Source organism: Trachemys scripta, chromosome 23, assembly GCF_013100865.1.
Source record: "Trachemys scripta elegans isolate TJP31775 chromosome 23, CAS_Tse_1.0, whole genome shotgun sequence".
Taxonomy (NCBI): Eukaryota; Metazoa; Chordata; order Testudines; family Emydidae; genus Trachemys; species Trachemys scripta.
In genome coordinates this window covers 10,465,214-10,607,572 of record NC_048320.1, presented here as the reverse complement: position 1 = coordinate 10,607,572, position 142,359 = coordinate 10,465,214, and the positions used below count along the sequence as shown (strand labels likewise).

Here is a 142,359-nt window from a genome sequence, read left to right as displayed (position 1 = left end):
ACATGGGTGATGAATGCCTGCTGAGGACTAGGTTGAGACCCCCAGACTCGTCTCGTGGGTGTCCTAAGAACAAGGTGAGTCTTCATTTTCAAGTTAGAAAGATGGCTATGTTAAAGCACTCACACCACTTGTGCGTCTACTTATGTGCCTATTTTTGAAAACCTAAGCAGACAATCTGGACTTCCTTCCCGCTTCTCATCCATATTTTTTTCTCTCTATGAAATGTTGCCAGGCCAACATAAGGAATACATCAGACACTTGCCATTTTCAAAACTGATTTCACAACAGCTAAGGGCACTGTTGGGAAAAGGGAAGTCAACAAGACAAAACAGGCAAGTATATTTGAGATACTGGTTGAGTCATATAAATGCCCTTGGGCCGAATTCTCCATCACATTGTGCCTCTTAAGGTGAAAGATGTTACCACACCAGCGTGAGTGAAGCTTTCTGATTTGGAAGCAGGTTGCATCTGCTTGATGTCGGCTTTAAAGAAGTGTACAGGATGACAAGCGAAGGGGAGTGGAAAATCAAGCCCTGTAGGTTTATATGACCGTGCTTGTTTTTCTTAGACATAAAGGGTCGCCCACTGTTTAAGCCTATGTTACACCCCAGAAGGAAATCCTACATACAGCACAAACTGGGGGATGTTAACTCATTTTCCCAACGGTCACTCATCCGCAGGGGTTCTTACAACAAAGCGAAGACAGGAGCAAAGATTTGCTGGAAATGATGCAAGAGTTTCAGGATGTCGTGGGAACGGGAATTGCCAGCCTGGATCAGACCAATGGCCCATCTAGTCCTGTATCCTGTCTCTGACAATGCCCTGTACCAGCTGCTTCAGAGAAAGGTGCACAAAACCCCCCAGTGGCATTTATGGAATAATCTCCCTATAGGGAAACTTTCTTCCTGACACCCATTAGTCAGGGGTCAGCTTACAACCTGAAGCATGAGAATTTATCATTCTTAGGTTGTGTGTGTGTTTCCCCTTTCTCTTCTCGGTCTTCAGACTGATCAAAATGTGGATTGAACACTACACTGGGACTCAGGAGACCTGAGTTCTAGTCATAGCTCTGCCGCTGGCCTGGTGGGTGATCTTAGGCAAGTCATCTTGCCGCTCTGTGCCTCAGTTTCCCCCTCTGTAAACTGAGGCGAATGATAATGACCTCCTTTGTAAAGCTGTTTGGGGTCTACTGGTGATAAGAGCTAGGGTTTATTATTATTTATTATGCCTCTGCCCTCATGAACAACCACTCCAGATTTCCATGTTAAAAAAAATCCAGTGATCCAAGGCCCCCTCCCCATCTCTCTCTGAGATCCTGAAGAGTTGAAAAACCAAAGGATCAAATCCATCCCTCCACTGGAGTTACCCCGGGATTAATTTGGTCCCAAGAAAGCGGCAATTTCCAATCTCTCACTGGCCTGCTTTCTTTGCTAGAAAGAAGAAAGAAACCCAAACCACCCACCCTCCATATTCAGTATCTATTGGCCCCTTGAACACAAGAACCACTTGACCCTTTTGCATAAACTCTCATTAGCCCCTGTGACATACAGTGCATGGTGGGGGGTGGGGAGGGGGTAAGGGGGTGGTACCTCTCAGGCCAGAGCTCACCTGTTGATTGGCTGAAGGTCGCTCTGCCAGTGAGTGAAGCATGCTTATCGGGAGGCTGTACATCCAGATGCCAACAGCACCTGACAGCAAGGCCAGCCTGTGAACTGAAGTCAAGATAAATGAAGTATCACTCATCCCCACCAATGTGGCCCAGACAGAAACCAGGTGCGGGCCTTCTGTAAACAATCTTCTGTCTCAGCTGAAAGAGCTTTAGGGTGAGATGCTGGATTAAGGGAACTATTGTCGCGCCGGCCGGGAAGTTAAAGGGTAGCGGTGATAATGCACTGATGGCAAAAGGTGCTTCAGGGAAGGGAGCCATTACTCAACAGTGGTTCATTTGACCTGGCAGGAGAACATGCGATATCTAAACAGTCCCGCTCATTCTGACGCACTCAGAAACCTCTGCAGCTAAATATTTGATGCCCTTGCATGATAATGTTTATTTTCCTTTCTCCCCACCTGTGCAAGGCTCGTAGGCTGTGAGTGGGGAGAACGGTGGAGGTGACACAGACCGTACATAAAGGACTGAAGCAGAACCTTTTAAAATGTATATTGTGAGACAAATAAAAACTGGCAGGGCCAAGGTGTGGAGAAGATGCTGTAAGGATGGGTCCTGCACTGGCCCCAGGGAGATAGGTCTTTCCTTCCTCTGAATTCTGTGGGCCTTGTTCTCATCTCAGTTAAACCAGCGTTAATCATGACCCATGCAAATGACATCAGTGAAGTTCCACCAGTGTGAGATCAGAATCCAACCCCTGTAGGGCTGAGTCTCAGTTACTCCATTCTTGCACTTGGTGAGTTTAAGCTAGCTTCGATCACCCCATATTTGGGGGCTGTCCAACATCCCCTGCCTGGCTCTCAGGGGAAGTTAGAGCAGTTCCATGCGCCATGTAGGTGTTATAGGTCATCATCTCAATGGACCAGATCCTCAGCTGGTGTCAATCAGTGCATCTCCAATTAAATCAAGCTATGCTTGATTTGCACCAGCTGAGAGTCTGACCCAAGGTGGCCAACATGCTGAATACACAGTTGCCGCCTGTCTATGCTTGCCACCTTCCTGTTCTTGAGAGGCATGAGATGGGATCTGCTTACACCTAGTGGGAGCAGATCTTTGGAGCCCTGCGCTCTGTAATCCTAAATTCAGAGGGTGCCATTATCTGCCATAGACAGGCATGACCAATACCAGGCTAAAATCCCACCAACGTCTACTAAATGTTCATATCAAAACCACCTGGACTTTGCAAACTTGCCTTTTTTAATTGACGTAATCAAATAATTGTTCATATCAAGCCATTTCCCACCCATGGGAGCTTAGATGGAAAGTGTCATTTAGACAGAGTTCTCGCTGGAAGATCCAGCCTTTGCTGTTTGGTACCTGATTCTAGTGTGAACTTATTTCCAGCTTTTTTGGTTTTCACTTACATTTAACAAATGGGGACGTCCTCTCTTCCCTTTAGAAACTGGTTTATCTAGACTGATCTATTCCCCTTCCCTGTGGAAACGGACAGTGTGAACTAAAAATCTAGCTAAGAAGTGACATCATCTAGTGGTTATTTCTGGGAGCCAGGACTCCTGTGTTCTCTTTCTGATTCTGCCACTGACTCGCTGTGTGGCAAAGGGCAAGTCACTTTCCCAGCTGTTTGCCTCAGTTTCCCCATCTGTAGCATGTGTAATAAAACCTCTACTTCACAGAGCTGTTGTGCTGGTTAATTAATGTTTGCAAAAGTCTTTGAAATCTTAGGATGGAAGGTGTTGTAGGGAGCCAAATCACATCTAGAGGTAGGACTCCCCAGTCCTACCACTATCACCTTCTAACAAAAGCTCTTGCTCGGAGATAAACCATTTTTATCAGTTTGACTATTATAAGCACACTGTTGCTTGTGAAAGTTCAGGTGAAATTGGTATGGAAGCTGGAAAGGATGGGGACTATAAATATGTTTAAAATGTTATCTGTTCTTTCTCAAACATGTCTTTCCAGCCTCAGGTATTTGCACTCTGATAACCTTTTGGTCCCAGTGGTGGTAGAGACTTCATGCCTTGTATTTCCAAACTGATAAGAAATTGAAAGATGGTGAGACTCCTAGGAACATTATGAAACACACCCTCCCTGCCTTTCTTTGGGCTATTGCACATCTTAAAGCATTGCATTTCTGGAACGTATTGTACAGGATGCTTCTTTACCGCCATGATCGCGAGACAGAGGACATATCTATGAGAAGGAAGTGATGGAAAAGGTGAAAAATGCACTGTTCTTGTTATCCAAGGTATTTGCCTCTGTTCTCCCCTGATCCTTTTATCTTCAGCCCCTGCTGATTCCTTACTATCTCTGGATCAAGGAGAATTTTTATCTCCCTGGGAGCCTCTGCATGTGATTATTAATTATTATTAATTAAATTCCTCTTTGCAGTAATATTAAGAGACGCTTACAGGAACCTCTATCCATTCCGCCTGTTAGGATTTACCAGACAAAGTGCATATCTGGGAGGTTTAAAAATAAACTCCTGTTGGAATGTTTTTTTCATTACATATTAGCATTGCCATAAAACAGAAGGAAAGAGGCCAAAAATCAGATACTGCGGGATACGGGATGTCTCAGAGAACTGGATAGCATGATAGGAAGAAGACTTTCATTGCTAGGTTACCTGCTTGAATCCAGCTGGTGGTGACTGAAAGTTAACTTTTTCTTATGGTTGTTTGATGGCCTATATGAAATGAGCGTGGTAGGTCTCCGGACAGTTACTAGGGTCGTGTATCTGTGTCACAAAAACTGGCAGTATGTGGCAGAGAGGCCAATGATCAAATGAACCATTGATGCTCCCACTCCTAGAAATCAGGAACTGAAGGCACATTGCAGGGCAGGGTGGGAGAAGTGTTCACTGCCACTCCCTGTTTTTATGAATAAACAGAGCAGCTCATTCTCCAGGCCTGGCACCTTTCCGAAACCCTCCAGTCACTCAATGAAAAAGAGGAAAGCTATTCAGAGATATACTGTTCTGAATCTACAGGCAAGGTCCCCGTTGACTTCAGCTCTATGCCGCTGACCTCTGAAAAAAGTATTAAGTTCACATATTTGAGTGGCTGACACAGATCCAGTCTCACGACTTGAATTTTAAACTCTTGTTTACAAGGCTGTGCAGAAAGCCAAAATCTAGGCTGTTGTGATGACGAAGTGAAACTGACACTGCTTAGGTGTTCAGATACTGTGGTAATGGGGAAGAGGGAGTATAAGCCCAGTTAAGTAGATAGGTAGATACTTTGCACCTAACAAATGAGTTTGCTTAGTGACAAATTCCTCTGTTCTCTGCTGCTTTGAATACTTCTCACAGTGGTGAGCGGATGACCATGAAAGGCAGTTAATACAGTATATTTCATTTAGAACATGAATATACTAGGGGCATAGGGACAGTTAACCAAGCTGAGGTGAGGTTAGATGAGGTTCTAACCATACCCTTCATAGCTGGGATTGTGCTATTAATTTATGTCAGTTGCTGATGACAGAAACTCACAGACCAGTAAATACAATTCACTCGATGTATTTCATATGGGACTGGACAATACTTAACACAGCAGGTGGACAGCTCTTGCCAAAGCCCAAGTATCAGAGTATTAAATTAACAAGAGCTGATGAGAAGCACCTGAGGAATATTAATCAGTCACAACCATGGTTCTTTCCATCGCTAGATCTCAAGATGCCAAAGGAGGGTAAATATTATCCTCACCATTTTACAGGTGGGAAAGCAGAGACAAATTATGGGGCCTATTCACTGGAAGAGAACATAAGAACAGCCACACCGAGTCAGACCGATGGTCCATCTAGCCCAGTATCCTGTCTTCCGATAGTAGACAGTGCCAGGTGCTTCAGTGGGAACGAAGAAAACAGGGCAATGGTTGGGTGAGCCATGCCCTGTCATCCAGTCCCAGATTCTGGCAGAAATAGAACCCAGATCTCCCGACACTGAATTCTCAGAGCTAAAGGCTTGATAATATTAGTCAGCTGCAAAGGGAAATGTTGGGAAATAGACCAGGATTGGTGGAGGAAGGAGCCAAGAGCTCATTTAAACGGTCTCTCCCAACCCTTTCAATTAGGGTCTGATCCAACTCCCCCAGAAGGCAACAAGAAGACTCTGTTGTTGTTGATATTACAGTAGCAGCTAGAGACACTAACCAAGATCAAAGCCCCATTACGCTGGGTGTTATACACGCACATGGTAAGAGACCTTCCCTGCCCCCAAAGAGCTTACAGTCTAATATATACAACGGAGACAGGGTAAACAGAGGGGAAAATGACTTAATCAAGGTCACATAACAGGTCAGTAGCTAAACTGAAGGTAGAATCAAGGTCTTCTGAGTTCCAGTCCAGTGCACTAGCCACACTGCCTCTCTCTATGGGGATTTGAACTGGGTCCTTAATCTAGTTGGAAACTCAGGTTATTAAGCCAACAAGAGAAGGCAATTTGAGACATGTTCCCTCTTCCCCCATTCCCTTCTTCTTGTTGTTGTTTTGTCTTGTTTGGGGTTTTTTTCTGGGTTATTTCCTTGTTCAAAATTTATGACCAACTCTGTAACTCCGGGAGGTGTGGGGATCTGGCTGTTTTGGAAGTAGATTTCTTTTCCACATTAGATTGTGGTCTGCCCACAGAGGGGGAGATTTCTCTAAAATCACTGGAAATAAACCAGTGCTGACTTTTTTATACAAAACTTTTTAAACAAATTAAACCAACAAGCCTGACTCCTCACTTGGTAGCCAGCCAGGTTACCAGCCAGATGGCCACTGGAGCATCATGTCTCTCTGCATAGTTCTGATCATGTCTCCCCTATGCCCATGATTCACCTGAATCTTTCTTGTCAATCTGGAAGTACAAAGAAAGCTTTGCTGCTTTTAGTTGCTTCTCAGAGAAGTAGGAACCTGCCAGACTGGATCAGACCTATGGTCCATCTTGTCCAGTATCCTGTCTATGACAGTGGCCGGAACCAGATGCTTCAGTGGAAGGTGAAAGGAGCCATACAATGGGCAGATGTGGCATACTCTGTTGTTCCATGAAAATCTTGTCATGGTTAGAGATTGGCTTAAACCCTGACATATAAGGGTTTATCTCCCTTCAAATACGTGCTTTAAAAAAAAAGTATTAACTTTTATAACTGGAAAGTCTTGTTTTCCATACCAACATATGATCACTCTGTGAATCTTGCTAAGCTCTTGGTCTCAATGACTTCCTGTGGCAGTGAGTTCCCCAGTCTACACATTGAGGGGGGGAGTATTTCCTCTTATCAGTTTAATTACCAACCTCTCCCTATTGCCTAGTGCTCCCCTCCCACCTGGAATGCTGAAACCACCTGTTGCCTCTTATCATATACTCAGACACGGAGCCTGAAAAGACTTACCCATGTGCTTAACTTTTGCTTCTTAAACCAATGGGAATACACACAGATCTAAGGTTGTCCTTTGTTTGGGGGCAATGGGTGTCCTTTTGGGCTAGTCTTTACTGCAACAGTTAGGGCTAGTGCATCAAACTAGCCTGGAGTAAGTACCCAGCCTGTAACATTAGCCTGGTTTGAGGGAGAGCAGTTACACACCCCTCCAGCTAATTGGATTTGCAGCTGATGAGTTGTGCTAACTGGGGCAGTTAGGGGCCAGCTATCTGGAGTTTGAAGTACACCTCTACCTCGATATAACACGAATTCGGATATAACGCAGTAAAGCAATGCTCGGGGGGGCTGGGCTGGGCTGGGCACTCCAGTGGATCAAAGCAAGTTCGATATAACATGGTTTCACCTATAACGCGGTAAGATTTTTTTGGCTCCCGAGGTAAAGGTGTACCACCTAACCTGGGCTAGGGATTTTTCCTGTGTGGACAGGAATGGGGTTAGGGGTAACACTGGAGTTCTACCTCAAGCTAACCCAATAGTGGGGACATGCCCCTTGCTATAGGTGCCTAGCAGGGTGAGGCCCTGTTTTTTGGAGCTTCTAGTCTATACATATGCTAAAAAGTAATGCCTGTGCAAAGGGGGTAGATAGCCTTGCCTTACCCTTTGTCTGGATTCTTCCCCTTATCTGTTGTCTTTGGAGGGAAACTGTATTTTTGCGCCAAACATTTGTTTTCTGGATGGAGAAACAGAGCGCAAGACTAGACTGCAAATGTGCCTAGGGGAGTGTCCTCATTGGAACGAGCAAAGAAGACCAGTGTGAACTCTCTGGATTTGTAATGTACCCTTCCCCTACCAGGCTCCTTTATCCTTGAAGCCAACCGAGCTCTACAATCAAGTCTTGCACCGTAGCTCGCTGCTTCATAAAATCGCGATAAATCATAGGCGAGGCATATTCAAATAATTTGTATCACTGGGGACGGATTTACAGCCCAGCTCTTCATTCATCAAAGCCGGGCTTTCATTTGCGGCCATATTCCGATCCACCGCAGGGAAGCCTCGCCCAATCCATAAATTAGAAAATATTAATAATAAAAGAAATAACAAAATAGAAAGGGGGTTTGGTGGTCCGGGGAAAGCCTTCGCTAAAGAAAATGGACAAAAGGAACTCAGAAAATTATTTTAATAAATGTCTCTTCCTTCACAAGTTCACCCCCCCTCCCAAAACTAACGCTGAAAGACAAATGGCCCAACGACTTTTGATCTTTTATTACGAAATAACTCATGGCCATTTTTAATAGATAAAAATATCATCTTCCCATTCAAATCGCATAAAATAATAAATTAAAGGGGAAAGTGACGGGGGGGAAATTTGACTGAAAAAAAACAAACAAACATCCATTTCAGTGGTGAGAAGATTTTTTTTTTTCAAAATATAGCCACGTAATTCTCTTTCCTTTTTAAAAATAAAAAGGACTGAAAATTGGGCATATAATTTAATGCCAATTCCATTCAAGAATGAGTTATTTACAGCTGGTTGGACAAACCACGTTCACCTGTCACTTAAAAAGGTCAGTTCAAGCCTGGAAACAGAAGAGGAATGTGAGCAGTTTGAAGACACAAAAATCACGTGTTGAGAACATATTGTATAGAATTAAAATTCTTCGCAACAGCGGAGTCAGAGTAAATAGCCACTCTGTGACACCGTATTATGGGATTCAAATAGCCAACTTTCTTCACCATGACTTAAAAGTTGGATTTTTAGACTAATCTGTTCAGAAGCAAAATGATTACATGTAATAAACCGACACATTTTCATATGGAAAAGGATGCAATTAGTGTGTTTGTCACTGAGTTATTATTTATGACAATTATTCATTTGTTGGTCAAATTAGCTTTTTTTTGTTTCCTAAAAAAGGGCTTTTACTTTTTTTGTTTTGTTTTTAAACAGAACAAACTTGAAAAGAGTTTCGACCCTTTTAACATCCTGTTAAAACACATCTTCGTTCACACATAAACTCGTTCGGCCTTCGGAAGCGGTCGCCAATTGCAAATGACTGCAAATGTTTTCATCAGAAGGATCCAGGAGAATTGTTTTTTGGGAAAGCCAAAAACCAAATATTTAGAAAACAATATTTTCTTTGTCTTCCATTCCGCCATCAGAATTTAAATATATCGGATCAGTCATAAGAACACAAGAATGGCCCTACTGGGTCAGATCAAAGGTCTGTCCAGCCCAGCATCCTGTCTTTCCATGGAAAACAAACGTGAATTTGATAAGACAGTTGCCTTCCACCCTTGTCTATAATAAATTAATAGGATTTTTGTTTCGGGCGATAGTAGGCTGTATACTACAGAACATAATAAATCGTTGGGGATTTGACGCATTCATTGTGTAGAAGCTAAGAAAGGAATTAACTGGAAACCAAACTTTAGAAACTGACTATTTGGGGGTAGTTTGGGATGTTTCTTGTTCTAGCACAGCAATCGAGAATCAAAGCAGTTATACCATAGCAACTTGAAATTGGTTAATATGCCCCCCTTTCTGCCACATTAATGAATAATGATGTAACCCCCCTTTCTGTTTAAAGGGGAAGATCCTGCCACGGATAAAAGTCATACAGGTTCTCAGGGAAACTCTTCTCCTTACCTCTTCGCTAACCAAAGGAACGAACTGAAACCGAATTTTCGAAATAAAAAAGGGCAAGATTTTATATTTGAGCTTCTTGTTTCTTACTGAAGAGGAAGAAGCCTTTCATTGGTATTTTGGGGGGTTAATTCGGGGCGTCTAAAAGAGAAAACATCGGCTTTGTATCTCTCTAATGGATAGTTTCGGTTCTTTCTTTTCGATGGTTCAATGTTTCTTCTTCGTGTTTTCTTGTTATTTCGAGGCAAATGAGGATTTGGAAGGGGAGAGAGACTCGCTTGGCGATTATAGGAACCCGCTAATGAATCGGGGAAAGGAAACGCAGGAGAGCCGGAGTAGGACATTGTGGATTTTTGGATACAGACTAACCGGGCTACCCCCTCGGAAACATGGGGACCCTATTTCTGCCTTCAAAATGCACCAAGCCAGGTGTTTAACCAACAGAAACGCAGCGATTTCATAGCCATATGAAAGTGCGGAGTCACTTCGGATTAGCTTTATGGCCGTTTTTGAATCTAAAGCCTTTCGCCTTCCTAGTGTGGGCGGTTCAAAGAGACGTTAAAAACTTAAAAACCCTTCGCCTATAATCTCATTGAACCGGATAGCCCTAAAGAAATGAGCCGGAGGTTTAAAATAGAGCTGCGCGTCCACACACACTCGCGTCCACGCCCCGGAGATGGTCTGCTCAGGTGTGGAAAAGATAGAAGTGCCATAGGTGTGTTGCTGCTTGAAGGAAAGGCCTTGCGACTACGTAGGAATAGGCAGTCACTTGTCTGATTATCCTTCTCTGTTCTATTCCCCCCTCTCTCCAACCTTCTAAAAGGTTGGCCCCACTCTTATCTATAGGAGCCGAGGTGAGATGGCCCTGGTTAAATCTCCCTTCCAGAAGCTGTTAACAAGAGAACAGGAGGACTTGTGGCACCTTAGAGACTAACAAATGTATTTGAGCACAAGCTTTCGTGGGCTACAGCCCACTTCTTCGGATGCATAGAATGGAACATCTATTGAGGAGATATATATACACATACAGGCTGTAGCCCACGAAAGCTTGTGCTCTAATAAATTTGTTAGTCTCTAAGGTGCCACAAGTCCTCCTGTTCTTTTTGCGGCTACAGACTAAGACGGCTGCTACTCTGAAACCTGTTAGCAAGAGAGTTTCCTCCAACCAGGACTGGCTGGTGACTTCTTTCTAACTGGGTGTTTGACCTTTTGACATGAACAAATCCAAGTCCAGGTTCACCAAACAAGCTGGTTTTATCCACCGCATCAGCTTGAAAAGGGGAGGCTGGAGGGGGCAGCAGGACAGATGTGTCTCCCTGTCCCTTAAACGCCCCCCAACACACACCTGTGAGACCTACTGAAGGAAAGGAATCATGGATCAAGGCAGATGGTGGAAATATTGCATAGCCCAAGTCTGTCCTTCTCCCTGGAAAGTGTAATCTAAACTCCACATTTACTGCTGTACCTTCAGTTTGCCCCAAGAGGTGACTGCCCCTCTGGTGTACTGTCCACTCAAGTCAAGGCAAGTCTTCATTAGATTTTGGATTAGGCTCTTTGGTGGAAAAAAAACCCATCCCTCCTCCACAGCAATGTCTGCAGCACAAAAAACAGGCATGTTCTCCCCCCAACACAACCCAGCTACCAAGAACAACTGTAAAACTTTCCAGTTGAAAAGCAGAGCCCTCAAAAAGACACACACAGCGACAATCTCAGCATCCCCCAAACCTCAGTTCCAGGGCAAATTGTTTCCAGTCTCTCTACTTTGTCCTCTTAATTGGCATCAGATTAATGGAAGGGTCCAGTAGTGGAATCCAATAGCAACTTTCCCCTCTTTTGCGGGGGAGGGGAGAGGGGCTAATGGCCTCACAGTGGTCAGTGTGTGTGTGGTTGTGTTGTTGCTTTATTTTATTTTTTTCCTCTTCTCCCCCCCACCCTCCTTAGATGGATCTCTCTTGTGGAATAAATGTTCTGAGTGAATTCCCAACTTCCAAGATGGGTATGATCCGAAGTTCATCTTAGCACCAGTGTCTAACTTTTATTATTTCTACATACACTGACCCCATTGAAGCCTCAACGTGAGTAGCCACATTTTCAAAACAGCTCAGGATGCTGGGTGCTCAGGTCTTTTGAAAATCTAGCCCCACGTGTCACCATGCAAGCGGCTTTTTTTGAAAATCTGGCCTGGTGTTAAAAATTTTCAAAAGCATCTAAGTCCCATTCTCAAAATTAGCTCAGGCATCTAGGCTCCTCACTGTCCTTCCAGGTCAATAGGACTTAGGCTCCTAAGAAGCCTAAGTGACTTTTGAAAATAGGATCCCGAGGGTATGTCTCTTCTGCATAGGGTGACCAGACAGCAAGTGTGAAAAATCGGGATGGGAGTGGGTGGTAATAAGAAAAAAATAAGAAAAAGCCTGAAAAATCAGAACTGTCCCTCTAAAAATCGAGACATCTGGTCACCCTACTTCTGCACCTAGGAGTAAGCCTCCAACCCCAGTAGAGGGACCCCAATTAGTGAGGCGTGGGCTTAGGTACTTTTGAAAATTTGACACTTGAGCTCTTTGGAAAATTTGGCCCCACAAAGCCATGAGGTTCTGAACAGTCCAGAAATGCTCCTCCTATCTCTTTTTTTATTTTTATACCCACCAAGTTTGATTTGTTGTCCAGAACGTTTCTTCATACCAAAAGATTTAAAAAAAAAATTGACCAGGGTTGAAATTTCTCATGACACAAAGTTATATTACCTTTCGCTGCTTCCGTCAGAACATATTCTGCTTGAAATCAACTCTGGTTTTAAGTTTAAAAAAAAATTCCCCTTTTCCTCCCACAGAAATAGATATGTTTTATTAAGTTTGCAAGATTACACCTCCTGTATCATACTGACTTCCAGGCATGGTTAATGTTCGTGAACTATTCTCGCCTTCCCTGAAGGCTTGACCTCTGCTCTGTGCACTGAAAGCCAACCCCGGCTATGCTTGGTGTTCTCTTCTTACCAGCCAGTGCTTTTCTTTTTTAACCCGAAATAATTTTTCAAAGCAGACCTCTTGCCTGGAGTGCTGAGTGCTGGGCATTGCAAGGCTCTAGTGGGGCACAGAGACCCAGGCTTGACCTCATCTCTGGTCCTCAGGACAGCCTGGGCCCATCCTTTGGTAAATTCATTTCAAGCTGAACTTTCTGTGAACCTGGGCCTGAGGGGAAGGGGAGCCGGCAGGGCAAGGCTGATGGAGGCAAGCTCTGGGCAAACCTATCAGCCTGAGTAAATATTGAACAAGTCCATGTGAAGGCTGGGGTTGAAATGAAGCTGTCAGACCATGTAAACTGAAAGGATAGGTGAGGCCTCTGAAGAGTAAGGGGACGTTTTGTATACTTCAGTTGTGTCCCCTCCTCCTGAGCCGACTCCCCAGGCTCCATCTCACCTGCTTCAAAGAGTGAAGCAACCTTGAAAATGATCAGCTGTCGTGCTTTTTTGTTTTGTTTTCTCTTTGGGTGGGGAAGGCTAAGGAGCTGGTAGGGGTCACTGAAGAGTGGTCATTTCACTTTAAATATGGTAAGGGAGCAGTAATAGAGCATTTGACTGCAAATCAAGAGGCCCCCCCAAACTTACACCCAGGGGTTATGACATAAGTGCCAAGGCCCCTGTCCTGCACGTTTGACCACAAGTGAGACCATAAACCCCTTGAGGGCAGGGACCGTCTTTTTCGTTATATGTGTACAGCGCCTAGCACAATAGGGCAATGATCTTTGATTGCAGTCCCTAGGCCCAATCAGAACACAACTTGTTTGTTCATTGATTTACTTATTTAACATGAATGGGACAGGTACCTGATACTGTTACACTGAATAGTATCTTACTGAAGGATATGAGACTACTGGTGGACATGGGGCTGGATTCTGCAAAAAGATCTGCTCGGGTACACCAGGAAGCCATCGGTGCTGGAACTGGGGGTGCTGTGGGAGCTGCCACACCCCAGGGCTAGAAGTGGTTTTCATTATATACAGGGTTTACAGTTTGGTTCAATGGCTCTCAGCACCCCCACTATAAAAATTGTTCCAGCCCCCCTTCAGGGAGCCCAGTTTACTCCAGCACCTAGTCCTAAGATACTGCCCAACACGAGTGAGAGTATCAGAATTTGGCTCACAATCAAAGTCTGGGGAAATGGGGATGATTGCACCATTCCTTCAAACTGGTCTCACCTAGCACCACCATATCGTGTATTATTTTCTTAGGGTGACTTGAACCGGTGCTTCTATATCCTGGGAAATTTCCCCACAACCTGGGAATTTGTGAGTAAAATGTTTCAACTTGGGGAATTTTAATTCAAAACATTTTACTCACAAATTCCCAGGTTGTGGGGAAATTTCCCAGGATATAGAAGCACTGGGGAAAAACTTTATCTGGGAATTTTTCACCAGATTTGGGAAATGTTTCGCGCTACATTGGGAAAAGTTGGCATCATGATATAGAAGCACTGACTTGAACCTGTTTGTATTAAAAGTATTAAGAAAAAATAAGTGGGCTGCTGTAGGCCTCAGTTCAGCAAAGCACTTAAGCAGATGCTTACCTTTGAGCAGGTAGGCAGTGTTGTGGTAGCTCTGTTGGTCCCAGGATATTAGAGAGTTAGTTAGTTTCCCAGACATGAAGAAGAGCTCTGTGTAAGTGCCAAAGCTTCTCTCTCTCTCTCTCTCTCTCTCACCAGCTGAAGTTGGTCCAATAAAAGATATTACCTCATCCACCTTGACTCGGTGATCATGTAAGTCCACTCTTATTTACCAAAGCACAGAGTTAACTGTAACAACCTGGGCAGTCCATTGACTTCAGTGGCCTACTTCAAGTTTAATTAAGCACATGCTTAAGTGCTTTGCTGAATAAGGATGATTACTCTCATTCTTAGGGGTGGGCTCCTTGCTGAATCAGGGTGTTGCTGAATCACTTACACAAAGTGAAATTCAACTAGAGATCAACTCTGATTTGCTTCAGGAAATAATGAAAAAGCCCTCTTTGCAAAGAAAGAATTTGTGTTCCTTCTCGCTGCAAACCACCCCCCCCCCCCCCCCCACCACCACCACCACCACCCGTTTGTTTTTGCTGTGTGAAATATGAGAGTTGGGTAAACATGAAACTGCTCACAACTTTCATCTTCTATTTTAAGGGCATCAGAGGCCTTGCATTAGGAAAGAGATTTCTCTTTCCAGTCCCACGGTACTGTTATTAAGTCGTTTCCCCAGGCAGCGGGGTGAGCTTCAGAGGGCTTTCACACCTCCAGCCCCGATCAGCTCTGGGGAGAAAGTTAATAACAGAGCAAAATGGAGTTGAAAGTAAGAAAATCTTCTGGTTTCTTTTCTTTTCTTCTTTCTTTCTTTTGTAATAGAATGTGCTCTTCTGAGATCAAAAGGCCTCATCTTGTGAGAACAAACGCTTTAGGGAGAGAAGAAAAATTTCACACCAAGGGGTAAGGAACACATGGCCCTGAAATATCTGCCAAGAAGGGCCAGGACTCCTGGCCTTCTCTCCAGCTCTGTTATCTGTGAGCATGGCTTGAAGACAGGCGTCTGTTCAACATCCTTGCCTAACATCTCCTCCTCTCGCAGAAGAGACGTATCTCAAACAAGGCTATTGTCATAAATAATTTACCAGAATTTCTAAACTGGGAAATGTCCTCTTCCTTTGGGATATTAAAAGAATAAATCTCCATTACGTGGATAGACAGACAGATAGATGCGTGTGCTTATATGTTACATATATATGTTTGCATTGACATTGGAGTGATTTTCCTGCTCACGAAAAATATCATACGAGATGCTCCAGAGATAGATGTGAGATATGTGAGTGTATATATAGATAGATATCTTTGTATATCTGTCAATCATATACATACACATATATCTAATACAACTATACACATACATGTGTGTATAAATACAGATAAGATAAATCCATACATATAGATGTATAGATATACATGCAATGTTACATGTGTGTTTATCTATAAACATGTAGTTATGAGATGTATGTAATTTAATATATATAATAGCATGTACACATATATGCGTGTCTGTATGTGTGTATATATATGTATATATATATGATACAGAGACTTTCTTTCTTTCAACCTAATTCACCAAGCTAGTATTTTTGCGATGTTTTCTAGTTCACAGCCATGAGTTTCTGTCTGTTAACTTCCAGAAAAACAAGAGGAAGTGTGAGAAATCTGGGGGGGGGCGAAAGAAAGTATGTGGTGATTTTTTTAAAAGCCACTGTGAGAATGAAGGACGAAATTGAGGGGATGGGGGAGATGAAACGAACCCTCTTATAAATGGGAATAGGTCGGAAGGGGTTTACATATGTAAGGGCACATCAACACAGGCGCTGCGGCCTCTTCCGGGGTCTGCCTTTGAGTTTTAAATGCGAGTTTTCTATGCTTTTGTAGTGCCCGACATCCTGACATATCAGTAACCTCCTGTCCTTTCTGCTCAGCTCCATCGGCCTTCCCGTCCTGGACAGGACCCCGAGCTCGCCCAACTCTGATCCAGTGGGAACGGCTAACGTCCATTCTCACCTGTCAGCCTTGTGGGCAAATGGGACTCACTCCATTACATCTTCGATTCGAAACAGATGCAAGATACACGAGACTTCTCTCTGGTGGAAATGCCCGAACGTTAGACGAGTAAGACCCGGCCTTAAATGGACACTTTCAAAGAAAAGAAGAACAGGAGTACTTGTGGCACCTTAGAGACTAACACATTTAGAGGGTGCCACAAGTACTCCTGTTCTTCTTTTTGCGGATACAGACTAACACGGCTGTTACTCTGAAACTTTCAAAGAAAGTTTCCTTCAGTCAAATGGGTTATCAAAGCATCCAGCTTTCTTTCTTTCTTTCTTTCTTTCTTTCTTTCTTTCTTTCTTTCTTNGCATCCAGCTTTCTTTCTTTCTTTCTTTCTTTCTTTCTTTCTTTCTTTCTTTCTTTCTTTCTTTCTTTTTCTTTTTTTTTCTTTCTTTCAGCGTTCTTTTCCCTGTCAAAGGAGATGATATGCAAGTTATTAATTTTAGCAAAAAGCCTTCTCTTTTAAGCTGGTGTATTCCTTTCCCAGCCCCGTCCCTAGACTAACTGCACCTCCGAAAACTTTTTTTTAAAGCCCATAAAAGCTGTATTTCCCCACGATCCCGAATAGAAAGGGGAGACGAGGGTGGTTACACTGCCTGGGGAAGTTTCCTCTTAACCCTCCGATGATTTGGGCCCAGTTCCTTAAAACAGCATTGAGCAGCGTTTAAGACATCGATATAGGCAAATCCATACATTTAATTTACAACAGGTACTTTGGTAAGTTGCTTACCTCTCCCCCCCCCTCCAAAAAAAGAGGGTTTGCAAATTTCCCAGGACAATAGATTCTCCTGGCAGTCTCTCTGTTTACTTGTTTAGAAATCCCAGAGGCGTTTCGAGGTAAAAAGGTCAGAGCTAAAGGTCCTCTTCCCCCTCCCCCACCCAACCTCTGACCCTCCAGAAATATTAAGATTATAGAATAAAGTGTCCGATCCTGCGCCCAGTGAAGTCAACGGGAGAGGTGTCATCGCCTTGTGGAATCAGGATCTAGCCCCCAAAGGTGATGGAGTAACTGTTACTGCTTTTCATTTGGAGAGCAATCATTCCTCGATCGGTGTCCCCATTTGGGGGCGTGCGGGGGAAGGGGAAAAATACCCCTCTTGACTTTACTTCTAAAGCCAGGGGATTCGATTTAAAGCATGTTTTCAATCATACAGAAACCCTCTTTATTTAAATATCCCTTCCCCCACCACACACACTGTTAATTCCAGTCGATGCTTCTATTTCAAGAACATGGGTACCGTCTAATTCTTGAAATTTGTATGCTTCAATTAGAGAGCGTGTGTGTGTGTGTGTGTGTGTGTGTGTGTGTGTGTGTGTGTGAGAGAGAGAGAGAGATTCCTATTCATTTTAGAGATCGTTCACTGATTAAATACGTGTTGTTTTTTTTAAATCGCTAGTTCTAAGTGACCAGAGGAGAAACTGATTGCTTGATGCCAAACGCCTCCACTTGAAGTTAAGCGATCCGCTTTGCAGGTCCCCAATACACTCGCTTTAACTTTTGCCCTTAGACGCGGTAAAAGGGTGTCTACGGGGCCCGACCCTGCATCTGTCGAAGCCAAGGGGAGATTTGCCATTTGATCTAAAACCGAAGCAGGATCGGGCCAGTCGTTGGAAAGATTCAGCGGCGTTAGGAAACCTTCCACCCTTCTCCTCCCCGTCCCATCACACTCAGCCCACTGATTGGGCGAAAGATATTTCCAGGTAACTAACAATCACGAGGACTCGACTCTGAAAAATTAAACTTTATTAGAATGAGGTAGTTTCATGTCAAAATACAGAAGGGGGGGAGGGGAAATCCCGATAAGCTTTTGTTCGATGTAATTTTCTCCTTAAAACGAAACGAAACAAAAAACTCCACGTTCTTAATGTTGGTCTATGCAAAAGTTTGTTTTGGGGGGGGAGGGGAATAATGACACTGTATTTTCCATTGTTAAATAGAATTTCGCTCGGGCTCAGAGAAAGGGGAGGGGGATGCTACTTTCCTTTAAGAGTTAAGGCTAACACAATAGACAATAAATATCATTTGAATCCAGCAATGTAACTGAACGATCCAATATCTTACAAGGTTCCACTCTGCAGCCTGGTTCCGCGAAGCATGGCACACTCGCTAACAAAATCACCCCCCAAAAGTACCCGGAGGTCAAACTTTTCCTACATTATTTTGTGTGTGTGGCTGGCAGCATCCAAACTACATTCAAATAATAATAATAAAAAAAAACAAACACGAAGCATTTAAACAACATGGAAAGCCGCGATAGTGCAAAACGAGGGGAAAGGGTTGTGTTCTTTTCTCAAAGGCCTCTGGTTTATTAATAGGGCAAGTCTCACTCCAAGATATACAAAGTTTAAAAGTGGGGGTGGGGAAAACACTTTTTACAATCCTGTGGGAAGAAAGGCCACGGGGGAAAACAATTACATCAAGCAACGAATTCTTACAGCCTAAAGTCATTGTGGGGTGTGGGTTTTTGTTTTTTGGAATGGAAATAATTAAATTCGTTTCAAAAGTTTCTCTGGTTGAAAGTGCAATCCCCAAACTTGGGGTGGAAACGTCCCTGAGACAAATGGGTCTTGCCAGGAATGTAGGTTAAAGACACAGCCAGCCCCTCCTTTTTTGGAGTGAACTATTCCTACGGGACGGGCTCATAAAATCAGAGCGAAGGACAGAGAAATGCAAACAGGGATGTAACCATCACAACTCCGGCAACGGGGCACCAGTCAGTGGAGTGGGGTGTGGGCCAGCCTGGAGTGTGTGTAGGAAAGTGTGGAGTCTATATGGGCTGGATATGCGTGCCTCCAGCTGCGTGCCTTGGCTTAGTTTGCAGGGAGATGGCCTTATCCTTCCTGCGCCTTGAAGGGACCGTTTCAGGAGGAAACGGAGTTGGGAGAGGCCTCAGGTGAGGTGAAATTGGACTGGTCCGAGGCTTCGCTCACTTCCTTAGCAGCCCTGGGGGCAGGAGCGGGGGCCAGGCCTTCCTTCTCCCGCTTTTTCTGCTTCATCCTCCGGTTCTGGAACCAGATCTTCACCTGGGTCTCGTTGAGTTCCAAGGTGGCGGCGATTTCCACTCGCCTGGCCCGGGTGAGGTACTTATTAAAGTGAAACTCCTTCTCCAGCTCTGTCAGCTGCTTGGTGGTGAAGTTGGTCCGGATGGCGTTGGGCGGCCCGACCAGTCCATATTCAGCCACTTTAGCTGTTAATGAGCAAACACACACAGGAAGCAGCAGCAAAGCGTAACGCGTTAAAGCAGTGGGGAGGGCTGACGCATGATAAGCGAGGCCCTCTCCCGCTCTCTCTCCAGCCATCCATCACCCAACCACACTCACCACTTCAGCGTCCGGGCCCAGTTTCTCGCCCTTAGCTCCATCCACTGCAGGGCCCGAGCGCTCTCTGTACCTGCACGGGTCCCTCCAGCACCGGAAGCCTCCCTTCTGAGAGGAACAGCTCACCTGCGCCCTTCCAAATAGTCCGCTTTTGCAAGTCACGGTTCTCTCAGTTCGCTGGAAACTTTCATGGAACTGTCAAGCTGGGGGAGGGAGGTTGGGATTTACGGGGGTTCTAGGGAAGGAAGTTGAACAATAGGGGAGTGGAAGGGGAAGATTTGGAGGGGCCGGAAGCCACGATCATTCCCTCCTTAAGGCAAGATTTAAATCGCTCTGGGCCTAGCACAGAAATTCAGCGGCCCTACATCACTACAGTAGAAGGCGTAGCTTTCAGGACCTCTATCTACCTCTACTGCAGCCATGATGTTGATCTGTTCCATTCTCCCTTGAGCTCCGTCCTTGTGACTTGGGGGGACAAGCTCTCTCCCATAGCCAACCCACAAAAGATTTCTTCCCCCACCTCGCTCTCCACACACCACACACACACAAACTTTAAAATAAAACGATCGCCGAGTTGTCAAACTCACCTGTTTTGGGAGGATTCCTTTTCACTTTCATCCAGTCGAAGGTCTGTGTGAGGCTGGCGGTGGGGCAGGCGTGATCTTTGTCCTCGTTTAAAGCAGACGAAAGGTGGCTGTAAGCCCCCTGCAAGTAGCCTTGCTGCTCCTGGCCATAGGGGTGGTGTTGGTACTGTCCAGACCCTGACACGGCGGGGCAGTAGCCGTCTGACCCAGAGCTGAGGTTAGATCCAGCGGGGGCAGAGTACCCTGGTGATTGGAAATACACGCCATCCGTTTCCTGCTGGCTGAGGTAGAACTGGTGATGCCCGTAGTTGGGGTTGCAGGCTTGGGGCGGGTACCCTGCTGATGCAGAGCCCGAGAAGGGGAGGCCAAGCCCTGAAGGGTGGGGGTGATGGTAGCTTGGGTTCGGCTGAGTAGGATGGCTTGGCACGGTAGCACTCCCTGCTACTACAAAGCGTCCGTCTCCATTATAACTGTCACTGGTGGGTGTACCTGAGCAAGCAGGAAAGGAGGTTGTCCCTTGCTCTAAATGATGGTAGCCCTTGGGTGAGTAGGCGCTCGTCCCACGGTTACAAATTGCATACTCTAAGAAGGAGTTCATCCTAGTATTGTCCATCTGCCAGTGATGGAGGAGGGTCAACCTGTTTTGGGGGGATTTCGCCTGCCCTACAACCTTTAGATAGTATGTCAAAGCTGTAAAACTTCCATCCATGGATCGCTAGCCTTCGAACCCCCAGAGCCTTCCGAAAGGGGGGGTTGTGGGGTGGGGGGTGGGACCACGTGGTCCGCCACGAATCCAATGAGCAAAGACCTCCTGAAGTTTGTCAGATATCTGCGCTCATCCATCAAGCCCCTGGCATTTGCATGACAAAGGAACTTCAATCAAACCCTGCCCATCAATCTGATAACAACACGTATATGTCAAAATCTTTCCTCAAAGACTTTAAAAGAGAGAAGGGAGTGTGTGTGTGGGGGGGGGGGAGCAGAGAGTTAGAATTATTCAAGACTGTTTTAAGTGTTAAAAGGGCCCCCAAATTATAAGATGTGACCAACTTCATCAGAACTTTTTTCCCCAAATAGAAGGTTTTTTTCCCCAACCCCAGTTCCATCTGAGACAGAGACAGACAGAGACAGAGGTAGGGAGGTTTCACTACTTTTTCAACTATACATCTGCTCTTTTCTTCCTTTTAAAACTTTCTCTGCAAAGTGGCACGAACGTGTTTGGAGTTTGCTTGGATGAAAAGGCTAAAAAATCAAACCAAACCCATCTGTACTTTCATCTTACTACCCTAGCTTTGTGTCTAGAACCAGTGAGGGTAAAAGCTATTTAATTAAATCAATATTCTAATGAGCGGATGAAATAAACTTTGAAAGACAGAATGTCTTTGTTGGAGAAACACCACAGTACACAGTATAGTAAAATGAAGACTGGAATTGAAAATATCTATCTATCTATTTAATCATAGAACACGAGAAGTTTCTTTTGAAAGCGTTTAATAAATGCCAGGATTTTAAGCTGATTTTTTTTCAGTTACAAACATAATTTGGTCTGTTTCTGATTGATTTATTATATCAAGGTCTTCTTGTGGCACCGTCCAAATTGTGGGTAGGTACAAAGAGAAGGAAACTGAAGTCAGACTTACCACTCCACTGTTAATATAATGGAAACAGAGGTAGGCAACATTTATTTACTTGTTAGCACATGGGAGACAAGAGCATCTAACAATATGACGCCCACAGTCATTTGTTACTTGTCAGGATATTTACTGGTTACTCAGCCCTTAAGAAGAATCAGGAGTTTTTTAGGCCAAAAGTTCACTTTAAGACATATATACAAGTTCTTTAGTCCAGAGGTTTGGCTGATGCAACACTTTTGAAAACAGGGACACTTTTGTTAAGAAACAGGGATAGATGTGACCAGAGCAGGGTCCCTTTTCCTTTAAAGCTTGCAAAGATCAATTGAATGTTTTAGCTAGTTACAGTTCTCCTGATTAACTAAAGAGCTTATGAAAAAGTTTACTACATCACCTGATTTCTGTTCGTGAATACTATTCATAATAAGGTACCAGTTAGGCAGATTCTTTGAGTTACACGTGTTCTGTGGTATTTAGAACATCCTACTTTTGAATAACACATACGCAAACTAATGATCAAAACCCAAGACAATTAACACGTGATTCTTTTTGTAAATGAAATGCGTTTTTAATTTAAAGCCAGGAGTGGTTTTCTATATTATATAGTACTTATTTGGGGGTTGGGGCGGGGGGTGAGGAGGGAGAGGAAATGAATTTATTATATTTAAATAATACTTAAAATAGATCACTCCTGGATTATGATTTTTTTTTTTAAAGAATCAACGTATTCCATCACTGAACCGGTTTTACACAACTGCTCTGATCATTTTCAATTTTCTCATTCCAGCGCTAAAATAGAGTCTGTTTTATTTCATTTAAAATATAGAAACATTCTGGAGTTTCCCAGATTGCCTCAAGGAGATCTCACTATTACAGCCATGTGGAGGGGAAGACAGGCTGTAATCGGTATCCCCCGTCCTATGAAACCTCCTTTAGTGAAAACCAAGCCACGTATCAGATCTGAGAGTTGTACTTTTCAAGAGTTTGGTCGCGATGGCAGGTTAAGAGAAGACATTAAAATGCCTTCTTAGTGCGATCAAGCAATGGTCATGTGTAGTGTAACACAAAAGGAAGCATTTAATATGAATCAGTCCAAATGCTTGCCCCTTCAGCAAAGGGGAATATAACAGTGACAGGAATCAGAGACAAAGCCAATCTTCTTCCAGTCTTTTCTTGTGGAGGTGATTCTCAAATCAAGGCAAAGAAGGTGAGGTGATGTGGGGGGTTATTTTCTTTAAGAAAGGGGATGCTGAATCCTCTTCACCCCTCTCTTCCTCCCCCCACCCTTTGGAACTCTCTGGCCGCTCGCCATCTGCTCCACTCTGTTACCCTAGGCCCTGTCACCCCCATAAGGACGCATCACTTAGCTTCTTCTTATCTGCTCTCTGTAACCCATGTGCCAAGTATTCACAACGTCCCGGATAGATCTCTGGGGCTAATGGTGAGATCAAAGGCGCTGGGGTTAAAATAGCCCTGTCATAAGCTTTTTTGTTGTTGTTGTTGTTGCTATAGTGAAAAAGCACCTTCCCCAGGGCCAGTTTTTGATACTGTCTGTAACTCCAGTTCAGTGACACCCCTCCACCTTCAAGTGGGATCCCAGCGACTCGTGAAGGAAGGTGCCAGTCCGCACAAGCGTATCAAAATCTCATCCCCTTTGCGAGCAAAAAGGGGCTTATGCTTTTACACCAAATGGCAGCCATGCCTGCATTTCAACTCCGAATCGGGGTCAATGGATCACATGCAGTTATAGCGTGGGGATTTCCAAATCGCCTGCGTGGCTTTCAATGCGACTTGAGATCCTCAATCTCTTTCCTTTTCCAGATCCTCGCACCATTGGTGATTATTTTACATGTTACTTCTTTTTTATGTTACCCAGTGGAGAAGAGGCGGGCCCCACTTCAGGACAGACCGTCAAACCCATCAGAGAAAGGAGACATCCGATGGGTAACTACCAAAAAAAAAAAAAATCTCTGGTGGTCGCAGGTCATATTATGGACAGCTTCCCCTTGAGAGAAGGGAGGGTTCAGAACTTGCTGAAGCAACAGAAGAATGGGATCCCATCAGGGAAAAGCGATGAGATAACGTGGTTTAGTCCATCAAATCTCAGGTCCCCCTCACTCTTTTCTTCCCCCAAATGCTTAATTAGTCATTACCCTTTAATTATATGTATTGCTTTATTATAGTATATGATATTAATTATATTATTTTATATATATTGCTTCATCTGTCATGAGTCCTATCCCCTAAAGCACAACAACCGACAGAGACTTTCCGATGCTGCTGGCTTTTCGCTGGATGGAATTGAAACAAACAAACAACAATTAGTTGGGGATTGTTGAGGATGGGGGAGGGGCCGTTTTTAATGCTTCTGTTCGCGGGGGAGGGGAAAGAGTCTAACCTGAGCAGGAGAATTGCACATCGGCTGCTTGCACCGATTAGTGGCAGCAGTGACAAGAACGAGCGTGTTAATTGCTGGCCTAGACTCCAGTCCTTTTTCCTGAGGTAGATCCTTTTTGTTATCTCGCTTTAAGCATTGAATATTCCATAGAGGAGGATCTCTTCCCCCCCCCCCCCTCCGCTGAATTTTTTACTCCTAATTTATGAATCCGGGCCTGCAGGTCTCATTTTTCCCGGAGCTAATGACTAATCCTAAATATAGGCTTTATAGGAGGCGACCGGTCTTGGGGGTTTCCCTGAGCACGCTCCAAAGGTCCATCTCCAGCAGTGACCAATGCAGTGGCGGACACTCCCTCTACCACGCGCACACCCCGCCAGAAACACACTCGCAACGCACATAACTGCGTAACATTATACTACGGGTCGCGCAGGAGGCGGCAGCGAAGTTCCTACCGCAGGCTCGGGGGCAGTTCATCTGTGATTATTCATTGGATTGGTTTCCCTCTTTGTAAACAACGTCACCAGCTGCCCTGTAACGGGGTAGGAAAGAAATCCAGCCAGGGAGAACCATATAGTTCTCCCCGGCCATCCCTATGATTTCCCAGGCTTAATGGGAGCTCTTACAAGAAACCTTTTCCAACAGGACATCCCGTAGGCACAGCAAAGGGGTCCCATGAAACCTACTGGTGTGTTGATCTGAAAAGGGAAGGGTTCGCGCTCTTTCTTGAGCGATTGCTTGGTTTTAAACAGTTTGGTTGACATATTTGATACAAGAAAGAGAGAAAGATCTATAGCAAAGTCTTTTGTGGCAAGATCTCAACGGAAGTGGAGTGGGTCTTTTAAAGGGATCCATTTGAAAGAGGCTCTGTCATCGAAAGTTAAACATTTCCAAGGTTTCAGGGCACTTAGACAGACTCTTTTATTTTGAAGCTCAATATAAGGGTTAGCAGAGAAACTTTGTTTCCCCGTCCGCAGGAAACGTCAAGTCGGGCTTCTCCGTTATTTGATTCATAAGGAAATTTGCTGATCATTGGGGGGCTTTCAGACATCCGTGCAAAAATATTTGATTTGGCCTTTTTTTTAGAGTTAGGTATTTTGTCAGTGATTTTTACATCACCTCCTCTGTTTGTGATATTTGGGTCCAAAAAGGAAGGGGGGGGGAACCACTTCAGTGGCTGTGATCCAAAGAAATATTGGAGGGAACCTCTGAATATAGCTATTCATAGATCCCAACACCAGAACGGGCTATTGTGGTATTTAGTCTGACTTCCCCTATAACACAGGCCAAAGCACTCCCCCAAAGTAATTCGGTTTTGAGCTAAAAAAATCCAATCTTGATATAAGAATGGTCAGTGATGGAGAATCGAACACAACCGCCATGGTTCATTACCCTCCCAGATTAAAAAATGATGCTATTATGTTGTGAGTGAAGAAAAAGGTACATTTTAATTCTTACCTGTTGTGCTCTATAAAGCAACAAGTGTAGGGTTGGGTATTAATTCAGACCAGGGGATTTCAAGGGAGAACGTGTTTGGGGTGATAAATAAATAATTGTAACTCCATTCTCTGTGTTGATATTTCCTTGCAGCTGGGGTAAATGGAGACAACTCTCCTTTGAGGTCGCTACAGTTTCGCTTTTTTTCCCCACCAGCAGATAATTTGGCGCCTGGAGTTACGCATCTAAATCCATACTCAGGTACCTACATACAAATGGCCTCATTTTCAAAGGTGCTAAGTACATGCAAGTTAATGGGAGTTACAGGTGCTCAACATTCCGGGGGAGGGGAAGAAGCCTCTTTGATTCAGGTGCGTAACTGTGGATTGAATTGCCTAAGGGTAGGCTTCAAAAAATGAATATAGCCCCCATTGTTGATATTCGGAGCGACAACTTGCTGAGGGGAAGACCTGAGTCAGAGGTGTATGGGGATGTATTTCCGTTTCAAGAAAAAGCGTCAAGCCATGCGGATGAAAAGCTCTTCTCCATTAGCTGTTTGATCCAGCTCCATCTTTCTGTTGTGAGCCTGGATACTTTTCAGAACTGAAAATCCGTGGACTCAGAACGGCTGCCAAAAAAAAAAAAAAAAAAAAAAATCGGGTTGAATTGCACCCGGGTCAAGTCAGACGCCTTTAAAACTTTCCAGCTGGGTGGGAGTTAAGTGGTGAGGGGAGTAGATGGGTATCTGTGTTCATGGTTTCTATTTACAACCTGTGGGAGAGACTCTGATACTCAGACTGAGTCACGCATCCCTCATTAGGGACTAGACTGCAGTCCCGTGGAGAGAACAGGATTGGGACTCGGGAAACCCTCTAGTGTCTCCTCTGCCACTGACGTTCTGGGTGACCTTTGGCGACTCACTTGCTCTTCCCGTGCCTCTGTTTCCCCTCCCTCTAGTAAATTGTAGAAAGCGTAGGGGCAGGAACACAGGGCATCTTAGTATGTGTTTGTGTAGTGCCCAGTACAATGGAGTCCGTAGGTTGTACTAGAATAGTGATCATATTTAATCATTGTGCAACCCTTACACTCATTGGTGAGCGCTTCCTCAGAACATGAATTATTCCCTTCGGTTGGACCTCAATGGGACCGCTCACCAATATGAGTAAGGGGAGCCCAATTTGCCCGGGAATTTAACAACACTCCTTGGCTTCAATTCGATTTACACCAGCGCTCAGCATCTTGCAGAAAAGGGTCCTATGATCTTGTTTCTGTTGAAACTAGACCTGCAATAAGGATATTTCCTTTGGGGGCGGGGGAGATAATAATGGATCCATCTAGAATTGCGAGACAGATTCAACAGGGATCACTTGACCTATCACATCGTTACTTTTAAAGAGTTTGTTTAGCTCAGATATAATCACTTTTCATATTTTCATGGGCTTGTAGGAAAGTACCAAAGAGAGGAAAAAGCAAACGGTTGGGTTGGTCATAACGGTGCATGACATGAAAACGGCGCAGCTGTGCAAAGAGATGTAATGGCTATTGACTGCCAAGGAGCGCACAGGGCTTACAATTATTGGAGCCGTGGGCAAACCCGGCTGGTTTATTCCTGTGTGAGCGTGGCACAGTCGAGGGGAAAAAATGGAGATGTCGGACACTCCCGATGTAATTTAAAACCACGCGGCATCGTGTCCAGGATTGCAAGCAGATGTAACCGCAGAGATTGGTATTGGGGTGCATACAAAAAATAGATGTATAATGATATGGATATTTGGAGACAGGTTCCATGCAAACTAAATAACACGAGAGAAGTGATCTGCTCATGTGAGATTATTCTAGGCTTTGTTCAGATTCTGGTATCAACAGTTTAGAGGAAGTTTGGGATAATTTTCCCAAGATAAGGTAATGGGCCGGCCTTGTTCCACCGCCTCCTGGGATGCGCAGTTTAGTCCGTATTTTGTTTCCAGGGGCATTGTCCCCTGGTCCTTCCCGTGACCATATTCGCTAGTTCAATATCTTCAGGGCCTCAAGTAGCTCTTTAGCAAACATATGCCCAGACTAGATCAGCACCAGATAAATATTACTTTAGCATCATTACAACACGTGTGAGCGCATACCATTTGCATATTTCGAGGTTAATAATCGCTAGTCAGTGTTTTGACAACGATCAGGGGCAGAATTTGCTTAATAGATGCCCTCCAGTTGCAGAGAACAGAAGGGTAAGGTTTCAAAAAAACACATTCTCCGTTTGTTTGACATTTTGAAGAAGGTAAAGAATAGCTGAACTAATGATGAAGTCTTACAGTCATTCAATAACTTAGATTTTATTGAATATTACCCTTCTTTCCTCCGACATTTCAGTCTTGCTAATTAGGACAAATAAGAAGGGTGGCTGTGAACGAGGATAATAACTGGCGAGGGCCCATTTATTAAGTCACTTTCCGCGGGTGTAGAATTGATTTGTGACGGTGACTGGCATGTTTTCGAGACCTACAGCAACTTTGAGAAGTCATTATGATCTGCAGAAGGGCCATTGTTAGAGATTTGTATTGATAAGGTGTCAGTATTTACATTGGCGAGCGTGTAGAGCTCCGTTCTCTCCTCTTCGGCCCTGCATCACCTCCTCCCTGGTATATGTTGGAAAGAACACAGCCATCACCACAAAAACGTCACCCTGGGGAGAGACCGCCTGCCCAACACAAGATGTCCCTTATTCTCTCCTCCTCCCAAAGGGGGTGGGGGGGAATCAGCTGGATGATTGAGTGGCTTGGAGATCGCCCGTTGCATGAGGAGCAACCTTCTCTGGAGAGGCAAATGGGGAAGGGCACATACAAGATCCAGAGAAACGTGTTACCTCCTGCACTGAAAATGGCTGAACTAATGGGGGAAAGCGTGTGTGTGTGTGTTTGCCTGCGCAAAAAATGCTTTTAGTATTTTTGTAGGTAGAGAAAGTTACTCTATATGTTGGATGTATCCATTTTTACTCACTATGTTCCACTGATATTGACTAGGTATAACCAATTCCTTAATATTCCCCTGCAAGATTGTATGCAGGATTGGGGGGTGGGGGGAGAGATATGTGAGGCGCTGGAACAAATGGCCCTTTGATAAACAGCGTCTGGCAGTGCCAGCCCTGTATTTGAGTGTGTTCCAGAAACTAGAGATATTAAATAAACTTAAAGATAATGAATAGCCTTCTGTGGTACTTTGGAAAGGCGCGTTCTGTCGGGACTTCAGGACTCTCAGAGCGGACAAGACTGGTTAGTAAAAGGGGAAATGGTTGACTTCTAGAAGAGGAAGCTCATGGCATTAATAGTAGGGTCGGTGTTTTTATTGATATGCATTTGTTGAGTAAGAGGTAGTCGATTATTTGAATTGCAATATATTTCGATTTTCAACGTAAACATTTTCAGTCCCGCGGTAACATCATACAGTGGCAGCGTTTTCATTTTAAAATATATCTGAGCATTTGTTCTGAAAAAGCGAAGTGCTATCAGCATTAAGACTAAAACGTGTAGACTGGAAAGCAGAATTCCCTGCTGTAATTGACAGAAATGTCTGGGATTTTCCAACAGCAATTTCAAAACCTGTGTCTTTCTTACCCAACTGTTTTAAGGTTGGCTAAATTTGAAGTTCTCAACCAATCCCCCCCCCCCCCAAAAAAAAAGCAATGGGAGATGACAAGGATATGTCTTACTGCACCTTTCTGATATGTGAATTCTAGTAGTAAAATGAAGGCCGGGCAAAATCTTAAATTTTCATCGAGAAGAGACACAGATCCTGTGGGGTAGAATGTTCTCTCTTTGTTGTACCAGAGAAAGTGTGTGTGTGTGTGTGTGTGTGTAAAAACCCACCCTCCTCTATAGTACAACTGCATCGACAGAAGGGATTATTTACCTCCCTAGACTCCCACCCTCCCTTAGCCCCTAAAAAATCGCACGGTTTAAATATAGCTTCTATCATGGCGGCCTGTTTTCCTTGTCTGGCCACAGATTCCTGCGCCATTTTAAGCAGCCAGGGAAGAAAGAAGAGCCCCCTTCTATTCCCCCCCCCCCCCGCCTCCAGTCTTCTGGGTTTCAATGCTACTTTCACACAAACTCGACTTGAACGCCTACCAAATTTCTGCCGTGTCTGGGGAAACACCAATGACTTAGCAAAGACGTAATATGATTCATTTTTGGTGTCACCGCGATTGATTCCTCCGCTGACCCCTTTTCATTCATAACAAGCCCCCACCCCCTTTTGATATATGAGTTTTGTGTTTAAAATTACATGTTGGACGAAAGCTTTCCTAAAAGGACGCGCGAGCCAGGACAGAGCAGCACAAATTGCTATCGAAATCACCCCAGATTTATTAGTCCTGTTTTTTTTCTGGCGTGTTTCCCCCCTCCCCCCCCCGCTTAACTCCCCTACTTTTAAATGTAATGTCTCCTCTCTTCTTTCCTTTGTACCATTTAACTGCTGGTTAAAAATATGGTAGGATGCACTCATGGAGTATTTCTTGAATCTAGATGTATTTTTTTTCCCCCTTGTGTAGCATGGGGCATTTTTAATTGGTAATTTTTTGCTTCAGGGGATGAGAAATGGAGGATTGGAAAAGTCAAGAAGCTGCCTTTTGTCTTTCTGGATTGTCATTTGCTGTGGTGTTAACACTCACGGGAGCCGGGAAATATTTATAGCAAACTTCTAAACAGCAAACGTTTCTAATCAGAGTGCGCCGAACGCATGTGTTCTCAGGGACTGAGGGGTGTTCTTGAAAGTATTGTGTAGCGCTGAGATTTTAAACGTTGGGATCTTTGAATTTATATTTTACTTCAGTCGATTTTGATCTAACACTATTTTTGCTAGAAGAGTAGGAATGGGATGTTTAAAGAATGAATATGTTAAAATTCGAAGCGAATGTCTTGCTTTGCTTTATTCTTTGAACAAAAAAACCAGCGCAGGGAAATCGAACAAGGAAGTTTAATAAATACAGAATTCCTGATTGAGACCTGCTGTCTATGAAAAAAAATGTTATTTATGAGATCACATTTCTTCTTTTTAGCCTCCCAGTCTACGCAAGAGAATAAAACAGCAGATAGTCGCAAAGAAAGAAAGCGAAGGTTCAGGGGGGAAACGAACAAGGTTCTTAAAGACGAGCTATAAAAATGGTAACACATGGTTTTAATTGTATAAAGACATTTATTTAATCTATGAAAATAATGTACAATAAATACTTTGCCATTTACTATTAAAGGATTTGAATAAATAGTCTACATCTAAAACTTAAAAAAGAGGAAACAAAATTCCTCCGGGTTTTTTTTATTATTATTATTTATTTTTATTAAGAAATCTAAAAGTTTCGTTCGGATTCCTGAGAAAGTCACTTGAAGGATTTACAAATGTTTTCTCTCGTGCGTGTGTGTGTGTGTGTGTGTGTGTGAGGGGTGAAGTGGGGAGTTGTTTGTTTATTTCTTTTAAATAAATAAGAGAGAATAAAAGTGTGATTAAATACCTGAATTTAGTAAACACCTAGGATCCTTTTATTTTGGAGACTATCGGAATAACTATTTAAAGGATGGGCCATTCTTATGATCTAGCTTCCACATTAGAACGAATTTTAAAGGGGGCGGGGGGCGAGGGGAGACGGGGTATGAGCCCGTACATGGCTACATGATAGAAATAGTCTGGTGTCCAGTGGGGAGCTGGTGGAGGTGCGTGTGAAAGGGGCGACACGGCCAAGGCAGAGAGACCTGGGTGGGACTGTTATTGGAAATTCAGATGCTGCAGGTCTATAGTACACAGTGTGCTTGTAAAAAAGTCCAGGTCTTCCTCCGAGAAGTGGACGGGGCTCTGCAGGGAGCCCTGGAGGCTGGAATCTGTGGCGAAGATGCTCAGATCTGGCAACAAAGGAGACGCCTGCCTCTCCGGGAAGGCATTGTCCACGCTGCCCGCTGCCCCCCTCGGCTCCATTATGGACCCCGGCTCGGCGGTGGGCGTTGGGTAGCCGGGGCTCTGGGGCTCTGCGGGCAGCTGCTGGGTTTTGGTTTGAAAAGGGCAGGGGGTCTCCAGGGCTTGGCCAAACGGGGAGTTCTCCTCCGCCTCGTCGTTGCCTTCTTCCAGGTTGGGGTAGCCGAGGTCCCCGTCTGAGGGGTCTTGGTGCTGGGTCTGCCGCTTGTGTTTCATCCGGCGGTTCTGAAACCACACCTTGACCTGCCTTTCGGTCAGGTCCAGCAGCGCCGCGATCTCCACCCGACGGGGCCTGCACAGGTATCTGTTGAAGTGGAATTCCTTCTCCAGCTCCAGGAGCTGCGTGTTGGTATAAGCAGTCCGGAGCCGCCGGGAGCCGCCCGCGCTGGCCTCTGGGAGCCCCTGGGTGTCTTCACAACACACACACAACCGCCCATTTAAAAAGGGACGAGGGGGGAAAAAGAGAGAGAGAGAGAGAGAGAGAGGGTTGGAACAACCATCGTGATGAATGAGCGACATCCATTAGCTTCCTATTCCAGGGCAGGGCAGAACGGTGCCAGAGAAAACAGAATTTACCATCCTCCCAAATCACCCTCATGGTCCCTTCCCCTACCCCAAATAAATCGTTTCACCTCCCCAACCCCCCTACCCCAAGGAAAAAAATATCCCTGTCCTCCCTGCCCCCAATGGAAGGGGGAATTTCTTCCCCCCTTGTACATTTGTTGCCAACAGTTTGGAAACTCCAAACCTTTTCTTGCGGGGGGGCCGACCCAGTCGACACCGGGAAAATACTGCCCGTTTCACACGTTGTCATGGTGGTATAATTTACCGGAATAATGCTTTTTTGTAAAAAAAAAAAAGAAAAAAGAAAGAAATCACACACTTCCTCCTAACACACTGAAAAAGGTTCTGCCCTTTGGGCCCCCAGAAAAAAAAACCCGATATTTTGGGGAAGATTATTTTACTGAGAACATGTTTAAAGGGCTGTTGTGTTATTTTGCTATCTGCGACTTCTTCTTTCTTTTATTTTGCATGTTCCTAATGGATACCGAGGAGGCAAATTCTGTCTCTTTCCCCCCTCCTCCACCGCAGGCACACACACAAAAACGCCAGCAAATCTCTCCCATGGCCCCCCACCCAGCCCCCCAGCAGTCTGTAAAAAGGGGAGAAAAAAAAACATTTCTAGACTTGCGGGAATAACAGAAAAATCAGGCCCTGACATGTTAAAATTTGGCTTCCAATTCAAACGGATGGTGCTGTAGCTTGTAGGTTTTTTCCCTCGGAAAGATTTGCAGAACCAGCAACGATTTCTTCTTTGGTTTGCACTGGGGGGGGGAGACTCCAAAAATAAGGCTGTATAGCGCTGCGATGTATTTTATTGCGTAACACCGTTTCAGGGATGGATGGACGGGGGCGGGGGGCAGGTGAGGGGCGAAATGATGCCAACATGTTTATTATCTGAATCCTCTCCAATCCCAATAAACACCCCCATCACCCTCACCCCTGCATTGTACAAACCTGCAGGCGAGCCAGCCGCGGATCCCGGGAAGGAGGAAGAGGATGGCGAAGAGGAAGAGGAGGATGGAGTCTGGGTAGCTTTCTTGGTTGATTTCTTCTCTTTCATCCAGGGGAATTCTGCGGCCAAAGGGCCAAGATGGATTGGGCGCTGCTGGACCAGGCCATGCGTTGCTCTTTTTTGGCTTCTTGGTCTCGCCTGGTTGCTGGAACAAGGATTCAGGCTGAGGAAGGTTTGCTCAAAAGGAGGTGGAATTAATGTCGAGTCCTTGATTGATGAAGTTTGAAATGTCTCCAGGACAGCGGGAAGAGACGTCAGGCACTCTGCGAGCGAAGGCTGGCTATTTATAAACCCGATCTCCCTCTCAAATTCAAAATTCATGGCTTTTCCAGGGCCCAGTGGAAAAGGGAGGGGAGGTGGAGAAGGAGGAGGGAGGAAATCTTAGGGCCCCCGTTTTTTTTTATTGTTATTGTTATGATGACGATTCTCAGGCTTTTATAATTGTTATATTGCTGATAATACAGGCGTATGGGGACCTTGCTCTATTAAACTGGCGACTGAGCCGAAAATCCAGCCAATTCCTGGTCACATGACCAGCCTGGGCCAATGGCAGGCGGGGCCTGCTGGAAAACAGAAAGCATTATTTTCTTTAATAGATTAAAATAAAAATGGTCCTTAAGAAACATCCTTTCCCCCCCTTTTAGAAGGACTTGGGCATTTAAATAGGTTTACCTCTATGCTGCAAAAGTGGAGATGCCTGGAAGGCAGGGAAGGGTGGGAATGAGGGTAGGATTTCCCTATTTAACTCTTTCCCTCCCTGGGAAAAGAGTGGCTGATTAGCACATTCTGGAAGACAGGCGCAATTAAGAAGCGAGCTCATTACTCTTTTTAAAGTTTGGACAACGGATTGAAATCAGGACTAGAAAAGAACTTTCCTAAATCAAGGCAGAGGCAGTCTCCATTAACAGCCAGGGAAGACTAAACCTAATGAATGAGGCAAATTGGAATTTCAGATTTACCAATAGCTGCAGTTGGGATTTTTTAAAAAGTTCAGGTCAGTATGAAAGTTTAATGCAGAGGTGTATTTTTTTGGGCAGCTAGAGGTTCTTAAGAACATTTTAGATCCTTTGAAGTCATAAAGCAAACATTAAAAGTTGACTAGAAAAATCTTAGCTTGTTAAATTACCTTAACCCCCCACTCCTAAGTGAGACCTAATGGATGCTTTAAGAGGAAACTGTTTTAAGATCACTGATATCTTTGAAATCAGATTTATTGTCGCTAAACAGCTCCCCTTTAATAGTTTAGGGAAAATAATTAAAAGTCATTTCCCAGTAAGATTTTTCTTTTAAAGCCAGCAGCTTCACACAAACCGAGAGAGAGAGAGAGAAACGATCAATCTTTTGTTCGAAAGCCTTTTGACAGCTGGGCCTTAACCAACTCACCAAAGAAATTTGGCTTTTATTAGAGTTATTGTGAGAGGAATTATTCGAAAACTTTAACCTAGAGAAGAGCAAAATAAGAAAGATTAGACAATGAACAATTCGGGGGGGGGGGAATAATAAGGGATTCTGAAAGCTTAGATTTTTAGTGTGTTGGTTCAAACTCTATTTTCCCGAATCTTGTAGGAAAGAAGGGCTGGCAAACTGAAGTCATGCAGGCAGTAAAGCCTAGAAACTTTTGTCAGTTCAAACATCCGTGTGGGTGGTAAGCATTGAAAAAGAAACACAGAAATCTACAGCCAAGCCGAATTGCAGGGCAGCAAAAAGGAGAGGAAAATAAAACAGTGGGAAAATAGATGGCTGCAACCCGGACATGGACTTAAAGTTTGGGAGAGTCTTTTTCCAAAAATTCATATCTGTTTGATTAGATTTCTGCTGATATCAGGAAAAAAAGGTAAACCAACAAAAAAAACAATTGGCAACTCAGAACGGAGATCAGAATCAAAACAATTTAAAATCTGGCTTTATTTGAATCTTAGTTTTAATAATAAAACAGGAGACAGAATAGTTTATAAGAGGTGTGGGACATGCTGAAATAACTTGGAAAGTGACTATAGCTTTTTTCATTTTTTTCTTCTTCCTTACTAACACTAACGTTACAGCCATAAAACCTGTTGGGGGGACATTTTTTGCTCTGTATTTCACATGGAGTGATCAGATATTAAATTTTCTTCCTATTTGAAGGGGAAAGTCTTCTTTTCTTTTCTTTTTCTTAGAGAACAATACCTTACATGTATACTGAACATTAAAGGCAAATGCAAACTTTTTTTTTAAAGGCAAAGACAAATCTTCTGATTTAATACAATCATGTGCAAAATAAAACTGAGAACATGGGGCACTGCAAGGTGGGCCGGGGGAGGGGGCCAAAAGAAACAACATCAGTCTGAGCCATGAAATGTGACATGGGTCTGTTGGTGGATTCCCTTTCGCTTATTTTGAAACTAGTTCGGAGCATTTCGAGATACAAAATCGAACAATATGGCGCCCACTCTTTTAGATTCAGTTACATCTCCCAGAAAATTATATTGGGGGAAGACCCCAAAACCTTGAATGTTGTTATTTGATCTGATCTCAATCAAAGCTTCCGTGCTGTTAAATTGTAGTATCACCGAATCGTAAATTTCTTCCTGCATGGGTGGATATTATCCAGTTACAGTCCTGTGTAGGAAAAACAAGTTTCTTCTTCTTCTTCTTTTCTTTCTTTCTTTTTTGCTTAATTGGTTAATTATTATTGATGATTGCACAAAGGCTAGAATGACTAACCTGGCCTTTCATTTGTTAAAAATAAAGCAAAGATAAAATGAACTGAAAATAATTGCTCATGTAAAGTTTTCATTCAACCATATGTACATACACATACACAAAGTGTGTGTATGTGTGTGTGTGGCCTAATCAAGAAGACTGTACATACAGGCACTACACGCCGTTAATTAATAAATTTAAGCCATTGTTTCCAACCATATTTAGTGCCTTTCCATCTTTTTTTTCTTCAAGAACAGTGTCAGCATTTCAGTATCACCTTGCCTCTCCTATCTTTCTCCTTGCTTATTGGTTACAGCAATGCAAATGGGGCGATTTTGTGTTGGACAGACAGTTTGTATCCAGTTCTAGCATCATAAAACTTTTATTGACCCACACAAGTTTTCTTAAGGCACTGGAGCATAAAAGACAAATTATCCAGAGCATTATCTTATATTTGCTTTTGCTTCTTTACATCTTTCCCTCCCTTTCCCTTTCCCTAGCAGTTTAACCCTATCACAGCATCTCTCTCCCAGCACCAAGGTCTTATTCGTCTTCTTCTTCAGTGATTTAATTTCACTTCAGTATTAAAATTCCTCTTTGCCTTTTTGTGATTAATCATTTTCCTTTGTTTTCATTTTAGGCCCAATGGCTGCGTCGTTCGGATGACACGTGATCTCCTCTCTTTGTAACCTCAGAAGAGGACTGTGAACTTTAGTCTGCTTGGGAGAATTTTAAACAGGCTTCCAAGGGGCGAATGGGTGGGGTGGGGTGAGGTGAGGGAAAGAGAGACACGCTATTAACTTTTTAATTAAATATTGTAGTCTAGGAACGTGTCAACGGTTTATAACCTGAGCTGTAAAACAAATAGGATTACAACCTGAGGGGTGCGCCATGGAGGAGAGAATATAGATATCCATCTATCTGTCTTTAGTCTCTGGGATATTTAAGCTTGTGTTTTGACTACTTGGTCTTTATTTTATTTTTGCTTTTAGATCCGACTAATAGGACAAGATCCAAATTGATAACAGAAAGTTTATTCAAGAATTGTTCAACAGACAACCCTTAAGCAAGGAAATAAAATAACTACTATAGAAACAAAGAAAGATCTCCAAAGAGGAGGGGTGACGTGGGAGGGGGATTAGCTATAGTTCTTCTAATTCAGGACTATACAATTACAGTCTGGTTCTGCTCTCATGCCTCCAGTAGAACTAATTACATTATTCATAAGTACGAGGGTAACATAAAACTACTGGTCTTTCTAAATTACAATAACTAAAATAAGCTTGTTGTACAATGACAAGGAAACACAATGTCCTTTATAACAAGTAAATACTAAAAAAGTACAATTTGATTCTTTTTCTCATATAAATACATGATGTTGGGGATAAATAATACAAAAAAAGGAAAAATATTTTAAACTGGCTATAACCAATAAATATATATGAATGTTCACCAGAACACACAGCTTTTGAAAGACGTCAGGATTGAGTGGACGAACGCCCTTCAAAGTTGTTTTATACCCATTCAATGTAAACTCTAAGTGCAACAAAGATGTCCAGACAAGAAAGCATTAGCAAATACCAAAGGTCCATTCACTTCTGCTTCTTTTGGAGGACATACCGTTTGTTCAAAAATACCCTGTTTTCACGTTAAGTCAAGAGAGAAGGAGGAACAAAATGTAGGATTTCTAAGTCTTAAGATTGCTTTTTTGTTCATGAACCCTAAAACAAAAAACATGTAACCGAATGGAGACTTCACTTCATAAGAGGCAAAGGTTAAAAATATCCAGACCTGTCAACTTTCTCTTCCTCTCTTTGGCCTCTTTAAAAAAAAAAATATAAAAATCAGCTTTGTTGCAGAAATGTATTTCCAGAACCTTTGCAACTCTTAAACCTATTTGGGGACTGTGTGAAGAGGAGGAGGAAGAAAGGTTATATTTCCAAATGTTGGCAGATACGTATATTTTCAGCTATGGGGTGGGAGGAGGAATTACTCAGCAAAAAAAGATGTTCTTCATCTCAAGAGTTAGACTGGAAAGGAAAAGGGAAGATTCTTTGGGGGGAGATTTGGAGGGTGTAGTTTTCTGTGAATCTGTTTAGATAAAAAAAATTATTTGTTATTAATAGGCCAATTGTATAGATTTGGTGGGTTGACAGTATGCTGCCATTATCAATGTCCGAGGAATCTTTGTACTTATTCATACCTTCTTGAAATATATCAGGTTGTTTTGGTTTTGTATCTTGCTAGATTTCCATAAAACTACCCCAAATATATTCAAAAGCATTTGTGTTGAAGCATTAGAAGGTATATCTATCTAGAGTTTAGATAGATATATGTGTATGGGGATAGATAGATAGATAAATAGATTAGATGAATCTTGCAAATAAATAGAATTAATCATCAGAAGTTGTGCCTAACGGGCTTAATAAAACCAGAAAAAGCCGAAAATGTCTCCACTTGAAGGGCTAACAAGACAGGCCACCAAACAAATATCTTAAGGGCTCAACACAAATGTTTCTGAACCAAATCCCACTACGGATTCACTACCCCACTCCAGTGCTCCACAACATCTTCACGAGTCTGTCCTCCCCTCCCCCCAACCCACCCTGCCCCCATCCTATCACAGGTGGGTGAGTTTGGGTGCCTCTTGGATTCGGCCCTGAGAAGAGGCGTGGTGCGTGGAAAGGTCTGTGTAGGTTGGGTGGGTCTCACATGGTCCATGGTGCTGGCTGGTTGGCATCTGTGGAGCCCCGTTGTAGTCCATGCTGGCAGACTGGTGGTGTGGCAGGTGATTGAGGCCGTAAAGGGAGGGGCCCGAAGCAGGCATAGAATCCACATAGCCGCTTCCAACATATACAGGGCTGCCTTGCATATTGGGAGTCCCATATGTGCTCCCATTGCCCTGTAATATGTGGGGATCGTACTCCGGCGCGGTGTTGGCATACTTCTGTTGCGAGGGGCACCCTTTGATGGGGTTTTGGTAGTTAGTTGACATGGTATAGGCATTCTGGTGGGGCTTATTGAAGGAAGGAGGCGATGGGTCATCGTAGTTACTAGTCATGGTGTGCAAGGCATTCATAAACCCTGCTGAAGATTGCATGGGTTGGGGCGGGCTGCCCGTTGGGGATGGCCCCCCCGAAGAAGACCCCATGCCTTTCGACTTCTGATCTTTTTTATACTTCATCCTCCGGTTCTGGAACCAGATCTTGATCTGCCTTTCGCTGAGATTGAGCAGATTGGCCATCTCCACTCGGCGGGGCCTGCAAAGGTAGCGGTTGAAGTGGAATTCCTTCTCCAGCTCCACCAGCTGCGCGCTGGTGTAGGCAGTGCGGGCTCGTTTGGAGGCAGAAGACCCTGGAGGGCTTCTCTCGCCGCTGCAGCTTTCTACCGGCCCGAAATGAAATAAAAGATAATTACTTACATGCAGAAATTGAATGCACCGGTTCCTAATAAATCCTGTAACAGGCACGCGGACTTCAACCCCCCCCTCCCCCACCACCCCTTTCACATTAGTCTGCACTCTATAATCATGTCATTTATTAAGAGTTCTGTTCTCCAATGCTGCCCCTGCTTTATGAAAATTTGATCATGTCACGCAGAAAAGGATTCCAGGGCCATTTATTTAGGAGTCGATTATTTTCAGCAGCTAATTTCGAGACAATAAAATTTGGCAGGGGGCAGTGTTTTGAAAAGCAAATTAATATAAACACGGGTGCCAGCGATGTGTGTATTGTGTTTTCATGTGTGTATATTTCATACTCACAGGCATAGGTGTGTGTTTTGTATAAATGCGGGTGTGTATTTAATATCCGTGATCACACGCACGCATAGCCACACATGTGGCCAGGTATGTTTGTGCCTTTAGTGTACATGCATATATATAATTGCACTTATAGAATATATATGCATATATAACACAAATACTATAATAAAACACACACACACACATATATATAAAATAAACAGACACGTGTGTATCTGTTTATGTGCATGTATGTACAACTATATACGATTATATTATATATAAGAGCAATTCCATGGTGTTCTTCTATCTATCTATCTATCTATCTAGCTAGCTAGCTATCTGTTAATCGATAAATAGATGGATAAGTAATATACTATGGAATTTCTTTAATATTGATAAATATGCTGCAATGGATATACATATTCATTTATTAGTAACTACATGCATTCAATGCTTCAGCCACTTTTAGCTATGTACAATTTCTTTGGTGCATTTTACTACAATATTATGGCATTTAAAATAAATAAATACAGCTAAATCTTCACAATGGGCCAAATCCGGTAGGCTTTATTCAGGCCAAACTCCCATTGAAATCACCAGGAGGTTTGCTTGAATAGAGATTGAATGGCTTGGCTACTCCAACAATAGTAGTATTTTCAATGCATGTATTTTTCCACTTTCAGACAAGAACATTCAGGCTGGTGGCTTCATTACCTCGCTGTTGAGGAAAGTGGTTGGTTACAAAAGCAGAACTTTATACCTGTGGTAGGGGAGCTGTTTTTCTGTTTGGAGTTTTGTCTCGATTCTTTCATCCAGGGGAAAATCTGTTTGGTGAGAGTTGCGTTTGAACTGAGATTTGATTTGCTGGGGGCAGTTTTACTGCTCCCTGACTGGCTATTGCTGTTGTTGGTGACAGAGTTTGGGGGTGGTGAGACAGGTGGGGCTTGATGATTCTCCCGGGGCAAACTTGGACGCATGCAGCTTCCATTCAGGTCTTTACTTTTTGCATGTGGGGCAGTGTTGCCCAGAGATTGGAGGGAGCAGGCAGACCTCTGGTAGTCATTCTCCACGTGAGAAGAAGGCTGGAAAGGCTGTTGAGGGCCATCATAACCAAACCCATTAGCACCCTGGTAGGAATAGCCTCCAAACAGCGTTGAACTGTCGTAGTATGTAGTTTTCTGCATCTCTGGGATTCCCAAAAAATATTTTTACCGACTACCAGGGTCTTGAGACCCTTACGGAAGAACATTGGCACCCCAAGGTCACGTGACAATCCGTTTCCAGTTGTCTATTGGAAGCTGACCTGAAAGGTTAGAAGAAACACACAATGATAGTGGCCTGGCTATGAATCCATCTTAGGTCGTGAAAAGCACATGACATGAATAGGGTCCTACAGAACAGGGCTAACAGATGCCTTGAACAGATTTGTCCTGTGTTCCTCCTCCCTAAGCTCATCAACTATTTTAAAGTTTATTTTTTAAGGTCAATGCATTTTTCTGAACAGCATTGCACCATGTATGTATAAATATGTCTAAGCACAGGTGATTTCATATGCATATATACGTATAAACGCACACACATTAATATAATAAGAACAAGAACACAGAATGGATCACTGCTAACCACAAACATGAACCGAATATAACTCATGCCTTTTTACCCCCATCATAATCCAGTCCATGCAATAAGCAGTTCCCAAGAATAAAAGAAAGAAGGTTATGATGTGCCCAGATACGAAAGTTTGGAGGATCAGATACTCTAGAGTTCTGTTGCTTTATGGTAGGACTGCTTCACGGAATGTTTGATTTTAAACCAAGAATGGCAAATAGTCTCTCTATTTTATCCAGGTAAGGGTTTCTTGACTCATTTAGCTTGTTTTGCTGCTTCCACAGTAACACACGTTGTCTTTGCAATTCTGGAGAAAATATTTTAAACAGATATTGGTCCATCCATTAAAAAAAACAAAAAAACACGTTTTTCCTTTGGCCTATTTGCCTATTGTGTTTAGGACACATACCTTTTCACTCCTCAGTCCCATTTCTTTAAAATCTTGAATCTGGAACTGCCATTGAAAAGAATTGCTTCCAAACCCAGTTTCATTGTGTTTTGGTTTGGTTTGTTTTCTTAAAAACAACAACAACAACAACCAATTTTGTCACCAGGCCATTTGGTTCTAGCTTTCTATCCCTTTGACTTTTCATCATTCCCCCCCGCCTTCTGTTTAGGTTTGCTTTCCAATCCAAGCCCAAAAGTTCCACAAAACCGGAAAAACCAGCCTTCAGTACCTCCTTTTGCCCAAAGCATGAACTTTCTGTACATGGGATGGGAGGGTAAAAAAACAAGAAGAATAGACACTGATCAGAAAATAATTTGGTGTCTGGGGATCAACCAAGCAGCAAACTTATTTTAAAAACCCGGTGGATTTTCCCCATTACTACTCACATTTTGCGAGGATGGATTTGTTTTGATATTTATATCCATTTTAAAATGTAATGTTCTCACTTTTAAAAATAAACTGTACGTAAATAAAGGCCAACGAGATGTTTTCAAATACTAAAGCTTTAACACAATGCACAGATATACAATAAATAATACTCCGATTTTTCCTCCCCCGACTTTTGTGTGTTTGTGGTTATGTCAAACTGCACTTCAGACAACATACTCTTCGCCAATATACACATGTAAGGTTGATTTAGCTTTTATACATCAACTCAGTCCCTTCTACATTCCCAAATCTGTGCGATAGCTTCCACGGAGATATATTATTTATTTATTTTGTCGACAAAGAGGCTGGAATAATTTTGCGGAGAATTATTGGAGGGAGTACTCGGGTTTTATTTCCTCGTCATGATAAATATTAAAAAGTATACTCCCCTACCCGAGCTGAAGAGCTGTGAATTAATTAACAACCAGTAGTACATTTATTATGAATAGGGTGGCTGAAATTGACTAGGAGTGCAAAGAGGTGGAAATCTCTCCCAGGCCTGTTTTACACGGCTTTCCTTCTTCTTCTTCTTTTTTAATCTTCTTTTTCTTCTTTTTTGTCTCTCTTTTAAATGCCCGAGAGACGTATCAAAAGCAGCTAAAAAGAACAGCGGTGATTTTCAAAAAATACATAAAATAATTGTATCGCCTTCTCTACCCAAAAAACGAAGCTAGCTGGTTTGGAGCTTCAACAGAAGAGATTTGCTTTTGTAGGTCATCTCTCAACGCATCACAAATGCCGGTCATTTATCTTCCCGAAGACGGCCGGAATCCTAATTATTTACTCCAAGGAATTGTGTTTTTTTTTTTAAATCTCAGGCAGAATAATAAATATTAGATTATATCATGTTCCAATTAACTATCGCCGGATCAACTCTGGTATGTTTCCCCACCTTCCAAGTTTCACTTTGCGAAGGATAACAACATTAAAGACACAACACCCTGCCTGGGAACTTTTACTGCGAAAGATTTAGAGGAGATTGAAAAAGAAAAAAAAACAGTGAATATCGAGATGGAGAAGGAAAAAGGATCTATGTCAAAAGGTTCCTAGGAAGATTGGGTGAGAGGATGGGAACAGATCTAAGCCTATTTATTTCCCTTTAAAGCGATTCCCTCCATGTTGGAAATCCTAAATTCACAACCTGCCTCTGTTTAGGAAGAAGAGCGGCTCATTTGTCCTCTCCCCCGCCTAAGGTATATTTCACAGACCAAGCAAAAGACAGAATAAACCCGTTTTTTAGTTTAAAATAAGCAAGCTATCGACATGGCCCTTAACAATGGGCTGGTGCTGAGAGGCACCTCAAATTCCAGCGACTGCCTTGCGGTGAATATGCCTGGAAAATAGAGACACATTCCTAAAATTTCCCTCCCCCCCCCCTCATCCCCCCCCAACCAGAACCCCCCAGTTGAAAAGCAGGGGGGAAAGAAAGGCCCCTGGATGAGGGCTGCAAAACACTCGCTGCGTGGAAGGAAGCTTAAAGCTTGTGAACTCTTCTTGAACCGAGATTGGAGTCATATGGTCATAAATCATTGGGACATAGACTCCGCCATTCACAAAGTGATAGCCTATTTGAGTCCAGCTTACCTTAGTCTCTGACGAGCAAAGCACAGGCAGACATAATATATTTTCACATCCAGCACCAAAGCAATCAATAAGCAAGGAATGCCACCCTCTTCCTTTAAAAAAATGTTAAAGGAATAGATAGATAGATAGAAGTGTGTGAGTGTGCGTGGAGGAAAAAAAAAGAGAAATCCAGTAATAAAGCCAAAGGAGGGGGACTAAACCAGTGTAGCTTTCGGTTACGTCTGCTCAAATTCTCTCTCTCCCTCTCTCTCTCCCTCTCTTCGTTTGGGGAAGAAGAAAAAAAAAGAAAGCAAGATGCTTTACAGCTTCCAAGATGTGTAGAAAAGCTCAGGGCTTTGAATGGACAAACCCTGAGATTCTAGTTGCCCTATAGACTGGTACGCCCTGCTCACTGATAACAATGGCCACGGCAGAGGGGAAGAAGGGAAGGAGGGAAAAAAAGGAAAGAAAGAAAAAGCTGAACGCGAAACCTTTAACTAGGCACGGCTTGGCTAGGATTAAAAATAATAATAGTAATAATAATGAGTCAGGGTAGAGAGGGGTGGGGGGTAGGGAAGCGGGGGGGGTTTGAAATAAAGCTAGGTGGTATTTAAAAAAATATAATCAAGATTTGCTTTGGAGCGCTGGGCAAAGCCAACAGCCTTCCAAACAGCGTCACTAGTGAAAAATTATGCTAATTGCAGACGTGGTGGACCGAGGCCTAGACAGAAAGATAGCAAAGCTTTCCTTTGATTCACGTGTTTAACAATTAGGTGTCAATTTATGTTAATAAACCCTTTCAACATAGTCATACTCCTCCCCCCCCCCACCCCCTCACAGTTAGAATCGTCTTTCTTTCAATAACCGCTGCATATATTTTGTCTCTCCCTCCAACCGGATTTGTCTCCTGTTAAGAGTCCCTAATATGAAATAATTATGAAATATACTTTTGGGGGGAGGGGTGGGGGAGAAAAGGGGGGTCAGATCAACCAGCCAGCCAGGGACTGATTTTTATTTTTTTTAAGGGAGTCGAGACCGGTGGGGGGAAGGGAGGTGGAGGGCGGGTGACAAAAGGACGAATCCGTTGTGTTGATGCAACTCAAAGCCTACAGCCGTGGGGAACTTTAATATTAAGTCTGCGTGTCAAAGTTCTCTGGCTGGTGGCTACATGATTCCCCACCTACTATAGGTTGGTGGAGGGGAGGAGGTGGAATTCGCACTTCTAAAGGGGACAGAGAGTAAAATCACATAGGAAAGGCAAATTCAGGGAGGGGGTTGAACTATAAAGATTTGTATTAATATGATGATGATGATGATGCCAGACGCTGCTGCCAGCGCTAGGCGAGAGTTATGACTCCTGGCGCGCGCACACTACCGCTGTTAGCGGAAACTTTCCCCGGTGCGTTTTGGTGAAGGTGCAGGGATACGGAAGCGTTGCAAAGGGAGCGTGGGAGGAAGACAGGGCAAAGAATTTAGGTGTCTGCACTTTTTTTTCCTTCTCCCCTGCTGTTATTGTTCCAGATTGCAATGATTTTTCTCGCCTTTAATTCTTGCCCACAAGCCCTTTGGGGTAAGTGCTGACTGGGGAATTTAACTGTAGCCCGCGAAGGAAAGGCGTGGACACAAAAGCTCTTTGGATCCCGCTTGGAAGGTGTGTCCACTGGTGCTGTTTGCATCACTCTTCCGCACCTTTTGATGAGTGTCCATTGAAAATAAAGAGTTTACTTTTGCAACCTCTTACTTTCGGGATGTGTCTGGTGGGAAAGACTTGCAAGGTGCTGGCTAGAGACTTACTAGGGGGCATAAAGAACAGGAGTACTTGTGGCATAGTGTTTCCACCTACTGCTTTAACATCAGTTTTCAAACCTGTGTCGTGAGGGGGTTCCACCGTGTAATTGAAATATCGTCTCATTTTTCACCGAGATTGTTTTTCCTTCTGACTTTTTATGAACTACTTGGACACACATCTTCAACTACAGGTGATGGAGGAACACCAGGGTTACAGAGCGGCATGGAGGAGACACGAATAAGATTCATGGATTATTGTTTTTAAAAGACCCTTGCAATACTCAATAGATTTTCGCAAATGGGACCTCAAGGGCTTGTGATCGAATATTTAGACTATCAGAGGTACCGTGGACTCTGCAAAGAACTTTTCTGAAATACCAACTTTGTGTTCTTTTTTAAATGACTGGAGAATTAAAAAAATCATAAAAACATAGCTGCATTTCTACACACTGAGTGTCTTGTAAGTAGATATTAGGTTCCATATCACCTTGTATTTCCGCTTATACTTGTTGTGTTGTTTTTAAAAGTGACTGTATTAGCCCAAATTGTGCAGTCCTGGTCATTTTAGACGTCCCTTCAAAGGGAATACAGAAAATATTTTCCATTTAAAATGTCCACCCAAAATTATAACCATAAATCACAAAGTTTAAAGACAAGCCAGTAGCAAAACGAAGACACTTCACAGAAAAGTTAAGGCAAGAATCGTCCTTATAAATGTAGTGGAAGGAAAACAAGTTGTCTCTTTAAAAAAAATAGTGGTTTCTGGTTCTAAGATGTTTATTTTTTAACGACCAGGCATCATGTTTAATAACACTCACCAATTCTCCGTTGTCTGGTCCAGCACAAATGAAACAGCGCAGCAGTTTGAGAAAGAAAGAGAACTGTAAAACAGAAAAGTTGACAAAACTTCCATCACAACGGCATGGGAAATCGGACTTATCATACAGAGAACTCTTCCAGTGGTAATGGTGGGAAAACGTTTCTAATGGACAAAAATTAAATAAAAAAAAATCTGAGGTATTTTCTCAACAATGTAACTAAAGATGACATTTCATCAGAGTTTTAGCATTTTCCGAAAGTTGTTTATACACACACACACACACACACACACACAAGTACCATCAAGATGATCATGCAGACATGCAGATAAGTATTTTTTAAAAATAATTGGACTCATATATATGGTTCTCAAACATTTGGATATCACTTGCTCATTGGAAATGGTCTATGAAGGAAATTATTTATCAGTTGTATCTATTCAAGCTTTGCATTAGAAGAGTTATCAGTAGAAATTATCTGTAGTAAAATGCAACCGTGAATTGAATTGGTGAATTTTGGTTTTAAATAAAGAATAATAATAATAAAAAAAACCGTGAGCTGTTTTGCAATCCATCATTTACCTCCTTTTATTGTTTTTAGTTAAAGGCGGTTGGTAATTCCGGGTTAAGTGCATTTTAAAAATGAAATGTATCGTGTTAATTAGGTAAAGCGGTAGGAAAGCTTTGTGGAAACCGCCAGGCGATTTTACTGGAAGACAACGAAAGCTTAAATATTTACAGCTCATCTTTTCCTATGTAGCCAATTTGCTCACAGTCTTGAATGATCCCCATAAAAAAAAGTAGATGTTTTATGTTATATGTAGGTAACAGTTACACAAAAGTTATTCGATAAAAGGATTAACGACACCAACTTAAACCTCTTTAAAACTACACGGAGATTTATCACTGAAACCTTGACACGATTTGATTCAGAAAGAAAGAGGGGGGAAAATCTCATTTAAAATTATTTTCGTTTTGGGAAACATTCACTCGCTTTAATAATCTTGTTTCCGTTCTGTCTGTTGATGTTATTAATCTCAAATCAAATGTTCTTCCCGCACCCTACCCTTTCTGTGACAACATTCCTGGAACATAAATCACACATCAGACTGACCTCTCTCTGGTCTGCGGCCTATACTCATAATTTATGATGATGATGATGATGATTACACACACACACATTTTAATACACAACATTGGCTATATTCCATTTACATCACAGCCTTACCGGGTTAACTTGGGTTTTTAATTCCCTCTGTAGATTATAAATAAAGATAAAGAAAACCCCACCGCCCTTGATGTGGTATGAACCCCAGCGCACCAAATATGTCTCTATAAAAGTTCCCCCACATTAGGGCCTGGAAGAAAGGGGGAGTGGAGGTGGGGGCTGAACAAAAGGAGGTGGAGAGAGGCGGAAAGTAGCATTTATTTGGCGTGACTAGAGAAGGCAGGGGAAAATAGAAACAAAATAAATAAAGGCTCCGAGAAAGATGGTCAGTGACGCCAGCAAAAGGGGTTTTTGCTACATTTGGAGGGATCCGGATTAAAAATAAAATCATTACCCTCCACTCCTCCCCTCTTTCCCTCACTGCCAACAATAGGCTCATGCATTATGTATCATTATTAAAAGATATTAGTGGTGAATTATGGGTATTTTCAAATTAGGCACTACACTCTTAATAGGAACATTTATCTTTCTCGATAGATAGCTAGATAGTGGGGTGTGTATGGGGGTAGATAGATAGCTAGATAGTGGGGTGTGTATGGGGATAGATAGATAGATAGATAAGCAAGCGTGCAAGACTGGTCACTATCCACTTCCGCTTCCTTTTATTTACTTTGTAACAGTTAGGATGTCAGTATCCGAATTATGGAGGCCAACCCATCTCCTCTCATAAAACGGTGAGGGGTAGGAATGCTAAAATTGAGGAGGGATGAATTAGGGAGACTCGAAAAAGTCTCTCTCTCTCTCTCTCTCTCTCTCTCTCTCTCACACACACACACACACACACACACACACACACACACACACACACACACACACACACACACACTCTCTCTCTCTAAACAGAAGCCAGCTCCGGATAAGAAATCAAAATGAAACGGAGTGTGCGGTGTCTTTGAGAGATTAGCTCTCTTTCTCTCCATGACCTTTGCTTACAAGAGTCATAACTCACCGGGTTAATGATCAACCAGCGGAAGTGCTTTTGAATTACCTCCTAAATACAAAACAACAACAAAACCCGGGCTCCCACTATTCCTGGCTGCTTTTTTCACCCCCTGAAGCCCTCTCCTCTTCTATAAATTCTCTGGTCGCCAAAAGTCTTTCGTCCACACATGTTGCTATACTGTCATTTGTTCCCCTTTAGGAGTGGGGGAAGGGTTAGGGTACCAGAGCGCTGTAAATAGTTATTTAGGAAGCCAGTGACCAGCGAGACTAGATTGGACAGGAGCCCTCCCCACATACACCCCCCCCTTTCTAAATGCCAAAATAATGACTTGAATTATGCGCTCACGTGACTGGTAGACGTCAACCTTTTACCCATTTTATACAGAATTGTTAAATGAACTTCCCCCCACCCAGCGTCCCCCCCCCTTCCAGTGAATTCTCTAAACTTAGTTGCCAGCAGTCGCTTTCTTTTTCCCCACCTCCTCAGTCATTCCCCTCAGATATTTGGTTTTGATTTTGTTTTGTTGCTGTTGGTTGTTGTTGTTGTTCGGTCCTCTAAGCAGAGGAGGAAAACGGAGGTGCGAAGTCTTTGCCAAAACCACAAGCTTGCAAAGTCTCAGCTCCCGAGCCAAATGCCAGAAGAGGTGGAAGGAACTAGGGGGGAAAGAAAGAAAGAAAGAGGATGGCTGAAGGAAGAGGATTGCTCCGCTCCGAGCAACAGCAGCAGAAATCTCCGAAGACCTCCGCTTTGAATCTGCTGCTGCTAACCTGCTCCTGCACTTTACTAGAGAGAGACACTGTGGGCTGGGGTGGCGGCTGGAGCAGTTAACCACCCACGCTCCCTCTTTTAACCGAGTGGATTTACAGTTAAAGCTTTTCTCGACCCCTGGGAAGAGGACGCGTGTTCCATTGCGGTAGATTCACCACTGGCTGCCCGCATGATCTGCTGCTTATGGGCTATCCAGATTTCACGTCACTTAAAAAAAAATCTGGAGGGAAAATAAGGATATATATTTTTTTCCCTCTCGAAAGGATTCCTGGATAGCATCCAATATCTATTGACTTGGCAGTTTCTGTTATAAAATGAAGGCATTCCGTTACTTTATAGCTATATTCCTCTGAATAATAATAATAATAATAATAATAATATAATTAATAAAGAGTGATGCGGGGCGGGGGATGGGTGGGAAGGAGGGATGCACAAGGGATCCATTTTACCTGCCTTCATTTGATGTCACATACAGATAGGTAACAATTTCTGAAGGAGGAATGTCAGAGAGAGAGAGAGAGAGTTATGTTCAGGAATCAGATTTCTGGTTCTCTACGTGTTTGTATAGTGTGTTGTCTAACTAGATACGATGAGAATACATTCTCGTTTTGCAATCTCATGTTATAATGTTTTTATTGCATACTACAAATGCACTACATAAATACACTGACTTGTATAGCATACTATAGATGTTATATAATTAGATACAATGAGAACATATTTTCATTGTACATTCTCATTGCATAGTGTATTTATTATATACTACAAATACACTATATAAGCACACATAGTAGACACATAGCATGTACATGTACACATTAACATACATATATATGGATGTACACACATAGCATGACCAAAGACCCATATAGATATCTCAATCGATCACTGGCTGTGCTAAAATACTGTAATATTGTAAGGGTCTTTGGTCTATCATATTCATCAGCATATCAAAAGGCTAGCACCCATAACAGTCTCTTAGTGCAGTAAATAGTTAATTTTTAATTAGAGGAGAAAGAATTCGGAACGACAATGCTTAACAGGGTTTCAATGTCGTTATTGTGGGAGATACTTAGATGGAACCGGCGCTGTAGATTCTAGTTCTATTTTAAAATCTACTCTCGCTCATGCATGCTTAGCAATGAAATGAGTACAAACACTTGTAATTTGGAATGCAACGATGTCACTCCCAGTGATGTTTAGCACCAATGTAAGGCCATTGGATCTGGCTATAATCTCTCTCTCTCTCTCTCTCTCTCTCTCTCTCTCACACACACACACACACACACACACACACACACACTATCCAGACAAAACCATACTTTAAGGACGGCTCTCTGAAGAAACCCATTTCCCTTCTGAGGGACCCTCAAACGAGAATAATCCGACCGGTGGTGTTTCTGTGGCTGAAAATTGCCCCGATGACTCATTAAGATTTGATCCTTACAAAAGCAAGAAAAATAAGGCCCCCCAAATTTGTAATGAGTTTGTCGCGAGAGTGGTGGCGGGAATGAAATCCAAATCAGCAGATACAGTCGCCCCAATACATCTATTTCAACTACAGCGAGAGAGTTGGAATTTCAAAAAATCGGCCATTAATATCAATTTACTTCAATGAAAACTTTGGTTCTTCATGAAGTTGATGATTTATGATCAAATCAATTAAATTACAGTCATTTAGGGCCTTGTGGTTCCCCTCAGATTTTATTCGCCAACAGACCACGCGCTTGGTAAAAAAAAAAAAAAACATTTCAAGTTTAGCTGGAGGCGAGTAAAGATAATTCTGGAACTGAGGAAATTTAATGCAAAGCAATTTTCAGCAAAAAATCAGGCGCTTGTGTAGCTCTCTGCCAATATACACCAGTTTGCCTCGGGAAATATTAGACATTGAATCTAAACTTTTCCGGTTTTACAATGTACGGGGGCATTTTTATAGCTAACAAATTGTCCCAGGAACTGAGTTTTTATCAAAGTACAAAAGGACACAAACAAAAACCAGCCACATTGAACAGGGAGCACATTTTTTAAAAAATGAATTTCAAATTTAATCCGATTTGTCTTCCTGTCTTCCACATAAACTTCGTTTTGTTGCAACTCCCTCCTAAAATACACATCGGACCTTAACAAAGAGACCAATTCTTCCGACTGCTAGCCCCAGAATGAATGATGAAACAGCACTAGTAAATATTGTGTCATATATTCCAACATGAATCATTTTCTTTTCCCGCCCCTCCTTTCCAAATGGAGGTCATTGAAGAAATTACATTTCAAAAATAAATCTTTATTATGGATTCTCCAAAACCCCGAACAGATTGGGAACTCCTTTCATGGTCTGAAAACATTTTAACTATTCTTATATAAAAGGCTGAAGCCAGCCCACCAAAATAAATTGGTCAGCTAACGGGAAAAACAAGTAAACTAACCAGATGTTTGTTAATCACATCTGGCAAATAAAAGCAGAATTTGAGGGGCGTGGGGAGGGAATCCACTATCCGCATAGTGGAATTTTTAGAAGACATGGGCTTCCAGGAAAAGACTTGTAATTAGGAGCTGCTCCAAGTAAACAAAACTTCTGAGGGTCATAAATCATGCTCACATACATTCTTCAGTTTAACACCCCTCTTTTCCAGAGCAGCGTTTGTAGTTTCTTTTTCAAACAGCGGAGAGGTGCTAATGCTTTAACAAATGTGTCCCAGGGAAACCAAGCTGGGAAACACGAACTTTAAAGAAAGCTTCTGTATCCCGTCTAGGTATGAACCACGCACGATAATTTATATATATATATATATATATATTTGCTCATCTTCTACTTCCCTGGCTATGTTTCCGAGAGATCAGTCTTAAATTGATACTAGGGAAAGTCAGCTATAGTTCACGTTGACCAATGGAGAAGTCTCTAACCTGTCAAAGCTTTGGGAGCGATTAATTATATCTCAGAGCGCTGGAATTCATAGAGTACGGAAAGGCAAAGTTGCATCAATTTTCCCCCCCTCTTTACCTCTTACCTGTGTTAGTTCGCCCACCAAAGAATTCAGGAAGAAGGAGAGAAGGGGGGAAATCGACTGCTGCAAGTATCTGAACTGAAGCAAGCAAATTAAAGAGAAGAAAATAAACTACTTTATTGTACCCCAGTGGATCTTGCTGACAGCTTTGTCGGACGGATTTCTCTCCCTTCCTCCCCCCTTCCCTCCCCCCCCCCCCAGATGCTTTGATTTTTGGACTCACTCTTTTCGAACGGAATTGCCTTGACTGAAGAAAAACCTTCCAAAACCGCGTTAAGTGTGTCGCAAGGACGCAGACCCCTTTCCAGGATGCCCAGAGATACTGGGAGGGGTGGGGGAGTGCGGGTCGTGTACTTATTTTCCCCGCTGAAGGGGGAAAAAAAATCCCTGGCACTTCCCTGAAAAGCTATTTCTCTTTATAAAGACTTAAAATGTTGCAAGACGGGCATAATACTGAGTGACAAGAGGTGCCGGAGAGAGGAGAACCAAATGGATTCTGGTTTTAGAGGCCAGTAGGAATTGGCCAGTCTTCAATGTCAAGATTCAAAATTGATTCCATATGTCTCGACATACACACACACACACAGACACACAAAAAGTTAAGCAATACATTCGGCATTTAAAAAAAAATAGAGATGTGTCATTGCGATCCTTTTAAATATTTGTGAATTGCAACTTAGCCTGCCAACTTTTCAGTTTAATCACAGAGACTGCGAAGTAATAGGAGTCAATGGACATGATCCTGTAACTTATTTTTAACCTGACCTTAAATTGAAGCGTGAACAAAAATCTGTCTGAAGGATGAGAAGGGTAAGATTTGCCAAAGTGTGTGTGTGGGGGGGGGGAGGGGAATTCTCCCTACCGATTGTTTTGTGTTGTTTTAAAATCATGGAGATTCTGAGCCTGCCATCACTGAAGTCCTATTGACCTAATGGAATCACTCCCGTGGACCGAATGGGAAAACATCCATTGACTTCAGTGGGGTTTGGATCCGGCTTTTGGGGATCACTGAATGTTGATGTGTTACGGCTATTGAGAATGGAAAGGCCTGGGTTGATTTTCAGGAAAGGACAAAAGTTGCCTATTAAAATGTCATGACACAGCTGGCCACTTGACTGGCCAGAGTCTTCCTTCAGAAACTGCTGGCTGAGAGCTGGCAACTCCTACTGGTGCAATTGGGCTTGGAGAGAATGTAACCCTGGTTTTTGGTCGCTTTCTCTTCCGAGCGCTATAGATACTTCTGCCAATAAGGGCTGACGTCTTGGATTTAACCCAAAATATGAAATGAAAATTCCTTATTTAACCCCTCTCTGTCTTTAAACAAAAAAGGAATCAACCCCTTCTGATTTATGGCTCTGGTTTACTGAAATAGCACCTGATTTGGTTTATCGCAGGCAAGTGTTGAAATGTGGTTATTAGCCCCTCCAAAAAAAAAAAAAAAAAAAAAAAAAAAACCACCCGGAACTTCAAAGGACACCATCATTATATCCAACCTTTTGCCTAGTTAACAGAAAGCAAAGGGCTCCTTTCCCTTTGTCTTTTCTCGAAATAAATCTCGTTCCAATCCCTTTTTAAACAGAAATGTATCAGCTGAGTTGCACTGGAGTGCGCTATGGTGATCGGCAGTTTTTAAGGCCTGTATAGCAAATACTTATTTCGGACATTAATTGCTTCCCCCCCCCCCCACGCTTGTATGTTTGTTTGTTTGTTGTTTCTTTTTCTTCCTTTAGACAATACGATTTGTTAAAATAATTCATTCGCTTTGACAGGACTACTGTTATCGGTGTGGCTGCCAGTTATTTTAACAAACAATGGTCATCTTGTATTTACAATGTAGTATCAATCTCTTTTTAAATCCTTTTGTTTTTAAATGACCAACCGGAATAAATGTATGACCCATGAATGATTCCTGAATCTTACGTATTTTTAAACAGAAAATGGACAATGTATAAGGAATACGAGTTATAATACTGCATACTGGAAATACATTGTTCATATATTGAGACCCCATCTATTGAGTCTACAGGCTTATGTATTGACTGCAGGTATTACCCTGTTCTGTATTACCTACTGGCCTCCTTATATAGCAGTTTCAAAGAGTCCTATCCTTCCATAATTCTTTAATCTTACATAACACTCTTTTACAGCCTGCAATAAATTTTGAACTAAGGTGCTGTTGGACTTATATTTTCCACCTTAATAGCTGCCTCTCTAAGAAAGGAATGGTGTGTGTATATGTATGGGAGGGTGGGTGTGATGGGGGGAGAAGTGCTTCCTTTGGAGATGGTATATGATAAAGTAAATATTGATTCTTCATGTTGGTGGATCAAACTTTTCTGAAACGGTAGTCGGCAAGAAGAACTGGCTGTTGCAAAGAAATGAACGAAACCATAATAACCTGAACTATTTTAATGACAAGATCAATAGCTCATCAAGTATTTTGAATATTGTTCAGATCATTTATAACTATAACACAAGGAAGAATATTCCGCCGGCTGCTTTCTGATGTATTCAGTTTAACTGAGTTAATAAAGAAATATCGCAATATATAAATAAATAAATAAATAAATTAAATAAATAAAAATGAACGATCTACACATAGTTTTAGTCCATCGGAGAGAGCTAATCAGCGAAGTTATATTACCTAATCGATAAATAAACCAATAATGAACACAAATGAGAAAATATGTGTGATTTAATGAGGTAGGTATGGCAGGGAGTTACAAAGATCATGGGTGGGTAAGAGGAGTTTTGGCTGTTATTGTTTGACCAACCAAAGGGAACAATGAGAAGTCCTTTGGTTGCCCAAATCTGGACGAAACGAAACCCTTTTCATTGTATTACGTCATCCGATGCTACAGAATCGGTAGCCATCGGAGGGACAGAGAGAGAAAAAACACAGAGTCTATTTATTGAGAAGGTTCCAAGCAGAATGAAACCGTTCTTGGTAAACATCAGCTTGATACAACGGTGGCAAATTTCTAGTAGGAGAAAGAAAGAAAGAAAGAAAGAAAGAAAGAAGTGTGAAACTTTCGCCTTGTTTATTTAAACAGCTCATTGATAAAAATCTAAGTCTTTGACTTGAAGTGTAGAAGCCAATAAGATCTCAGGCAGCATTACCAATAAGATTAGATCCTATAGCTAGGTTTATCTCAAGCCAAAAATTTTTCATCAGATAAATCACAATTCTGTGCTACCTCCCCTTTCAATAGAAACCAGCTAGAAAGGCAAGGCAGACATGTAGGTGTTATCTGAAATAGGCATCTTTCCCTCCTCCCCCACCTTAAATCAAAAGGCTAGAGATAGAGATATCAGTAATGGATTTGGAGAGTACATGATGCCAGGTGAATGGGAAAATGGGATTCATTATAGCCAAGGGTGTCAAAAGCACACATGTTTGCCACCTTGTCCGATTCAACATCCTGCAGAAAACGAAGCTCTTCCTGACATCTGACTTATTTAAGGGGGACGTTTGCACAATGGCGTTTGGAACCAGAACCGAATAACACCCCTCCTATTGATTAATCCCTCTGTTTTATGCGACTAATGCATGGGGCTGGACGATAGAGTTATGTGTGGTGCACTGTCTGAAGCTTTAATGACAGCAAAGGAGCTGTAATAATAACCTTAATGAAAGCGAAATTAATATTTTCGCTCCTTCCAACTCCGTAACTACAGGAGCCTTCCTCAGCGGGCTAATTTTTCATGCTCAGGATCTCAAACCTAAAAAACAAGTGGTCAAAATCAATTGGAAGCCAACGATTTAAATTAATATATGCCTGACAAAGAATGATGTTGCATTCCTGGCTTATTCACCGTCCCTGGATCTCCCTTAATATTTAATGAAAGTCGCTGAGTTGCTCTAATTTTACTACACAAAGGTTTACCCTAGCAGACAGAGTTAAATATCACCCCTCATGATGGTGTTAAACTTGGCTCACGGGGGCTAAAGGGAGTGCAGAAAATGTGGTTGGATTCACTTTTGAGAATCCGGTGTGAACATTTAATCTTCAGCTCTGTTGTCAGTTTTACTGACTCCTTGCATGTTACATCTAAAAATGCTATTTCCCGCTTCCTCCTTCCCTTTCAACACTCACGGTTTTAACCTATTTGGTCAAGTTTTAAAATGGAAATTCTAAGTGGTTGACTTCTGACCTTCCCTTTCCTATCAAGGATGCAAATTCTCAGTCTTTGTACACTTTTGCTTTTTAAACAGGTAACATTATGTCTTTCACCCATCAACTCTGCTCTTTAGGAGAATAATCTGCTCCCCAAAGTCTTAACTTTACCGCGCTGCCTCAATTGGTTGAAAGGGATTTACTTTATTATATTTCATATATATTCTGTATATCAAGTGCCAGTGAAAAGCGAATATCTGTTGGCAGCCTATGCCTATCTTAATTTCTTGAGGACGTAGGGCCAACTTCTGCTCTCACGTACACTAGTTTTATATCCGTGTAACTCCATTGACCTCGATAGGTTTACTTCTAATTTGCACCAGTCTAAATCACAGAAATCAGGCTCTTCGTTCCTAACGAAATGTCCTTTGTTATCTAAACTTCTGAAACTTTTATCCTAAGGACATTATTTACCTACCTACCCATCATAGCAAGATCTTGCAGCAAGGAAGCGATGCAAACTATTTCCTCTTTGCATAAAGAGAATAACGAATTATTTGGGGATGAATTCACTTCCTTTTTGTTAACAGTCTTTGGGAATTATAAATGGGTCAAATGCTCAGGTTTCGGAACGAAACCCACAACACTGATCCATTACCTTAGAACCCGTGTAGTTAGTTTGGAAGACAAGGAAGCTCACCTATTGTTCTGTCCTCCATTGACAAAGTCACTTCATTCTCTGCTTGTGATCAAACGCTATCCCTATTTAAGAGGCAGCCGTACATTTTGACTCCCTGAAGCAATTTGATTTTCATTTTCAAATTTAGTTATTTATCTGAATTTTTTTTTCTGATCAGCTGGCATACAATGGGACACATCCAGCCTTAAAAATCAAACAAACAAAATAACCCAACCCAACCCAAAATAAATAAAAAAGCCCCAAACAAACATAAACACACCTCAACAACCTGTGTTTATAGTGCAATAAAGTCCTTATTAGAGAGGGAGAGGGGACAAGATGGTGAAAAATGAGGAATAGCTGGTAAAGTGATGCTTCAATACAAGACTCCTAGCTGTAATTTTGATATTAAGGTCGTGGTCTTTTACTAGGTTTATATGCCAATGAGGCGTTCCCGGTTTACCAAATTTATACAAATCTCTCCTTAATTGGTAATCACAGATGCTGTAATTTAAGACCCCCAGCTATAGAGCGTTCATATTAGCCGCTGATCTATTACTGCAAATCGTCTGAAATAATCAACTCCAGGGAGTGGGGCAGAGAGAAATTCTCGCTCTAAAATATCATCGCTTGCACATCATTTTCACTTGAGAAATGATTTATCTTGGACACCGCCATAAACAACACAACTCTCTCACAAACACACACACACACACAATGGCAGCCGCACTGCTGCTGACATGCTTATTGCAATAAATCAAGAAAGGGGGTTTAAAAAAGAGAGAGGGAGAGAGAAAGGTTTTGAGGAGAGAGAGGGAGAGAGAGAGAGAGAAGGGAATATTCCTAAAAATATCAATGAAATGCCTCGATGGGTATTAACACACATACCACCATGTGAAGAGAAATGGGAGGAAATGAAGACGGCTATTTGTCACATTTTACGACAATAACATTAATAACAAACAATAAATTTACATGGACATATAGACACGCTAGGAATTGGGAAGACCCTGCTACTCACAACAATCCAACCCTCGGCGTGGCTTCTTTCTTCCTGAGAATTGTTTTATTGCAGACTTTTCTCTCTCTCTCTCTCTCCCTCTCTCTCTTTTCCCCCCCTCTGCTATAGGCTTGTTTTTTAAAGGACAGTTGAATTTCACGTCAGACACAAGGAGACCATGTCTGCGATGTTCCTGACGAATACATATCTATTCTGCAACCTCTGCATTAATTATTTAATGAATCACGTGATCTGGAAGGGGGGAAGGGGGTCTCTCAGTTTCATACTCAAAGGACCACTGTGACCTTCCACTGGAACAGTGTTCCCCCCCCCCAAAAAAAATAAGTTTAGAATTGAATGTAACATTCTAGATCTACAGAGATACTCTGGCTACCTACTTATTTCTATAAACACATATGCATACTTACAGAGGCGTGTGAACGTGGGATGAGTGTATGCACAGCACACTATACTGTAATGTACATACGTCTGTTAAAGGACGCAACGTTAGGGTGTCCACCCCCACTCCCCTCGAAGTTTAGAATATTTAAACACTTTCCCCAAACCCTGATGCCTCTTTGCCCTGCTAGACACATAATGCTTTTCTCCCTGACATTTTATTACAACCTTCCACTGAGTAGAACAACTGTTTTAGGCTCCAAAGCCCTCTGAGGATATTTATGCTCATGGATCCAGATTTAAAAAAAAAAAAAAAAGAATTTCCCATTAGGATACAGGGCCAGAGCGTGTGGTTTCTGCTGTTATTGTTTTGTGAGTCTTTACTGCATGTATGAAGCCCGTTTTGGCTCTGAGCTGAGATGCCCCAAAACGGACTCCTGCGAAAGGCTGGCCAACAAAGGAAGCTGCTTATAGTGAATGTACAAGGAGCTGCCTATGGAACAAATACCAAGTAGGCAAATGCCTCACTGACACACAACAATGTGCACACGTCTGTATGTATCAACATACTTACATATGTTTACATAAACACAGGCACACGCATGTACAGACTTAGCCATGGCACTGGTTTCCTTTCAGCCCTACAAGGAATCTAAGATTTTTTTTTACAAATCTAGCGTAGGTGTGCCGCATCCTTATTTTTCAGGTGCTAAGGATGACTGTCTCACGTCCTCAAACAATAGAACGGATACAATGCATAAGGAGCCACCGAAGATCAAACAATAGGACGGTGTGAGACCTCTAGTAACAAACCAGGTGGAATGCGTTTGAATAGAAAGCTCTATTTTTGCAAGCCTCGGAATACCTATAAACATAGATAAAATAAAGATAAGCATGGATGTTTAGCGAGAGTTGTCCGGAGTTTAATAATCCACTCTCTAGGAAAGCAGCTACCTGAAAGAGCACATTTTTAAACCTGATTAATAAAAGGTTAGAACATTCATACCCAACGTTCAATCCAGGCAACATTTTGAAGTGGCTGTGACAGAGGAAAGGGCTGTTTAAAGCTTGGGGAAATGAATACTGAAGCCAATTACCCGAGAAAGTATTCTTGTTTTCAAAGCACAGACCTTATTGTGCGAAATTGCTTTAAAAAAAATAATAAAACCTTCGTCTAAAAATTCTGGGTGAAGGTATAATACCGAGAGGGGGTAACTCAGAAAATGAAAAGTGAATTTATTCAGGGTTTTTTTAAAAAAATCCTTTCTGTGACATTGTATGGTGATAGAGGAGCTGTTACCTAATAAAGCAAGCTTCCTTTATCCGTTGAATTAGATGATTTTTTCAATTTGGGACATTATCAGAATAGGAGGGGGTAAATGGAAAAGCCACACATTTTCCTTCAGTAAAGCCCTTTTTTAAAAAAGCACTCTGTCCCGTATCCGAATTTTGCTTGTCAACCTCTCCCCCTCCCTCCCCGCCGCCCCAAAATAAGCAAACGAAAAAGAAAAAAACCCGGTTGCATTTTTTTTTAAGAAGAGCAATTTTCGCTGAAAGTTCAAAGAATGGGAACTGCGGCCATAAACAGCGCCCTCCGCCTCCGAGGGGCGATCATCAAAGCGGCTTTCTTTCGAGAGATAAAATGAACGTTTATATAGTGAGAAGGGGAGATTGATTTACGAATTTAAACACGCCGTTTTTATTGGAGATCATAAATCTGTCAGGGGGAAGGTGTTCACGCTGAGAAACTCCCAAACTGTTCTCCCCAGCGAGATCCTCACTCAGAGAGGAGCATTTGAAGGAAACCGAACACGGCAACAAGGTGTCGATACACCTATAATATAGAAATATTCCGGGTGTGTGTTTGAAAGTATTTTTATATTATACAGAGACAATCTCGCGCGTTAGATATATATATATATATTGCTCTGGCTTCCAAATAAATAAATCTCAGATCGTAGTGGCAATTAGACAAGCTATTCCAGTTGGTTTGATGCAATACACTTTTGGTCCGGCTTCGGTTTCAGGACGCAGGCGAAGCGAACAAAGAAGTGCATGGGACAGAAAGGGCATGTCCCAAGGAGACACCTTTCAGACTCATGCTGATTAAAAATATTTACATTCTTCCATCAGGAACTAGGTCGGAGGAGTAAAAACCTCAGAGCAATGACTCGAGACATCAGGTATCAGAGGGGTAGCCGTGTTAGTCTGAATCTGTAAAAAGCAACAGAGGGTCCTGTGGCACCTTTAAGACCAACAGAAGTGTTGGGAGCATAAGCTTTCGTGGGTAAGAACCTCACTTCTTTAAAGGTGCTTCGAGACATCAGGTGTCATATAGAGATCTAAACGGAGACTCCAAAAGACACCCGGGCTCTCTATGGCTGGGTCTCTGGCTTTAATACAGCGAGGTCGGGAGACGGCTACCAAATGTCTGACGGAGCACGTCACTCCAAAAGGAGTGGTTCATCCTTCGCCCGTTTAGAATGTCTCATACCCCCGGAGTGGCTGTGTAAACGCCGTGTCAATATAAGTGTTGGTCGCTACCAGGACTAAGGGCCGTCGCGAGATCCAGGAGAAGGCCACAATTTTAAAAGGAGCGAGGTGGCTTCAACAACATGCACTGATAAACACCCTTACCGCCTGCCCTCCTGTAGCCCCCCTCCCCTCCCAACCACCACCATCAAAAAGAAATCCTTGGCTGCAAAAGCAAATATCACACCCCTTTAGCAGATACAGACGAGCTGTGAAGGGCTTTTGAGAGTGTTGTGGGCTAGGAGCAAGGGCGGGGGGGGGAGAGGAGACCCTTCGAAACAAAGGATTTTCTGGAAAGGAGAAGATAGCTGAGGTTTGAGGGAAAAGTGAGAGGCGTTTGGCTGGGGTAATGTAGGGGTCCTTTTTTGAAAGCCCTACTGAGAGGTAACAAAACAAAACAAACCCAAGTGGCCGAGCCAGCCCAAAGATCTTTCCCCTTGCACTGATCGCAAGCTTCCCGACTCTAAAAAAATCAGCTGCCCTTTGTCTGTTACACTGAAGACCCTCGGTGCTTTGAGTTGAAACCCAAAGCCAAGAAGATAAACAATGCATCGTGACCAGATTTGAATATAGAATGACTAAGACACTAAAAGCCAACCAAACACACACACACAGAATCCGATCGTCCTGGGACGCCTTTCATCTGCATTCCCCGCGATGGCCCAGCAATGGCAACATTAAGAAACAACCATGAACACGAGTGGTTTAAAAGATTCTTTCCGGAGGTGCAAAGTTTGCCTTAGCCCTGTCCAGTTCGACGCTGGAAATGTTACACAGCACAATGTCCAGTCTTGGAAAGGTCAAGGGGTTTGAGAGGTCAGTCCTTGGCTATAATACACAGCTAATCGGTTAGAAAACGTGTCCTCTGGGTGAACCCTATACGCGATCTGTGCTCGGCAGCTCAGAATTTTGCCTCAATTTATTTGTTTATTTTGCCTTTCAATTCAGTCTCCCCAGTAAAATGCAGAAAGTCTTGAAACGTACAGCAATCAGACAAGCCCGGCTCACCCAAACACAGTCTATAAAGGCCAACACTTTCCACAAAACAACTCTTCTAACCAGAAACGAGAAACCCCAAAGTCTGATTTGGCTAAAGGAGTCGAACACTGTTATTCCTCAAAGGAACATCTGACACACTAAAAAAGAAATCATCTAGCAGATTGATCTTGCCATAGTCACACGTGACGTTTGTACAAAGCCTTTTAACTTCGGTTTCAACGCTTCAAGAAGGCAAAATAGAACATGGAGGAATATAATTTGAAAGAGCAAAACTGCCTTGGTCACAAAAAGGCTAATTTCTTAGCTATCCGCTTTTCCTCTGTATTCCATTAGATAGAAGAGTTATCCTAGCAAAGCCAAGCTGTATAGGATTCACACCATAAAATGGAAAAATACGGGTTTTTAGCCATCCCCTTTATATGTAATCTGTTTGATATCTTTCTTTTCTCTCTCCCCCTCAGACAAAGTAAAATGAGGAAACCGAGGAAAATCCCGTAAAAGATTCATGTCCCCCCCTCCAAAAAAAACTTACTCTTGAAAAGAGGCAATAAAACGATCAAAAATGCATGTCAAGCAGTCGGTTCTTTTACCTTGTGCATTCCCACATCCTTTTTCCAACGCCCCATAGACGGTATTCATGGTTTGAGTGGATTCTTCCCAAGTGAGAGTTGTTGTTTGTTTCGTTTTGTTTTCCAAAAAAAAAAAAAAAAAAGTTTTCAACTTTATGATCCAGATTTTTTTATTGTTATTATTCCCCTTGAAGATTTTTGTAGGACTCCGGGTACTTTTTTCCCAACAGACGGTCTGCGGAGATTTGCTGTTGAATAACAATGGGGAAAGGATAAGTATTTAAAGAAAAGAAGTGATTAATGATTTTCTGTATAATTCTCGCATTTTTCTTGGCTTCTGTCTGCTTATAATGGCTGTGAACTTTTAGGTCCTATAGAAATCTTCTTTTCTCCCCCTTCAATTCTATTCATACTTTCCAGCTTTGATTTTGTTCTATAGAAGTTGCATTCCTAACAGCATATGCTTTTTAAGAACTGTTTTGGTACCCTTAAGAGCATAGCTTCTATCTGAAAATTGCATCGCCTTTACATAGGAAGCAGATCAAAGGGGGAAAAAATCAGCCATCAAAATAAATGCAAGTCCCCACCACCCCTCGTCGAAATAAAAACTCTGAAGGTTTGCTCTTTTTGCCTTTAAAGGGGCAAAAGTTAATCAAATACATACACAACTCCATTTTTCCAACACAAGACGTGTAGCGGCTCTGAATCACATGACCATATAAATATTTCTTACAAACTGTTACAAAGTCAATAGAATAAAAGACGTAATGGACGATTTATTGAGGTGGGGGAGGAAGGGACAAGTTTTGAACGCAGTTTATTTGCCAGGTCTAAGTTAAATTGCTAAGTACCCTAAGAACACAAATAGCCATTCTTCCACTTTAAATGTTCCAAGCCAAGTCTTTGTTCTTAATAATGTTGTGGGGTATTTTAATCATTACTTAGAGAAATTAATAAAATCTCATAAATAAGCGAAAACCATTTTCTTATAGGGAATGATTCAGAACATTATGATTTTCTTTGTATGGTCTAGAGGCCTCCTTCCCCCAACCCCACCCCCTTTAAAAAAATTGTAACTTAGAACTGGAATGTTATTTCGCCCTGAACAGTATTTTCGATACTTTCTATGAGCAAGAAAATGAAAATTAATACAAGAGCTGTGGCTCACAAAAGAAGCCATTTGTCTTCTTGATTATCTATTTGCTTGTCAGGGTTTGAGCTATGGCAGTAGCCAGCTCCTTTGTAATATAAAAATACACAGAAAACCTGCAAACACCGAGAAACATCTGTGCAAAAATTATACTCATTAATGCATTAAATACCTTGGAGAAGGAGATTTTTTAAAATGAAGTAGCCTCTCCTGAGGAATACACTGCTGTTTTAATTCCTTAATACAATGTAGCGCTTTAATGACCAACACTGCTGAAACCAGTTTGTGAACATATCATGCAACCATATTAATATGTGCTTAGAATAAATAAATCACAATATTTAAGGCTGAGCAGTATTTAAGGCTGAGATACCCTATAGTCAAACATATTTTGTTTTCATTAGCGAGGTGTAATTGACAGAAATCCTTATAAAACTAACACATTTTCCATTAAAAAAAAACACTTATTTTTTTTTAAACACACACGGTTGATAGTCACAACGAAACTTTTATTTCTAGTCGCTTTAATTCGGCTATGTACAAGTTATCATGAATATCACAAAGAACAATAGGAGGTAATTCAAATGAACAACTGGAAGGGGGACCCAAGATCCCCAAAGTTCTTTGAAATCACATCAGCTCGGAATGTCAAGTACTATAGAACATGGAAAGGAAAAAAAAATCTGTAGGAAGTTCATAACCCCTTTTCCATCAAGAAAGAAGGGGATCCCCACCTTCCATTTTTTATTCATATGCTCAGTACAAAAATGGACTGAATCTTAGTGGAGAAGCAAAGAACCCTCCCTCCCCACACCGCCTTTGACGAAGGTTTAAATTCAGGTGGCATTATTTGATCATCAAGTTTCTAAACTAAATACGTTCCCCCCCCCTCCAGATTTACAAGTGAGGTAATTAACCTGCTGGACTCAAAAATGGCCGGGGGTTTCTTACAGAAGTCTCCATTATGTTGGTCTCCTTCCCAACCCCCCACTCCAGATTTCACTCGGTTTGTTTTAAATTGTGCCAGTCTCTTCTTTCTCCATCTGTATGACCCTGATCATTACAATACTCAACATCTATTCTGGCCCCCCGTTCCTCATACCGCATGGAGTAGGGGTCGTTGTTGTTTGTTTGTTTTTGGTCTATAGGGCTGTGTTACAGTTGCCAGAACTGCTGTGCCCTTGGGGATCTGAATAGAAACTTTCGCTTTGTGGCTGGTAGGAAGCAAAAGAAAAGAAAAGAAAATTCAGTTTCTCTCGAAGAAACTGTGCCTCATTTATTAAAGTGAACACTGGTTGTCGAGGTAATCGCAAGCATAAGGTCCATCCTTTGTACGGGAGAGTAAACATGACAAATGGGGCAGAGTTTGGCGTGATTAAAGATGAAACAAGGATTCATCTTAGCCAAATTTGAAAACTACTATCTACAGCCTTCTTTTAATGGGAGAGAGCACAAAAGCACATCTCTGTTGTTTGTTTGTTTGTTTTGTAGCTGAGTTTCCCTCCTTTATAAATAAAGAGTATGCCCCCGTTACGCCCCTGGGAACATAAAAAAATTATCATGTGTCTCCTACACACACACACATACACACATACACACACACACACACACACACACGAAACAATTATAGGCCGGTGGCTGGTACATTGGCTCGGTTCTGAGACCCTCCTTGTATCTGCAGGCTTGCAGAAGCGTTGGAAGAATTAGACCTGATCTTGGTATTTGGTAATTTATTATCTTTTTTCCATTTCATCCTCCTGTTCTGGAACCATATTTTGATCTGGCGCTCGGACAGGCAAAGAGAATGGGCAATTTCTACTCTGCGCCTCCGCGTGAGATAGCGATTATAGTGGAATTCTTTCTCCAGTTCCAAGACTTGCTGCCTGGTATAAGCTGTCCGGGAGCGCTTCGGTTCCCCTCCTGTGCAACTGGGGTTTACTGAACAAACACAAAGGAGGGAGTGGGGGAGAAGAGAAAAAAAGAATTACTGAGCTGCCCCTTTAAATTTTGTTAAGCGTCACACACTGTTTTGCTGGGAGACTACTCGAAGCAGAAAGATGCACCCCGATCTTCCAGAAATATACACTTAACCCATCTCCAACCCCCTCACTCCAGCCTGATTGCATGACGTACATCCATGTCTAGATGTGTTTTAAACTTCCCTAGACATATTTTACAACATACTCTCCTTGATAACATAGGTGGTGCAATTATAGTTTATATATACACACCCTCTATGCTCCTTAAAATCCATAAAATCCCCTCTCCCCCATTCATACACCCTCTCTTTTCAATAACACGTCAAAAAAAAGTGAGAGGAAAAATAGTAAAAGTTTACTCAACCCACCACTTAAATACAAATTACAAAAACATAAAACGTAACTTATGAAGATTCAACAGCCATAAAAAAGTAGCCTGCAAGAAATTGGAGGAGGATGGTAACAGAGACTTCAAAGGCACTTGGCCAAGTAGAGCCATAAAAATTTATGGAGGATGTAATTATACTGCTCTGCAAACAGGCGATCGTAAATCTCCACGAATGGTTATTTTACAACTGGTGCAATAGGCTTTCCACAAGACTTTGAGGTGCTAGTGAGTATAAAGCAAAAGCCACTTTAGTTCACTTACCCGTGCTTACATGGACTTTTTTCATCCAGGGATAAACTACTGGCTCTTTGCAAGAAGAATTAGATGGGCTTTGGTTCATAGAGTTTTGGCTACAGGAGGGCGGAGGAGGGCTGGGGGTGACCGACTCACAGTGGTGATTTGGCTCGGAGAGGTGGCTCTGAAGTCCGGCAGAAGGATGAACATGATCCCTGGGGGAGAGCACCGCTGGCTGGTGGCCGGAGCCCTGACAAGCTGGGTAGGGCGGCTCGTTGCAGGCTGACCGTGGCTGGTACATCGCCTCATGTTGGAAAGTGGTCTCTCGCCTCTGGCTGCTGTAATATCCCGGAGAGTGATTGGGAAGGTAATCATTCTGAGAATATTCTTCGCAGGGTGGGAACTTGGGATCCACATAGTTGGAGTTGATCAAAAACGAACTCATGGCCATTAATTTCTTTGATTTGCACACACACACACACACACACACACACAAAAAATACTAAAATTTATTCCTATCCCCCCCTACTCGTTTTCCTGTTTCGTAAAACCCTCCTACAGACTGTCAAGTGAACAAAGTTAGGAATCCATGTGACACCGGCGGCCAATGGCGAGGTTCCCTGCGATTCCCGGATAAGGAAATATCCTCACACAGGGGCATTCTTACTCCTGTAGGATTTTTTTTTTTAAACCACCAATATTTACATATTTTCAGCCAGGGTGAAATTTCGTGCTCCTGCACAATGCTACTTACCCAGATTAGCATCTCGAGTTCTAAACCCCTAATGTCACCACTTAACCCCTCGTGATAACAAATCCCCACTCCCTTCAGTAGGTGTGTCTTGGCTTAGTTGTGTGTTACAGGGGGGGGGGGAGATTATTTTCAGTAATTTGAGGGGGAGGGAGGGAAGTCCGCTCCGGATCAAAATGAATGCCCTGGAAGATGATACATTGAGATTCCTCTGGCTGGTGTTTAAATTTCGTTCTTAATGTAGGTGATATGAAGCGGTTTGAGTAGCGACTCTGCGCTGAGATACTGGCAGAGATAAATAGGGCTTGTTTTGGATCGATAGAAAATTCATCAGCTAATTCGGGGTACCGAGGCTCCTAAATCACATTTAGCTTCGGTATTCGATTGACCATTTTCCAGCCATGGGTGGAAGGGACAGCCCTTCCTCTGAACACGAAATAAAGGGCTTTATGGACAATTAAAGATAAAATTAACTAGTCTCAGTGCTGTTCCCTTCTCCCCCATTGTAATAAACATGATTAAAAAAGCAACATTTGGACGGGTGTTTAAAATCGAAGCACCTAATAATCCCTTCATAAAAATCAGGAAACAGGGCAGCGTTTGGCTGGATTATTTATACCTAGTGTAATTTAAGCAATTATACAGTTTAAAGCACCAGCGTTTTCCCTCCTGCATTCAGTGACGTAATACTTCTGACACCCATTGCAGCTCAGATGTTTATTAGAACAAGGTGATGAAGTTTACCACAGGAGTACTAGAGTTGGGAGTTTAGGTAAATACCCAAATATGTCTTTTCGGTTATAAAAACGATCTTCTGGCCAAGGCTTCTTTTCATCCTTTTATTTATTTATTTTTTTCTTCAGGGAGAATGACTGTAGTGTTTGTGTCAACTACATATTCCCCTAGATACGAATTTGTGACACAATTTCCTTTACACAAATTCGGATCTACAGGGTACATATAGAAGACAGATGCATCTTTCTTGGTCAGAAATCTTCTAACTTCACTTAACTGTAATAATTCTCTTCGATTTAATTTATTATTAGTATTATTATTTTTCATACAAGAGCTTTGCTACTAAAAGAATTCATCTATGAATAAATATGGTTAAAATTTCCACTTTCCAGAGGAAAAACAAATAATGAAATTCACCCATTCGAAATACAGAGCGAGTAATGGTTCGGCTATAAAAGTAATACAGTACGTTCCTACCTATTCATTGATACACTGAACATTAGTTTAGCATTATGTTCCAAAAAATAATCCTCGACTATATCTAAAAGCATAAGTAGAGTCCCAAATTATCATTCATTTCAAATTTAAATGTAATCGTTAATTTTCACTCCAAATGTGGTCGTTTCAATATCATCCACTGATCCACAGAGACAAACATTTCAGAATTTTTTTTTTTGAGTTTCTGAAGGTCATCCAAAGTTTTTTTGTTATAAAAGTAAATTACGGGGTGGGGGTGGGGAAAGAGAAACAGATGAAAATAAATACAGAATATAAAGGCAGATGGGACGATCTTTTTTTTTTTTTTATGACAGGCAATTCTTTTTATAACCCGAGAAAAAGATCAAAGGAGTTTCATTTCCGAAAGTAATAAAATATTCATACTGTCTAGCTAATGAACCTTCATTCGGAACGAATGAGAATAGCATCATTTTGAGACTTCGTTTAAAATCCCAGTAGCTCCAGAGATTAAAAGTATAACACGCTCCTCCACCCCAACCCCACCAAAAAAAATCAGAAGGGAGCAACACACGTTTTTGTTTGAATATCTCCGATTTAATCATATTTTAACAGCACCCAGTCACAGACGATGCCATAAAGATGCTACATTTCCCCCTTCATTGGCTGGAAATACTGTTTTCCCCCTCCCCTCAAATCGAAATATATTTCAAATAGCACTGCTTAAAAAAAAAACCTTGTAAGGCAGAGAATGAATGAACACCGCTTGTTTGGGACACATCATGCGTTAAGATTTTCCGGCTGCTTAAAGGTGAGTCGACTGTATCGCTCGCAATATCTATCGCCAAGGTAAGACAATTGAGAGCACTTCTCAACGAGAACTGGTAAAATCTACCCTTTGCAGGCTCCCAAGCGTCTAACACTCACAAAAAGTTTCTTGCACACCAAGCAGACCTCGGGGGTTGCTTTATAATGCCTTTCACACAGGACAAGGAGGTCCCAAGTCTGCACAAAAGCCCCCAAACCCCTCAAGTGTACCGGGGAACAGACAGTGACTCGGAAATAGACCGCCTTCTATTCAGTGTGCTATAATTAAATAAGAATTCAAATAAAATATGCTAGAACAAAGTAAAGACTGAAACTATAATAAACCAATTCTAGCAAAAAAGTCCACTCCGACTACACTTTTGTATTTTGATTCCATCTGCCTCTGCGTCCTTTTGTTAATTTCCCCACAGCTGCAATACCCTAACCAACACCGGTAAATCCTATACCTTAAACATAAACAGCTAGGTAGGGCCTATTCTGGTTTGATACCCCCTCCCTTATAGCCCCCTCCCCAAAACATCCCGTTTTAATTTTCCTTTGCAATGACAAAGGGGTTTTAGCAGCACCAGCACCCCTAGTGTTTGCCAGAAATCTTTTTTTTTCCTCCAGAAGTCTCACATAACAGCTTCAGATCCCGAATTAAAAAGAAAACGATACTGCCCTGTACTCCCCCCAGCCCCAACACACACACACACACACACACACACACACACACACACGCCTGCACTTTTTTCACACTTTCTATTCCGCTCATAAAAACGTCTAACGTTTCGGAAGTTTAGAAAGATAGATCTAGCTAATGTTCTCTCTCCATTTCAAAGGGGGGAAGCCGCTTAGCCGCCATCCAAACCTACCTCTCTCCCTTTCGACTGTTAGCAGGGTCGGCCTGCCGTCTCGCTGTTTATTTATATTATACAATAAAAGGAAAGCAGGCGGGAGGAACCATTAAGACTATAAAAAAGGCTCCGAGAGAAGGAGCTTAAGAGGAGAGGATCGCTGAAGTGATGAGACACCTGCCAAGGCAAAATCCCCCCAAATGCACCCTTAATTCCCTGCCTAAGCAGCCCCTTTTCTGACCCACTCCTATCCATAGCCTCCTACCTTGAAAAAAAAATGATCAAGAAGACATCCAGAATTGTATCCGATCTCTCCTCCCCCCACCCCCACACCACTTGTCCCCCTGATTGCATCAGACGCTTTTCTTACCTTTCTGTTCTACAGGTTGAGTGCATGACCTCTGAAAGCGACCCCTTTTCCTGCCCATTCCCGCTCTCTCTAGGTGCAACGCCAAAAAAAAAAGCAACAATACATACCTTTAAAAAAATAAAAGCCCCCCCTCCCCCCAGTCCCCAGCTCAAAACAATCTCCTATGGCGCTCGAGGAAGCTCCCACAAAAGTTCGTAAAGCTTTCCGGGCACAAAACAAACAAATAAAAGAACCCCCAACCCAAGAGCCGAGTTCCTCTCTGCTATCTTCCCCCTGAAGAGGGATTATTTCTCGATAAGAACCCCTCTTTCGCCCCCCTTCCTCCCCCCAGCATACACCACTATTGTCTTTAAAGACAAACAAAAAACTGCTACTGGCAGGGAGCAAGCGATAGGCCCTTCTGAGTATTTTGGGTTTGGAAACCCGCAAGTTTTCGTATTAATCTCATACTTTGTCAGTCTTTGTTAAACAGCTAGGCGTGTCCCGAGTCCCTTGAACATTTTAATATTTGTTAGACGCTCTGACCTGAGTTTCACCCCACTCCGGGGGCCGCTCCCACTGGTCTATAATACGCTTGCATAGTTCTCTCGGTCATATTGAATTTTACCCAGGTCATTACTTTGGAGAAAAATGGCAGGGCAAAGAATTTTATTCAGACCTTTCCTCGATTGCTTGAAATTCCAAGTGAGCTTAGTGCACATCATTTTGTTTGTAAATTTCCCTTTGAAGATTTTTTTTGAAGGAGTCCTAGTCATCCAATAATTATGACTGCCAGTCCTGCTTTCTTTGCAATCGAAAGCATCAACGTTTTGGTGTCTCGTAATAAGCAGGGACTTCCTCTACATAACACGAAGCCTGAGATGATTCTCTAGGATGGGACTTTTAATAAGAGTCAACTTGATCTAGATCACAGTTAAAAATTAATAATAAAAAAATCGGGTGAATGTAAGTTTAGATGGAAAACAGGTCACCCCAGTTTTTCCTCTCTAAGCAAACGATTCATAGAAGGTTTGAATCGTCTGTTTTCTGAGCGACTGTGCGTATCACTATATTTTAAACGCTTTACAAAAATTTACAAAGATCTGTACTTGAAAGAAGGAACTGCAACATTCCCCCCCCCCATCCTTTAAATACCCAAATGATAGGTGTAGTATGCATTACTAAGGGGATAAAGGTTAATAATCTCTAGGATATCTGAGTCATATAGGCTACATATTTTTTTAAAGCCGCCTGCACGGAGTTTACAGATCGATCTATCTATCTATCTATCTATCTATCTATCTATCTATCTATCTATCTATCTATCTATCTATCTATCTATCTATCGTTAATATATATATACACACACACACAACCACACACACTGTAGCATCGTGCTTGTTCCGGTGATAGAACAAGTAATTTGAAAAGTAAATTGGGATTAGAAGCACCTTTAATCTATTGTTTTTGAAGAAATCTCATTCTTTAATTTTATTTCGACCGCTTTTATGTTATATACAAATCCACGCACTCAGACACAGAGGAACGGGGGAAAACAAGGTAGATAAACTAGAAATATCCTTGCAAATAATATGTTCATTTCGTCTCCTCGGTTTTTGTTTGGTTTGGTTTGGTTTTTTTTTTAAAACTTGTTACTTCAAGTGAATCTTCCAGAGAACCGTAGAGATTTGCATTCCTAAACTGAAAGTTAAACGGTGTTATTATTATTAGGATGGCCTCGAAATTATACCTGCTTGTGTTAATATCCCGACAACAAATGACAGTTGTTATCTATTACCTGTTATATAAACCTGGAGTTGAAATGACTGTTCTATAGAGATAAGTATAGTAATTACAAGAGCGAAAAGATGGATGGCCCAAGTTAGCACTAAACGGTAGCTCTTGTATAGTGATATTTTATAAATACCAAGCAAATTCGTGGTAATTAATTAACCCCCAGCCTTATCACGCGAAACAAAACGCTTCACATTCTCTCGAATTTCACCCACTGTATGAACATACTCAAATCGGCAAAGCAAATGGGTTATCCAGGATGCCTTTCCCAGGATTCTAACATTCTCTCTCCCTCTCTTTTTCCAAGAAAAATGATGCGTGTTATAAGTATTTAGTCACTGCAGATATTTAAAAGGGAGAACAAAAGCAAATTTGCGATTTTTTTTAAGAGTCGGCATAGCTTCAAATATTTGCTTTAGACTCTATTGAAAAGTAGCTTTCTGCACCCCCAGCCTCGATAAAAATAATATTTGAAGTTTGGGGATGCAAAGCAGTGTATGTTGAAATAACTGTGAAATGCCAAGGGAAATATTTATTATATCAGTTCATTAAACTGTTGCAACTGGCCAGAATGGATTCACATTTCTAGCAATAAATATAACACATTTAATTCAAATTCCGAAGGAAAGAATAGGGAAGGGCAAAATGAGATAGTTAAACTGGACCAAAGGGCATAATGGATACTTTTTCAAAAAGCCTTCATGTGCATTTAATATTTTGTTAACCATCACCCTATTTATTGTGTATAGCAGGCGGCATTGTGGATTATATACAGTTGAGGTGTAAACACCATCGCTTATTGTATACACTATAAATAATGTTTATTTTGTCCTTTAGATCTTTTTTAAATAGTATTTTCATTAGTATATATTCCAAGTGTTAGAACATTCAGTCTGGAGGTTAAAATGATGAAAACGCCTGTAAAATGAACATTCTTTATATATTTGTTTACATGTAATACATACGTGACTATAGAATGAAAGTTTATATATATATATAAGAATATTCATTCTAAAGTCACACACACACACACATATATGCATAACAGCTCATATATATATAAAAGAATATTCATTCTAAAGTCATATATATGTATATATGCATAACAGCTCATGTTAATATCCTATAGGGACTTCCATGTAATTGGATTTAATAAATGTATTTTGCCCTTGTATTCTTTTAATTGGATTCTATATGGTGTTTCAAAGGTTATCTTTTTTTAGCAAAGTATTTAGAAGTCACTACACATTTCCTCACTGGAGACCCAACCTAATTCATCCACCTTATTTTCTACCGGCGTCTCATTTTGAATTGCCAGCCCCCACTGCCTGTTTCTCTCTCTCTAGGTTGGCAGCTTGTTACCCGTCTCTCTCTTACCTCGCTATCATTTTCTCTCATCTCTGCCCATAAGAAAAGGATCTTTCCTCTCTCCACCCCACCCCCTTCGCCAAACCACTACCCTTTTTTTTTTTTTTTAAACACTGACATCCAGTCTATCAGGCTATACAGAAGACTGAGTCACGCACAGCGTAAACTTTTGACCCTCAACTTTTTGACCCCTTGCGCTATAATGCTGTATTAACAAGCCCCCCAAAGACCATAGTCACCTTCTACGTCTTCAGAAAGTAAAGCTGTACAGATTTCCCTATTTTTTAAAACCCTCTTAACATTTCTGGGTTCCTTCTTTGTCAAGGGGGGGACAAAATGTCCAGGCTTTGCAAACATTAGATGTGTTTCTCTACATCAAGTCATCAGGTTCATAGGCTGTCGGATTTCCCCCCCCCCCTTTACACTTTTCTTTTATCTCTGTGTGTTTAGAAGAACAAGAGAAAAAAAAAGTCCCTTAAACCACATCTGGATTCATCTCATTTTGAATTATTTCTGTTTTATTTGCCTAATGGGATGTCAAATAGGTGAGTTGTTGACTAGGTGAGTTGTTGACTGCACTAATTAGCCTGTTCTAATTTTTCCCCCCCCGCGCTGGAGGACTGGGTGATTAGAGGAGCTTTTGGTTATCTGTGGGGGACTGGAGGTCTGAGAGATAAGTTTGTGTGGGGAGGTCTTGGGGCGGGAATGGGGGGGGGGGCGGAATCTGCTGTGGCACAAAAAGAACCGACAGAGACCAAAAACCAAGCTCTAGCTACTTTAGCGAGCAACTCAGAGACCCTGTCATGACTGTGAACTTGGTCTGAAGCGAGCTCTGCTGGTTGCTTGGGGACGTTACAGGCTCAAAGATTTCACCAAATTTTCTCCCCAAATCAGTTTCCCTCCGATTTATACTGTTTTAAATCTTCCAAATAATTAAAGATTTTTTTAAATTAATTTGCCACTAAGCTAATTACATCTTCCCTTTTTTTTTAAAAAATGCTGTAATTTGTTTTGACACAAAGGGCTAATATATGTATGTATATCTGTATATGTTAAAAAGACATTCATCAAAAGAGAGGAAGAGAGAAAAGAAAACTCAGACAGTCTTACTCTTTCAACGCTTCCTGTCAAAACAGTTTCTTTTTAAAGCTAGTTAGGGTAAAGGAACATGGGGAAACTGCAAAGGGTAGACACCTCTAGAGCTAAGTTTTCCATGCCCCCTTTAAACTGCCATTTATTTACCACGATGGGAGAAAAGATGATAGAGGGTGACTCAGATATTCGATATAAATATTCAGAACGTTCAGTATTCTTAGAGAAAGTTTTAGTCTTACATTAAATCCATGAGTTGACAGAGACCCCAGAGGAAGATACAAGCCGAAATAAATCACTTCAACAATTCTTGGGTTTCCTAATTGCGGAACGATCTTTTATCACGTGAATTTTAAATAATTAGGTAACTTAGCTCCTTTCAGTTCTAACGAATAATAATAATAATAATAACAACAATAATAATTGTATTTTTTAAAATGGTGGGAAGACATGAGAAATTTGTCTGAAACTGCAATTCTATTGTTGCGTTTTCTGGAGAGTGCTTGTAGGAAAGGGAGTTGGCTTCTGTGAAACAGTGATGTGAAACCCTCAGATATAGGGTATTTTTGTGTAGGTGAGGATGACTCACAAGACTATTACAAACAAATAGCTAATCAGTTTAAAAAAATCAGTGAATTACAGCTACTCATTCCTCTCCCCTCCAGATTATCTTTGCCCAGATAAATAGAAACAATATTATTCCAACCCCTTTTTTTTTTAATAAATAAAGGGAGAATTTGCAAAATGCCCCGTTTGGCTTGCAAAAAAAAAAAAAAAGTATTTGTCCCGTTTGTTATTGTTGTTCTCGCTAGCTTGGAGCAATATGACCATCTCCAATGTGATGGCTTTTTTTCCCCCCAAACCTTTTTGGTATTCGAACAACCAATCCATTTGATTCGTGAGTTGTTGTCGGGCTTTTTTTCTTTCCAAAAAAAAAAAAAAAAAAAGCAGTTTAGGTTGTTCTTAAAACTGTGACCTGCAGACCCCCGTGTACGTGTGAGATATAACGATTGTATTTTGATAGGGTGTCTTAGCGCTCCTCGATGGAAGCCGCTCTGACTAGTCTGCTGACCTCGCAATGATCCCGGGTTCCTATGAATTATTGATGAGATATGAGCTCTGATTTCTCTTTTCAGTATGCAAACCCCATTATACTGTTAAAATGGCGATTTAATCGTTTAGAATAGCTTTGCTTTTTTTCCCCCCCAACCCATTTGTGCCCCCTTCCTTTTCATTTCATTCTCTTAATTAAATCCTTTAACAGATTTTAATCACTTTTTGTTGAATAAAATAAGACCTCATACACATCGGTAACTAGGTTACCTTGGGGAAGTTTGGTTTGGTTTCTAAGTTTGTTTGTTTTTGAAACAAGGGTGAAATAAAATTATTTCATCTCTATTGCTTCCGTTTTACATCCAAATAAAAAACGCCTACAGGAAAACGCTAAAAAGCCATACAAAACGTTTAGTTTAGAATTTGCTTGGTTGTTATTATTTTTTTTTTAAAACAATCCAGCCTTCTATGCCATGATCGTCTAGGTAGTCTGGAAAGGACACAGTGATACTGAATTGCCTTTTGTTTGAACGGTTTCTATTGCTATATCTGTCTATACATCTAATGAGGGTTGTTTCTACCAGGGTCTTCCACGTATTGCTTTACCAAAGCCAGAAGGTTATTTTAATATTGAATTTTCACTTTACTGTCTATTTTTTCTTTGACATGTCTCTTTTATATAGCTGATTGATTTGCTGAGTGGATAGAGCAGATACTTTCTGAGATAAGGGTTGTCTGACTGCTGTCGATGTTGTTTATACAGAGGATGTAGAAGCATAGAATTCCGAACATTCACTATATGTTCAAAAAGTCACTTTTGAGAGGGTGTGTATGAGGGGAATGGCTATGTTAATTAATATAGATGTTCAACATTGCCATCTCAGAAGATGGACACTGGTATAGATATATTATCATGCGCTAGATCCTCCACTAATCTGCCATATATGAGGAATATTTTTATTTCAAGAGCAGGAAACACTTTTACTTTGTTTACCCAACTCCATTGAGATCCTTCATGAGTGGAAAGAAATTCTAAAGCTGTCCATAAAAAAAAATATACCCATATGCCTATTTTTATTAGTCATAGCATTTCCAGTGGATTTGGTAAATTAATGGGCTTCTTATAGGCCCAACCGGATTCACTGAATCAGTGGGCTTTGGGTCTGATCCTGTATGTTGTTGGTCAAACAGACAAATATTTATTTCCTGATAAGCATACTACCTTCCATATATATATTTTTTAAACCAGATTCTTTACATGTATATATTCCTCATATATAAATGCAGCTGTGGTAGGTCTGTAAAAAGGAATAGAAAGAACCTCAAGGGAAGTTTAAAAATAAATAAATGGGCTGTTTTATTTTCAAATCAATTGTCATTTCCATGAGAAACACACACACACACACACACACACACCTAGTAGTAAAATATCTCATATGTATTCTATCTTCTACAGCTGCTGAAGAACTAATTGTTCCACTGTCTGATGTCTACCATTAAAGGGAGGGAAAGGATGAAAAATGCAATGGGAACCCTCGCCTATCTGAACGGTCAGAGTTCTGTTTTCCTGTTTCCTCTTCTTATACTTCCTCAGTTCACCAGCAAAGGGAGGTGTTTTTTTTTTTAAAGGACGTAGGGGCGGGGTGGTGGGGAGTGGGGAGAGAAAGATTTTGAGCCTGTGAATCCTTCCTTGCTTTAAAGTGGTAGCCAGTTGTACACATTAGCCACACAGGAAGCTGGAGAGACTAGAACAACACAAATAAACCCAGCCTGTAAGAGACAGAGAAAGCAATATAGGTAGAAAGCAGGAGTTTTTAAAGTGCATAAGAAGGGGACAGGATTTTAATATGGCAGGAATATAATTTCTAAAACATGCTTAGGTGATGTAATAAGGCCCAGTTCCATACCTACTACAAAATTTTGTAAAAGGTTGAGATTCCTGAAATAAATGAGGTTATCTGGTACTGTAGCAAAGACTGACTGGGATAAAAATGGAAATCATACAAGCATTGTTTCCATTCTGCTTTAAACTGTGTTAAATAAACTCCTTAATATCAGTGTAGTGAGGTAGAAGATTATGCAGAAAGAATAAACCGACCTGGGTTTCAGTCTGCATTTCTAAGTGAAGATGGACTTTCTATGTATCCTATCTGTCTTTGATTGTTCTTTCCATCCCATTAACATGTTGCATATTCCATGTAATTAAAAATGGTGGTTGATATATTGTATGCTTTGGGTCATTAGACCTGATTTTAAAGGAAAGTTTGACTGGGATAATATACAAATACTGAAACCCTAATGTGCAACCTTTTTGCCTTTTGAATCAGGATATGGGAATATGACATTAATCCAAATTTAGATAGATAGATAGATAGATAGATAGATAGATAGATAGAGTAAAAGTTTTGGATTAATGTAATATATATATATATTCCCCTGCAGTTACACTGTCATTGTCAAATACATATTTCCTTGCAGTTACATTGTCATTCCGGTACTACGGTAGGTGAATGACAATACTCACCTATCCTGGTGGTGGTAATTTGCATCAGTCAACATTATTTCTTAACATTAATACAAACCAGATGGCTAAAGAATGTTCAGGTCAGTAATTTGGTACCACCCCATCATACCTACACCCTATTTACCTTCAGTAAATATTTCTCTTGCTGTGTAGGCAAGATTTCTGTAATCTGTAGTGTGTTGGTTGCAAACTTCACACTTTAGACCCATTCCATTCACGTGTCTAGAAGCCAGCGAATGTCTTTATTATGAGCTGATAAAGAAGCATACGACTCGGTCAGATAATCAGATTAGGATGTTAAAATGAAAATGACTCAACTACCTATCACTCTCCCGCCCCCCATCACCCCAAGTCTCCCTGGCCAGAATTTTTATTTTGTATCAGAATATTAGTCACGAGTTCTAGGATAGTCAGTCAATTGGGTCAAATAGACTCTAGAAGTTGAAATTGTGCCAATAAAGATAACATCAGACACATGGACTAGGACAGGAAAAACAGCCCAAGGAAGGAAAAACTATCCCCAAACTGCGCAAGATGGTGGCGTTCTTTTGCTCTGTGTGAAAGAGACGGACATGTGTCCACCAAATGTTGCTCTGCCATTAAAAAAAAAATCCTGCTTAAAAGGGGAAATGGAACGTTTAGTGGCTGCTGCAACATTCTGGGACCCAAGAAAAAAAAAATCTCTCCTCACAGTATATTTTCTTTTAACCTTTTTAAAGCTACAGGAACAGAATTACAAATGTGAGTGGGCAGATACAGATTATTTTTCCCCAATGGAAATTTAAACACCTAGAGTTAAAACAAATATATTAAAAAGCAGCCCTCACTTCTCTGAGGATTTGTTTGTGCTGGTAAAAAAAAAAATCAGTCTGATGGGGGGGGGGGGGGGGCACGGGGGAAACCCGTTAGTTAAAAATCTTTTCAATGTAAGTTTAGCGAGGCTCGATGCGTTGGATAGAGTGTTTCATGTTAAGATTCCTGAGCGCGACTTTGTGACAGGCGTTTTGGGCTGTAGCCTTATAAACAGAAAGGAAAATAGACACCTCACCAGGACTTTACCACTGCTAGCTGATGTCCCCGTCATGGTAAATACTCAGTGCATCTCTCTTTTTCGCCCTTCTCTGATAACTTGCTTATTTTCTCAAAGAAAAAGCTGTTTTAATTAGTTTTTTTTCCCCAGAACTGTCCATTCTTTATAGAAGCAAAAACAATACCTTAGGAATACATATACTCGACATATATAGGGTTTAAAGTTAATCGAATCCACCCCCATTATGCAAATAGCAGCATGTTTGATTTTTTGATTTTTATTATTTTTGTCGTCACTTAAAGGCAAACTGAAGAAAGACATAACGGCAGTAATCCAGTGTCCACATATTGTACAAACAAACCAGGGAACTATTAGGATACTGTCTACAGAAAGAAAAAACCGCCCAGAACGAATATTTTGGTCTATACCCAGGCCAAGGAAAAGGCTAAAAATGTTCCTTGCAACTCAGGATAAAAAAAAGAATTAAAATTCTTAAAGGGTGTGAATGAAACCAAGAATATAAATATACAGCAGGAACCTTGAAATGCCAAAGCCTGACCCATATTTGCTCGTGACTGTGATCAGTATAAAACTCACCAAAGCAACCTTCAATAACTGAGTCTCTATTGACATGGCTAAGAATAAAACAAAGTTTGTCTGAAGTACATATGCCCCTAGGCAAAGATTGGATGGCGTTTGCAATGCAATCGTAATTAATCTTTACGGAATTCTATTTCCCCTCATTCCACAAAGTTTACGTTGCTTGCATATGGGCCTCAGAGCTTTGCTGAGACCTAATGAAACAAATCTGGGGAGTGTAAGAATTTGGACCTTTTAAAAGTGAGAAATAAAGCTTTAGAAAGAGAGAGAGAGAGAGAGAGATACCCCCCTCCTTCACCCCGCTCAATCTTTAGCAATATAACCCTTAAAATAGTTTAATCAGATAATATTTCAGAAGGACTTACTTTCAGGAGCCCAAACTATTGGTCCTCTGGACTGAACACTGGACCAGCAAAGCATGATACCAGCAATTGCAAGGGTTTATCTCATCTGGAAAAGTGCTCACCCATTTCTGCCCCTTACAAGCCAAACCAAGCAGTTAAAGTGTCACTTAACATTCTAGAGAATGTGAAATATATTGTACATTGTCAACTCCCCAAAACCATAAAACTAACTTTATGGACCTCACGTGACTTTTGAGAGCCAGTGAGGGGTATCTGTCTGAGGTCTGGGCGATTTTTACGATCTAACTTCTAGATAAAACCCTATCCATTTGACATCTAAATGTCATACCTACTTTTGGTATAGTTTGCTATTGGTAAAATATATATAGAGAGAACTATATATCAGGGGAAGGCGAGCAAATGGTTTTGGAGCTGACAGTCCACCTCACATTCTTCTCAAAATCACTTAAGAAGTACCTAAACAGTGGGAGATTAAGTTTGGTAAGTTTATAAGATCCAACTTTACTTAATACGAACAAAAACCTGAACTATATTGTAAATATGTCAGTCGCATTTTGCCAGCAGAGAGACTTTAACTGAAGTATCTTGTGCCTTATAAGAAATCCTGGATAGCAAAATAGAAACATTTGCCACCTTTGATTATGTTAGTTATTTGCAGCGAAAATAGGCTTTGTAGTGAGTATGAGTAGTCACAGAACTGTTATTTACATGTTGAGCCAGAAAGTAGGATATAAAACCAATATGCTCAGGAGATTGAGGGTGAGGGGTGGAGGGATGTTTATAGATCAGCGAGCGCATGGATAGATAGATAGATCTCTTTATTTTTCAAAAAGTAATATAGGCCCGTTCCTCAAATGCACATAAATATATTTCGCAAAGCATTTATATCTTGTTATTGTAACTTAAGCTACTTTAAAACAGCTTGTGTTATTTGATATTCGGACTTTTCTTTTTTTCTATTGACGAAACAAAGTTTGGAAACTATGACAGGTCGCATTTCCTCTGTAGAATGCATTTGCTTTCCTCCTCAGCAATGAGATTCTATTATGTGAACTTTGCATTTTTTGGCTTCTGAGAGTTTCCAAAGTGCTATGCAGGAGAGCGAAGGGTGGGTAGCGTCTGGCAAATGCTCCTAACACAGCACAAGCTCTATGCCACCCATGTGTTCAGAATGTACTGCGAACTATCAGCGTTAAGACTCAAGCGATGGGTAGAAAATACGAATGGGAGCCTTTGTGAATAGGAGAAATGTTTATTTGACTTGAAGTAAAGCTACAAACAAATACAAAAAGCGTATTGGCAAAATACTAACAGGCAGCTAGACATGACAGATGCCATTTTACACATAACACTGCATTCACTCTGCCCACTACCAACTGTCTATTAGTCACATCAGAAATATTTCTAGTATTTACAGACATTGGAACACTTTATGGTTGGTCCAATTTTATACATTTTTTTAATAGTGAAGTTTACCCACGTCTAAGAACACGTCTCAGAATTAGCCTGGGAACTAGAAAGCATGGCCTTACATTTGAACTAAACCACAGATTCGACAATTTGAAGACAAAAAGATACAAGAGCTTTTTTGCTTTTTATTTTTTTCTTTACCGTTTTTTGATTTTTTTTCTGCTATTTTAGTGCAGGAATCCCAACTTTAGCTTAGGCAGAGAATAAATCTCCCCCCCCCCTCCCCATAGCTGTAAACTCAGATAAAAACAAACAAACCACCGTATCTGTTATCAATTTATAAATAAGTTATAACATTTAAAGGGCTCACATAAAACATGCTAGCTTTCCAGAAAGCATCAAGAGAGCACTGGCACAAACATTTATTAGAACATCAAGAGCGTGGAGGAGCATCTGGGAAATTAAAAAATAATAATAATAATTAAAAAATAAAATTAAAACAAAAATAAAAACACAACAGGAGCGCAGTCCTGGGATAACAGTACCATAGGAGTTGTTTAAAATATCAACAACATGCCGAAAAAAGGTGCCTTACTATACAGTACTCTGAAACTAAGATATGGTGCTGTTTCTCCCACCCCCCTTTCTTCTCTTCTTTCTTTCCTTGATATTCCTTTTCTATAATTTATGGCTGGAAGGCGCTGCCCGCGGAGGCTACACTCATGCTTTTCAGTTTATTATCTTTCTTCCACTTCATTCTTCTGTTTTGGAACCAGATTTTAATTTGCCTTTCGGAGAGGCACAGAGCATGGGCGATTTCTATTCTCCTCCTGCGGGTGAGATATCTATTGAAGTGAAATTCCTTTTCCAATTCTAGGGTCTGGTAGCGAGTATAGGCGGTTCTTGCCCTTTTACCGTCTGGTCCAGTCATGTCTGAATAATATGGACAACATTGGTGTTTGGTTTTGTTTTTATAAAAAAGGCAAATTATTAATCTTCCCAGGACAATCACGAACGTTCACTCGGTTATTTTAAAATAACACCCCCTCCCCCACGTGTAGATCCCCCTCCCTCCATCCCCCAGTTCCGGCATATACAATTCAATATTCACAATTTAACCTCGCAGCCTAAACCTCTAATAATTCCAGCTACGTGTGTGTGTTTGGATCTGTTAAATATTGTCATTTAAAAAACAAACAAAACCACCACTGTTCCTGGTGCAATGGATCGACTCTTGGTTTTTTATTTTGTAATTAGCAGATTGTCAAGAACACACACACCAAAAATAATAATAAAGGATTGGGAGCCCCATCTGTGCATAGAGAGCCTGTTTTAATGATCAGTTCTTCCCTTTCCTTTTCCTCACCCCCCCTTCCCTCCCCCATCCGCAAATAACCCCGCAGTTTTAAATGACCTTCTCTCTATATATATATATATTAAATAACCTCAGATTTAGCGACAGGGGTTACAAATCTATCACCCCCCAAAACAAGCATCAAAGGCAGTTTTCTGTTTTAAATCAGCGAGCAGATAAATAAATACAATGCGATAAATAGCTGGATTACTTATCAGGCGCCTTCAAATAAAGCCAGGGGAAGGAAGGAAGAAAAAAGAAGAAGGGAGGGGAAAAAAGGGGGGGAGGAAAAAAAATAAAAAAGTATCTGTACCATGGCTAATGTGAAGCTTCCTCATCCAAGGGAATATCTGTGGTGTCTGCCCTTCTGTTGCAGCTGTGGATGTAGCGACGGGATCTGCCTGTGCCCGGGGAATATTGCTGCTGTTTATTTGGGTGCCCTCTTCGGTTCCCGAAGACGCGCTGGTCTCGTCTATTTCTGTGAAATTTGTGTTGGTGCTGGCAGAAGTAGCCTGGTCGGAGGGGGACGGGGCGGGTTTGCCTCCATGGTTGTCGCTGTTGGAGCAGGGAAGGGACTCGGGAGAGGACAAGGAACAGCTAGACGCTTGCCTAAACCTGCTCTCCTGAGCGGGCGAAGGGAAGCTGCGGGAGCTTTCTCCCACAGCCCCAAAGTGGCTAGAGGAGGTTGAGCGGTTGATGCTAAGGTCCATCCCATTGTAGTTGTAGCCATAAGAGCTGGAATGCATGGTGCTTGAATCTCTGTACGAACCGTTCATAGAACTGCTGGTCCCATAATTTAGCAACTGATAGTCGGGGCCATTTGGATAGCGCCCTGAGAACGAGTTTACAAAGTAAGAGCTCATTTGGGTTATTTTGGAGGGCTTGATTTGTGGCTCGTGGTCGTTATAACCCTGTGCTTGACGATTTATGATGTATTAATGAATTATAGCAATGCACTGTACTTCGTTTTTGCTATGTATGCGGCCAAATATGGGGGGTGGGGGGGCGTTTGGTAATCACGTGCTTTTGTTGACCAGTCGTAAATTCTCACTGATGACCTCAAGAGGTAATTCATGCTCTATGGTTACAAATAATGACGATCTGAGAATCGTTAGGCCCAAGTCAATGCAAGGCTTAAAAAAAAAATCAGAAGACAGAGATTGCGCCATGTTGGCGGACTGCGCCACCTACTGGGGACAGGGTGACTTAGCAGGCATGGAGGGTGACTACCCACCCTTAATTTTTTTAAAAAAGTCATTTAGTGGCAATTTGCACTCTTCATATATTTGTACTTTTAAAAACATAATAATGCACAACTACCCCATTTTCATCCCGGGAAGCTCCTTTCAGTTTTAATTTTATTCTGCAAATGGAGGGAAAAAAACGCTTATCAGACCCAGCTCGAATGATTGTCAACATTCTGTTTTAGTTGTGTGGTCTTTGCATGGGGGTTGTTATCTTCATTAAATTATTGCCACTCTTTTATAATAATGACATTGGTGGTGAGGGGGAATATGTCACCTTTGCATCTGGAGGTTCTGTGTTTGAATATCTTAGAAAAAACCGAGCCTGCTGAAAGAAAAACCTGTGTGCTTTATTTATTTAATTTATTTATTTTCATTGGCACAATGAAAGTTTGGCTTTCTTCACCTTCTCATCATATTATCAAATACACAGTAACACCTTGTAATTCTGGAGGGGGAAAAAAAGAGACGGGAAGGGAGATCAGCCGTTGAAACTGGTTGACAATGTTGCTTTTAAGATATTCTTGATCATGAATATCCCCCCCCACACACACACTCCCTTTAAATAGAGCATTGTTCTATTCCCCTCTAACCCATTGCAAACCTGCAAGAAATATTAGGTAGCCATGAAAACCTGAAATTTGACCAGGGTTTTGCTTTGTTCAAGGCTGCTATTTTTTTTCCAAGGCAGTTTAGGAATTTCAACTGCTTGTCTGCAACTCATTGGAAATTATGCGCCATATTGAAAGTGACATATAATTATAATAATTACGGGCAATGAAAAGAGTGGCAATAATAGTAAATGTTCTACAGCTGTGGAGCGTCTGCATGAATTGATTTTAAAAGTGACTGGCATTAAAACAGCTTGTGACATGAGGGAATGCATTCGTACATAGGTATTTTTGGGTGGGTGGTGGGGGGAAGGGAGTAGTTCTTTTGAAAGGCATTTTTTTCCCTCTCCTGAAGCTTCAGACATTTTATTAGCATTGACCTGAGCAATTTTTTGTTTTAAATCTGCTGCTCCCAAGAAGAAAAGCATTTATTTTCGTTCATTTTTTTAATAAAAAAAAATCAAAGAAAAGTTGACTTCATTGCAACTACCAGGCACCTCTGAGTTCTTTAGCGCAGAAGAGACATACGCCCAGTTCCGAGTCAAATGGCACTGTAAAAAGAGCCATTTGAAAGGTGTGTGTGGGTGTGTGTACATATACATGAAACAATCTAACTGTGCTTAGCTTACTGTTTTTTGGTTTTGGTTTTTCCCCCCGTGCTTAAATAATTCCCATCGTCCTGGAGTGAAAAAAAGTTTCGACTAAAAAACAATAAAAACCCAGCAAGTCTGAAACCTAGCTACAATGCACATCTCCCTGATTTTGGAAAGTGAAATAAGGGACCAGATGTTTGAAAGATGCTAGACAAACGTTATGTATCTTTGGTAGATAGATGAGACCCTATTTTTTGCCTCTTTCTTTGATATATTATGTATATGGAGAGCTTTTCCTCATAACTCTTTTGACTGTAACAATAAAAAAGAGCGATCTTCAAGCAGAATGTCAGCTCGGAGATATCGTTGGTGAAAGGTCCTGCATTTAAGATTAGGCAAAAGGGGGGGAAAGCGGATTTATCTCTCAACTGTAACTTCCGTATGTTGCGTGTTGCTTGTCCTGGCTGATTAGAAGACAGTGTCACACACAGACAGCAGCAGCGCCCGCTTTGCTAACAACCCCTCAGCTCCACATGAATGGCATATTTTCATAGACAGGAATAATAATAATGATAATAATACCAAAGGGGTGTGGATGAGTCCGAATACTTTACTTTTATTAGAGTATTCCATGGCCATACCTAAGACAAACTACAAACACAACACGTACAAAAATTAATAAAATATAATTTTTTTTGTTGTTGCTTTTGCATCCTTTTAGGTAGTACTTGTTCCTTCAGTAGGTTTTCTCTTTAAAAAAAAAAGAAACTAATTACAAAGACCCCAGGGTTTGATTAATTTACCAAAAGATAAACAGCCGGGGAGGGGGGAATCTATAAGTCAATCGTGCATGAAACATTTTACAAAATTAAGACAATAAACACCAAAAATGACATATATTGCAGCACCTCCATTAAATACAAGAGTTAGCGGGTTACTAACAGTGACACGAAGGGCAGAAACACAGGTAAGAGTTCCAAATTATTATTATTATTTTATTTTATATTATATTTGGAGGAATAGAAAGGAAAAAAAACTCAACTAGAAGCCTGATTTTTGTTTTGACACGACAGATTAACTGAACACGAGTCCAACGGTGCAAATTTATGTTGGTGGCTCGCCACCTTCAAACCGTCTCGGGTATTTTACAAAGCGTGCACCACTTGGGGTGCATTTTCTCTTCCACTCCAACCCTTTCCCCCCACCCTCTACCTCCTCCGACTGTTGGGATATTTCTCTCTTTCTCTTAAATATTTCTTTCACTCCGCTGCTTTCTCCTCCTCCTCCTCCGCGCTCAGCTGCGTGGAGTTGAGCAGTTTGTTTTCCTTTTTCCATTTCATCCTCCGGTTCTGGAACCAGATTTTGATCTGGCGTTCTGTCAGGCAAAGTGCGTGTGCGATTTCGATCCGGCGACGCCTGGTCAAGTAGCGGTTAAAGTGGAACTCCTTCTCCAGTTCTAGGGTTTGGTAGCGGGTGTAGGTTTGCCGGCCTCTCCTGCCACTTGGCCCGAAAGATGAACCTGTTAGGCAAGGAAAGGAGGGGGAGAAAATACCCAAAGGTTTATTCTAGTTAAGAGTAATAATATCAGGGAGTCGGCCAGTTAGCATTCTGATAAAGGGTGTGTGTTTAGGGGTGGTGGCGTCTTTTGCTTCCTTTGCCTTCCCCGCTAAATACTTTTACCAACCAAAAATCATCTAGCCAAAGTGCCCAGGGCTCCTTTTTCCCCCCCTAAGCCAGCCCTCTAGCAAACCTCCTGACTTGCTAGGTCGCCTCGGAAAGAGTTGCTAATTTGTCTTGGGTTTCTGTAATGCTTGCTGCTTAACTCAAAGGCAATAAAGTTCCACTGGTACCTAGGCAGAAGGGTTAATGCAGAACTTGCCAGATATTCCAGGACCGTGCTTTGAAGAGATTGCTAGACCTGTCTTATTCCATTATGTAAAATCTCATGGTGTCCCCCCCCCCCCCACACCTTTCAATTGTTCCTCCCCACCGGCAGCAGTAATAGATCTGGGCATTTAAGCAATAATGAAGTGTATCGATCTAGACAAACTCTGTGCATTAAAGGGGATACAACGCTTCATGTCCCTGCACTAATGGACATCAATTTGGAACTTAAAAGGCAACAAATAATGAATGTAAACATGGAAGCACTGTGACTTTTTCTTCTTCTTTGTGGATTGAAGAGATAGCACTTAAACCAGCTATACATCACAGAGGAAAAAAATTCTCCCCAGGCAGACTTTTCATTATGTGTTGAGTTTCATTAAAAATGTAGTTCTCTCCTTTCAAATATTTAAACACTTTTACATTATTTAACTCCAGAAAGGGTGTGTGTGTGTGTGTGTGTGTGTATGTGTGTGTGTGTGTGTGTGTGAAGTCATCCTCTTCTTTTTTTGTGAATAGATATCTCTCTGTATGTGTAGAAGACACAGAGATAGATAAATCATTGTAACTGAGTGACATACGAATCAGAGCGTGCAAAAGGAAAGAAGATACGCGCCTAAGTATGGCACCAACTTTTGTTTTTTAAAGGATCTGGCTAAAGAACTGCGATAGAGGAAAAAGACTGCCATAAAGTTTGGGGTTGTGTCAGAAACAACTTTCAGTCTCGTGCTTTGCCTGACTCGTCCGCTGGAAGTTGGATCTTAACTAAGCTTTTCCTGTTTCTTTTGCAAAGAAGAAAAGGGGGAAGGGCGGGGAGGGGGGAACAAATACATAAATAAAGAGAGATTAAAAAAGAGTAACTCACTGTTGCAAGAGTTCATCCGCTGCATCCAGGGGTAGACAGGAGTAGAGCACTTCTGGTCATCGCTTTCCCCGAAAACAGTTTTGGTCTGTGCGCAGTCTGACTTCCGCTGATCTGGGGCAAACTGAACATGGTCATCTAGGTTGGAGGTGGCACAGACAGGGTCCTTCTCTCTGTAAAAACCAACTGTCCCATAGTCACAGGCTGTGGTCCGGCTGTAAGCTCCGTTAGCTTGCTGGTAATAAGAAGAGGAGGGATAACCCTTATCTTGGACGCTAGTGGTTCCATAGGTAGCGGGGTAGTGTCTTAAAGGATCCGCATATCCTGAGGCATATAACGGGATTTGTCCCAGGAAGGGCTCCTGCCCAGCAGCCAGGCTCACCGGGAAGGTAGAGTTGACAAAATAAGAACTCATTGGGAGGAGGCAGCCGTCCTTTCCTGGCTTTATGATTTGTTGTGTTTTATAGTCCAAGTGGTTTAGCTATTAGTAGTATATCGGAGATTGGGTTTTAGCTGAAGGGGGATGGCTGGGTGCCAGCGAGGGACACAAGGAAATAGAACCATCTGATCATGGACTGACCAATAGCAAGAGTCTGAGATTACAAAATAGCACCCATGAGGGGCTTGCATTGCACTAGGGACCCCCAGAACAAACCACCCAGCCCCTCTTTTTCCTCCCTTTTAAACAACGAAACTCACCCCCTTCACCAAATACGTATTATCTGCGAAAGATAAATCCCCAAACGTTTGGAGTCTTTAAAACAATAATTAAAAAATACACCAAACACACAGAGAGAGACAGAGAGATAGATCTGTATATAGAGATATACATACACACGGAGAAAAAAAAAGTTAAATCTCTTTATTCTGAAAAGTTTAACCCCTGGTGCCTGTTATTGATTGCAGACCATTTGGGTAATATTGCTATGATTGTTTTTTTACATAAAAAGAAACTTTTAGTTTATTTGTTTTTTTTTTTTTCATTGAGGGGTGGGATAAATAGATCTCATCTGTTTAATTAGCTTGGGTTTAGGATGGGAAGTGTGTGTGGGGGGGGAGAAGAGAAGTCAATGTTGGTAACTTATTTCTCATGGTTATCTAATTATCATAGATTGACAGAGAAGAGGCTTCCTTTTAAAGTGTCACTCGCCCGCCTCATCAGATTCTATGCTTCCTATTTATTTTGTGAAAGAGTTACAAATCTATGAGATGAATGGGAATCGAAGTATTACCTTTATCCCGGACTAAATACTTATAGAGATATAGATGTATGTACCGAATTGTGCCCTCTTGCGTTTTGTTGTTAATACCAAATCTATGTCCGACCCTTCGCTGTTAAAGGCAACATTCGGTTACGGTCAAGAAGTGTCTTTATTGATTGTCACTGATCAAGAGTTTTTTTAAAGGCTGTTGTTTGGCGTGTCTATTGCCTATAAGGTGAGCGATGATCCTGCTTTCATATTTTATCACCCTTTCCATTTGTGTCTGGCCCCACTACAAGGTACCTATTTAAAAAAAAAAAAAAAGTTGAAACCTCTTAAGGAATAAACTCGAAATTCTGAGTCATTTTTTTTCCAACTGGGGCGAAAGACCAAATGAAATGAGTTTGGTCTGGGCTTAGTGGCTCATGTTTCTGCTTTTATTCATTAGCTGTAGGTGTGTTTCGCAATGGCTAGTCACCTCCTCTTCAGATTTCTCTACGCGGAAGATCTGGTTGGATTTAAATATTTTGCCATGCATTTTAGCTGTGGGAACGTGTCATGTCCTTCAGAAACTTCCTCCACAGTAAAATTGAAAATTGATTGGTTTAAGGTGCATTTCTAAACTCATATCTATCTATCTATCTATCTATCTATCTATCTATCTATCTATCTATCTATCTATTCCCATACACACCCCACTATCTATCTATCTATCTATCTATCTATCTATCTATCTATCTATTCCCATACACACCCCACTATCTATCTATCATATGCACGAAATTTATACACCACACAAGGTACACACCTATATGTATGAATACACGTTTGTGTATGCTCCTGGTCTAGAATTACACATAATTACATGGTCGCTGCAGAATTGCCAATGTCTATTTTCCCTGATGGGGGTTAAGTATTTACGAAACTGTTATCTTATTAGGAGCTAATTTATTTTAAACATCATGTTTACAGCAGCAAAGCTAAGATTATTTCATGCCATCACTGCAATGGGCATTCGACTGAACGTAATCTGTATAATTCAAGGAAATAACATGTAAAGGAAGTAGTTTTTCTCCCCTCCTTTCTGACTGAAATCTATTATATTTGTTCTTGCAGAGTTTTCCTTTGTGTATGGAGTGGACCCAAACCTACGCAGATCTGTTTTATTGGCATGGGAACGTGAGATTAAAAGAGAAACTTGACTGTCTATTGGGGGGAGAAAACCTCCATTGAACACAATGAAGTTAGTTGCTTTGCAGGAGGCAAACAGACATTTGATTAGAAAGTTACGCAAAATGTGTATCAGAGTAAAACCAGGAACATCTGGGATGATTTGCACAGCATGCGGAATCTGGGCTATGAAGTATGAATTCCTGATAATTAAATGAGTGAGTAAAATCGCTGAAAACGTTTTCTTTACTTCTTTTTAATGATGATAGTTGCGAAAATGTTCCTCCCGAAGTATGTTTAAAGACTGTTTCCCCAACACATGGTGATGTAGCATTTCTATGAAACGCAGCTCTATTTAGCATGCTTGTGGCTAAGGCTAACTCGTCCTACCTTTTGGCTGTAGTCATTTTTATTTTTATTGTGAAAGAAAAAAATAAAATTCACTAATTGAAACTCGCCTCTTGCTAATTGCTTATTGTTGGTTATTTAGACGGTTATTGAGACTGGAATAATATGCTGTGCCCTGCTAAAGGAAGAAAGCGCTTCACTTAATATGTATGGACTTTTAGTGGGAGAAAAATAAAAGAAAACTTGGTATAAAACATGCATTAAGCTTTTGTTCCATTTTGGAAAAAATACATAGATCTTGAAGTGTCCATCATCTATAAACTGAGACCTGCAGGATGGCATGTTTACCATCTGTAGCAGAGTATTCAGAATGCATTCGATCACAGATAGCATTATGTGTTTAGTGTCGAGCCGGTCTCTCATATCATTTTAATAGCTTTTTCAAAAGGTATCTTCATTTTGTTTAAAAAGATGCTTGGGCTATACCCTGAGTTGCTTGCTAAACTTTTAAGATAAATCTATGCCGGGTTTTTGTGGAAAATATTTGGTCTAAGGAGGTTTCTAAAGGGGAGCAGGCATGGGGAGTGGGACACAGAGACCTAAACATAACGGTTGCTGTTACAGCTTGCAGTGTCGTCACTGTGTCTTCCACCGTATTTTCTTTGCATATTTTCATTCAGAAATGGGTCTCGGTTTATTTAAGAAGTCTTTGGTTTTATTAAAAAGAAGAGAAACCACTGGTCGGTGGAGTTGCTAGAGACAACATAAGGAGGTATCAAATGTTTCATTTAGCACTGAGAATCCATCTTTCCCTACTGATTGACATAACTCTACTGGCAGGGTATAAATAAAGATTAAAGGGATTTATTTACAGCATGTATATTCGCAGCTCTCTAGCTTAGAGAGTGCCGGTTGCGCCTTTTTCTCCATTTTTGCTCTTCTGCTAGCAAATGCCAACTCCACAAAGCAGAGAGAGGCAGATAAATGAGGGGATTAAAACAGCACACAGATATTTCGAAATGCAAACAGAACAGAGCATTGCTTGTGTAAAAGCTAAGCTAGTTAAGAACTTTGTGGAAAGTTAAGTGGAGCTGGTTCCAATAAAAAAAAAAGGGTCGCTTTTTTCGTGTAGAGCTGGAATTCTCAAGCCTTCTGAAGTGACAACAGAGAAGGACCTTCCCAATCAGGGGGCTTATTGCAGCCATAAAGTCAAGCTAACACTAAGACAACATTTGAAAAGCCTTGTTACTGTATTTAGACATATAACGCTATTAACAGCAGAGAAGATTGCTCTTGTAATATACATCCTCACTCAAATTCCTATTAGAAAAGCGGCACAAGGATTCTTTTCTCTACATTGTTGGCATATTTAAAACAATGACCCCTGAAGGTGTTTAAAAAATAATTCTCTCTCCATCCTCACATAACCATTTGAAACTTAATTTCCAGCAATTTAAGTTTAATTTACCTGACTTCCCGTGCAGTGCATAATAACCTCGTTAATGGGATCTTTGAAAAGAAGCAATAATAATCTACCATTGTTCCATTAAAGAGAGCAGCTAATAATTAACAAAAAAAAAAGTGAGAGGGGGGTTGCGGGAAGGACCTTGGGATTCTAAAAATGTATCTATATTACCTTATTTCCGCTAAAGGAAACCCTGAGAGGGTTTAGGGGAAAGAAATCTTGCTAGGGAAACTAAAAATAGGGGAACAGAAACGGGTGGAAGAGAAATCAAAGCATGAAGCATGTAGGTTGCCTGGAGAATGCTACTACTGAATGTAAGCGGTTACAGAATGGAACAAGTTAATCATGGCTGTTATTAGTCAAAAGGAGAAACTTTTTATTTATTTTAACATAGTCTCTGGGCATCTCACTTTCATATAGGGGAATGTCACTAGTCTAGACATAAACAGTTGCCAGGAAACTGTGTGGTAGTAGGAGAAAACGAGGGAGAGAGAGAGAGAGCTTTTAAAATAACAGGCGTGCATTGTCCTTTCAAAGCCTACTGTATCTTAAAAGGGATTCCTCTCCTCCCCGCCCCAACCACCACCTCAGCTTTGTGCACACCACTAGACCTACCTTTTACAGACCACTGCAAAATGATCATTCGAAACAAGAAACAAACAAACAAAGAAATAGTTCATTGACTCTATAATTAGCTCAAAACTCCTGACTTCTTGCCCCCTCGTCTAATTATGGCTCTCATTTCACAAGCTCACTTGCTGTGTTTGCTGTCAAGAAATAACCAGCTTTCTTTCCTCTTTTGGTTTTGTGCTACATAATTGATAACTTATCGATAATGAACATATATAACTTGAAATCCTCGGCAACGCAGCAGGCCTCAGAATAGAAATGGATCTGGTCTGAGGTTCCTGTAGCAAATGGGAGGTCACATTTGTTCCATTTCCAGAGATACACAAACGTGCAATGCATTTATAATCCATTACTCGAAAAAAAATGTAGAAAATGGAATTTGTTAACCAGTTTCAAGGGATATTAATCACCGAGAAATATTTAAGCAAACCGAAGTTTTCTTGCATTGGACGGTAGATGGCAGCAGACAGCATAAAATGGGCTGGAAAGCAATTTATAACAGAAAAGACATAAAGAGAAATAGACCTTCCGTTTTTAAAAATAAACAACTAGGTGATGTTTAAACTACAGGAATTCCTTAATTAGCAACTTATCTATGTTCTAGCGAAAACATTTAGATTTCATAGACAATCAGACATTAAAGGGTGCCCGGGGTAAAGTGATTAAAAAGACTTACTTGGAGTGACATTTATCTCTTGGGTTCTACAAGTGGTTTCTCACACCGCATTTTAAAAATTCAGCAGAAATAGAGTCTAGAATTATGTTATTGAAATGAAATAAAATAATCATTTGCCTTTTTTTAAGAACAGCACTAACCACGGATTCTATAACATTTATGGACCTAAAAGAAAAAACACTTCAGCTGGCGTTTATTTTTTTGTCCCCTGTTATGTCTGAACACGTAATAGCTCCTTCAAAAATATCTTTTGAAAATTATTTTTTGTTTGCTATTTCCACCATTGCTATAATTGACTCTTGGCTGCCCAATATTCAGGAATAGTCAAGCCGGGTGATACAAGTCGCCTTGTCATCTATTCTTAATGGTTAACTCATGGGTGCCTTTCTTAATCAATATCCCTTTACATGCATAAACCTCGCATACAGTGTTATTTGAAAAGCCTCAGAAAACAGTAGCAACGTGTCTTTTTTTAGTCCTGCGATAATGAAAAGGAACATTCAAAATGCCGTGCATCCCCGAAGAAGTATTTTCTTAAAACCAAAGCAACCATTTCGTTTAGAGGAGAAGATATTCAAATAAAAGGATATTTTCACACCACACGGTAGCAAGTGGAGGAAAAGGAAGACATAAATAAACAATAAACGATATGTAGGGACCTACAGCTCCACAGACATGTTACATTTACAGGAGCATTGCAGAACGCAATGAAACCCACCCACCTTCATTCCCTCACAGCGTCCTCTTTCATTTGGGACTTTCACTTTAAAAAATAAATGTAATCATAACGTTGCAGCCCGGTAGTTGCTATTATTCTTATTATGTTTTCTAGTTTCCAGAACCTTATTCTCCAGGACTGCGGTGGACTGCCCTCTTTGAAGAAACCACCCACGTAATAATGACCCCGGAGAGCAAAACAAAACCCAACTGGCTTCAATGCAAACTTCGCCAAATTACTGGGCTCGCCTGAAGATAGGCAAACTGGCAAGATAATTCTGCTCGGGAGGGGTAAAAAATAAAATATATCCGCTGCAACAACCCACATAGGGTTTGGCTATTTTTGTTTTTTTTTTAAAGGCAGTATCTAAAAGACACCGTCATCAAAGTCCATAGCAGCCTTGTTTCCAAGTCAGATATCTACTACATCCAGGTGATATTACTGTCTTATTACTGTCTTACTGTCTCTGTTATTCTTTCTTTCTTTCTTTCTTTCTTTTTGGGGGAGGGGGAGGGAGAGAGGGAGTTTTATAATTGCATTTTCTCAAAGCAAAAAGAAAAAAAATCAAATGAAGAGAAACATATATTATTCCCTTACCTTTTGACGTCCATTTCTGTGGTATAAGTTTTTTAAAAGGCAAATAGCGTTTGTTTATCTTTTAGCTGACAAATATTGTCCCAACCTGATAGCCGTCGATTGTCTCTCTGACTTGTGATAGCTTCTTGCATTGCTGTCATTTGCATAGAAAATGGAGTAACTTCCCTCTTTGAAAAATATCAGCCTCCACTCGGCACAGAATCTCCACTTCCCCTCCATTACTACTGAGATTCCAAAATCAGCAGGCAAATTAACACAGGAATTAAAAACAAAAATCTTTTAACTCTCTCTCGCTCTCTTTTGGGGGGTGAGAGTGTGTGTGTATGTGTTTACCCCCCTCCACCACCTCCTCCCCCTTTTAGCCCTATCGAGTTTATACACGAAAGTAAAAAAATCTAAAGAAGCAAGAGCCCTATAGAGGACACTGATCCGACCCAAGGTACAGCGGCCAAAAGAATGGTGCAATATAACCACATGGGAAATCATAAAAAGTTCATGTTCACGGTTAGCAGTCCACATGACCGGCTCTGGCCAATCCCAGAACCCAGCCACTCATAAAGTTCTATCACAAAGTTGTAAATTTTCATAAAACAACAAGGAATTTATTGCATTTCTTCATGACTGCTTTAACAGCAGTCTTTTCCTTAGCCGCCATCTTTTATATTTTAAACAAAAATAAAAGAATATGCAAAGATCTTTTTTTTTTCCTGGTGGGGGTTTTAATGGAGGTGTCTCAATCACACCTTACCTATAAGGCTAAAAAAAGATTTTTAAAGGATAAGCGATGTTAAAGCAGTGCGTTTTATTTTCACATTATTTAGCTGTGTCATTAGGAATCCTTCTGCTAAAATAGAAGATTAGCCATTGCGGGCGTCGGAGAATTTAGAAATAGATCAAGATAAATATATTGAAAGAGAAATGCTGGCTGTATTTATAGCATAATCTAAACCTATGTATTTATGTTTCACTACGTATTTAGGATCAAACACCCCCCACACTCAGAACATTAATTGGCAACCCTGACACTAGGTAATTTTTGTGTGTGAAAATCACCAGCGGGCTGTAAGGTTTGATACTAGGCTGATAAGATGTGCTTTAATAGATTGAGCAGAATAAAGAATTTTTTTTAAATCCTTAATTCAGAGATGCCAGGCGCTGCAGAGTACATGTTACAGGGACAATAGATCTGGCCCAATGCAGCAAAACACGTTTCACGAGCAATAGGAATTTTCTGGAACTCAGTTTTCGCTCTGGAAAGAATGCGTATGAAAACAAATGACAATGGGGGAATTTGATAAGGAAAATTTTAGTTTTCACCTTCTTTTATTCTCTGATCAAGTGGGATTTCCGTGTAAACGCCATAATATATGATACATATAATAAGTGGCCTACCATCATGATTTTTTTTTTTAGTAATGGGCTACATTATTTTATCTAAAAGTTTTTATATTCTTTTTTCGGCATCCCACGCTTCTCTATCAATAAGTGTGTACTGGGGGGTAAAATGAAAGAAAGATATTTTATTAAATGTTTCAGCTTCCGTGATGAGATGAGAAAGAAAGAAAGAAAGAAAGAAAGAAAGAAGCCATTTAACAACTACACCTAATTCCACGCGATCTGCTTTATTGGTATTCCTGTTACGCACACATTTCTAGAACTGCGTACATCTCCCACTTGAAGAATACGGTCGTTTATTGCGCACACTGGAAATGTTAAAAAGAGAAAGAGAGAGAGATGCTCGCAAGTGCTTAAAATTAGTTACCATTGTTTTGCATTGTTGATTTTCCTGAGTTTAATTGGTTTAATTTATTTTATGTGTGCTTTGATGTTAAACATTATTTGATGCTAATGAAATAGTTACAGTCCACAATAAAGCAATCGAAAGGGGGGGGCAACAAACCCCAAACCATCGCAGAATATCTTGTGTCCTTGGGAAAGGGTCAGATTAGTCACACTTATCTATATATAATATATAGATAGTTTTTTATTGTTTCTTGCTTCTCTGCTTTTACCTTTCCCATCTTTTTCCCAGTAGACTAATCTGTGCAGATATTTGGAGGAAGGGAAAAGAGTGAAATCTGCAAATCCATATTCTTGGCAATTGTTTTTTATACCCGACTATGAGTTTTATTTCGCTAAATGTTTTAAAGCATTAACATCTGTAGAAATGTCATTAAAATGTTAAATACGCATGTTATGCTGAAAATTATCGGGCACGAATAAGATGACGTATCAGGGGAAATTAAAAGGGATATTTTCTTTATAACCTGAAATAAACAACTGAATTATAATAAGGCAATCACGTAAGAAAAGTGCAATGAACTGAACACAGTTTTAGACTATTGGTGGGTGTTTTTATTATTATTATTTTGAAGAATAATAATCACAAACCAGGAAAAAGAAACGCGCCGCTATTAAATAATCTTCTACCTTGATATACACCGCTTTACTCAGCACAATATTAATTCATTTTTTTTCCTAATGACTTGAACAAGGAAGTGGTCCAGGTAAAAATATACACAGACAAAACAGCATCGCAACCAGAAAAGAACCACAGAGGTTACAACAGAACAAGCGGTAATGATAATTCATATTATGTACAGAGTACTACATACGTTATGTATAATTTCCCCTCATACTTTCAGATCACATTTTCTAATTAAAGGTGCTAACACGACCACATTACTTCATACCAAAAAAGTACACAAGGAAATACAAACAGGGAGATTTACAAATACTTGTACTATAGGAAGACCCACATAGAAAAATGTATCTATCTGACTCTAAAGCCACATTTAATAGGTAGATATTATTATCCATTCTATTGTACAAAAAAAAACTGTAATATAGGTAGTATTTTTTTCAGTATCAGGAAACAGAATGCATCATTTTAGGCTTGTTTTTATTTTGATTTCATTTATTTTTTTATATATAGTCCCTTATGTTTAGGTTTCACGTTTCCTGGAGTAGCTTTCTGGACTAAAGTCCCCTTCATCCAAACCCCATCCCTTTCATTCTTCTTCATCATCTTCAGCGTCTGGTTTTTCCTGGCTATTTGAACCGGTGCATGCAGTTTTATTTTCTTTTTTCCACTTCATGCGTCTGTTCTGGAACCAGATTTTGATCTGCCTCTCTGTCAGGCACAAAGCATGAGCGATTTCGATGCGTCTTCTTCTGGTCAAATAGCGGTTATAGTGGAATTCTTTCTCCAGTTCCAGGGTTTGGTACCTGGTGTAGGTCTGACGTCCTCTTTTTCTGTCAGTCCCTGTGAAACAATAAATTAGAATGAAATGAACTCGGGGTGGTTGTTGGGTTGCTTTTTTTGTTTTTTTGTTCAAACATATTCTAGACATTGTCCATAATAGCATAGCTATTTAATCCACCAACGGCAGATTCCCCAGTTGTTTTCTTAATAGAGCACTGACAATTTTACATCGGCTTTGAATCTGATCCTTTTATTTTGGAAGAATATACCATTCTAACAGAACACACACACACACATATCACACATTGAATTATTTTTTTATCGGGGGGTGGGTGTTCCCTATTTTCTGATTGCGTTTGTGCGGGAGAGAACTTCAGCAAGTTTGCTGCCACTTTCATATGAAAGCATGTTTTTATTTTTTTTTAACCTAGGACATTTCCCATTAACAAGGGAATAAATAAATTAATAAATACATTCCCTAACTAGATAGAAGCATCTGCTAAATATACCATTTCAATTATTTGTCCTCTGTTAAAGCTGTCATCATTAAGCCCTGTTTGTAAACTGCGCAATGGTCTTAATTATTTAACGGAATATTTTCTGTATTACATTGCTCTGGTCTACTGGAAACGCGCAGTCAGTGGTTGACATGGATAATGTTACTTCCTCAGATGAAAGTGGGGTATTTTTTTAAAAATCTGTCAGAAAGATGGGGCTGCATAACCAGAAGTTTTTGAAGAGGAATATTTTTATCTACATGGGAACAGGCTGACACAAAGACTCGGCAGTCATCCGGCATTACCCGCAACTATTTAGTTGTCTGTGAAAGGGACTGGAATGAAACCAGAGCACATTTTCGTGCCATTTGTTGGAATTCAATTGGAAATAATTATGCAGCAACATGATGTTTGTGGTTTCTATTTTTTCTATTCAGTTGATACCCAGGATGGCCAGTACAAGCCCTCAACATTCATCCAAAACATTCCAGTGGATTTTTTTTTAAGGAAGAAAAGACGGTTATTAAAGAAAGGAAAAGGAAAATGGCCAGGCTAGCTGTAAAAGAGATAGCAAGGAAGTAAAATCTGCAGTTCTGTGGAATGTGGGTTGTAAAATCCGTTGAGGGAAAAGCCATAAACTGTTGTTGAATGGGAATGGCTCTACTATCTTTTCATCGCTGATGAAATTCCACAAACCCAATTACACAGTGGGCAAAGGTGGGGGGGGGGATCTCTAGGAGCAGGTAGTGTTTTAGTTTTAGGCACTGCAAACCACAAAATATGCATCTTGGAGGGCTTGTCTTCGCAGGAATCCAGCATATTCGCACTACTCCAAAATCCTCCCTAGTCTTGTTGTTATCCAGTGGCACATGTTAGAAAGAAGAGTGGGGGATCCTTAAATCGAAAGGCAAAGATGAAGTGTTCACAACCAGAAATATTTGGTCTTTGATACATCAACTGTAAAAGTGAATGAATTATGGAGCAGGTAATGGAAAATACTGACCACAAGTAAGTGTAGGGTAACCTCCTGCTTGTACAAGCGCCTGCATTGGGCTTCCTTCAAATTGGCACATACATTGGGCAGGAGTTTGTTCTCCCCTAAAGTTTCCTACCAACACACGTTCTGGCTTAAAGTTAACTCATTAGTCCGAAGGCTATCAAGTTGCAATCTGGCAAATCATAGGAAAACCAGATCTTAGGAGTAGCAGCGAAATGAGCTCACATGTTCCACACTGATTTCAATGGGGCAGCAATCTTTTTTTTTTTAAACCTCAAGTTAGAGTAAAAATGAGATATTAGTATTTCAATTTGCTAGGTAGTGATCTGAGAAAGACCAGATAAGAATTAGAAGTGATTTCGTCCAACAACAAACAAAGAGACAGGCCAGCGTTTTCACGCCTTATAACCCGTGCATTTCTTAATTCTTGAAATGAATTCAGTTTATTGGGAAACTAAGGCTATGTCAGAACACTATCTCTTGCAATGAATAAGGATATTTATTAAATGTTAATTGACACTAATATGCTGAGAGGAAGCGTGTTTGTGAATGAAAGATACGTATGCCAGCCGGGATGGGTGCATTAGACAGATTTGTATTTTAAATACATATGCTAAGTAGGCATCTTCGCTTAATGAGACCCTGTCCCTCTCCCCTTATCTTGTGGTGAGGAAACAGAATCCACACTTCCACGGCCCGTGTTTGTTCATCACTCTGACAGCATCATGTGGGTTTAACAACTTTTGGAAGCTGGTCCAGGCACTTTGTCTAATAAACCCAATGCCGTTCCATTACACCTTACCCAGAGCTTCTCCAACAGGCACTGGAAAAGCATAAACACGCCGACCTTGATTAACCAGGGATTCTAGCCGCTGCGTTATTGACACGAGACCCGCATTTCTTTAGTTGTTTCTTTATTTATTCCCCTTCCGAAATTTCACAAGTTTGAAAGCAGGGATTATGTGTTGCCGCTTCTATTAGACTAATGGTCACATTCAGGGCTTAATTGCGCTGTCTGGGACGTTATGCTAAGACTCTGGCAATTTTAAACAAGCCAGCAAATAAATAAATAAAAAATAACAAACCTGCGAGCCGCCTCTACGGAGTTTATTTAAGAACAAGCCAACAAAAACATTGGGTTTTTTTTTTTTAAATAGAGTTAAGTATGGGGACAAGAAGCTAATGGGTATGATTTTGCAGCCCTGCCTTTCCTCACTAAGACAAACTGCCTCTTGCATCGCATATACGCAGCACCAGCAGCTCTAATAAATATTTAAAGCTAAAAGGGTGGTTTTATGGGGGGGGGTCTCTCTCTCCCTCTCTCTCTCTCTCGAAGGCAGAGCGACAGAGCGCTTCATTTTCGGCGAAACGTCATAAAAGGAGTTGGGGACAATTCCCCCTCCCCTTCCCCCCACCCTTTCCCGCACGCCATAAAATAATTTACATTTTTTTCCCCCCCTAAGGCGTCTTTCTTGAAGGAGGCTTCTGACTTACCTGTACTCCTCATCCAGGGATAGATCCGGAAGTTGCTTTCGCTTTGCAAGTCTGAGTCCCTCTGATCCGTTTTGCTGCACGTCTGCTTGGAGGCATCTCCCGGGCACATCATGGAGAGGTTTTGCTCAAACGGAGAACAGTGCATGTTGAAAGAACTGGTTTCCAGGCCGTAGCTGGTGGAATACATGCTAGAGGTTTGGGGGTGCACGCTGCTCCCATTGGCGTACAGTCCAGGCATGGCAGCAGCGAACGGGGCGCTGGAACCAGACCCATACCCCGTTCGTGGGGTAGTGGAGGCAAAAGCGCAAGAAGTTTGCTCAGGAAAGACGCCGGATGGGAAAACTGAACTTGCGGCTTGATATTTAGAAAATAGAGCATTCGCATAATACAATGAACTCATACTTTGGCCGGGTGATTTGTAGGCCGGGACGTTTTAGTGTCGGTTTTACGAGGTACCGTGATATATTACGGAATTAGAATCCAGATTTACACCAAAAAGGACCCCCTTTTTCCTCCCTGACCATGTGACTCCGGGGCACGTGATTTTGCCCGCTCCAATCAGCAGCCAGCTTCCCCACTGGCTCCTGGTAATGTGGAAAAAAAAAATGGGAGTACTGTTGGGTTTATAAAATATGATCAATAATGTATGTGATATAAACCCTCCAAGATCTATGCGAGAATGGGGTGGAATTGTGCCGGAGTCGATAAGCAACCTGTAATCAGTTTTCAAGGGAGACGAAGGAAGAGGATGGAAGGGGGGGGGGGGGGAGGGTAGAAAAACGTTGGTTATAAAACAACATCTCTCTCTCTTTGCTGGGAGAAATAAATGAACGGAGTTCTATTTATTCCTTTATTGAGTCTGTCTAAAATTCCTTCCTTCGCCCCATAAGCGCTCCACTGTCTTTGTCATCGTTTTTCGGGCGACTGTACACCCTTCCCCCCACCCCTTATCTGTAGCCCTGCAAAGACAAATGCCTCATTGATACCTCATCCTTTAGGGTTTTTGTAAAAAAAAAAAAATGCTATTCATCTGTATATTTAATTCATTCTCGTGCCACAGGCGTTGAGCTGCGCATTGAGATGGCATTTGCTTTCCTTGTTGCGAAAAATAAAGACTATACAAACCCCTTGTTTAGCTTGTCAGCGGTTCTAGGGCAGCCAATTACAGCTATAAGTAAAGCGTTACTAGCTGGTTGCTTAGCGTAACCTGTCTCTCTGTCTCGCTCTCTCTCCCCTTCTCATTTTTTAAATCAAAGCCTTACTGGCAAATGAGAAGATGATGATTCATCTGCATCTCAGATTTTCGCTGTTCCGCCTGCCCAAGGTTATGTTGAAAGGGAAAACAAACCTCACGCACATACACTCCAGTAGTTCCATGGTGGAAGATATCAGGCAAAGCGTCGGGAGGGTTAGCATGTCAGCCACTCAATTGCACAACTGACAATTCTGCAAACAGATTGGGGGGGGGGGAGTGATTGATTGGGATTCATCTCGGGGAAACCGGGAGTAACCAATGAAAGAAAAATTTACCTTGAGGAAGGATTTCCACACAGCCACCTAATCTGTCAACATCTATGAACTGTTAAAAAACAACAACAAAACAATCCGTTGCCCCCCCCTCCCCGCACCCCGAAAGACGAAAAACCCTACGAGCATACTTCAGCCACTGCCTCCTCCAGTCTTAACAGCAACCTAAACTCTTCAGTCTCGCTAAAGGCTAAACACTCCTTTAGTGCAAGGTCTGCAATTCTGACACAATTGGCTTTTATTTCCTTTCTATCAAAGTAGTCCTGGAGGAAATGAAGCAGGGCAAATGAATGATGTCACGGGATTCTCGCTTGTAAACTTTATTGTAACTTTCTTCCGCCGCTTCCAGGTTTAGACAATAGAACAAAGTGATGAAAGAACAACAAAATATATCATTAGTTCCCCCATAAAGTAATTCACGTATACAGTATACATTCTTTTTCACAGTAAACCTAAGGATCACTTTACAACTTGCTCCACTGTGCGCATGCTAACTAAAGGAGAGAGAGAGGGGAGGAGGGAAAAAAGAGGCTTTTGGAAGAGACACAAAACTGTAAAAAAAAAAAAAAATACCCAAACCAAAACCCAAGAACAGAAGCAAGGAACGTGACAAAATAATCAACATAAAAGAGAGGGAGAGAGCGAGAGAGTAGGAAGAGATAACTACAGCATAAATAGGCAGTTTCATGTTGTCGGGATGTCTGTTTCAATAGCTACCTCCAGTACATACAGTGAACCACAACAAAAAGGAGGAGGATTCAAAAGTGCACAATATAATTTCACATAAACTCCTATAGCGTTGAAAGCAGAGTTAACCAACCCCCCCAATAAAGAAGAGAGAGAGAGAGAGAGAAAATTCACAGTCATGTTTTACATAAGCTATTGCGATACACTACCACTAGTTAATAACTGGCGAAAGGCTAGAAAGACCTCCGGATCTCTTTTGCATACTGTTCATTGTACCAAAGGACAATCAGGAAAAGTGGGTGCTTAGAGCTATATTGTTTTACAGCAATAAAAGGTTTTTTCTTCTTCTCTTTTCTATGCATTGTTCCCTCCCCCCCCTTACATTAACTGCCATTAATGTAAGAGTCAGGATCCCATCAGACCCTTAGTGCTTGCCTCTCAGTTCTTAAAAATCTTATTTCTTGTCCCCCTTCTGTCCGTCCCCTTCCTCGTCCACCTCCTGGTCTCTTTCCATTTTCTGTTTTTCCAGTTCTTCCTGCTCGCATTTGCTGCTGGGAAACTTGTCTTTGTTGTTTTCCTTTTTCCATTTCATCCTTCTGTTCTGGAACCAGATTTTGACCTGCCTTTCTGTCAGTCCCAGGGCGTGCGACACCTCGATCCTCCGCTTGCGGGTCAGGTAGGGATTAAAGAGAAATTCCTTCTCCAGCTCCAAGGTTTGGTAACGGCTGTAGGTCTGCCGCCCCCTTCTGCGTCCAGCGGCTGCTGGGGGGTGGCAAAAGGATGGGGGAGAAGAGAAGGAGGTTGAAAGATACATAAACCAGGCTCCGGAATAGAAAGCGAAGGGGGGGGGAGGAGAGAGGAGAGAGAAGCAAAGGCAGGAAACAAACACAGAGACAGACCCGACTCTTCGATAATATTACAAAGGGGGTGTGGGGGGGGGGACTCTCAAGGAAAGCGTGTGGGGGTGGAAAAATCACAAAATGGGTTCACTTGCAAAAAAAAAAAAAATCTCTCCCCACTCCTTTGTAGTCAAAGCCCAGTGTATAGCGAGAGCCCGGGCGAAGACCAAAACCAAAACAAAACACACAAAAAACACCCTCAAATGAAGGCGCTTTCAGGCTATAAAAGTGCAATAAACTTTAGGGGAAGCGCCCCACATTGAAAGCCCAGCTCTCCACAAGGAGAAGAAAAGGTCTCCTTCAGGGTAATTAAACGATAAAGCAATTTACAAGTGCAAAAGTTTACCCCCATAAAGCAGTAAAAAGTAACTGTGGAAAGGGGATACTTTATGGGTTCAGGAAATACCTCCTCTCTGCCCTTTCTATTTCGCCTCACCTTGCGGTCGCATCCAAGGGAAAAGCTGTGTAGGAGAAGGGCTCTGTTCTGAATTCTCCGCCTCTTCCCCCAGGCCGCTGGAAGCTAGCTTGCAATCCGTGTACTGCACCAGGTCCGATTCCTGTGCACCGAACAGGCTTTGTCTTTGCAATGGGTCGTATCCATAGAAGTTGCTTGGGTCCCCATGGCACGCTACAGCGCAGGGATTCTGTTGGTAAGGGGAGCTGGAGAGAGAGGATGCTCCGTGGTAAAACTCCTGAATTTGGGTCGGATGCTGGAAGGTACCACCAGTGCTGGGTCCATACACAACTGTGGGTCTACCTCCAAGATCCTGCGCAAAGCCACAGTCATAATAGTTGGGGCGCAGAGAGTCCCCGGTTTTGTATTTGGAGAACAGTGAGTTGACAAAATAAGAACTCATTTTAATTTTTTTTTAAACCACGGGAATCTATTAGCGCAGAAAGAGCTAAGATGCTAAGCAACAACAGTTTGTGGTTTCCAGGAATATAAAAGGAGGATATAATCAAAACTCTAAGCCTGCATGATATTGAATTCTTGCTTCCCCCCCCCTAAAAAAAATCGCCACTTATAGAGTTCTCGCTTTACATTTCCAAGAAGAGATGCCAGTTCATAAACAGTTTTCAGTGATTTACTTCGGCGCAAATGAGTTGTTTCATATTTTGCAGTGTCTTTTCATGATCATTTGCATCTATTACCAAAACCTCATCCCATTGGCTTCTCCTTACTCCACACGGACTGTGCACTGCATGATTGTGAAAAGAAGAGTGTGAGAGAATAAAGAAGGAAAAGCCAGAGAGGGAGAGAGGGAGGGAGAGAGAGGGAGAGAGAGAGAGAGAGAGAGAGAGGTGGGGTGAATATACGGATTAAATATGTTTAACTACCTACATTAATGAGATATCTCTCGCCTCACAACAAATCAAATACCTAGACCACCCAAAAGATTGATTTTTGGGGAGTGTTGGAAAATCAAAGAGAGGCGCGCTCAGTCGTTAATTTCAAAATTTTAACGAGGCAGTTTTAGCCTTTTTAAATGTCAGGGTCGCTTTGGAAAACTGTAAAAGAACACGATTTAATTGCTACCAGTTTTAAAAGGTCCTATAAATGTAATTGGTATTTTAATACAAGTTATCAAATCATACAGCTTCTTATCCTAAACATATTTTAAAACAAACGAGGTAGTCATATTTAACATTTTAATGATCAATTTCCTTATTATTGATAAAGGTTTAACTATCACATGAAGGGAATTGCATTTGTAATAGCCCCAAAAAAGGCTGTAAACTGTTTAACAAACTATAAAACGCAATAAAGCCAGGGATGTTGTTGTTGTTTATACCGCACTACATAAAAGCTGTTAGGGTTTTACGAGTTCCTTCCTCTACTGCTATAAAACAGAGGTTTCGATTGGAACCTTTCGCATTATTGCAAGATGTTGGGGTGTCAATATTGAATTAAAATGATTATAGTTTTTCATATATAACATTGACTTTTTGTGGCTCCCCCCTCCCCATCCCATCTCTCCCTCCCTCCCTCCCACGGTAGAGGATTTGTTAAAGATGTGGCAGGGCATGATGGCAAACTAAAGAATTGTTTCGCTTATCACATCCAAAACAGAACCTTTATGGACATTAACTGATGCATGGTCCCCCATCTCCACCCCCCACCAACTTAAACTTTTATTTTTTTTTTTTAACATGGTGCTTACGGAAGCCGGGAAGAAGAGGGGGTGGGATGGGGGGGGGGGGATGAAATAGAAAGACTTTCTATTTTATTGACATTTGGTAACAACCGAGCAAAGTTACCTCTAACATGCCAACACTGCAGTTTTCCACAATATAAACACACAGGGGGTAGATTTTGAAATTCATTTATCGCAGTCAGCAAATATTGCTGAAACATATTTCAGATAATAACTACACAAAACCCTCCCAACTTAAACGCTTCCCAGTGTCCCTAACACCCTCTCTCCTGACATCCCCCATATACTTCCAGATATATTTTTCAATCTTTCAACCTTCAGTAGGACGTAAAGAGACACTACTGTATCTTTCTTTCCGCCCTGCCTACATGTAAATTGTTTTCCGTTCCATCCAACTACCTTATACTTACACACAAAAGGTGAATGAAACATTATTTCGTGCCCATCCTCAAACTGGGGGACAATTTTCAATCATCTGCTTCCAAAACGCTAATAAGAAAAAGTTAAAATTTTCCTTCTAGACAGTCACTCTTTCTATTGTTTTGCGTAAAAACCTACATTAAAAACGGACAGTAGAAACATTTTACGAAAGAAAGAAAGAAAGAAAGTTAGGATCAGAGAATAAAAGTTGTAAACCATCCTTAGTATTTCTTTTCCTCTATTTTGCAAAGGGATAATTTTATCCTATTCCAAAATCCTTTTCAAGTAATGATTGTTGTTGGAGTGTTTGCAGAAGCATAAATACGATTTTTTCTCCCCTAAAAAACGAGTTAAGATTTTATTTTTCTAGACAATTTTACTATCGATTGAGTACAGTTTGTTTTCATCGTTGAAGATAGATAGATAGATAGATAGATAGATCACCTGAGTAAACAGCAAAACATCTCAGGGTTTTGTGTGTGTGTTTTGTTAGAAAAATTAGGATGATTATTTTCAGCAACAAACAAACAAACAAACAAAAATCCCAAATAAAAAGACAAAAGTATTTTCAGAAAGGAACTTACGTTCTTGTATGTCTGTATATATTTATATAAAATAAAACATATTATAAACTCAGCTGTTGGTATAGATAGAGACAGAGAAGGAGACACTTCAGTTGTTCTTGGAAGTTAACATTTTTATCAAGTGCAGTAGAATTTTATAGTCATCATGTGGTACTAACTCATCAATGCATCAGAAATCAATGGCCGACCTTAAATCATTCATATACTGTACTGGTGATTCCTGATGAAAGGAAAATGTTTCTATTATAAGAAAAAACAAGAGAGAGAGAAGATAATTTATAAATACCCAGTAGAGGAAAGATTTATTAGGAAATAACAGAGAGAGAAAAAGCATACTACGGAAAACATAACTTTTCATTATTTTGCATTTTATTGAGTGTATAAAATGGACTTCTATTAATTTTACAGGTATTTCTATTTAAATATGTATTGGGGTTTTTAGCGTATTTAAATACAATTTAGAGCTATTTAAATTTTGGATTTGTAAGCAACATATTAAATTCTGCATGGAAAATTATTGCTTTAGGTAATGTATCCTTTTACTTTTGTTATATTCCGTTCCAGAAAATTCTATATGAAAAGTCATAAATTTGTTGTATCTGTGAAGAGAAGTATTTATCCAGAAAATGTTTTGATACAAAAGTTTAAAAGAAATCTTATATTAAAATTGTATTTTTGTGTTTCCTTGTTTTGCTTCTTCCTTAGCTATATGTGTGAGACTATATTTTAACCATTATTGCTTCATAATTTGGAGGGGGGAAAGATCAGAAGGAAAATGAATTTACAGATACAAAACTTTATATCGTTGTTGTTGCTGGACCAGTGGAATCTTTCTAAATATTTCAGCACGGTAAATTTACTATTTTTTATTAACTTTACACGGAGGTTAGGCTCCTTTCTTATATTTTCTTAAATATCTATGGGCATCAATTGAGCAAACAATCAGCAATGTAATCGAACCGTTGGGCAAAAATACAAAAATTCAGTGGTTCAATACCCATAAAACATGTGTTATGGATAAATAATTTAATGTCTATGACTGTAAACAATTTTAAATAAACAAATGAGAAAGTACACGTAGAAGCATTGTTAAAAGGAAAAAACACGCCCCCCCCATCTTTGATTCATTCTTTTTCATTTCTGAAAATGTACATCTTAGATTTTAGCATAATTAAAATATTGTCATCTAACAAACCGAACTAACCGCGTAGAAGACAAAATAGCTGTTTTTTCAGAGGAACGTTTAAAATAGATGCGTGTTTCATCCCAAATCCTCCTAGCAACCAGATTCCCAGATTTACCTTCTTTTAAATCTCATATAATTTACACAGGCAGGGAAAAAATAGATGTAGCCTATAAAATCGGCAAAATAGCTATAATTAACCCTATATTTTATCTCTCAGGATTATTCATACTCTTCTGCAATACCCAGTTTGTTGTTTCTAATGAAATCAAGGTGTTATTAAATAACCTTAATGCTAAGGCATTGGCTCGCCTTTGATTTTTAACATGGAGCAACAGCGCCATCTAGCGACCATCCGAATTAAAAATCCCCCTAGCCACACAAACAGATGAATCCAATAAAAATAGACTAGGGGAAAGGTGGAGGGATGGGGCGGGAGGGGGAGGAAGGGGGAGAGAAAACTTATTTGTTGGGGGAGGGGTGAAGCATGGAAATCAGGAAACGGTTCATGAAATTTTGCGGATAGATGGTTATAAAAAAGTAAAAGCAAGCCCCAGAGTTTTCTGCAAAGTATCCCTACCATCCAGTCGTTTTAGTAGCAATAAAGTAGGGGAAATGATTTTGCTTCTGAAAACCTCTATTGTTTCAAATTCCGAGACTAAACAATTGGGCATTCTCCTCTGGAGGAGGAAGGCTAGGGCTGTAAACAGATAAAGAGCTTCCCAAGCCCAGACGTCTCGCCAGAACTTCTGTGTATATGTGTGTGTGTATGTGTGTTGTTGTTGTTGTGAGTTTATGGCTCGGGATTCTGGCAGCCTGGAATTGCTAAGAAAGAAAGAACAAAGGGAAGCATCCAGAATGCTGGATTTTCACGGCATCTGCAAGAAAAGAATAAAGAAGAATAAATTACCATACTCCCTTCCCCCCACCTCCACCCCTTAAAAAAAAAAAACAACCCTTAAACAAAAACTTTGTATGTGATTGAGGCTGAAAAAAGAGTATTTACGTGTTGGGTTTCCCCACATCCCCAAGTCGTTGTAGTAATTTAGGAGCTCCTGAAAGTTTTCTTGCACTGTTTGCTTTACAGCCGTTTAGTTCTTTAACCTTCAGAAATTTATACCCTGTAAAGTTTTATAGCGGTCATATTCTTTTATTGCAGCGCACTGCACGTATTTTTTTATGACAAGTTACTTCCCTTCCTCTCTTTCTCCAGTAAGCTCCAAAAATCTTTTAACTTCTTTTGTTTTCTTTGGGCTACCCCATAGAAAGAGGATTTTTTCCTCCAGCTTTTTAAAGCAAAATGTTGCCTTTTAGAGCACTCTTTCTTTATGCTAACAAAATTAGGGGAAAGAGAATCTTGGCTGTATTTCTCATTGTTTCCTGCTGATCTGAACTTTAGGGTCTAATTTTTTGTTTGTTTGTTTTACTTTCCAGGCACATATGTTTCTGCACGAGACATAAAGTGTAAAACGACTTCTAAATCGGGAGTTACTTATCAAGTCCTAGGGGAAAGGAATCCTATGCTATATATTCTGATCATTCCTACCAAAGGTGGGAATATTTTATTTCGTTTGCAAAGATTTTTTTTGACTCCCCACTCACCTTACGGCCATTGTAGCCTATCTGGATTTAAAATAACGGTGCATCTAACCCAAGAAGGGAGGTCTCAGAAATACTTTACAAAATTGAGTTAGAAACGGAGTAGGTTAAAGTGGAAGGCAGGAAACACTTAATACCATGGAAATGAATTCATTTCATTTCTTCCATGGACACTTTTTTTCCCAACAAAGGCAAAAAATTGATCTTTATAATGCACTTAACGAGCCACTGTAGAACTCAGGGAAACACACTGAAAATATTTCTGAAATTTTAGCTGAAGCAGTATAACACAATGAGATATAGGTATTGTTGTTCTAAAATCGATTTTTATTCTGGAGCATTAAACATCTGTGGAAAATACATTTGGGCTTGTGCAACAGAAAACAGGTTTTCCAACAATTTGTTCTTAAAAAAAAAACAAATCCTCTACTAAAACGAAGTAACATTTTTTACCATATTTAAAAAGCTTATTTCATGGTTGCCTTAAAGATATCCGCTCATTACCACAATGCTAAGGAAAATGAAAAGGGATGTTATATCCTAGAGTCCAGTAGGTTGAACAAGTGAATTAAGTTATGGGTAGTATTTGATCGTTTGTTTGTTTTTAAATGGTAAGTGTTTAGATAAGCCTGTTTCGGATCAGTTTGGAGCCATATGTCAGATTTAGGCCGTATATTCAGTTCGTTAAAACTAGACGTTAGATTCATTTGTCATTCATTAAATGAAGAGAGAGACAGAAAACAAAATATAAAATACAGAACCCCAAACTTTAACAGGCCCAATCGTTGCTTTTCATTTCAGATGATTTTGAAAGTAAACCCATATTTAGAATAATGATCCTTTCCCCCTTTTTTCAGTTCAAAATAGGGGGAAATCCTGGTTTTTGGAATTTCTTTTGAGAAGGCAAATTTCCATACAACGTGAAGTTAGGTTAGATTTAACCCACTGTAGCTCCCCAGCAGTTGAAGTTGGAAAGTTTTACGTGAGAAAGTCTAGGCTTAAAAAGCGTTTGAAGATTGGGCTTAAACATTTTCAGATCTGGTTTCTAGTCGACTGAAAGGTTTTTTTTTTTTTGATGGGGGAAAACTAAACTTGTGTAAATTGCAGGGTACAGAAAATCACCGCCATTGCCTCTGATCTTCGGATAATCTGAAAAGCAGGCGCGCTCTCCGAAAATGAAAATATCACTCTGGAATCTCTACAGAGCAATCGCTTATCAGCAGATAAAAGCAGTATAAAAATCTTCTCCTAAAAGTACAAGCAGTTTTCTTGTCTATGAAATTAGATTTGTATTGTTTTGCTCACACATCACCAGAAATATTTTTTTTTTCTTTCTTTTACTTTTTTTTTCGCTATTAAAACTTGCCACCATACACTCTGTTATTCCTAGAAAGACTTTTGGTAGCTCGGCATACAAATGTGCACACGGGAAAAAAAAAGATAGGTTTATTTTGATATTCGTCATCATTCTTTGAAAAGTAACAATTTAAGATCTCAACGTATACTCAAAAAGCCACACTGGAAACATAAAACAAGCGTCAACGTTCACAGAAACACAATCACAGACACATTTTACAATACCCACCATATAGTCAACTTGTACTAAAGTTACTCCCCCACCTCCCTATCTCCCTCCCTCTCCTCTCCCACCCTTATCCCCTCCCCCCTCCCCCCCAAAAAAGTTAAATCTTACAGAGAGATAAGGGAATCACCGTCCTGGTTGGACTGGTATAGAGAAACTTCCAGGAGATCTTTCAGATGAGAATTCAATTCCTTCCAGCATGAAATGAGACCTCTTTTGTAAACAATTAGGATACATATTTGTTACATTAAATGCAACACCCCCTCCCCAAAAAAAGGCAACCACAAGACAATCACAATTCTTTTATGTCACACAACCAGTAACAGTGTTCTTTTTCGTGTTAAAATGCAACAGCACGTATTATAATGTAATGTAAACACGGTATAAATGTAAAACTCATTTCTAACAGATCAGAAGGAAATATTCAAGTATAAACTTCTCATCTGAAATATCAGGGGAAAGCAATGTACAACCAACAGCCTTGGCACTTTACCTCTGAAACAATCTAATTCTTTAGGAAAATTCATTTCACAATAAATTATAAATACTCTAACACTAAGAACACAAGTTTACCTTCTCTTATAGATCTACTTAGGTAGGGTTTTTTTGTTTGTTTTTAACTATAAAAATGTCATTTTTTCTCCTCTAAAAGTTAGGAATAAGTTGGAAGGGGGTTCTTTTTTGTTTTTCTTTTTTATTTTTATTTGTTTGTGGGTTTTTTGTTTTTTTTTTTGTGGGTTTTTTTGTTTGTTTGGGGGTTTTTTTGCTAAACAATTAACACTTTTGTTCTGATAGACTTTTCAAATGATCCCATATAAAACTACCAGGTTGGGAGGATTATTTCTAAGATTATACTAAATTCTCTGGTCAACGTCACTGATCCACCACAGAGCGATTAAAACAATAAAACATACAAAAATAAAAACAGAGGCACAGTGGGATATTTGACTGTCATTAATCCGAATACACTGCTATAAAGTTGGTGAATTGAAAATGGTTTGTTGTATGCAAGTAAACTCAAATCTTAAGAATGTGTCTGTCGTCTAGTAAATGGTCTGGTTTCTTTGCCACTTCAACTTATGTATGTGGGTGTGCGGTGGGGATCAGTTAAGCGACACAGTCATTCTCCTTAACGTGGTTACAGAAAGACAATGGGATGTGTCGTGGGCATGGACTATGTTTATTTGTGACAAGGTGGTGGTTGTTATTGGATTTTTTGTTTGTCTTTCATTTAAAAAATAGAGGCATCATATCCTGATGGCAACACAGCCTATGGACCTCCTATGTCTACACTGTATGAAAACAAAAAAACAAGGAATAAAAACAAAACCCAACATATGTCCTAAATCAGGATTTGCACCTTCACATAAGTAGCTTTCTAACTGGCATCAATAAGAAAAAAAATTACAAACTTCCGGCTTGCGAAGATGGAACCAACCCCCCCCCCCCCCCATGTTTTATAGTTCGGAAGCTATCACCCATAAATATAGAGTAAGCTGCGAGACAGAGCATGGCATTTGCCTTCTGTATCTTATTCTTTGCCCTGTTCCTTGTTCATTTTCTTCATTTTCATCCTTCGGTTCTGAAACCAGATTTTGACTTGTCTTTCACTCAGGTTGAGGAGTCTGGCCACTTCGTGTCTACGGTCCCTGGTGAGGTACATATTGAACAAAAACTCCTTCTCTAGCTCCAGGGTCTGGTATTTGGTGTAAGGGCATCTTTTTTTTCTGGAGGAGCGGGCATGGAGCCAGTTGGCCGCTGGGTTGGCTGAAAGACAAGCAGCAAAATCAATACTCTGTATTCTGTTCGTTTCTCAGAATGGTCTTAATCAATAATACCATCAAATGTATATATATATGAATAAATGTCCACTGAGTTATGAGTTACCGGGAAAAGGCTACGTGAAAAGATTATATGTTCACAAAAGTATATCCACACACCTGTGCGTATGGTTGATGTATAGGACCCCGATCCTGGAAACAATTACGCACGTGCTTAACTTGACCACCTGGAGTGGCCCCATTGTTTTCCAAGGTAGTACAATTAAGCACGCGCTAAAGTGTTTGCAGGATCGGGACCTATACGTGTATAGATGCATGTATGTGTACATGTGCATAAATCCACACACACGTGTGTCTGTAGATGGACAGAGAGTAATTTAAGCATCTATAGGCATATTTTGCAGATATGTGTGTATACATATGACTATATCCATTCCCATCTGCATTGTACTTAAGAAAATATATAGATTACTTCTGAATAAGGCATCAATAAATCATGCCTATTTTTTGCTAAGTGCCAAGCAATAGTCGTAATACAATAAACATCACTTCGGTGGGCTCTGGTCAATGTTCTCCAGAAATACAATTGCATTTGCCGTTGTATTATAAATGTAAGTAATGCAATAGAAAAGAGCAAAGTTCCATACGCATAATCCCCTCCCCGCTTAACATGGCATTGGAAATAAGAACATTCTATAAACACGTTCCAATAATTTCATCTAATCCAGGTGGAGACAAAAAGACTTTGAAACAAAGATCAGCAATAAAGGATGAACACTAGCTTTAGGTGCCAAAGGTATGCTGGTGAATTTGTCACCAAGAAGGTGTGCTGAACAATTTTGGGGGGAGAAATGCTTTGAACACTTCTACTAATTACACATAAACATTAAACTGACTGACCGCTAGTTAACTTGGGGGAATAAAATGAAAAGATTATGACCAGATCACATTCTTCTGTTTTACTTCCTTTGCCTCTTCTGAAATTATAGATAAAGCCATAAACCTTAACATAAATTAAATGGAGCATTATATTAAAAAACAACAACACCCCAACAGAATGTTTCCTCTACGTAAAAGGAAATGTATTGAATATTTTAAAAATAATCCTGTTAATCTTCCAGTGTAAGTACTGCATCTTACAAATTTGCACGGCTATTTCCTTAATGTAATTGACTTGATCTAATATGCAGAATTAAATATTAAAGAGGAAGAAAGCTGTTAATAATTGATACCGTTAGTCCTGCTACCTATCTTTTAATGGCAACGAAGAGGCTCTTCTTCATAAAAGATCTTCTTGGAAAAAACATGACATTTTATACAGGAAAAGAGGTTGATCTAGTGACTCTATACAATCCTTTAACCAGGAAAGCCAATGAGAAATGATTTTTGGGGCAGGTCGTTCTTTTAAAATCCAACAAATGCATGAAAATCTTGTGGCGGCACTAGCTTCCTTATTATGTAATATTTTCAAAAAAGCGAAACAGCCCGTGGGAGTGGTGGGAATGCCCTCTGAAAAACAGCTCCCTCTTCCAGTCCTGTTACAGATTTTTTTGCTGGCATTCTTTCAACCTCCACCAAAATCAAACTGTTCTTTGAAACAAAATTTGCGTCTTAACCACGTACCGTAGAAACCACAGAGTATTAGCGTGAATACCTGCACCTTCATAACGCTGTCCTAGACAAGATTTGTATTTAGTCCGTTTCAGGGACATTGAGCACCGAGCCTGGCTCTGTAATTCTCCCAAATCATTCACCTCACCCGCAGTTTGTTCTGGATCTCTGCCCAGTACAATAGAATAGGACTTTCTTTTTGTGCACTGGGTAAGTTAAATGATAGACATAACGCCACCACTGCACACCGGGAAAACGTATAGTTTTATTTGTAATCACGTAGTTGCAATTGCAAAATGTGTTACACGTTGCAAAAAAATAATAATAATAACGATAATTTAAGAGAGGGGAGAAATCAATGTGTAATTACACATGCAAAACGTGCTGGAGAGATATTCCTTCGGCGAATATTGGTCCTGGATACACTATGAATTGGGCTGTCAAGTTCGTTTTTAAAAACTTGTGCATTCCATACAAAATATTGATAACGGTGCTGAATCTTGACTGGGTTCACCCTCCTCTTTCTAGACTGAGAAGAGCCCTGTTTTACCTTTCAGGTACAATAAAGAAGCAGGAGCTAACGAGAAGCTAACACGCGTGATATTTTGCTCGAATGTCCTTGTTTTGTATCTAAAGCTGTGTGTGTGTATGCATATATAAAGGCACAGCTTTATATATATATATGGATATGCATGTATTAGAAATGCAAGCGTTTGCTCCACTTTTCCGAAAACAATTCACGAAAGAGGCACATGATTAGGTTTAACAGTTCACCAATCTGCTACAGTACAAATAAAGACCTAATTAAGTTCAGACCCCCTTTCCTGTTTGGAAGCGTGGTTCTGAAGTATCCAGACCCTACCGTTACATTTCATAAACAAACAAAAAAAGAGGCAACGTGACAGATGAAACAACGAGGCAGACCGTCAACTTCGGATCTCTCAAGGTAAATAAGAGCAGCTAGCATGAAATAGACATTGTTGCTGTTTACTTCTCCACGTGAACTCTTCCACCTTTTTCTTTTCTCACCCCCTCCCTCGACTTTATTCCACTTTTCAGCCTCCATTCCCTTTCCTCCCAATATTTACGTTCCCCACCCCCTCCCCACAAACATCACCCTTTGCTAGGAAAGCGACGGTTTTGGAGTTTTGAATAAGTCAGGGAAGAATGCATGCCAGCAAAGAGGAAGGTTTAATGAAGCTTTTTGCATTTGCTCTGGGCTCTACACTGCTTAAGGAGATTTAATCAAAGCAATGCCATTCTCTTCCCCACCACCACCACCTCTTTCCACCGCCACCCTCTCCTGTCCTTTAGGTTGGCACCAGTAATCTGAGCGTTTTCTTTCAGACATGATTTTTAACTTTCCTTTGCATTGTCCCGTTTTATTGTACCGCCTCAGCTTTTATGCTGTTTACTTCCTCACTTTTATAACTTACTTTGATCTGTCCTGTCTTTGTCCTCGCTTCCTTCACAAACTTTATTGTCCTCGAAGCTGGGCCTTTGATTGGAAACGATCGCTTCCCTTCCAGCAGAAGTTTCTAAATTGTACTCCTGTGCTCCTGGTTTATGGACTTCCCCGGGGTGCCCCAGCAGAGGCTCTGATTTAACTGATCCCTGCCCGGGTATGTTCTCTGTTCTGGGCACTGGATCCAGCCAGCTTCGTAGATACCTGCTATCAGAAGGGACGCTTTGATGTTGAATATATGGATGATAGACCGAAGGAAGGGTACCAGAAGAATGTGGATTCAAAGGAGTCCAGGAGGCGCTGAAAACTGGAGGTTTTGGCTGGAAACTACAAGAGGGGAATTCTAGATGATCATTATGTCCAGCTTGCCTGGAACTTGTATATTGCCCAGTTGAAAATTTAGCTGAAGGCGAATCTTCACTGTCATGACTTATAATAGAGTCGACATAATAATTGCTAAGCGTCCCAGAAATGGACATTCTCAGACATCATACAAAGCACGGTTCAATGAAGGGAAAAAAATAATATATATAAATATATATAGATAGATAGATAGATATAGGACAGATCTAGGATTTGTACTCTACCCCCTTCTCCAACTTCCTAGCCAACAAAGTACAGTTGGGCTGCTGTGTTGTGAGCTCCTAGCAAAATGATTGGTCAAACTTTTTTCGTGCGCCTGATAAAGCGTCAGTAGAGGCGTAAATCAATCGAAGGCGAGGGGGGCTGAACAGCGCTGTCATTCGCCCTTGCATTCCATATCAAGGATGGATTGTTTTATGTTTATGCAATGTTGCAAAACGTCAGTAGTTTAGAAAGCCACGAAACATACAGTGAGGGGCTAATACGCCTTCATACATTTGCTTCTGAAACATAAAGGGGGGAAAAGCACAACTCGCGGATCTCTCTGGCTTTAATAACCGCCGTGTGGCGGGGAAGAGAGAGAGGGGGAAGCAATTCTTTGCCATTCAATTATCCATGTGCAATTGTAACAAGCCGGAGAATATGTACAATTCGGCCAAAAAGTTAGCTATTAGCCAGAGAGATTCATGCGCTGTTAAACTAGGGAAGGGGCTGGTTATAAAGCACTAACCCTCCTGGAATGGGTCAAAAATTGGATTCTTAACACAGGAAACTAACCGGAGTATATTTGAAATTTCAAATGTCACTGTCATGTCTCTGACATCATAACTTTGTCGGGCGGACCATAATACCTCCATTGTCTATAGCTGGGTTTGTCTAAAATGGAAAAAGTCAGAATGCATGTCTCTGGACTTCCCCAGTATAAGCCTAGGATTGCGTTGCTAGGGCTGAAATGGTCGCATACATCGCTTGAAACTAGAAGCCTTCCTTTAACTTTACAAGGCTAGTAAAATACAGTGTGGCACGGATCCTGCTTTGTTACAGAACGCGTTATACTTGTGACGGTTAAATAGTTTAATAACACTTACATTAGCTTTCTTTGATTTTTATAGCCTCGAATTTATTGCCTGTGGAAAAGAAACGGGGGGGGGGTAGGGGAAGGAGTCTTTCACATTTTAGGCTGCAGTTTATGGCTCGCCACCCTACCCCACTCCTACATGCACATATATGAAAAAATATCCCACTTGTATGTAAACATGATTTTTTAAAATGGGGTGGATTTCTTTTTGCTAATAGCTCAGGAAATGAGTAACAGGCTTTAACGAGAAACAGCTACTAACTAGTCTGGAGCGCAGAGGAAACAGCGACCGTCCAGCCAAATTATGTGAGATGCATTCTTTCCAAGAGGGTTACACTAAGATTTTAAATGTCGGTTAAATTCTACTGTGACTATGTGCTAAATTATCCCCGGGCTTCATTTGAGCTACAGTCTGGCTGGATTTGCCTCCTTGTATCTCGCTAGAGTTCTTCTCCTAACACAGAATTATTATTAAAGTTAATAGAATATAACTGACTAATATTACCCATTAAGAATATTTGCTAAATTGGCTCTGATGTATATTTGATATGTCTTTAGGAGCGGACTAATCATCAGATATTGGGTATTAAGTGACCGTCTTCAAATTAAGAGAAAACAAAACAAATCTTTCTCCTCTCTCTCTCTTACTATATTGATAGAGATATAGCTATAGATGTGCGTGAAATATCCCTAAGACAAAGGCATTTTACTAGTGGAAAATGTTAAAGGCACTTAAAAACCAACCTCCAAGCCTTTACATTTTCCCTTAATTCCTACAAAATGTGTCGTATGCAAGCAAGTCAGCTACAGAATGTGTAGAATGACATATGTCTAAATCTCCTGGATGTGTCTTCTTCTAGATGAGTTCTTGTTAGTAAATAGGCTCTTCTCTAAAATAAATCGGGCTGGTGGGTGTGTAAGGATAGTAAATATTCAATCCTGTATTTCATATTTTTAATCACATCAATACATACATCTGGCGATAACAACAAAAGCGCAATTTCTTTCACGGTTTGCAGACCCTTTTATAATATTTTCATATCTACCGGTCTGGGATCTTGAAATAGTGCCGTGAATACATTTACACAGGTGAGGAGTCCCACTGGTTCGGATTCTGCCCTCACTTACATCAGGGTGAATCCAAAGTAACTCCATTTCCAATTGGATATAAATCGATGGAAGAACAGAATTCTGATCCACTGAGTTCCATGGGGCTACTCATCTAATCATAGTTATTCTCTTGGGTAAGTGTGCGGGACCGACTCCTTCAGGAACAATCCCCAGTGTGTACCAGTAACAAAAAGGGTTTGTGTGAAACGCCTTGGGTAATCCTTGCGTTTTCTAACTTCTTTTTTAAACTTCCCTAAGAGTCGAAGAGGCTCCGACATGAAAATACCCCCATGTTATTAAAAGTGAAATAGGAGCTTGCTCCGTACTTGTCATCTTTCTCAGCTTTATTGCCTTCCAGGAATGATTTCCAAAACTCAGTCTCTCTCATAACGGATTCGGAGGAACTCTCCAAATGTTATGATAGCTTGAAAAGGAGTGGGCAGATTTAAGTGCATTGTGGCGCTCAAACTTGGTTGGCTGGTGGGAGTGTGTTTATGATATAAATGATGGATAAACAGCCACGGCGGTGGTGGTGATGGTGAATAAGTGTGTATGGAACTATTGAACATTAATTGAAGCCAAACACCTGTTCTGGGTTTGCAAGATAAATTGGACATGTCTTACCTGTAATAAATATATTCTTGGAAAAATCCTAGTGCACCTCCTATAAATAATTATGACGCATGTCAGCTGCTGAGTAGATACTTTTCTGTAGTATATAAATTAAAACCCAAAAGACTGCAAGAGTGTAACTCTGAAACAGAATCCAAAGGTCTTGCGATCCCTAGTGAATGGAAACCACACAAGGAGATCTGCAGAATTAATCTATTTTGGCTCCTTTGGAGGTTTCTGTTTGTCCAGTGGTTTATTTTTAATTTACACCACCATATTTCATCTTCTTGTATCCTTTTTTGGGGGGCAGGAGGGCTGGAGGATGGTCTGAGGTCTTCTTCACAGCTATATTTTAATACCAGATCTATCTGTTGTGAGGATGCACTTTTATGTGTGTACTGTTTTGTTTGGTGTACATTTGAGAGAATTGAATAATAATAACGACATACACCAGAAACAGCATGAAAAGTTAAGTGCTTTGCAAATAACTTGGACCAGGAAAAGCAACAGAGAAATTGACCTCATTCGAGATTCTCAATATAAATTGCATTGGTGCAACTTTAGTATATTTGCACAGATGATATACAAGTTCTGCTTGATTTATGTACTAGTTGGATTCATTTTAGAGCTCTGCATTTATGAACTGGATACAGGAAGCGGAACTGGGAACAGTTATTTCCCAGAAATCTAGAAGAGTCGCTTTTTGTTTGTTTGTTTTGTTTTGTTTTCAGCACCCCTGCCAAACTTTCCAAATCCTTTTGGCTGTGAGGAAAAATGCGAAATATTTTGTGCTTGAACTGGAAAGCCAAAGCTTTTTGAACCCAGATGCTATTTATAAATAATATTTATTGTTTGCGGGAGGGGAAGAAATAATTTCTAAATAGCTCTTCCCATTGAAATACACATTTGCCAAATTTCACCCTGAACAATCAGCTACTTGGGCGGAAAGTTCTATGCTGAAAACAGGCACATATAAAGTGTGTTTTAAATACGCAGATTGTAACTCTGTGTAACAGTCACATTTTACTGATTTATAAGATCTGGCACAAGAAAAAACAGATGATCCATTGCTTACCGGAAACATATTTAACCACTATTTTTTTTAAAGAAAAAAAACTATTGTTGTCATCTATTAGAAATGGCACCTTTTTCCATGAGATTTTTCTTCCTTATCGTCCACTTGAAGAAGATGGAAAAGTTTTGCGAACACAAAAGCTCTGATCCGGTATTCCTTTCTCCGGCAAAAAAAAAGAAAAAAAAAACATTGACCTCAATAGCAGTTTTATCTTAAGCCAGAATTGAGTAAGGATTGTAGGATTTGATCCAGGATTTCTGAGCCAAGAGGCCAATATGGCGTCTGTGCACAATATGTATCCTATATTGTCATTTAAGAGAAATTCACTGTGCCATGCAGTTTTTCTTTTCAATAGATAAGGGCAATATAGAGTGAATAAAAAGTTGGGAGTGAACTTCATAGCTATCGAGAGATTGAAGGGCGAGATTCCAAGATAACCCCAAATATCCTAGCGTTCATTCTGCAGCTGTGAAGAACATTCAGCATTAAATAATAATAACCAAGCTAATGACTGATTGAAAAGGCATAAAAAGAGACAGGAAACAGAAATCAAAACTCAGCATGAAACAAACAGGATGTTTACATTTACATAAGTCTAAGAGGTTATGAAAGGAAATTCAGTCAGGGGTGCTTGCAAAACTGATGAGGAGGGCGAATAACCATCATCATCATCATCATCAAAAAGGTCCCGAAGAGTAAAACATTTCTTTCAAAAAGTGAAATAAGTTTCTGTAGCCTAAAAGCAGAAGGATCTACCTTTACCATTTCCTGTGCTGCCTCTGAGTCTGAATACCGCCGTCTGTTCAAAATCCGCAAGTGGTGAGAGGGGGGGAAAAAATTCCTGGTCTGAAGAGAAGCAAAACAACTTACACATGTGGGCAATTTTCCAAGAAACGAAACTTTACTCTGGCTAAAAACACAATCCGAAATGAGGTTTGTAATCTTAGCAGTTAATAACGCATTTAGACCCCGGGTACAGTAAAACCTTGTGTGCCTTTTAAAGGACAAGCTGTGGGAAAGAAAATTAAAATAAAGTGGCATTGTTGCTTTGAACCAGTAGTGTGGATGCTAGAGTCTTTCGCCCTTTGAAATAATATTATAAATTGTTTGAAATAAGTGGGGGTCTGCGTCTCCTCTGGTTGCATATGGATTTTCACACGCATGGAACTCCATTGACTTCAGTAGAGTGGCTGCTGGGTTAGTGGGATCCGAATTGGGTCTTGGGATATAATTGGGACCCAGACATATTATTGGAGGGGAAGAGGGAAATGGAATTAACAAGCCGTGGTAGTGAGAGAAGGCCGGTGGCTTCCACCCAGGGACAGAAGGAAAAGAAAAGCACACTAGAATTAGGTCGTTAAATAATTGCTTCAATAAAATCTATGGCATGAGACCTTGCAAAAAAAAAAAGGGGGGGGGCGTCTTTCAAATAGCTATTTTTACAGCACTTTGCCAACAGCTTAGACTCATACTGAATGGAGTTGAGAGAATTTTAGGCAGGCTGGAACGCTGCGAAAGAATAAGAAGTTGGGGTTTATTGTTGCATTTAAACAAGAGTTGTTCATTGTCATTCGTGTTTGTGGCGGGGTGGGTGGGAGGTGGAGAGCAGGAGTTGATGTTATTTTGGAAACGAATCAGTTATTATACGGAGCTTTCTGTAGCAATCCCAACATCGCTGCTTCTTCAGGTGAAGTCGCTCTTATCCTTCTGATTTGGAATGAAAAGAAAACAAATCGCTTCAGATATAAGCCAGGCAAATCAGATGCATCATGGCAACTAGTTTTTAATTCACAAATAGGATGTTTCCCCTTTTTCCTTCCCACCGCCCTTTGGAAAATAGACTCAGTTCTGTTTTCAACCAAGTGGGGGGGGGAGCAGATTCTGATCTCAGTTACAGCACTTGCATCAGCTGCAATGAACCTTGCTGCTGTCTTTACATTGGTACAAGTGAGATCAAAATCTGGAGGCCATGCGTTTACAAGACAGGTTAGTGTTCGCCTTATGGGGATACTATTACCTAATCGTTGATTATTAACTTTGCAAGATTGTTCATTTCCGGCGCGATGTTCTGGTGATAATATAAATATCGCCTTGTTTCTATTATAAAGACTCACAGAACTTGTTAAAAGTATGGAATGCAGATCGTTTTATGCTGACTCCCCCCCCCTTTTTTTTTTCTCTCTCAATGGCTGCTGGTTTAATAGGGAAGATGGGCACATTGCCTACAACAATCACTAGTTGCAGGGATAAAGCATGTCCCCGGTTAAAGGCTATAAAACATTACCATTCCGACCCTAGAATAAACTGAATTCACAGCAATCCCTCGGCTACAGAAGAAATAGCAGAGGATATTCTAAGCTTGGATATCACCTCTATCTTTAGTCATTCGAAACTCAAAGTGTGAGGCAAGCACACTTAAAAAAAAAAATCTCGTCCCAGACGATATAATATTTACTTTTATGCTCATTTCATAAACTGACATGCAGAAAGGTATTTCCCTTCTTTGATATCATTACATTGTATAGATATAGTTTTTAGGAGCCTACTAACGTGGAATATCTTAGGTTACCGAGAAATAACTTTGATCAATATTTCTACCCCAGTGGAAGGCTTGTATTTACACACTTTTGCATGCATTGTTCTTGGTGGGCTTCATTTGAAGATCATATGTTTTAAGTTAAACGATAAACTTTTGTTTTACAACTAAAATGAAAGCAAATGATCTACAGCCACACATGGAGGCGCGTGTGTACCCACCTGTATCAATATTTTTCATTTACCAGTATCGAAAACACCAGTGTGTTGTATAGCATCTGGAGTACATAAGTAGTATCTTATATATTCCATATTATGTTGAACTCATATAGTAGCTATCATGTCTATTTCGAATTTAGGTAGAGAAGAAACAGGAGAACTCACAGACAACCGACTGCACGTTATCATTCAAACTATGTATGATCATAGTGAAATAACTGAAATAGAAAGTTATAGTTGTATGCATTTTTGTAATAGGGTTTATAATGGACATAACTTAATAATATGAGGCAACTGAAAAAAACTGGAAGGAATTTTAGTGTGTTCCCTGAACTAATATTTTATAATTTAAGCATAGGTGTGGATTTCTTATTCCAAAAATAAAAAACTTCCTTCCCTTTATATACATAAAGGAATTAGAGAATATCTTTGTAAGAAGTCTCCCGTCGGGAACTGATCCTGATCCCATTGAATTTAGCAGGAGCAGGATGGAACCCTTCATAAGTTGTTAATTGTTTTGTGCGTCGTTATACATTCTTGCAAAATGGCACTAAAATAGAATTTGGGGGGGGGACAACAACAACCCTGCATACATAATCTCTGTTTTTTATTATTATTTTTTGCAAAACTAATGGGGATCCTTGCCAACTTGCTTAGCCCCTAGGTGCTAAAAATTCGTTAATATGGCTTGAGCTGAAAATAAATAAACAAATAAATAAATAAACAAACAAACAAACGTACCTATCATTTTCCTCTGATCCAACTGCCCTGAATAAACAAAATCGAGGAGAATAACTGGAGTAAATCAGGTAGTTTTATGTTCTTGTGTTTAAAAATAAAACCCCAACAACATGAAACTACCTAATTCACAAAGCAGTTCTAGTTCATTCCTGGGTCAAAGGCTAAAATTACCAAGAAAGGCGCCTGGGCGGCCATTTTGTTTGACATCACTTGCAATCTGAACTTTTATAAAAGAAAAAAGTTGCTAGGAAACAAAAGCAACAAAAGGATCTTTTCAAAGACAAAAAACCCCTACGATTTCACGAAATATCTATTCAGATTATTTCCTATGTACAGTGTCTAGAACGGATCTCTCCTGCAGGAGTTTACAAATAGTTTACAAATAGACTAGAGGAAACAGTAAAATACTATTGACTTTGAGAAACAAACGATTATCTCAGCTATAAATAGAGCACAAAAATTTCTCAAGCTTTTAATAAAAGCAAATGAAAGCATCTTTTTCCATGTGAAAATGTTTTTTGAATAATCTGATTTTTGTTTAAAAAAACCCAAGTATTTGGATAACTTCCTTTTGACAATAACAATAAAATAAAACCAGTGAATTCTAGAAATCAAAAAATCATAATTAATTTCTCTCTCACCCCTCCCCCCAAAAGTAAGTATAACTTGATCCAAGCTTTTCAAAGTTTGAATCGATGGGAACAATAGGAAAAGCACCGCCACATCTATTCTATCGCTATAATTTAGCAACTCTAAGGAACTCGTCCCTTTTTTGCATTGAATATATAAATGATGTGTTTATATAAAATAATTACCAATTTTATAAAGGGGAAGTATTAAACCTAGCAAGCTGAGGAGAGGGTGAGGAAAGATGGTTGGATAACAGCCCCAAACGGAGTTTTTGGTGAGGTTCAAGGTTCTGTGAGATTTCCTTAATTCTTAGAAGACTTTTAGAACTTTTCAAGCACATGAAACAATTTAAATTTAGATTTCCTTAAAAATATATAACACTGAGATTTTCTACTTCAGTTTTCCCCCTGCCATCATTTTGAAATGTCTAAAATATAAATGAAATGTCTTACCTCGTGTGCTGTATACTTTTATAAGTGGATTAAATAAATCAACTCACTCGAAAGGCAATAAAGCAAAGATAGCCGTGTTTCTAAAGGGCAAGTTTCCTAGCGTTTAAAAGTTCATTAGAAGAAAAACCAAACAAACAAAACGCACCACAACAACGAGTCCGAGTTCAAGAGACGTAGGGAGGAGCCTGAAACTTGACTATAACTTAGTTTGATTGCATTAGCAAAGCCTTTAAAAGACTGGACGGGATGGTATATAAATCTATTGTACCGGAAATACAATAAAACTTAGCCCTGTTGTTGAACTTCAAACAGTTTACATCACATCAGGCGGTGAAGAGAAAGAAAACACAGATTTAAAAGAAAACACCACACCACCACCATCCTACCATACATCATAAAAGGAGAAATAACTTAGGATCCGAGTATCCAGCATGCTAGGTTTTTATTTTTGTGCAATGTTAGACCTCTTTTTGAAAATTACAAGACAGAGGAAAAAATATTAGTAAACATCTTTGGCGGCGACTGCGATTTAAAATCAAGATGTACTTTTTTATTTCAAATGCATCATTTCACTTTTGACCACAGTCATGACTGTGCACCAGAGAAGGGGCAGGTTCAAGTTTAAATCAAACTCTGGGGGAAAAAAATCAAAAGGCTATATTACTATCAAACTTTATTTGCGTTTCATTGACAAATAATCCACACCCCACACGTGTCAAAACGTCTTATATTGAATTCTATCTGCTACACAGACTTTTTAAAAATTGAAACCACGAGGTCAGACATTTTCATTCCCCTTCTTCGGAGCTTCCAGCACTAGAGTGACTTTGGTATTGAGAGCTCATCCACTTATACAAAGCAACAAACTGGAAGAATATGTTTATAATTGAGCTTCCGCTGCTCACATTTGGAAATTAAAGACCCCCCCCGACTAAATTACAGACTGAAACATAAATAAAACGACCTAGATACGTGTGAAATACAAAGCTTCGTGTGCCATATAATTTCAAGGCCAGGTTTAAAATAAATAAGGCAGAGTTTAATAATAATCATAATAAAGCTACATAAACTATATATTGGGTTTAATCTTTGATCTGCAATAACATTTTACAGTAATGGGACTCCCCCCTCCCCCCTTTCTGGCTGTTGCGAAAGGTCTTCAAAATGTTTTAAATTTAGGCGTCACAGACCAGCTAGTGCTCTTATATAGTTAATGGCTATCTTAGCTATAGGACAACTTCCACTCATCAAGAGATACGTGCTAAAATTAATAGGCAAGGGGAAATGAAAGTGTCTGCGTATATATCAATATATGTATATCTGTGTATGTATCTATTATATATATATGCTTTTGACTCTCAAGTTCTCGTTATGGGTTTCCTTGTGCTTTATTTAGACCTTCACAACGCTATGTTTTTATTAAAATATTGTTATAACAGCTGTTTGTCAGGGTTCCCATCCATCAGAAATAGCCTCTGGGAGTATTTGTCATCAGTTCCGTAAGAGTGGTGAAATATTTTCAACCAGAATGTGTTACATATGGAAGGCGCTTATCGCATTTATATGGATAAGATTAAAAAGTTGGCTTAAAAAACCCTTACAGTCTAGCGTTGCACGAGCTCCATTCCAAAGAAATGTCAGCGGGACTATTACTTTAGAGTGAATTCCTTTTAACTCTGTTTGAGCCTAAAGGATATATCACAAACAAAAAAACCCTACGTCGGAATATTTCTGAACCACGTGGTTTAGAAGATAATAAAATATATATTTGAAACCCCGTTAACATTGTTACAGCCGCGGTAACAAAGAACAAAATAAATATTACCCCTCCTTTTCTTCCCCCCAAATTGATTTGCGTTGGTTTTATTTAGTCACTTGTCACAATGAGAACTGAGCTGTTAAATTCTGGTAGTACCCTATTATCTCTAGTCGTTTTTTTTTTTTTTTTTCAGTTTCATCCTGCGGTTTTGGAACCAGATTTTGATTTGTCTAATCTGTGAAGTTGACACTTCGTCTGACCTCTAGGCGGCGCTCTCTGGTTAAATACATAAAGAAGAATTTCTTTCCCAGCTCTAGCGTCTGGTATTTAGTATAAGGGCTTCTGTTTTTTCTTTCCACCCTTTGCAGTCAGCCAGCTGCCAGTTATAGGTTCAGCTTTTGTATCCTCTGCCAAGGATAAGACAAACATTTGTAACTGTGTTTTGATGGAAAGAAAGAAAGAAAGAATTGGACAAAATTAGATTAATTTTCTATTCATAAAAAAAAAACAGAAAAAGCAACTAATTTGTCCACTTAAAAATCAAAACTAGTTCTCTGTGCACCAAATTCAGAGGATGGTTCTTGAATTTAGACTGCCAGTAACAGTCTGTTAACTCCTTTTTCACTGAACTCAGGTATCTGTTGTAAATCCAAGATAAACGAAATTGAATTATGCTTTTAAAAAAAGTTTCTGTAAGGCATGGAATAACCAAGATTTTCCAGTCACAAGCGGTTTTACATGAGATAGCAACCCAGGAATGACATTAAAACCAGAAGCCTTTATATTACACAACTGCATATTTTTACCTTGTTCTTATTACCAGCGCAACCCACTTTATTATATTATTAATTCACTGATGTTCAGACGTACATTAAGTAAGCACATGCATCACATTTTGCGAGGGCCAGGCTTAAAAAACAGACTCAGAGACTAACGCCGCAGCATCACAAATGGCGATTAGCAAATGAATACAAGGTGCGCAGTGAAATAACCATGATCAGAGATAGTGACGCGACACAGCCTTCATCTCCGAAATTTAGAAGAGAAAGCGATTGGCTGGAAATGTCCACAGGCTATGTAAGACTCCAAGGACCAGTGAAAATCATATCCAGTATAAAATGTCATATCCCACCTTTATGTGAGCATGTACCAGAATAAAAGAGTGGTGGAAAAAAATTAAGGGGGAAAAAGATACAATATCATCATATGAAAGAGACACCATCAATTTGTAATTTATGGTCAATTTTTTTTTAAAGCTAACGGTAGCTTCAGGTATTAGACCTACTCCTGAATCCCCCTGCCAATTTTTGTGTGGTTTTACAATTACATGTTAACAATTTATTATTTAGTATTATTATTAACAATAATAATATTTGACCTCCTGTGGTGGGAAAGTTTCCCACAAAGCAAAGGAGAAATTGACTATGAAAAGTGAACCCGACTAGACACAAGTTGGTGCTGTCAAATGCGCCCAGTTAAAAAAAAATCTCAGTCTAATCTCTTTCAGTCATTTTAGGAGATAGGTGCAACAATAGAAAGTCAACATGATTCAGAGAAAAGAGTGATTTAAAAAACAAAATCGACGGTGTCCATTTAAGTGAGTCAAAGAACTCAATAGGAAGCCATTCGACACGCCATTTTGGTCCGTCCGGCATACACCTGAACATATTGAAAAACAGCTGTCAGTAAATATGTTTCCAGGGACTAAAATCATTTCTAGACTGAGTCATTTTCTGGATAGAAAATCCTAGAATCCGACCCATACTTTATATGTCACGATAGCATGATCACGTCCCCCCAGTATCTAAAGAATTAAGCAAATCGAAATGTTGGAGCAAATTCTGCTCTCCATGATATAGCGCCTTGTACTTAAGAGCAGAATCAAGTCTCCCAACTGCGGAGGGGAATTTTTCAGACACTAAGAAATATATATATATATATAAAAAAACCTATGGACGTGGTTCCATTACAGTTAAAAGTTTTCTCAAAATACATCTCTTATTGTCTGCAGACGCTAAATATAAGTGAACGCTTTGTAAGGAAGATAAAAAAACAAAAATGTTCCTCTGTAGGAAGGCACAAACACTAAACTTCAGGTTTTGTTTGCTGCTTTCTTTTTAATGTATTAGAGGTCAATAGCCTTGCTTCTGTGGCTAATATGGGCATATTTAAACACAATAATTGAGTTTTAAATACAGTTGGGGTTAAATTGATTATCATATGAACTCCAATCCTTAAATTCAGCACCTAACTTTAGTCACATGAACAATCCCTTAGACAACTCACGTGAGTAAATTCTTTCATGTGCTTGGCAGGATCGAGCTCTCAGTGTGGAAAAAAACCCAACCAAACTTTATTTTTAAATCTTTATTGGTCTCTGCAGATGCTGCAAAGTTACTGACTCAGTCAACTGAAATGTTCTTTAATTAGTAGTAGAGTATTTTGGCAGAGTGGCTAAGCCTTAAAAAGTAATTTAGCAGCAGGTACAGCATAATATAGGAAACATTAGGTTGATTGCCATTAAATAATGGAAATTACCAAAATGTTTTAAACAAACTTATTTTATGATCCAATGAGCAGTCAATCTGTATATGCACATTTAACTTTACCAAATTAAACTTTTAGTCTATTTGCTTCACATATAGCCTCAAGGGATCATAGTGTAGACCCTTTTTTTCCAGGCATTCACCTACCCCCAAAAAATTTTTTTTTCGAAAGATCACAGCATTACCTATTTTCAGGGTTGGGTTTTTTGCTTCTATTACTTTCATCCAGTTACATTGATTCCAGGGATATTTTTTAAAGAGGTTTAAATCTTTCTAATAATTCCCCGTTGTCAAGAATTAGAAATGCTGACTGGCAAAGGCAGTCAAGGAAACATACAAAACTATGCTCTTATTTCAATAAAACATTCAAATTGCCCATATCAGGTTAGTTTCAGAGGGGAATACAGTTAAAAATTCATAGATTAATGTGTTTAAATAAGCCGGTTGCACTAATAGGTCTTTTTCACGGTTTTCAACACTTAGTAGAAAACTATAAAAAGTAGGGAACTGCCAGGAAATTGAATTTAAAGTTACAATAATTATGAAGCAAATGTATATCGATCTATCTAAGCTTTATGGAGAAGCGGCACTATAGACGTGGAGAGGAACATAAACCGGACTAGTTCTCCAGAAGTAAGTGGACTTGGCAGTCCTGTTGAAATGACCGCACAGTTTCAAGTCTAAACTAAGAGACAGCCCTTCTTGACCACTAAAATGATAGCAATTAAATAACCACTATAAATAGCGTCGTTAAAAATATATCAGGAAGCAAAGATATTAGGATGGCTTTGTGAAAATAAAAAAGGTAACTTAGTTAAAGCTAGGTACCTCATTAAAAGTGCAACCTCACAATTTCTAATTTGGTATTTTTATTCTGAAGATCCTGGTTGCAGTTTAAGAAATCCCCACCCTCACATACACCCCGCCGTAGAAAAGTGGCATTTAAATAGTTGGGACGAGTCCACATTTTTGCATAGCCTTGGTTATTTCATTTTAATTCGATTTCTAGGGTCGAAAGAGATAGTTGTGTTTTTTTTAAAGCCATGTTTGATTATGGACTGGAACGATAACCTCCCTTTCCCCCAAATACAGACGCGCTAAGGGAGACAAACATGGGGTGGGGATTTTGCCTCAGATCCTGACATTGGCGGGAAAGGAAGGCAAGGCTGGCTTTAGGTAAATATTTCAGAGGATTGGAATGAAATGATAATTAAAAAAAAACAGGTCTATCTGACAGAGCACGTGGCTAAACTGCCTTGGAGTTTCCTACACAGGTGTCTGAAAGTCTGATGAGAAGAATGCAACATTTTTTGGACTCTACACATGGGAAATGACCAGCGCTCAGCAGGTTATGAAAGAAATCCTCCAAATTAGTTCTCCGGTCGCCTACCCACCTTTATTCCAAACTGACTTACCTGTCTGTCTATGACTTTGGACCTCTTAGCTAGAAGAATATCTAAAAAGAATGTTTTTTTCGTTCAGGTATCTCTTAGCCATCGCGAAAAAAATTAATCTTTCCAAGCTCTGGGTTATTTTATTTTTAAATCTTTCCTATGGGCCCAATCAGGAATGAGGGCTCTAATTGAGTCTGGCATGCATGCTTGGGTGCTGTAAATTAATTTTTAACTAAAGGGTCATTGTGTTAGTGAGGGGGGGGGCGCCCCCTTTCCCCCACCCCACCCCCAGCTCCTTGGAAGTCTGGCTAAAAATCACCTTGTTTTGACTGCAAACCTGCTTTTTACCTATACAGTTGCTTTTCTTTTCTTTCCGTACCCACCTTGTATTTCTTGCGACGTTTGGTTGTCTGTAGGCCTGTCTAACAGTGGAGCCTCCTGGAGAAAAAAACGCTGCTCTTCCGTTTTATCCTTCCCAGATGACCCAGAGCCGGGTTTCAGTCTAATGGACGCTTCATAATCCCCCTTGACAGTGTCCGAGCAAGATGACGCAGGGCTACTTTCTCGCCGATGTCCATGAGCAGCAGGGGGGGTGAAATCAGTAGGCAACGAAAGCACCTGGGAACCTGCCGGCTTGATGCCCACCTGAGGCTGTGACGAACTGTCGATGCTTTGACAAGGTCCAGTCCCGGGGCTGGTGGTGGACTCAAGCCTGGAGAAGGTGGACCCCTCTGGCTGGGGGGCTGGATAGTTCTTAGCATCAGATCCCAAACTGGACGCCTCGTCTTTGCCTCTGGGTGCGCACCCACAAGGATCTCTGTGCTGGGGACCACCGTGCCCTGCCGGGTCCCCCCAACCTAGGTGGAAGGGAGGAGGAAGGTACCGCAGCAGTCCTGGCCGGTGGCGACTCATCTCACTCCCAAAGGAGGTAAGGGAAATGTTTCCCCCCAGTTTGCAATGGGAAGAAGGGGAAGGTGGAGGGGGGGAAGATGGGGGCCGAGAACCAGCTGTCACTGATTGCTTTGGGGACTAGCACCGAGGGGAGGGTAGCCTGCACCAGGAGCTGCACCGGGAGCTGTGGGGCTGAAGCTGTGACAAAATATACTTTTGGGGGAAGGGGAAAAGGGTCTCTGGCAGTTGACTTATCTGTTAGAAAAGGCGTCTGCGAGCAACTTCCGGTGAGCGAACCAATCCGAGGTGGACATGACCGCTAGGGCCATCCCCATGGTGTCAATTTTAATGGGAAACTTTACTGTTTTTTTTTTTTCAGAGGACTGGGGTGTTTCCCCTCCCCAAAAGCAAACATCTGTAGCTAAAGTTAAGCTTTTCCTTGTCTCTCCCTCCAAACCCGTGACTCCAATACCATTATTATTAACCTCCCCAATAATATTATGGGATGTTAGTGAGGGTTTTTTAGGAAAGGCTTACGGCGTGAAATCTTTGATGGGCAAGGGAGAAGGGATCTGAGCCGTGAAGAGGGCGGGAATGTATATCTGATCATGGACGGCAGACCTCTTCCCTGTACACAGAACTAAATCTTAACAAGAAGTTGATTTCACAATTACACGTTTTTAACCCTGCCTTTGGAAGTTTAGGGTTAAAGGAACTGAATGGAGAAGGTAACCTAACCAATCCATTAGCTTTATCCACACATACAAAGAGAGAGATATACATACACCTATGGTATAGCTATTAAAATATATATACAACTGGAACATACATTAAATATATACTCATCTGGCACATACAAACGGTACCTAGCACATTAAAGACAAGATGACCTGGCCTCCTACTCTGAATTTGTCTTCTATTTTTTCAGTTTTCATACTGATGGGGACTATATACATGAACCAATAAGTAAATAATTGTATTTTAAAAACTAATTCCCCTTCGGAAAGCTTTTCACTGTAGAAAAGGCGGGGTGACTCGTCCGGCATTCCATGATGTTGCCTTTTTTCTGGATCACCTCGCTGGTTTTTCCACTGTTGTTAGTCACGAGCAGCTGGAATTGAGCATGTCAGCAAAAAAAAACAAAAACGAATACTTTTGGGGCAGGCCATTATGTATTTACGATCTCTGGACTGTGAAATGAAACAAGTGTTAAATTCCAGTATAAATATTTGTGGTGACAGTACGTAGATTTTAGTCCCTAATAGACTCACACAGAGAAATGGTCTCATTTGGTATGTACATATTTGTTCCCATTGGTTTTTGCAATAGGCTAACTTTCTTAATTAACTTCCTCCCACAGAAATTCAAGGTCTTGGCCGATTGTCCAACACATAGCGGAATAAGAACATTGTCTTCATAAGAAAAGTTCAATGCTCTAGCAACGGCAAACGCTGCGGGCCTGATTCTGACCTCCGATGTGTGTAACTCAGCAATAACCCCGATGAAATAGATGGAGTCATGGAGGTGTAAACCCACTAACGCTGGATCAGAACCAGCCCCTGTGAGATACGCATTTATTGCATAAACTGTTTTAGATTGCACCTTTCCTTAAAAAAAAATAGAAAATCTTCCTTTGGAAGAACAAAGAAGCCAAGTTCTGCACTTCCCACCTCAGTAGGTATTATACATGTGCATTTTTTTTGGAATGAATTATATGCAGGTTTCGACGAGGGGCCGCACAGGACATTTTTAAAAACATTCGGCATGAATCCTAACTCTGCTATTGAGAAAAAAATTGATGTTATCTGTGACAAAATCCTCTCATTGAAAAACCTTTAGGTTTTCAGGTGGTTGAATGGCCACTTTCCCAACGCAGCAGTTTGGATCAGAGAGTTATAAACTGCAGGATGGAGGCAATCTTTGGAAACTGCGTATCCAATTTCGTCTTGAAATACAGCCGCCCTCTAAGGAATAAGCAGGCAGGGAAGATATTTCGCCACAGATTGATTGAAGCTAATCTTGCGATAACATGTGATGTCTTACTTTCTCTCTCCCCCCCCACACACACATAGTGTTATTTTATTTGAGTCTTTCAAAAAGTAAGAGATTAGTAAACCACCGTGGCTAATTCACTCAAAGAAAGACAATCTTCACAGCTGTTTGAGAACGCTAAAAACTGTTTAACAAAACTGCCCAGAGAAACAAAGCACTGGTTAGAAACTAGCCGTGCCCCTGTGCATAGAAACCTCTAGTCGTCTTTCGCCTCTAAAGTGTAATTTTTAAATGTTTCAAACTGACCAGACTGCATATGAGATATTTTGTTAATATCGACACTGAATGCTGTATTAATACATTGGACATGGAATGTGGAGAAGGCATTCGTGGGTGAGACATTCCTACTTAGATAATAGACCTCTGGCAATCAGAAGAATTTAAAATAGTCTTAAATTAAGGATAACTAGTAACTGTCTCTGATAAATGTATTTAAATCGTGGCTGCAAACTATACACTCCCGGTCGAAGTCTCCCCCCCCCCCCCCCCAACAGTGTTTACTTTTTAGGCGTTCCTGTGTCAAAAATATCTCCGCCTTTGCTGTCTACATGGGATTTTGCAAACATATAGAAAAAAAATTTTCTAATGGTCGGACCTTGCCAAACACCCATCCCCATCAGAACACTCTGATGCTGGACTCTAGTTCAGTGAGAGTTTTGCCTTCGGGATCGGGCCTTTGCTGCTAACAAAGTTTTGAGTTACTTTGCAGGCTTACTTCGTGTTTCAAAATATCATCTCAATCTGGTTGAAGGGTAGCAACATGATCAAGAGAAGTAGAGTATCCCTCAGCATTAAGTACACTGGTGCCACCAGATATGTTTATACGTGGTGGATAAGTGTTGCCAATTTTTCATAGCGTATTCAACTCGATGTGTTTTCCGAATGACCCGTACAAAACTGTTACTGTTGCAAACATTTTCAGCAGTTAATTTTTCTGGAGGGGGAGAGAGGAAGGTAATTGGATAAGATCCAGGAAAGGGGCTAGCATGGGGAAATCCATAACATAGCATCGCTATTGGCCTTATTAGAAGAAGAAAACCATCTCGCCTTATAATTTAGTTATCCCCTTCAAGTTCACCAAAAAATCTATAATTTGAAAGACGTGGGGGCGGATCAATATTACTAAAAGGGCATGTATTTCAGTAGTAGAAGGAGAGAGAGAGGTAATTTTATTTTAAAAGCAGTCTTCCCCTCCCCTTTTAAACTAAGCATTTGACGACGAAAATCGAAACCTTGGCAAATCTACCGAGTAACATTCAGTGAAGCAGACTGTAGAGTCTAGTCACGTGATGGCCATTGCTAAATCTACACACTGTACAATACACAATGAGCCGTATTCCGATTGCACCCGGCCAGTTAATCACCCATTAATTCCATAGTCTTTAATCTCCCTCTCCCCCGACACACACCATGGCTTCACACTTCTGAGAATCGACAGATATTCATGTGATCCGGATTATATTATATTATCTCCCATGCTAGACTTGCTACTTGATCAAGCACAGGAGATTATATCGTATATGATATGTTGAAACTATTTGTTTGACGTTGTTTAGGTAACATTTTAAATATCCTCCTTGATTTTCTTTGGTGTTTTTTTTAAGTAAACCCTTCCCCGCCCCCCTTTCCAACGGTCTGCTAAGCTGCTCTGAAGCCATGGAAAATGCAGGGTTTTGAAAATGATGCCACATGATAATCAGAAAACAGATGTTGACAAAGTTGCTTCTGACAAAGACTTCATTCCCAGCCTAAAATGTAAGTCCTTAGACTGCTTTCATTGGCAAACAATGACGGTAACTAAAGTATTAAAATATCTTGCCTATATTGGAAATATCCTATCTATCTATCTATCTATCTATCTATCTATCTATCTATCTATCCACATACACACCCCACTATCTATCTATCTATCTATCTATCTATCTATCTATCTATCTATCTATCTATCTATCTATCATAGCCACTGCTTTCACTAAAGGGGTGTACTCTTTAAAGATAGAGGCCTATTTAAAAAAAACAAAAAACAAAAAAACAAACTCACAAATCTTTCTTGTAAAAAGTCACGTTACCTGAGTTTTACCCCGAAAACTACAAGGTAACAATTATTTTATGACCCAAGTTACAGGACACAGTTTCATATCACTCGTTCATTTAACTTTTTCTCTCTTTGTGCGTTTGATTTTTTTTAGATGCCTAGGGATTTAGCATGAATTTAAACACTCAAACCTTGCAACCGGAGTTGACTCGCGACTTGGTCTGAAACCGCAGTACTGTCAGCACGTCTGGCGTTGAATCTGCTCTCAGCTGGGTGGATTTTCAGCCTTTAACTTGCCACTCGAATCACCTCAAGGCAGGGAAAAGGAGGAGGAAAATAATAACCAGAAGAACACCTCAACCAGCAACAGTTTCAACACCTCGAGCAGGAAAGTAATCAGATTTTTTTTTCTTCCTGTGGCTCAGACGCCATGACTTCTGCAAAAGGTGTCTTTGATCCTTCCCTTTAAGGCCCATGCCATAAAAAAAAAGTCATAGCTAAAGTCCACTTTAAAGTGAAGAGATTTGAGCCCTCTTTTGCCCCCTCCCCTCTTCGTCTGAGGACCTTCCCTGGGAGTTTTTATGATTCCCCATTGTGCAGTGTCAAAGTTTCGCCGCACCTAAAGTGGAATGGGCCCTTGTTACTTCAGAGTTGCGTACGGAGCAGACAGGCGGCTAAACTTGGCCATATCTAGTTTCTCAATCTCTTCCGCTCTCTAGTTCAGGAAGGCGTATGGATTTCCTCTTTTCCTCCATTAAACATAAAATAAAATAAAATAAAATAAAATAAAAGGCGGATCCAAAAATCAATAGGCGCAAAGAACCTCCAGGAGTTCCAGGCTGCCTGGTTGTCTCCTTCAATCCACTACATCACCCTGAAACTATTTAACAAGCATCCCTCTGAAATGGGGTCTTTTAAAAGACTCTTCCCCCCCCCCTTCTCTCCCCAAACGCCACTGGCTCTCATATATTATTTGGACTAATCTGAGGTTGTTCTCTCTGGTGTAGGGGGTGGGATTTGTATAGGCAGCTCCTTCCATTGCTAGGAATTTGGAGACAGAATCCCCAGTCGACCAAGGATAGTTGTTTTGGGGATTAGAAATGTCTGACCTTGAAGGTCACAGGTCATGGTCTTGAATAAGGAACAGACTCTTACAGAAGACTAAGTTGGACAAGTCAGGCGTCCAACAAAAAGAACGCCTTTTGTTTGGTACTAGAACCAGACTCCTCCCTCAAGAATTATGGACCTCCTCAAGGTGATCAAATACCTGCAGATAAAGCAAAATAAACATGTTGACACATTTGCTGTGGGGTGCGAGGGGAAAGGGAAAGAGGGCTGGAGCCACAAGATCTTATTATTTATTATTTGTGTTCTGGGAGGGCCCAGTGGCTACAGCTGAGAAGAGGGTCTCATTGGGTTAGGTACAAACACAGAGAAAGAGAATTCTGCCCACAGAGCTTAGGCCCAGATCCTCAAAGATATTGAGGTGCCTAACTGACATGGATTTTATTCTAAATACACTGCTAGGGGAAAGGAAGCATCATTATCCCCATTTCATAGAGGGCAAGAAAGATGAAGTGATGCACCCAAGGTCCCACGGGAAGTTTGTGGCAGAGCCAGGAGTGGAGTCCATGCCTCCTAAATCCCTGTCCAATGGCCTTACTACACAAATACGCTTCTTCTCTTCTCATTGGACTATGGGATTATTGTGCTGCCCTAGGCAAATCATATCACCATTCTGTGCCTCAGTTTCCTCACCTGTGAAATGATGATAATAATACATGCCTCCTTTATAGCATTCTTGTGAAACTTCATTCATGTTTGCAAATGGTGCTAGGTCTGTATATGGAAGTATTACAAGTATCATAAACATTCCCAAGTGGAGAGAGGTGGATGTCACAGATATTCAATGATTAAAGCCCTATATTAAACAACACAAAACTACTTCATTCAGCAGTGATGACCTTTCCATAAGTTCCAATGGTTTAGGTGACTGGTAAGAGTTACAGAGACATGAAACATATAGGACCAAAAATTGATACCAGTTCATGATTGGTAGGTTGTTTATGTGAAAATGAACTGGCAATGCCAGTCCAGTTTGGAGAGGAATTCTTGTGTACAAATCACAATTAGAAATTACTGTTCCTATGTTGTCTCAGCAAAGAGGCCAAGGGAGTGAGTGGGCCAATGTCCATTCTATGCATCCGAAGAAGTGGGCTGTAGCCCACGAAAGCTTGTGCTCAAATAAATTTGTTAGTCTCTAAGGTGCCACAAGTCCTCCTGTTCTTTTTGCGGATACAGACTAACACGGCTGCTACTCTGAAACCTGAATTCTCTATAGGCATCCCTAGAGATGGTCCCTCCAAATCAGAAATGGAATATATTTAATGGCTGAATCTTTTGAATGGTACCAGTTTGAGGACAAAGAGGACTTCACTCTCCAGGGTTGTTTAATTAGGCACCGTTCACCAAGTCCACATCCTATAGCAGGGGTAGGCAACCTATGGCACACGTGCCAAAGGCAGCACACGAGCTGATTTTCAGTGGCACTCACACTGCCCGGGTCCTGGCCACTGGTCCGGGGGGCTCTGCATTTTAATCTAATTTTAAAAGAAGCTTCTTCAACATTTTAAAAACCTTCTTTACTTTACATACAACAATAGTTTAGTTCTATATTATAGACTTATAGAAAGAGACCTTCTAAAAACGTTAACATGTATGACTGCACGCGAAACCCTAAATTAGAGTGAATAAATGAAGACTCGGCACACCACTTCTGAAAGGTTGCCCACCCCTGTCCTATAGACTGTTACACATATGGTTAGCTTTATACAGGTGAGGAGTTCTATCAAGTTCAGTGGGGCTACTGAAGTTACTCGGGTGCCTGAGTGCATGCAGGACCAGGGCCTTAATGTACTCTTTGAAAAACAAGTCATTTTATAATGTTATGGTCTCATTTTCAGGAGAGCTGAGCACCAGTGTATATCACTAAAGTCCCTGGGAGCTGCCGAATCTCAGCACATTTGAAAATCAAGCCATTTGGCCCCAGTCCTGCAATTAGTTAAGTAGCTGCTTAATTTTATGCAGGCGAGTATTCCCACTGTGTTCAACTGCATTAAAATTAAACACATGCATACATATTTGAAGAACTAGGGGCCTGATGAATTGCATAGAACTGTCTCCCTGTATTTCAACACAAGTGCAGGTAGATATTGAGGTATAAATATCTGAGGTAGCTATTGTCAGATCTTTAACGGCAGCAGATGCTAACTGGCACTGTGCACTCACCTTTATTCACACTGCACACCGGATTATTTGAAGAAGAAATGGTGGGTTTGCTTCTTGTTTAGCGACAGATAATATGCTGCTTTCAGAGGACGGGCGTTCAGTACACCTGAAAATTGCAGTAAACCAGAACTGACTTGGCCAGTCCCTCAGATGACGTAAATCAGGGTAGCTCCGTTGACATCACTGGGTTGATCAAGGAGTTTATCAAGGCAAGGAGAGGAATGCTAGGAACTATGCTTCCAAAGATCATTCAGAACACTACAGTTGGTTACTTACAGGTATCAACTGAGGAAAAATATTTGAAAAAGTTAATTTCACTCTCCTTTCTTTTGAAGGACGCCCTGGTAGCTGTGACCTCCAGAGATTAGACCGGTGAAGGCAGACAGTCAGCAACACACACACACACACACAAAATCATGTCATGCATACACATGCTACACGCATACACACACACATATAGTCATCCATACACATGAGGAAAGAATTTAGCACGTTTAAAAATGGGATTGGACATCTGTATGGATAACAAGTACATCCAGGGCTATCGCTGCTACAGCTAACAAAAACTCTTTGAGTCGGCTATTAAACTGCATGTGCTTTATGGTTTAAACCAATCTCTATTGGGGGCCTAACAAAACTCGCTTTGAATGGGGGATGTGAGGGGCAGAGGTGCATACTGAAGCCTAAACATGCTAAAGTTCTGTATGAAGTATGAGAAGCAGGGAGAGTGAGGGGCAGAGGGGGGAAGATGGGAAGTTGGGGTGGGAACCAGGGTGAGTCAGGGGCAGAGGGGGGAAGACAGGGTGTTGGGGGACATTGAGGTGGGAACCAGGCAGAGTGAGGGGCAGAGGGGGGAAGACAGGGTGTTGGGGAAAATTGAGGTGGGAACAAGGCAGAGTGAGGGGCAGAGGGGGGAAAACAGGCTGTTGGGGGAAGTTGGGGTGGGAACCAGGGTGAGTCAGGGGTCGAGAGGGAGGGCTGTCAGGGATAGGAAGGGGAGTGCAGTGGGGGCTCAGCATGGGAAATGAGGGAAGCCACCACTGACACTTGGGAGGGGGAGGTATGGGCCGAGGGGTGGCAGAGAGGCTCCGAGTGATTCACACTGCGGGTAGCTGCTCCCAGGCTCGGCCTAGTCACCCTGGTGCCTACCTGTTCCCGGACGCTGTGGGGTTAGATTCAGCCCATCCGTAGGGTGACCATATTTCCCTCAACTGAAAACGGGACACTGGGTAAGCGGCGACGCCAGCCCAGCCCCACACAGGGCTAACCTCGGCCACCTGGCATCGCTGACAGCCTGAGCCCCGCCACGCGGGGCTGGCCCGAGCCGCCTGGCGTCGCTGCTTGCCTGAGCTGACATCACGGATGGCTGTCATGACTTTTTTTGGCAAAACTGGGAATTTATCGCATTTGCTCTTGCCTGAAAAATTCCTCTGTGCCCCCACTAGGCAAGAGAAAACGGGACAAATGTCCAGTTTTGCCAGAGACGTTAGGAGGTCTGGCACAGAGCTTAAAAAGGGGACTGTCCTGCCCCAAATGGGACGTATGGTCACCCTACCCATCCAGGTCCCACTCTCACCTGCCCCCGGCAGCTGCAGAGTCCCGCCTCGCCTGATCATCTGAAACAACTCGTGTGGGGGTGAAAACATAGATTATCCTCTCATAGTATTTCTATTGTGAGGGTACCAGCCCGCACTGCCCTTGGTTCCACCACCCTTAGGATTACCCCACAACCGCCTACTGTGGGTTTTTACACCTTCCTCTGACGCATCTAGCACTGGGCCCTTTGGGGACAGGCTACTGGGCAAAATAGGTCACTGGTCTGGCCAGGAGGGCGATTCCTATGTTCCTACGTACACACAGAGTCACAGAAATCATAGAAATGTATAGCTGGAAGGGACCTCAAGAGGTCATCTAGTCCAGCCTCCCTGCAACGAGACCCGATTAAGTATTAAGTGATGCACATACATCCTAGATACACAAAGATATAGTCATGCATACAAGCACACAGTCCCTCTACTTCTCTTTATTGTTCGGAGAAATTGATTTTACAGATACAACTGGAGGAAAATAAGTGTAAGGAGAATTTTTGTCCGTGTTTATTATTTACACAGTGCAAAATGATGTGTGAATTATTGCTACATTTGCAGGCAATCTTCTGCTTTGCTATTACCCTGTTATTCCTTTGTCTGTTTCAAATTCTTGTAGTCAGCCTCTGGTCTCTCTCTTTCCTTTACATTTTATATATAGGCTTGTCAGAATCCAATGTTTATTTTTTATATATATATAATTTCAGTGGATAATGCTTATGTTTATTTTTAAAAAAAAATTTATTTGCATTGATTTAAATTTTCACAGCTGCACAAAATTATGGGTTTTGAGCATTTCCCCCCAATTTTTATCAGTTTAAATTTTCAGAATTGTGGGAAATTACAGGGCAGGCGTCCTGCACCAGGGATCAGACAATAGTTACTCAATGACAGTAGACACTGAAATTCAAAGAGTTAAAGGCTTATAACTTAAAGACAAATTGCCAATGTCACATGTCAAAATATATTAAGGTAATAGCCTTAAATCAAATTCTAATACGCTCTCAGGCAACATTTTTCTTACTTTGACCACCTGTACATTTTGATCCTTAGTGAGGGGTGAAAAAATTCATCAGTTTGTGTATGTACGATGAAACATTTACCTACAAAAATCTAATCCTTCCAATCCTACTTATATCCTTTCGAGACGCAAGTATGTTCCAGTTATTATCATTACAGGGCAGTTACTAGTGAGACCCTTTCAGCTGGGGTCTGGGTATAAAGATTTGTGCATGGGAAAGGGTACATCCATACACGTGACACCAGAAAGCAAACAAAGACAACTTTTGGCCACAGTACATCTCAAATCATGACAGGTCCAACAGTTATTGAATTCTTTGGACTGTGGTAAACAGTGAGAGCCAAAAATACATATTGCTGCCTTTGCTGAAACGCGGCACCTTTCAGCTGTTTCCCTAACACTAGGTCCATAATTTTCTTTCATTTTATGGCTCGGGTTTCCATTGGGTGGAAAGGGGATGCAAAAACTTGAGGGCGTTCAAAGTCTTTGCTAACTGCAGTTTGAGAGCGAGGCGACGCTAGAGGGCGCCCTGGTTTCAGTTTAATTAATAAGAAAGGTTTCCC

General features: G+C 40.8%; 10 protein-coding genes and 2 long non-coding RNA genes across 17 annotated transcripts; 1 reads left to right on the top strand and 11 right to left on the bottom strand.

Annotated features, from left to right (window-relative positions):
- Nucleotides 1–19,002: 19,002 nt before the first annotated feature.
- HOXB1 (homeobox B1) lies at nt 19,003–20,733 on the bottom strand. The gene is made up of 2 exons (XM_034755989.1): nt 20,124–20,733; nt 19,003–19,406 (listed from the first exon to the last, which is right to left on the bottom strand). The coding sequence occupies exons 1-2, from the start codon at nt 20,731–20,733 to the stop codon at nt 19,081–19,083; spliced, it is 936 nt and encodes a 311-aa protein (XP_034611880.1). The 3' UTR covers nt 19,003–19,080.
- A 9,811-nt stretch (nt 20,734–30,544) lies between these two features.
- Nucleotides 30,545–34,215, bottom strand: HOXB2 (homeobox B2). The gene is made up of 2 exons (XM_034756227.1): nt 33,051–34,215; nt 30,545–31,942 (listed from the first exon to the last, which is right to left on the bottom strand). The coding sequence occupies exons 1-2, from the start codon at nt 33,427–33,429 to the stop codon at nt 31,329–31,331; spliced, it is 993 nt and encodes a 330-aa protein (XP_034612118.1). The 5' UTR covers nt 33,430–34,215; the 3' UTR covers nt 30,545–31,328.
- A 2,589-nt stretch (nt 34,216–36,804) lies between these two features.
- HOXB3 (homeobox B3) lies at nt 36,805–62,547 on the bottom strand. 2 transcript variants are annotated; one of them, XM_034756017.1, is made up of 3 exons: nt 62,448–62,547; nt 40,296–40,838; nt 36,805–39,174 (listed from the first exon to the last, which is right to left on the bottom strand). In XM_034756017.1, the coding sequence occupies exons 2-3, from the start codon at nt 40,717–40,719 to the stop codon at nt 38,411–38,413; spliced, it is 1,188 nt and encodes a 395-aa protein (XP_034611908.1). In that variant the 5' UTR covers nt 40,720–40,838; nt 62,448–62,547; the 3' UTR covers nt 36,805–38,410. The 2 variants fall into 2 exon arrangements, with proteins under 2 accessions (XP_034611908.1, XP_034611909.1); XM_034756018.1 differs by lacking the exon at nt 62,448–62,547 and adding an exon at nt 43,605–44,081.
- Nucleotides 62,548–65,185: 2,638 nt separating this feature from the next.
- HOXB4 (homeobox B4) lies at nt 65,186–67,008 on the bottom strand. The gene is made up of 2 exons (XM_034756021.1): nt 66,205–67,008; nt 65,186–65,514 (listed from the first exon to the last, which is right to left on the bottom strand). Exons 1-2 carry the CDS (start codon nt 66,626–66,628, stop codon nt 65,201–65,203), a joined length of 738 nt encoding a protein of 245 aa, XP_034611912.1. The 5' UTR covers nt 66,629–67,008; the 3' UTR covers nt 65,186–65,200.
- Nucleotides 66,458–90,761, top strand: LOC117869301. 2 transcript variants are annotated; one of them, XR_004643802.1, is made up of 3 exons: nt 66,458–66,544; nt 76,896–76,989; nt 90,235–90,760. It is a non-coding gene; the product is annotated as an uncharacterized LOC117869301 (long non-coding RNA). The 2 variants fall into 2 exon arrangements; XR_004643803.1 differs by lacking the exon at nt 66,458–66,544 and adding an exon at nt 73,492–73,839 and having other exon boundaries at nt 90,235–90,761.
- HOXB5 (homeobox B5) lies at nt 81,196–83,699 on the bottom strand. Its single transcript, XM_034756020.1, has 2 exons — nt 83,036–83,699; nt 81,196–82,301 (listed from the first exon to the last, which is right to left on the bottom strand). The coding sequence occupies exons 1-2, from the start codon at nt 83,583–83,585 to the stop codon at nt 82,054–82,056; spliced, it is 798 nt and encodes a 265-aa protein (XP_034611911.1). The 5' UTR covers nt 83,586–83,699; the 3' UTR covers nt 81,196–82,053.
- Nucleotides 85,767–89,808, bottom strand: HOXB6 (homeobox B6). Its single transcript, XM_034756024.1, has 2 exons — nt 87,920–89,808; nt 85,767–86,689 (listed from the first exon to the last, which is right to left on the bottom strand). Exons 1-2 carry the CDS (start codon nt 88,329–88,331, stop codon nt 86,430–86,432), a joined length of 672 nt encoding a protein of 223 aa, XP_034611915.1. The 5' UTR covers nt 88,332–89,808; the 3' UTR covers nt 85,767–86,429.
- Nucleotides 90,762–97,283: 6,522 nt separating the features above from the next.
- On the bottom strand, nt 97,284–102,518 carry HOXB7 (homeobox B7). Of its 3 annotated transcripts, XM_034756026.1 has the most exons (4): nt 102,446–102,518; nt 102,264–102,361; nt 100,916–101,088; nt 97,284–97,987 (listed from the first exon to the last, which is right to left on the bottom strand). In XM_034756026.1, the coding sequence occupies exons 2-4, from the start codon at nt 102,329–102,331 to the stop codon at nt 97,734–97,736; spliced, it is 495 nt and encodes a 164-aa protein (XP_034611917.1). In that variant the 5' UTR covers nt 102,332–102,361; nt 102,446–102,518; the 3' UTR covers nt 97,284–97,733. The 3 variants fall into 3 exon arrangements, with proteins under 3 accessions (XP_034611917.1, XP_034611919.1, XP_034611916.1); XM_034756028.1 differs by lacking the exon at nt 102,446–102,518 and having other exon boundaries at nt 102,264–102,367; XM_034756025.1 differs by lacking the exons at nt 102,264–102,361; nt 102,446–102,518 and having other exon boundaries at nt 100,916–101,648.
- A 63-nt stretch (nt 102,519–102,581) lies between these two features.
- HOXB8 (homeobox B8) lies at nt 102,582–105,331 on the bottom strand. Of its 2 annotated transcripts, none has more exons than XM_034756023.1 (2): nt 104,465–105,331; nt 102,582–103,888 (listed from the first exon to the last, which is right to left on the bottom strand). In XM_034756023.1, the coding sequence occupies exons 1-2, from the start codon at nt 104,883–104,885 to the stop codon at nt 103,584–103,586; spliced, it is 726 nt and encodes a 241-aa protein (XP_034611914.1). In that variant the 5' UTR covers nt 104,886–105,331; the 3' UTR covers nt 102,582–103,583. The 2 variants fall into 2 exon arrangements, with proteins under 2 accessions (XP_034611914.1, XP_034611913.1); XM_034756022.1 differs by having other exon boundaries at nt 102,582–103,891; nt 104,465–105,330.
- Nucleotides 105,332–112,154: 6,823 nt separating this feature from the next.
- HOXB9 (homeobox B9) lies at nt 112,155–117,316 on the bottom strand. The gene is made up of 2 exons (XM_034755922.1): nt 116,381–117,316; nt 112,155–113,319 (listed from the first exon to the last, which is right to left on the bottom strand). Exons 1-2 carry the CDS (start codon nt 116,886–116,888, stop codon nt 113,084–113,086), a joined length of 744 nt encoding a protein of 247 aa, XP_034611813.1. The 5' UTR covers nt 116,889–117,316; the 3' UTR covers nt 112,155–113,083.
- Nucleotides 117,317–118,790: 1,474 nt separating this feature from the next.
- On the bottom strand, nt 118,791–127,159 carry LOC117869246. Its single transcript, XR_004643794.1, has 2 exons — nt 125,225–127,159; nt 118,791–122,354 (listed from the first exon to the last, which is right to left on the bottom strand). It is a non-coding gene; the product is annotated as an uncharacterized LOC117869246 (long non-coding RNA).
- Nucleotides 127,160–127,163: 4 nt separating this feature from the next.
- Nucleotides 127,164–132,046, bottom strand: LOC117869245. Its single transcript, XM_034755923.1, has 2 exons — nt 131,307–132,046; nt 127,164–128,642 (listed from the first exon to the last, which is right to left on the bottom strand). The coding sequence occupies exons 1-2, from the start codon at nt 131,833–131,835 to the stop codon at nt 128,533–128,535; spliced, it is 639 nt and encodes a 212-aa protein (XP_034611814.1). The 5' UTR covers nt 131,836–132,046; the 3' UTR covers nt 127,164–128,532.
- Between the last annotated feature and the right edge of the window lie 10,313 nt (nt 132,047–142,359).

Coding starts and splice junctions, on each gene's coding strand:
- HOXB1 (XM_034755989.1), bottom strand. CDS start 20,733: ATGGACAATACTAGGATGAACTCCTTCTTAGAGTATGCAATTTGTAAC. Junction 19,407..20,123: donor AAGGAATCCTCCCAAAACAG/GTGAGTTTGACA, acceptor GCTCATTAACAG/CTAAAGTGGCTGAATATGGA.
- HOXB2 (XM_034756227.1), bottom strand. CDS start 33,429: ATGAATTTTGAATTTGAGAGGGAGATCGGGTTTATAAATAGCCAGCCT. Junction 31,943..33,050: donor CGCGGCTGGCTCGCCTGCAG/GTTTGTACAATG, acceptor TGTGTTGTGAAG/ACACCCAGGGGCTCCCAGAG.
- HOXB3 (XM_034756017.1), bottom strand. CDS start 40,719: ATGCAGAAAACTACATACTACGACAGTTCAACGCTGTTTGGAGGCTAT. Junction 39,175..40,295: donor AAACAGCTCCCCTACCACAG/GTATAAAGTTCT, acceptor TCGGGCCGGTAG/AAAGCTGCAGCGGCGAGAGA.
- HOXB4 (XM_034756021.1), bottom strand. CDS start 66,628: ATGGCCATGAGTTCGTTTTTGATCAACTCCAACTATGTGGATCCCAAG. Junction 65,515..66,204: donor AAAAGTCCATGTAAGCACGG/GTAAGTGAACTA, acceptor GTGTTTGTTCAG/TAAACCCCAGTTGCACAGGA.
- HOXB5 (XM_034756020.1), bottom strand. CDS start 83,585: ATGAGCTCTTACTTTGTAAACTCGTTCTCAGGGCGCTATCCAAATGGC. Junction 82,302..83,035: donor GAAGCTTCACATTAGCCATG/GTACAGATACTT, acceptor CATATTATTCAG/ACATGACTGGACCAGACGGT.
- HOXB6 (XM_034756024.1), bottom strand. CDS start 88,331: ATGAGTTCTTATTTTGTCAACTCTACCTTCCCGGTGAGCCTGGCTGCT. Junction 86,690..87,919: donor GCGGATGAACTCTTGCAACA/GTGAGTTACTCT, acceptor CTTGCCTAACAG/GTTCATCTTTCGGGCCAAGT.
- HOXB7 (XM_034756025.1), bottom strand. CDS start 101,315: ATGAGTTCATTGTATTATGCGAATGCTCTATTTTCTAAATATCAAGCC. Junction 97,988..100,915: donor TCCCTGGATGAGGAGTACAG/GTAAGTCAGAAG, acceptor ATTGTTTCACAG/GGACTGACAGAAAAAGAGGA.
- HOXB8 (XM_034756022.1), bottom strand. CDS start 104,885: ATGAGTTCTTATTTTGTCAACTCACTGTTCTCCAAATACAAAACCGGG. Junction 103,892..104,464: donor CCCTTGGATGCGACCGCAAG/GTGAGGCGAAAT, acceptor GCCACCCCCCAG/CAGCCGCTGGACGCAGAAGG.
- HOXB9 (XM_034755922.1), bottom strand. CDS start 116,888: ATGTCCATTTCTGGGACGCTTAGCAATTATTATGTCGACTCTATTATA. Junction 113,320..116,380: donor CAAAGACAGGACAGATCAAA/GTAAGTTATAAA, acceptor CTTGTCTTTCAG/CCAACCCAGCGGCCAACTGG.
- LOC117869245 (XM_034755923.1), bottom strand. CDS start 131,835: ATGAGTCGCCACCGGCCAGGACTGCTGCGGTACCTTCCTCCTCCCTTC. Junction 128,643..131,306: donor AACGTCGCAAGAAATACAAG/GTGGGTACGGAA, acceptor CAATATGTTCAG/GTGTATGCCGGACGGACCAA.